This window comes from Lynx rufus, unplaced genomic scaffold, assembly GCF_022079265.1.
Source record: "Lynx rufus isolate CCGP_SWC_20201006 ecotype Redwood Valley unplaced genomic scaffold, mLynRuf1.p SCAF_11, whole genome shotgun sequence".
Lineage (NCBI taxonomy): Eukaryota > Metazoa > Chordata > Mammalia > Carnivora > Felidae > Lynx > Lynx rufus.
This window is the reverse complement of record NW_025814825.1, coordinates 69,230,445-69,374,623: the sequence shown is the minus strand read 5'-3', so window position 1 is coordinate 69,374,623 and position 144,179 is coordinate 69,230,445. Positions and strand designations below refer to the sequence as shown.

Genomic DNA, 144,179 nt, shown 5'->3' with positions numbered 1-144,179 from the left:
TCAGCATCTGACTTCGGCTCAGGTCACGACCTCACAGCTTGTGGGTTTGAGCCTTGCAGCGGGCTTTGTGCTGACAGCTCAGAGCCTGGACCCTGCTTCACAGTCTGTGTCTCCCTCTCTCTCTGCCCCTCCCCCGCTCACACTCTGTCTCTCTCTTTCTCAAGAATAAAAAACATTAAAAATGTTTTATAAATAAATATTTTAAAAATATATATATATATATATAAAGGATGTATACTGTACAAAGTTGTGAAGACAGAAGCTGTGTCCATATCACTCCTGGCATATGGAAGATGATCCACATACAGGCCCACCTTAGCTATATTGTGGGTTCTGTTCCCAACCACTACAATAAAGTGAATATCACAATAAAGTGAGTCAGATGAATTTTTTGTCTCCCAGTGCATGTAAAAGTTATGTTTACACTACACAATATTAAGTGTGCAATAGCATTATCTCAGAAAAGCAATGTACATACTTTAATTGTAAAATATTTTACTGCTAAAAAATGCTAAGCATCATCTGAATTTTCATCAGGTTGTAATCTTTTCACGGGTGGAGGGTCATGCCTCAGTGTTTTTGGCTCATCAGGGTGGTGGCTGCTGAAGGTTGAGGTGGCCATGGCAATTTCTTAAAATCAGATAACAAGGAAGTTTGCTGCACTGATTAACTCTTCCTTTCCTGAATGACTTCTCTGTGGCGTGTGATGCTTTTTGACAGCATTTTACACACAGAACTTCTTTTAAAATGGGAGTCAGTCCTCTCAAGTCCTGCTGCTGCTTTATCAACTACATTGATGTTAACGTCTCACGTACCATACTGGACTCAGTTGGACGCATTCCCCATTACTACCAACACTCAGCGGAAGAGCGGTCCAGACCGCTTTGACTTGGGCCCTCCGCATGGTCCTTGGCTACTGTGGCCTGACTCACCCCTTCGTCCCCCTGAGCCTGCTCTGGCAAAGACGTGTCACTGCCACCATGTGCTGGAAGCAGCCTCTTGTCAGCTCTCTCCTGCCTTGATGAGCCTGCTGCATCTGACACTGTCCGTGGGAATGCTCCTTCCCTGGCTCTCCCAGTCTGCCCCAACTCTCCATCACCATTGCTATGCTCCTTCGTCTGCTCACCCTTGGAGGAAACATCTCGTTACCAGTGAGATCGTGGGTGGGAAGAGAGGTGTTCCTGTGTCGGTGAGGGACGCCAAACAGGAACAGGGAAGGCAGGACAGCAGAAGGCATGGGTCATGTCCATGCCAAGTCCTGCCCTGACGAGTATTTTTGGCCCTACAGGAGAGAGGAGTTAGGGCAGAAGCTGAGAGTCAGAACATGAGCATTGCGGCACCTGAGCCTCGTGACCAAGGCGGACACACAGCGGAGTGGGTCAACTTCCTGCTTCAACAGCAGAGCACGGGGCCGGCATCTGGTGTGCTGCGCAGAGCTGGTGACCCGCACCAGGTATCCCTGTGTCCCCAGAGCACTGGGGAAACAGCTCGCACTGAGGGCATTTTCACAGGGAGACAGGGCAGGGCAGCCTTCTCCTTCAGCACGTGTGAGGCTCTGTGAGGTCTCCCGGCTCCGAGGTCGGGACAGAGACTAGCCAGTTGTCCACCAATTATGTTCGCTCTTGTTCCTTGATTTCAGTCGGATGTTTCCCAGAGGATTTCCTTGGGGTTTGGTGTGTCCACTTACAGTGAAGGGAAAATGAATAGAAGGCATGGCTGCCAACCCCCTGGTTCTCAATGCTGCTTTCTCATCCACCAGCTCGATTCAAGTGAGCGTGGCGATGTGTTGAGACTGGACGTGGGGCAGACTCAGTCGGCATGTGAGATGGGACAGAAGAGCTCTGGGCAGCATGGAGGGGTAAGAACACTCTTGTTCTTCAATAGGCTTGGCAACTGGAAAACTGTGTAACTGGGCTATCCGCTTTCACCCTCTGAGACACTTTTATTAAGCAGGAACTATGCCTGTTTCCTTCCTTGTGCTGGGCCCCGGGAGAACATGCCATGAGATGATGCCAAAGCAGTAGGTGAATATTTTTGCACATTTAACAGGGAATAATGGATGGAAGGGAGGCGTGACAAGGTTGAAGTCATACACTCATCAGGCCCATATAAGGGCATTTTCTCAGTTTCTCCTGGTAAACCAGCTTATGTGAGTCAGTGCTCAGTCAGCTGACACTGTGAGTCTGCTGTCAACGAGGGTTTCCTAACTTGGCTACACAGCAGGGAGTCTGGGTCCTGGAGAAACATGGCTTCAAAGAGCACCTCTTGAGAGCAAGTGTAGGAAGAAACCCTAGCTCTTAATGTGCACTCTAGATCCTTAAAACTGGACCTTAATCTTATCCTCAACCCTATACTCTGACCCTCACCTATGACCCTAATTTAACCCCTGACCCTGAACTCAAAATCCTGCCCTGACCTTTCAACTCTGATTCTGGTTCTGGCCATATGTAAGGGCCCGGTGTCACAGCGCTGGGACAGACAGGCTACAGTGACGCCGGTGGCATCCAGGACAGCCTGCACTTGGTTCTCAGATTCCCTGTGCAGGTAAACACACTCACGTTTACAGAAATTAGGGTTCATGCTTTCACCCTTTTGGGGGCATGTTTCCATTCTTTATGAATCTAAGACCTTCTGGTTGTGCCCCATGGAAACACAGCTCAAAATCTTATTTGAATTGAAATGAATTTATAGGTTAATATGGGGAAAATGTCATCCTGGTGTTGGTTTTTCTCTACTCACATGTTCAAAATATCTCCATTTACTGAGGTCTTCTTTGTGCCCTTCAATACCTTGTTAATTTTCTCCAAAATTGTCTTGCATAGCTTTTGTTACATTAATTCCTAGGGATGTATTTCTTATAATTTTTGAGTCCATTTTAAATGGGCCTTGTTTAAAAGTGCATTTTGTGTTTGACCATTGCTGATGTACCTAACCCATCTTTTCTGTCATATGCCTTTAGAACCATAAATTTTCCCACTAAAATATTACATCTGTTCCTAATCATAAAAAGATAAGGAATGCCACAGCATACATTTTCTTTCTAATTCTCTTCTTGCTGCCCATGCGATTTTCCTTTTATATCTTACTGTTGTTTAAATGCAAACATATTCCAATTTCTATAAGAATTTCTGTTTTGGGGGGGCGCCTGGGTGGTTCAGCCGGTTGGGCGTCCAACTTCGGCTCAGGTCACAATCTCACTGTGAATTCGAGCCCTGTGTCAGGCTCTGTGCTAACAGCTCAGCACCTGGAGCCTGCTTTGGATTCTGTCTGTCTGTCTGTCTGTCTCTCTTTCTCTCAAAAATAAATAAACATTAAAAAATTTTGTTTAAATTTCTCGTTTTTTAGGTGATTATTTAATTTATTCCCTCAAACTCGTTTTTTCTTAATCAGTCTCTCTAGAGGTTTGCTATTTTTATAGTTTTCCCCAAAACCTAGATCTCATTTTTTTCTATCATTAGTTTCTGCTTTGGGTATTATGACCTTTTTATGCTCTTTTAGAATTTGCACTCTTACTCTATCTCTACCTTCTAATTTAATCACTTGTTAGACTTCAGTCTTCCTTCCTCTTTTCCAAGATTCCTTTTATTTTCCTTAGGTCTATCTCACAAGTATTTCTAGTAGGGTTTTATTTAACAACTGCTTAAAGTGTAAATTATAATGGAAATTATGAATCTCTGGAATAAAAACTGTCCTAAATATTTTTTCTCCTACCTTTCTTAGGGTATAAAGGTTATTTTTTTACCAAGATTACTAAAATGCCTTTTTTTAATTTAAAAAAATTTATGTTTTTTCATTCTTTTTGAGAGAGAGAGACAGAGACAGAGACAGAGCATGAGTGGGGGAGGAGCAGAGAGAGAGAGGGAGACACAGAATCTGAAACAGGCTCCAGGCTCTGAGCTGTCAGCACAGAGCCCAACGCAGGGCTTGAACTCATGAACTGTGAGATCAAAACCTGAGCTGAAGTCAGAGGCTTAACCAACTGAGCCACCCAGGAGCCCCCTAAAATGCCCCTTAAGGAAACAAACAGGGGTGCTTGGGTAGCTCTGTCCGTTAAGTATCTGACTCTTGATTTCAGCTCAAGTCATGATCTCACGGTTCGTGGGATAGAGCCCTGCATCAGCTTCATGTGCTGATGGTGTGGAGCCTGCTTGGAATTCTCTCTCTCCCTCTCTCTCTGCCTTTCCCCTGCTCATATGCATGCACTGCTTTCTCTATCCCTTTCTCAAAATAAATAAATAAACTTTAATATAAAAAAGAAAAGAAAACAAATGACTTTTTGGTAAAAATTGTACTTACCCAGAGTTAGCCAATGGGGTTAATAGAAATATACTTCCCTTAAAATTAAATACTCAGGCACTAATGTAGCAGAGCCCCTCCCTAAGGAATGTGGTGAAAAACCTCAAGACAAGGGAAGGCAACCTGGCTATATGCCCACACGTGACATCCCTCATGACTCTGTAACAAGACCGCCCATTCAGAGTGTACCTTACCATATATGGGAGGCAAAGGAGCAAAAATTGTACAAAAGGCCACACCCCGCTGCACTCGGGGCTCAGTTTTTGGGGTATGAACTCACTGAGCCCCTGCCGGCACGATGAATAAAGTTGCTTCCTGGAAAGAAAAGTCTCGGTGACCTGTCTCTTTGTGTGAGAACGCTGCTACACTTAATTGTCATAATTTAAAGTTTTTAAAGGAAGGTCGGGACCGGAAGATGGCAGCTTAGGAGGACGCTGGGCTCACCGCGCATCCTGCTGATCACTTAGATTCCACCTACACCTGCCTAACTAACCCAGAAAACCACCAGAAACTAGCAGAACGGAGTCTCCGGAGCCAAGCGCAGATGAGAGGCCCACGGAAGATGGTAGGAAGGGCAGAGAGGTGGTGCACGCTCCCCGGACTGGCGGGAGGGAACCGGCTTGGAGGGGCGACCCGCCGGCCAAGCAGAGACCCCGAGTCTGGCTCGCAAAAGCGGAGGGGCCGGACGGAGTGTGTTCCAACAGCAAGCGGGACTTAGCATCTGGGAGGTCATAAGTTAACAGCTCTGCTCAGAAAGTGGGAAGGCTGGAGGACAAAGGGAGGGAGAGTTGCTGAGCCCCGGGATGACAGAGCTCAGTTTGGCGGGGAACAGAGGCGCTTGCAAGCGCCATCTCCCTCACCCATCCCCCAGCCAAAATCCCAAAGGGAACCAGTTCCTGCCAGGGAACTTGCTTGCTCCGCTCAAACACCCAACCCTGTGCTTCTTCGGACCCACCCCTCCAGCAGCGGGTCTGACTCCCTCCCACTGCCACAGGGCCCCTCCTGAAGTGGATCACCGAAGGAGAAGCGAGCTAAGCCTGCCCCTCCTGCCCCCGTGCACCTTGCCTACCCACCCCAGCTAGTACGCCAGATCCCCAGCTCCACAAGCCTGGCAGTCTGCAAGTAGCCCACACCCCTTAAGAAGGCCACACCACCCCACAGTGAACCCCACCCCTAGGAGAGGGGAAGAGAAGGCACACACCAGTCTGACTGTGGCCCCAGGGGCAGAGGTCAGGTCTGACTGCGACTCCGCCCACCAGCTCCAGTTATACACCACAGCACAGGGGAAGTGCCCTGCAGGTCCACACCACTCCAGGGACTATCCAAAATGACCAAATGGAAGAATTCCCCTCAGAAGAATCTCCAGGAAATAACAACAGCTAATGAACTGATCAAAAAGGATTTAAATAATATAACAGAAAGTGAATTTAGAATAATAGTCATAAAATTAGTCGCTGGGCTTGAAAACAGTATAGAGGACAGCAGAGAATCTCTTGCTACAGAGATCAAGGGACTAAGGAACAGTCAGGAGGAGCTGAAAAACGCTTTAAACGAAATGCAAAACAAGATGGAAACGACGGCTCGGATTGAAGAGGCAGAGGAGAGAATAGGTGAACTAGAAGATAAAGTTATGGAAAAAGAGGAAGCTGAGAAAAAGAGAGATAAAAAAATCCAGGAGTATGAGGGGAAAATTAGAGAACTAAGTGACACACTAAAAAGAAATAATATACGCATAATTGGTATCCCAGAGGAGGAAGAGAGAGGAGAAGGTGCTGAAGGTGTACTTGAAGAAATCATAGCTGAGAACTTCCCTGAACTGGGGAAGGAAAAAGGCATTGCAATCCAAGAGGCACAGAGAACTCCCTTCAGATGTAACTTGAATCGATCTTCTGCACGACATATCATAGTCAAACTGGCAAAATACAAGGATAAAGAGAAAATTCTGAAAGCAGCAAGGGATAAACGTGCCCTAACTTATAAAGGGAGACCTATAAGACTCGTGACTGATCTCTCTTTTGAAACTTGGCAGACCAGAAAGGATTGGCACGAGATCTTCAATGTATTGACCAGAAAAAATATGCAGCCGAGAATCCTTTATCCAGCAAGTCTGTCATTTAGAATAGAAGGAGAGATAAAGGTCTTCCCAAACAAACAAAAACTGAAGGCATTTGTCAGCACTAAACCAGCCCTACAAGAGATCCTAAGGGGGATCCTGTGAGACAAAGTACCAGAGACATCGCTACAAGCATAAAACATACAGACATCACAATGACTCTAAACCCGTATCTTTCTATAATAACACTGAATGTAAATGGATTAAATGCACCAACCAAAAGACATAGGGTATCAGAATGGATAAAAAAACAAGACCCATCTATTTGCTGTCTACAAGAGACTCATTTTAGATCTGAGGACACCTTTAGATTGAGAGTGAGGGGATGGAGAACTATTTATCATGCTACTGGAAGCCAAAAGAAAGCTGGAGTAGCCATACTTCTATCAGACAAACTAGACTTTAAATTAAAGGCTGTATCAAGAGATGAAGAAGGGCATTATATAATAATTACAGGGTCTATCCATCAGGAAGAGCTAACAATTATAAATGTCTATGCGCCGAATACCGGAGCCCCCAAATACATAAAACAATTACTCACAAACATAAGCAACCTTATTGATAAGAATGTGGTAATTGCAGGGGACTTTAACACCCCACTTACAGAAATGGATAGATCATCTAGACACACGGTCAATAAAGAAACAAGGGCCCTGAATGAGACATTGGATCAGATGGACTTGACAGAGATATTTAGAACTCTGCATCCCAAAGCAACAGAATATACTTTCTTCTCGAGTGCACATGGAACATTCTCCAAGATAGATCATATACTGGGTCACAAAACAGCCCTTCATAAGTATACAAGAATTGAAATTATACCATGCATACTTTCAGACCACAATGCCATGAAGCTTGAAATCAACCACAGGAAAAAGTCTGGAAAACCTCCAAAAGCATGGAGGTTAAAGAACACCCTACTAAAGAATGAGTGGGTCAACCAGGCAATTAGAGAAGAAATTTAAAAATATATGGAAACAAACAAAAATGAAAATACAACAATCCAAACGCTTTGGGATGCAGCGAAGGCAGTCCTGAGAGGAAAATACATGGCAATCCAGGCCTATCTCAAGAAACAAGAAAAATCCCAAATACAAAATCTAACAGCACACTTAAAGGAAATAGAAGCAGAACAGCAAAGGCAGCCTAAACCCAGCAGAAGAAGAGAAATAATAAAGATCAGAGCAGAAATAAACAATATAGAATCTAAAAAAACTGTAGAGCAGATCAATGAAACCAAGAGTTGGTTGTTTGAAAAAATAAACAAAATTGACAAACCTCTAGCCAGGCTTCTCAAAAAGAAAAGGGAGATGACCCAAATAGACAAAATCATGAATGAAAATGGAATTATTACAACCAATCCCTCAGAGATACAAACAATTATCAGGGAATACTATGAAAAATTATATGCCAACAAGTTGGACAACCTGGAAGAAATGGACAAATTCCTAAACAACCACACTCTTCCAAAACTCAATCAGGAGGAAATAGAAAGCTTGAACAGACCCATAACCAGCGAAGAAATTGAATCGGTTATCAAAAATCTCCCAAGAAATAAGAGTCCAGGACCAGACGGCTTCCTAGGGGAGTTCTACCAGACGTTTAAAGCAGAGATAATACCTATCCTTCTCAAGCTATTCCAAGAAATAGAAAGGGAAGGAAAACTTCCAGATTCATTCTATGAAGCCAGTATTACTTTGATTCTGAAACCAGACAGAGACCCAGTAAAAAAAGAGAACTATAGGCCAATATCCCTGATGAATATGGATGCAAAAATTCTCAATAAGATACTAGCAAATTGAATTCAACAGCATATAAGAAGAATTATTCACCATGATCAAGTGAGATTCATTCCTGGGATGCAGGGCTGGTTCAACATTCGCAAATCAATCAACATGATACATCACATTAATAAAAGAAAAGATAAGAACCATATGATCCTGTCAATCGATGCAGAAAAGGCCTTTGACAAAATCCAGCAACCTTTCTTAATAAAAACCCTCGAGAAAGTCGGGATAGAAGGAACATACTTAAACATCATAAAAGCCATTTATGAAAAGCCCACAGCTAACATCATCCTCAATGGGGAAAAACTGAGAGCTTTATCCCTGAGATCAGGAACACGACAGGGATGCCCACTCTCACCGCTGTTGTTTAACATAGTGTTGGAAGTTCTAGCATCAGCAATCAGACAACAAAAGGAAATCAAAGGCATCCAAATTGGCAAAGATGAAGTCAAGCTTTTGCTTTTTGCAGATGACATGATATTATACATGGAAAATCCGATAGACTCCACCAAAAGTCTGCTAGAACTGATACATGAATTCAGCAAAGTTGCAGGACACAAAATCAATGTACAGAAATCAGTTGCATTCTTATACACTAACAATGAAGCAACAGAAAGACAAATAAAGAAACTGATCCCATTCACAATTGCACCAAGAAGCATAAAATACCTAGGAATAAATCTAACCAGAGATGTAAAAGATCTGTATGCTGAAAACTATAGAAAGCTTATGAAGGTAATTGAAGAAGATATAAAGAAATGGAAAGACATTCCCTGCTCATGGATTGGAAGAATAAATATTGTCAAAATGTCAATACTACCCAAAGCTATCTACACATTCAATACAATCCCAATCAAAATTGCACCAGCATTCTTCTCGAAGCTAGAACAAGCAATCCTAAAATTCATATGGAAACACAAAAGGCCCCGAATAGCCAAAGTAATTTTGAAGAAGAAGACCAAAGCAGGAGGCATCACAATCCCAGACTTTAGCCTCTACTACAAAGCTGTCATCATCAAGGCAGCATGGTATTGGCACAAAAACAGACACATAGACCAATGGAATAAAATAGAAACCCCAGAACTAGACCCACAAACGTATGGCCAACTCATCTTTGACAAAGCAGGAAAGAACATCCAATGGAAAAAAGACAGTCTCTTTAACAAATGGTGCTGGGAGAACTGGACAGCAACATGCAGAAGGTTGAAACTAGACCACTTTCTCACACCATTCACAAAAATAAACTCAAAATGGATAAAGGACCTGAATGTGAGACAGGAAACCATCAAAACCCTAGAGGAGAAAGCAGGAAAAGACCTCTTTGACCTCAGCCGTAGCAATCTCTTACTCGACACATCCCCAAAGGCAAGGGAATTAAAAGCAAAAATGAATTACTGGGACCTTATGAAGATAAAAAGCTTCTGCACAGCAAAGGAAACAACCAACAAAACTAAAAGGCAACCAACGCAATGGGAAAAGATATTTGCAAATGACATATCGGACAAAGGGCTAGTATCCAAAATCTATAAAGAGCTCACCAAACTCCACACCCGAAAAACAAATAACCCAGTGAAGAAATGGGCAGAAAACATGAATAGACACTTCTCTAAAGAAGACATCCGGATGGCCAACAGGCACATGAAAAGATGCTCAACGTCGCTCCTCATCAGGGAAATACAAATCAAAACCACACTCAGATATCACCTCACGCCAGTCAGAGTGGCCAAAATGAACAAGTCAGGAGACTATAGATGCTGGAGAGGATGTGGAGAAACGGGAACCCTCTTGCACTGTTGGTGGGAATGCAAACTGGTGCAGCCACTCTGGAAAACAGTGTGGAGGTTCCTCAGAAAATTAAAAATAGACCTACCCTATGACCCAGCAATAGCACTGCTAGGAATTTACCCAAGGGATACAGGAGTACTGATGCATAGGGGCACTTGTACCCCAATGTTTATAGCAGCACTCTCTACAATAGCCAAATTGTGGAAAGAGCCTAAATGTCCATCAACTGATGAATGGATAAAGAAATTGTGGTTTATATACACAATGGAGTACTACATGGCAATGAGAAAGAACGAAATATGGCCTTTTGTAGCAACGTGGATGGAACTGGAGAGTGTGATGCTAAGTGAAATAAGCCATACAGAGAAAGACAGATACCATATGGTTTCACTCTTATGTGGATCCTGAGAAACTTAACAGGAACCCATGGGGGAGGGGAAGGGAAAAAAAAGAAGAGGTTAGAGTGGGAGAGAGCCAAAGCATAAGAGACTGTTAAAAACTGAGAACAAACTGAGGATTGATGGGGGGTGGGAGGGAGGGGAGGGTGGGTGATGGGTATTGAGGAGGGCACCTTTTGGGATGAGCACTGGGTGTTGTATGGAAACCAATCTGACAATAAATTTCATATAAAAAAAAAGAAATTGTGGTTTATATACACAATGGAGTACTACACGGCAATGAGAAAGAACGAAATATGGCCCTTTGTAGCAACGTGGATGGAACTGGAGAGTGTGATGCTAAGTGAAATAAGCCATACAGAGAAAGACAGATACCATATGGTTTCACTCTTATGTGGATCCTGAGAAACTTAACAGAAACCCATGGGGGAGGGGAAGGAAAAAAAAAAAAAAAGGACGTTAGAGTGGGAGAGAGCCAAAGCATAAGAGACTGTTAAAAACTGAGAACAAACTGAGGGTTGATGGGGGGTGGGAGGGAGGGGAGGGTGGGTGATGGGTATTGAGGAGGGCACCTTTTGGGATGAGCACTGGGTGTTGTATGGAAACCAATCTGACAATAAATTTCATATATTGAAAAAAATAATAAAGTTTTTAAAGGAAAAAGATGACTGACCTTACGAGTGAAACACTGTCTGAACTCGGTGTCCTGAGTCACGGCATGAGGAAGATTGGACGGGATGAGATTAATGTATCTCTGGACCTCACGCACCACGGCGTCTGTGTAGAGCATCCAGGCACTGTCGCTCATGCAGGGGAAACCACTCTGTCGATTTCCTTGTGGACTCTACCTGCATGAGAAACAATGTCACTTGTGAGCCATCCAGAAATGTCAACCCAAACTGGGCTGTTGGGGACAGAAACTGGATCCTACAAACTCGCAAAGGAAAGCATCCCTTCAGTATGTTTTGCTGTGTCTGCAGCTGTGGTTTGACCGAAATGGCCTGTAGTGCAAGTGTGCTGTAAGTTCTCCACACAGCGGTTCTGTTAGCGTCTGGATCTTTCCCGTGTTGTTCACAAGAACTAGGAGGGCACAGTTACAACCCTTCAGTCCCACACAGATATTTGCACGATGATAATGCAGAGAAGTCTGACTCCAGAGACCATCTAAGATGTCTCCAGCAACCATTTTTCTGAACACTTACAAGAAATGGAGGGAAATGCTTGCAAAGTGCCTCTTGGTACCAGACAGCCAGCTAGAAACCTTCCTTACCCATGTCTAGGGCAGGTTATGTTGTTGTTGTTGTTGTTGTTGTTGTTGTTGTTAATTTTTTAAAGGTTCATTTGTTTTTGAGAGAGAGGCAAAGAGAGAGGGAGACACAGAATCCGAAGCAGGCTCCAGGCTCCGAGCTGTCAGCACAGGGTCCAATGGGGGGCTCACATCCACAAACCACGAGATCATGACCTGAGCCAAAGTCGGAGGCCCAGCCGACTGAGCCATGCAGGTGTCTAAGGCAGGGCTTAATGTTCCTGTTTTTAAGAGGAAACAACTACAATTCAGAGACCTCGAGTATCCGGATGGAAGCTATCTGATTGTGGAGCCAGGATTGCAACCAAGACTGTTTCACTACAACCACACACTGCTTTTTGGAACAAAACTTCCTAAGTCAATAAAGTGTTGATTCCCTCAGTCTTTCAAGTGATAACTATGTCAATTTCATGAACTAGCTCCACAGAACCACAGAAGTGCTACAGATAGGCCCTCAGCTTTTGCTTGGTGTTGCTTTGTACCAAGGGGGAAGGGAACTGAACTGAGAGCACACCTGCTTGTCCTGAGCTACACAGCCAGTGTGCAACACATGTATGCCGGCTCTGTCACAAGCCTCCCTTGTGTGTGAGATTCAGAAACCAATCCCTTCCTCTTTCACTGTTCAAAAACTTACTTGTGATATTTCATCTCCATTGTCATGAAACATCCCAGTTTATTTGTTGCCTGCTTGTGTAGGACAGTATGTGCAGGGGTCTCCAAAGACATGTCAAAGATTGGGAACAATGATCCAAACTTATTTAAGTTGTTCTTTGCTGTTAACATAGCAAGTCAGTTTCTAAAAATTTAACCTAAATCCACAATCAAGTGGATAGGACTAAATTATGGTATCCCTCGGTATAAAAAATTGCATGCTAATTTGAAATAATATTTTGTAGGAACACCTAATAATGTGTAAACGAGTCCATAATTTACTACTAGGTGGAAAAATAAAGTTCAATGCTGTGAAATTCCAATTGTGTGCAACATGTGCATACACACACAGAAAGAGGGGAGCTGGAGACCATGCAAATGGAAGTATAAACTCTTATCTGAATGATAGGACTACTAGTGAATTTTTAACATTTGTCTTCGTCATTTTCTATACTTTCCAATTTTCATAGGATAGGCCTGTGTTAGTTAACTTGGAAATCAGGGAAAGCCAGAACATGAAAAGAACTAGCTGTGCTGAAGCACCAGGAGGGCTGTCTTCTTCCCCCGTGTGCGCCCCCACCCAGGAGCGCCTCACTCACCTTCCACCTCTAGGTGCTTCAGCCAGATTGGCAGGGCCAGCCACAGTGTGCTGCTGACTGTCTCCGGGCCAGCGCTGAACAGGTTAGAGCCAACAGCTGCTAGGTTCTCAACATTAAATTCAGAATATGGGTCGGTTTCCCTGTAGATAGTGGAGTAATCAGTTACATGATTTCATCATAAGTCCTCTATTAGACACACACAAATGTGGGTTAGAAAGGATAATAAGTCCTTAGGAGGTGGAATGTTTATGGCATATATGAATGGTTATTTTATGCCCTTTTTTTTTTTTTTTTTTGCCTAAGTGATTTTCACCTGATGCCTAATTTGTATTCGGCAAAGAGGTTAATAGTTGTAACATCTTGCATAGTGGAAAATATACTTTAAGATGTTGTGCTTTGGACGTAGTCTTGAAGAAAAGGTAAAAACAGGGCCCACTTGTGCATAAACACACGCACACACACACACACGTTAGCCACCAGGCCCTTATTCATTGTCCCATGGTGGGCTCTGTCCAGGGATTAGAGACAGGTGACCTGTGCTCCCATAGTAGCAATGGTTCCAACCGTCACCCTGAATACCAGCCACTTTACCTGCAGTTCTGTGATGGTCCATGGGCTCCTGGGGGGCAGGAGGGATGGTCTCAGTCAGGCCACTTTGCCTAGCAAGTGCTGAGTAAACACTGAACCATCAGGCAGTTAATGAGGGAAAGGTATGCGCTCCACATGTCAGCCCAGTGGTGGGGAAACACACCATGGAGGCCTGGGGTCTTCCAGACAGGGGGCGTCAGGCCTGGACCTGCGTGCATGCAGCCCAGGCAACATCTATGCTCTGAGGGTCACGCAGCCACCCATGCAGCACGGGGGGTCTGCCACACGCACCTCCTCCAAAATGTTGAGGAAGCGGTCGACGTAGTCCCAGGGCCGCTCAGACTCCAGAGTCCCTTGATGCTGTACTACTCTCTCCAAAATGAAATTTCTTATATGCTGAGTGTTTTAAAAATATTCTGGTGTCGCCCAGGAAGATAGTGACTGAGCAATGGCCACAAATTGTAGGGAAAAGCCACACCCTTCCTTCCGCCTCCAGGACTCAAAAGCGAAGACAGGTTGTGAGGCGTTGAAGCATCTCTGTTAAGGGGGAACCTACCCTCTGCAGCCCCTTCCCATTTCTGGCTGCAGGACCCCGGGCGGGCTGCAGCCTCTGTCGGCACGTCAGAAGAGACGTGTTGGCAGAGGGCAGCCTGACTGCCTCTCCAACGGGCTTTCAGCTGTGTTACGTAAGTGGCCCTATCACTTTTCCACAGCTGCCCTCCATCATCTCAGGTGCACCCTGGGCCGCTGCTTCCTTGTTGCCCACGGTGGGACTCTGCACGCGGGCTCACCCCTGGCACCAGTGGCAGGTAATCCAACAGGCAGAGACAATTGGCTTTACCTGGGCCCAGAAAGAGCTTAATACGGAAACGTTTTCATTCAACAACCCAGTCCGATTCAGGAACTCCTCGTCTTGATAGTTGACGTGCTCCTTAAAGAGGATGAAGCAGATTGTGTTGCAGGGAGAGCCAGCCAGGATGCAGGCAGGGTCCATTGGTTCAGCTGGTAGGAGGGACGATTACCAAACTCAAGGAAAACTTTCATGAGTGGTCTACACTTTCCAAATAAAAATGAGGGAAGACGGTTCCAGCAGGGTGGTGCCGGGGCTCAGGGAAGCATAGGGAGGTAACCCTAACTTCCCACCAGATGCAAACCCACCCTCTGTCTGTGTGAGGACCCGCACCAGGTGCTGGGCTTCCTCCCGGACACTGCCCTCGATGCTCCTCCTCCCCGTCCCAGAGTTCCACAGGGTCATGAGAGGAAAACGACACAATTGCTTCCACCGCTTTGCCATGGCTGGACGCAAGTCCTGAGGGAGAAGCCAAGGACAGGAGTCTGGTCACCAGAGGGCAGGCAGAGGGGCCCTGGCACGTGATGGGCACTTGATAGTACGGGGACTTCCTTGAGAACTGCTTTCAGAGGATCAGAACGTCAGGAACTTTTCCCCTTCTACAGACAAGCAGCAGCATCTACCTGGGGCTAATGTTAGAAAGTCGATTTTCAAAAGTCCATTGACTATCAGTTCTTCCCTGGAGGGAGCTCATCTGAAGGACTTCACCTTCAGACACATCCCAGCTTGGCTCCTGCCCCAACCTGACGGGCTGCTTCTCTCCCTGTGTCCTACACAAAAGCTCCATCAGGAGACATCTCACCTCCGGCCGCACAGATCAGACGTCAGTCCCACCAACTTCACCACAGGCTTGCCAAAAAACACCTGCATAAGAGCAGGTGAGCTCACGCCAGCTACGCATATCCATTAATGGGGAAACAAAGATATTTCCAATAACTTAAAGTGTTCAGATTAATGTCTCCAGACTGATTCGACAGGATCTTGGCACCTCAAGCAAAATAATAAGCAGAGATAAAAGAAGCAATCGGGACAGAAGAGTTGGTAAGAGTTAAAAATTGATGTCGCATCTTCTCACAGTGACGGGCTAGGTGATTCTGATCAATCTGTTCTGCTGAGATGCTGCATAAATGTACATATGGTTCATGAGAACCAGAGCCAAGAAGGGAACAAGGAACTTGGGCTTGCTTTCCCACAGAAGCACAGGTGACACACAAAACCCCAGTAGAGCTACTAAACACTGGGAAGGTCCCAGAAGCAAGAGTCAAGCCTGCCAAGGAGGGCATCTGCAGTAAAGGACTGGGGTTGCAGCCGGCACTGAGGGTCTGCTGGAGACGGACCAGCCCAGCGGGGTCGGCAGCCCAGCTTCTGACCAGCTGCCAGTGAGGCCCTAGAACACTGGTGGTGCTCTTCCTCACCTGCCCCGAGGAAGCAGGAAATCCTCTCGGTGGGAAGGTGCTGTTGTTAAAACCTGAAACTACCGCCACAAGTTTTTGCATAAAGTGTCTGGAACCTAATACAAAATTAGTAACAACCTAGAGAGCTCAGGTCACGGAAATCAGCTGCCTGGGGCTCCATCCAGTGGCAACATCAGGGACATTACAACTGCTGAACAGGTCAGACTTAAAAACATTAAGAGTTTGTCAGAGATCTGAAAACTAATCAAAGAACCACATCAAGCTTTTCAAATTGAAAAACAGAATAACTGAAATGAAACACTCAGTGTTTACACACAACCAAAGACAGGACTTGTGAGCTGACAGCCTAGAAGAAGTCTAGGCCGAACAGCAGAAGTTGAGGGATTCGAAATCCCGAAAGAATTTAAGGAAGTATTCGGATAACATGTATGATCTGAGGGTAGCAGGGAAAGAATATCATGGAGGAAATGCTTGGCTGAATGATGGCCCAACTTTCGCAAACCAACACTTACTCTTTAAAATGCAGAAATAGGATCAATACACACAAAACCAAATTTAGTCGCCTCTGAATAAAATTGATGATGATAAAAAGAAATAACCCTACAAGCAGCCAGGGGTGGGGGCGAAATACACATCACCCTCAAAAGGATGACACTATGAACTGTAATTTCGCAACAGATAGAATGCACGTCAGACACGAAAAATGACATCTTTAAAGGGCAATCACCACTGACCGAGATTTCTGTACCATTTGAAACAATTTTCAAAAATGAAGAAGAATGTGGGGTGCCTGGAGGGTGCAGTCGGTTAGGTGTCTGACTTCAGTTCAGGTCATGATCTCACAGTTGGTGGGTTCGAGCCCCGTGTCGGGCTCTGTGCTGACAGCTCAGAGCCTGGAGCCTGCTTTGGATTCTGTGTCTCCCTCTCTCTCTGTCCCTCCCCCGCTCTTGTTCTGTCTCTCTCTCTCTCTCTCTCTCTCTCTCTCTCTCTCTGTCAAAAAAATAAATAACCATTTTTAAAAAATGAAGAAGAATTTAAGGCATGTTGAGGCCACTGTAATCTGAAAGAATTTGTCAAGAGAAGACTGCATTAAATAAATATTAAAGGACGTATTTTGGGCAGAAGTAATATGATTCCAATAGTCACAGGGCCCCTAATCTTCATTGTTTGGATACAGACATAGGGATAATATGACCTATCACAGCTTGTGTAGTTTCTGCCTTAGTAGATAGTGCTTAATCAACACAGGAGATGCGCTCAGGTGTGTCCCTGGTAGCATCATCCGTCATGACCCCAAACTGAAAACAGCCCAGATGTCCGCCATCAGCAGAAAAGGTAAATGATACCCAAACAGTGGAGTGCTACACAGGAACAGAAATGGACGAGTGCATCAAGCACAACGTGGATGCAGCCAGAGGCACACTTTTGAAGGGCACAGACCATGTCCTACAGAGAACCTGCTGTATGATGCCACGTCTCCATAGTTCAAAACCAGGAAAATAACACACTGCCATTAGATATCAGAACATGTGGTACCTCTGGGGAAAGGCAGAGAGAAATGATCGCGGAGAGGGCAAGAGAGGGCTTACGCGGTGCTGAGGTTCTTGATCGGAGTGGTGGTTGCTCATGTGTGTTTGCTGTGTGGTCCCCCCCTGAACTGTACATTTGTGACTTCAAACTAACGCCACAAAAGGTCATATCAACTGTTGTGCAAAGTGGTTCAAGGGTTCCCTGAGCAATCGAGACGGGGCTTAAGACTGAGCCGGTGACCTGAGAGAGGTCAAGGAAATCTCTCCTATTATAGAAACAAAGAGACAGCAGTGGGACAGAATGGACACCAAGGCCCCCGACCTAGGACACAAAATGCAGCAGCTGGATGTCCAGTTCAAGTCTTCTACTCACAAGCCACCAGATGGCCATGAGGGCAAAGGGAGGACACTCCTCGGGGTATGGGGACTCAGAAAATACCCACACTCCCCCTAGCTCACTCCAAGGTGGTGCTCCCATGAAACACAAAAGGAGTGCGCTCCCCCCTCCTCTTGTGCACTGCAGGGCTTCTTGAGAAATGAACACTCTGGCCCAAGAAAACCCAGCAGTACCTACCGTCCATCAGCACAGCAACTCTGCAAGAAAGTAGACGTTTTAGCCCTTCTAAAAATGAAGACCTGTCGCTCGGAGAGTCTGAGTAACTTGCACAAATCACCCATGTGACACTCTTCCACCATACAACCCCCTTCTCCTCAAAAAGTCACCTATTCTGGAACACGACATGGAGGAGAACAGAGGGAGAGAAAAAGCAGGCAGGTTTGGGTGCCGTTGGGGGGGGGGTGGGGGCAAGGCCGTGATGGAGTAAGTGAGGTGCCTGCCACACCCCCAGCTCTCCAGCCCCAGGAAGGCCTGTGAACCACAGAAATGGGCACATGTGAGGCCTGAAGGGAAGCAGGCTGTCCAGTGCTCTGGAGGGAGACATACCACAGCCTCTGAGGGCAGCATCCAGGATGGGGAACCTCCCTCTGCCTCCGAAGCTGACCGTCTGACTGCACAGGGCATCCTTCAGGGCCTGGTGTCCATGTAGCACAACAATGGGATGCAGCGAGTACATGGGGCCATATTGCTCAACCAGGTGGGGAGAGTGGCACAGGGCACCTGAGCCCCTGTCCTGGGTCCCAGAGGCACAGGAACAGTAGAGGTGAAGACAGTCCCTCTCAGCAGCCCCAACGCCTGGCCAGCTCCCTCCCCTTCAATGTGTCCCAGCCAAGACTCGGGGCTACAGATTGGGGGCCATACCCGCCTGGGGTGGGGGACAGGACACACCAGTGAGGAGGGGCAGCAAGCTGGGAGGTGATCTGGTCCTTGAGAGAAGGTCGCTGGGGAGGGTCTCCTTGGGAAGGCAGCATTTGAACACCAAGAAAGGAGGGGATGCAGGCAAGGGGGATATCTGTGGGAGCAGTCCCTGCAGAGGGACCCTCAAAGCCCTGAGAACTGAGAGTGCCCAGGTTGGGAAGGGGTGAGGAGGCCAGTGGCCACAATGGGCAGCGAAGGGCAGGAGGGCATGAGAAGCAGGGTGGAGGGTGAGAGGGCAGGTCCCGTGAGGTCTCCTCTGTATGTCAGACAGGGGCGCTGGCTGCTGAGGGAGTGGGCCCCCCAGGGTCTCCCTGTGTGGAGCATGGACAGAGTGGAAGGAGGGGCATCTGTGGGCGGGAAGCTGGTGGATTCATCAAGATACCGAGAGAAGGCTGGATTCCCAGTGTCTTCTCAAGGTAGAGTGAGGGGTTTGCTGGGACATGGTGGGAGAGGGTGGTTGGGATGATTCTTGGCCTCTGGTTGGAGCAGCTATGGGAACACATCTAGCCCTTCTTGACACAGGGAAGCTGGGAGAGGTGGTGGGAGCAGAGGCACAGCTTTGAGCCCATCAGTGCAAAGTGCCCATGAGCTTGCAAGTGCTGTGGAGTCCTGGGCTGCTGGCCTGGGAGCTGCAGAACATTCTCTCTGATGGCCGTGTTTCTCAGAGAAATAGGAGTGAGCACGTCATGGGAGTCAGAGGGGATAGTGTTGGAGATTTAAAAAATAGGAGCAGGCAGGAAAGAGTCCTCTAGGAGAGTGGGAGAAGGGCAGGAGGGGACATCCTGGGGCTGCAGATGGCACGAAGGGGCCCAAGAGGTCAGGGACCAGGGAGTAGGGCCACCTGTGTCCTCAAAGCATGGCCCTGCAGAGGCACAGACTCTGGACAGGGAGCGAGGGGAGCAGACCTGATGCCAGGGAAAGAAGCACATGACTGGAATCCCGGCCACGCTGGGACAAGAAGGTGCCCAGGTGGGTGGCAGAGAGTGGAGACACTCCGCTGGGCACCACTGAATGCCCACAGTCAGTCTCTTCATGACCAGAGCCGGGGACTCCACGAGGGCCCTGCATAAGCTTCTAGACCACAAGGCAGTCCACATCCACCCACCTCCCCCTCCCTCACTCAGGTCAAAATCCACCCCTGTCTGAGGACCCTGATCACCCTTCCCGAGTAGATGCCCTTGATCTTCGTGTCTGAGTCTACAGGCACTGGACTGACAAAGGACAGGGATATAGCAGGTCTCAGCCGAGCTGACCTTGAGATCTCACAGGTGCAGCCAGAAAGCTGGATAGGTGGTGGGCACTTTGAGTCATGACAATGTGGTGCACTTTTGGCAATGACCACACCGTGCCATGGACATACTCCTCACTCCACAGATGCCCCATATTTTAAGGTCACATGTCAGTCAGAATCAAAGCTGGCAGGGCCCTCTCATGTGAGAGTCCATTAAAGAGGGCTTAGAGAGCCAGGTGAATGACTTAAGACACCACCACTAGTTAAGAGTAGAGCCAGTTTGGAGGGGTCACCCCTCGTGGTCTTTTCAAGAAGATCAAATAAACAAAAAGTAGGATATTCTAGCACAACTGAAAGAGACAAAAACGTCCCCAACACTAGCTGAAATATCTCAGCCCAGTACCTGTAGCAACCCAGAGTACAGCTGGCCATACCTCAGGGGTCTTACCCTGGATAGAGAGGTGGCATGTCCCACAGTTTCACCTGCAGCATATTCCCAATGATGGGAAGGGGACGAGGGCCAGGTGGGAGCAAAAGCCTGTGAGTGCCTCGTCTTCTCCACACAGAGTCGAACATCAGGAAAGCCGCACAAGCCACCAGGAGGGTGGGCAGACCCAACAGAGCCATGTCACTCCCCTGTGTGGGCTGTGGAGCTGGTGCTCAGAACACCAGCCACTGTTGGCATCTGCTGTTGAAGACGGTTGGTTGTGATTGCAGATCAAGTGTACAGGAGACCCACATGCTCCCGCACCACGTTTAGAAACGTAATGGGTTTGGCATCCTTAAAGCCACTTTACTCAGACTCTACACTGTCCCCAACAGGGTTCATCTTTGTCCCTTTTTTGTCCCCCCCCCACACACCTAATCCACAAGGGAAAATCTGGGTGTCTCTTGGTGGCCACAGACTGAGTCCTGCTCTAGCTCACACAGCGCTGGCGGGTGGAAGAGGGTCTTTAACGGGATCCCCTGACTCCCTCTTCTTCCCAACCACATCCCACTCTATCTCCTCCATCTTGGGCATCGGTGGTTCCTCCACCTGCAGCACCTTCTTCTCCCTTCCCACTGGGCCCCTGCACCAGCCTGTTCAATCCATTTAAGACACAGCAGTCAGAATCTCTTTTAAAGGCACAGATCAGGCCAGGTCATTCCCCTGCTGAAAAACCCTGCTGGAGATCTGAAGACACAGGAGCAGGCAGGAAAGAGCCCCCTCGGAGATGGGAAGAGGGCAGAGGGTAAAATCCAAAACCCTTAGAAAGACTTCCAAGACCCTCCTAGCCTGCCCTACGGGGCCTCCCAGCGCTCAGCTACAAGGACAGCACGCGTGATGTAGCCTCAAGGGCATCTCCCCCTGCCCTTCCCCCTGCTTGCAATGCCCTTCCCACCTCTTCTGTACACTCACCTGCACCATCAGCTCCCAGCCTCTCCTGCACTCTCACCACACCGACCTTTCCTTCTGTCATGTCGCAAGTAGAGATTGTACATTAACTTTGACGGGTCACTGTGTTTGGACAGAGACCGTGGAGTTCAGGACAATGGGCTGGTGTTCCCTTCACTTTGGCCCCCAGGATGGGGTCCAGCTTCTTCGTGCCTCACATTGCGCAAATGCAGCGCACTTTACAACCCCCTGCATCCTCTGTCTCAGGACCTCTCACCCTTCCCTAACCTCTTCCTGCTTCCATCCCATGGCAGGCTGCTTCCTCATTTTAATTGGCATCTATTTGGTTATCAACAAGATTGCACGAGATTAGTATTTTTAGGTTAATGGTCCATTTGTAATGTTTGAACTGTCATTTGCCCATTTTGCTAACGGGGTATTTACCTTATTGACTTTTCAAGATCTTCATGATGTAGTCAGTTTTCAAAAAAGGCAACAACATCTTCATCTACCCAAACAATAAACACGTTTACTTACTGGGCATATCCCCCAAGCATATATCAGTTTGTCAGATTTGATGTCAGGGTAGTTAAGACAACGTTTTACATGAAAAATGATTGCCATTTACTCACTTATGGCATTAGAAATTAAAGTTTGTTTTTTTAAGCCAAATCCTCATTTTAAGTGTGGGAACGATGCAAAGGTATGTGAGGAAAGTTACTACCTCTCCTCCGAACTCACCCTTGCAAACTCCCCGGGGTCAGCAAAAACACACATTGCGCCTGTTGGCTGCACATACAGAAACACAGAAGTGGGCGGGGGGTGGGGGGGATCCAGTGCCACTGGACTATACAAAACAGGGCCCTGCTATACCACTAGCCTACTTGATTTTTATTCCCTCACCAATATTTCTTGGGCATCCTCCTAGAAATCAGTAGACGTAGATTCTGGTCATTCCTTTCTTTTTTTTTTTTTTAATGTTTTATTTATTTTTGAGACAGAGAGAGACAGAGCATGAAAGCGGGAGGGTCAGAGAGAGAGGGAGACACAGAATCTGAAGCAGGCTCCAGGCTCTGAGCTGTCAGCACAGAGCCCGACGCAGGGCTCGAACTCACGGACCATGAGATCATGACCTGAGCCGAAGTCGGATGCTTAACCGACTGAGCCACCCAGGCGCCCCATCCCTTTCTTTTTAAGAGAGAGAGAAAGCGAGAGAGACAGAGAGAGAGAATGCATGAGCGGGGGAAAGGGGCAGAGGGAGAGAGAGAAAGAATCCTAAGCAGGCTCCGTGCTCAGTGTGGGGCCAGACGTGGGGCTTGATCCCATGACTCTGGGAGCATGACCTGAGCCCAAATCAAGAGTCAGACGCTGAACCAACTGAGCCATCTAGGCACCCCAATTCTGGTCATACCTTTTAAATGCTGCATAATATTCCAAGATGTGATACATGATAATATAAAGAAATTCTCAACTTTAATGTTTGTGGGCCCTGCTCCTGGGCTCCCAGGAGAGCTATACTTGAACATTGACCAGGGTCAAAATGACTCTGCAAAAACTCCACGCGTGGGTCTACTTCTGCCCCAGCACGCTTTGTATATCTGCTTTGTTTAAAATATAACCAAGAAGGAGCATCCCACACACAAAGATAAGCAAAAGGAAGAAACCTCCCTTGTTGCCACAAAATTAAAGCCCTACACCCAGCACACATTAGAGGCTGAAGATGAGGTCTGCAGCTTTCTGAAATGTCCTTTGTCTGATGGCTTGTGACCTTTTCTGTAAACAATGCATCCAACCCTGGACAACCCTGGACCGGATGTCCTTCCCCCGCACCCTCCTCCTCTCTGTGAAGAGCACGTTCCCAGGCAGCCATCCTCACTTGGGCTCAAGGAATAAAGCTCTTTCTTCTTTTTAGAGATTCCAAAAGGTTTGCTCATTTTTGCATCACGCATCAACTTACACCACACTTGCTAAGTCATTCCCCAGAAGGTGCCTTTGTGTAGATTCCAGGTGTTTTTGTTTGCTTTTTACCCACAGTAAAGGATGCTGCCTTGAGGGTTATTTCACATATATTTTAATATTCTGTTGTTTCTATTCCTGTGGTTCCCAAAACAGGAATAATTGGATCAAAGGGTGTGTATCATTTTCCCTGGAGAAGGTTCTGCCAGATTACTTTCTAGAAGGCTAGAGCACCCCCTTTCTCCCGGCCCTGCATGTGCTCCCTGCTTCCCCACATCCCTGCTTCGGTGGGTCTTCAGTCACTGCAGTGTCTCCATCTGCACACTCTTGTTGGCACGTCCCATGTGCCCGCTAGAGTAGGTGAGTGTTATTTTTATTTCCACAGGACACGCTCCCAAAGTGAGATTGTTGGTTCTGCCGGTTTACTATCTTTAAAATATAATAATTTGAATTTTCTTATTTATTGACTACCTGTTCATTTTCTTTGTCCACCTTTCTCTAGTCTTTTTTCTACAGATTGTATGTGTTCTCCGCATGTAAAGGCATTAAGTATTTGCCTATCACATGAGTGTATATGTGCAAACTTCCCGGTGTTGTTGCTTTATGCTTGTAGTGAAATTTGCGCTACAAAAATGTGAAACTTTAATACAATCAGATATGTCTATCTTTTTTTTTAATAGCTTCTGTTTTTGCTGTATTGCTTAGCACAGATTTGTTGGAATAGCTTTCTGGATTTTCTTTGTTTTTTTTTTATGTGTATTTATTTTGAGACAGAGAGCATGGGAAGACCACAACTAGAGGGAAACAGAGAATCCCTAGCGGGCTCTGGGCTGTCAGCACATAGCCTGACATGGGGCTGGAACTCATGAACCTTGAGATCATGACCTGAGCCAAAATCAAGACTTGGACGCTTAACCCACTGAGCCACCCAGGCGCCCCTTTCTGGATTTTCTTCATAGCTAGATGATTAATAGATAGATATTCCTTGAAAAGATGCTTTCAACAGAGCAGCTCCAGCATCTTGTGAAGAAACCTCAGGATTCAGCTCCTGCCTGCCCTTTGGCTGTGCATCAGGGGCTGGCTCCAGTCTCCTGCAGCAGCCCAGTCCCCGCTGTTGACCACCGACACACACAGACAACGAATGATGCTGAGTCTGGGTTGGCAGGAACTGGCTCCCGTCAGACAGCATGCATTATGGGATAATATCAGGGGTTGTCCTGAAGCCCCCCTCTTTTTACTGAAGTGTTGTCCACCTCTGGAGTCCAAGTGAGGATGGCATCTGAAATGCTTTCAAAATAATAGAGTGTCTCTATGTGAACGGTACTTGTGCACACGGAACCTTGGAGCCCACGGTGTGAGAACACACTCATGGGGCCCTGGTACAGAGTAAGACTCCAAGGCTCTGTCCTTGAAAGGTGCTCTCCAACCTTGTACTGGTTCATCAAAAGCCACTCTGTATGATGGGAAATCTTAGGGCAGTTCCTTGCCGTGTGGCACCAGCAATTAGAGTTTCTCCAAGTTGGGCTTTCTGTAGGTGCTCTGACTCCAGCTGAAGCAGGTACCTACTTAAACCAGAGGAAGAGGGGAATACTGGTCATTTATTCAACAGGTACGTATCAGGTCCCTACTCTGTGCCAAATCCCATTCTAACCAAAAGGGAAATCTTCAGGGCACAAAACAGAGTGTGGCTCCCGGGAGCCTCCATGTTGTCTTCGTGGACCGTGTTCAGAGTTTTTCTCAATCCTCTCATTGACCACACAATAATTCTGGCAGGCAGCTGCTATTGTCCTTTCCCAGATGTCCAACAGAGGCGGAGAGTGATCCAGTAGCTTGCTCCGGGCTACACCGTTAGTGAATTTGGAAGCACGGATTTGAAGCGAGGCAGCTGCACAGCTAATGGAGGTGCTCCTCTGGAAGGCTGCCCCTGCACTAGGTAGACTGGACCATTGGCCTCAGGCCTATCCCTTCACCCCAAGAAGCAGAACTAAGTATGTTTTCCAGGAAACCTGGGCCCTGCTCTCTTTCCTGGGTCAGTGCAGATGCAGGAGGCCGCCCTTGATGGCAAACTTCTCCCCAAAGGCACTTGGCAGCAGCAGGGGGTGGGGCAGGGGGGCATCACTGTCCTCAGGTGCCTGCCAGGGACAGACTTTGAGGCCCCCTGACCACCGCTTATGTGGACACTGGTCAGAAGTTCAGGGAGAGGAGGGAGTGGTGTTGCTTCCCTCCTTCCCTCCCCAGGCAGGTGAACCGCACTGGGATCCCACAGAGGAAACTGTGTAGGGACCTCCCCTGCTGCCCTCAGGTGGGACTCGTTGGCGATTCCGGTCACCAGAGCAGTGTCCCGCCCAGCGGGGCCTCGGTGCTGTGTGGAGGTCACAGTGTGGTCCAGCCTCCGCCCTCGGTTCCTCTTTTCCCCCACTTGACTTTGGGTGATGTCGCCATATCCATTGCCCTGTAAAATAACTCCAGTACATCTGTTTTGGAACAAGTTTACTTTTCTTTCCACAACAGAAATTCGCTGCTTTTCATCTTCTGCCCCGCTTCAAAAAAAGTAAAAAAATAAAAAATAATAAAAAAAAAAAGCGTTGGCATGATTTAGGGACCTCACACGGAAACTGAGACAGTTCCGTGTTTCTGCGCCTGGAACCTGGGCACGTGGACAGGGCTGCTCTCTCAAGGCCGCGGTGGGGGCGTCCTCTGCCCTGACCCGTGCGCACTCTGCAAATACAAGTGGACTATAGATCAATATTTGCGCTTGGCAGAAAGAACCGTCAAGGACTCTGAGAGGGTTTGCAAACCCGCGGCTGAGGGCACCATCCGCTGGCGTGTGCTGGAAGCTGAGGCGAGCCTGGCAGGTGCAGGTGCGCCGCGCGGCTCCTGCCGCGGGAGGTGCCCACGGCAGAATGGGACAGGGGTCCACGGGGGCCCGGGGTGCTCGGCGTCCGGTGTCGAGGGTGCGAGGGAATTCGGAGGGGTGCGTGTGCCTCTGTTGACTAAAGCGGCGCGGTCGGTGCTGGTTTCCTAACCCGCTCTCACTTGCACCAACACGTTGCTGTGCTAGGAAGTGGTCCGAGCCCGGGAATTTAAGCGGCGGGACACTTAGCATGTCTCCACAGCCTGCTGCGGACGACTTTGGGCGCGTCTCCTTTTCTCTCCCACACGACATGGATGAACCGCGACTCTCCACGGGGGCGCAGGAGGCCCCGCCCGGACCGGGAGGGCGCCCGGGGACCGCCCACAGGAGGCGGCAGGCCGAGCCCGAGCGCCCCGCCCCGCTCTGCACGACGACAGGGTTGGAGGACCTGGCAAGCTGGCTGAGAGCGCTCCGTCGTGGGCACGTCCCTGGGTCGGAGGAGGAGATGAAGCCCGCTCCGTCTGCGCGGTCCCGGTCCCCGGAGCTCCGTTCCAGACCTTCCGCTGCTCAAGCAGGGAACTGTCACAACCCCAGGCCGCTGCCCCAGCGGCAATCCCCAGTTCCTTGGCGTCGAAGGGCCAGGCACCGACCTAAAGCCCCAGGCGCTCTGCCTTGCCCACCCCCCCCCCCCGCCCCGGGCTCAGGCCCTCTTGCCCCCAGGCTCGGGCCACAGGAAACGTCCTCACCCAGCCCAGTCCTGGCCTTTATCTTCCAGCGCCCAAGGAGCTATGGAGGGAGTCTGTTTCTCTGTCCCAAAACCCGGAGGGAGTTCCCTCCCAAACCAGGCTCTCCCACTGCTCCAGCCCCAAACACTCAGGTCCCCACCACCTAAGTAGCAGGATTCTTGTCTTGGCTCACCCAGCGGCTTGAGCACCCGGTGGTTCTGCTTCAGCTGCGGAAAGCTTCCTTCAGATGGGAGTCCTGAGCCAGCATGTCTGGACTCCTGAGAAATCACATCAGGTCATAACTGACCCCAGTCAAAGCGAAGCATGTGTGCCAGGAATGCCTGGTGTGCCCAGCGCGGACAGCACAATGCCAGCCGGTTAGCCTCACTTCAGACCACGGTCCCTAAGAGAAATCACTAGTAGGTATGGAAAGTCCATAGGCCCTTCCCTTGGGAAAGTGTCAGCAGAAAATTCACATGCATAGGTTGGCAGGTAAGCTGGGGATTGCATGAGGGCCCAGGGTCAGCTGGCCCCAATGGGTCCTCAGGCCACAATGGCCTGGTGGGTCCACCTCCCATGTGGCGGTCTTCTGTGACCCACTCCCATCCGGGCTCTCCGGGGTCACCAACCGACTTCTACCACACTGCAGCTTGGGTCTCCAAGGCCGTGCAGGTAAGAGCCAAAGGCTCAAGACTCCACCTGGGTCCAATTGTCAGGAGCCTTTAGACAGCACCTGGCCCATCAGCCTGGCCCCACACTCCCACCTGCACACACCCCTGCTTCCCATCACAACATCTGTACAGACGCCTGCATGCCACACAGTATGTGCTTCATGTCCTATACACGTACATGCCTGGTTCATCTCTCTCTCTCTCTCTCTCTCTCTCTCTCACACACACACACACACACACACACAGATGCAAATGCTTGTGCACTTACAACACACACAGAGTCTTTCTCTCTCTCACTCCTCCCTGGTCCTTTGATGGAGCATGCTATATCTAATCAAAACCCTTCGTTTTCGTACATGATCATCTGTGAGGCAGGAATTCCCCCAGCGGATGGCCTCACTCCCAGTGGGAACACTTGTGATTTCTGAATCGGGCCTGTCCAGTCATTTTCCCCCAGTTTCTTGGGGATAACGGGACTCCTTCCCCAGTGGGGCTGCAGCACCTTGAAGTGGGCCGGCTCTGCTCTGGGCCAGTGAGGACACAGATCATCTGCTTCCTCTTAGTTCACCCTTGCACAACCTCACAGCCCTCCTCTCCAATTAACGATATATTTTAGTTGTTACTAAATCTGTCCTGAGAGCAAGTTGTATGCTTCTTATACAGTAACTCTCTAGTACCTGTGCTAATTTGCAGCAGCTCCCAAGCCATGCTGATGCCCTGCCCCATGCATGCTTTGTCTAATTCTAGCTGCCTGAGCAGACCATGCCCCAGGGACAGTGCTCCCCGTAGGTGGTGCTCTTCTCCGTGAAATAGTCCTTCCTCAGTACCACCCTCAGGCATTCACTTTTCCTCACTACACTCCAGGAGCTCGTTTCCCTTCCATGTCTCGAGGATACCACTTTCAAAACCTGTTGATATGCAGGAGGATAATACCATTGACTGATGTATACATGTATACTTCCTTGAACCGTCCATAACCCAAGGCATGGGAGTCACCCACAAAAATGATGAGGAAACTGCAGGTCTGAGAATTAAAGCAGGTGCCAGAGCATTTTTCCCCATGGACGGCCAACTGGAGCTGATATTGTTTTGGTTGTTATAACTTTAAGATATTTTATGTAATGCCCGTGGTAAGCACACACACAATAATTGTGTGTAGGATCAACACAAAAGGAAACAACAGGGCATCAAAGCATGTCACTACAAAAAATGTCAAGTAAATACAAAGGAGGGCAGTAAGACAGGAAGGGAAGGCTAAAAAAGCGAGAAGACATACAGAAACACAATGAACAAAGCAGCTGTGGTAAGTCCTCCCTATCAGGGATCACTTCAGTGTAAATGGGTGAAACTTCACAATCTAAAGGATCCACCTCCATGTTGTCCGCAAGAAACTCACATGAGATCTAAAGACATACAGACTGACAGTGAAAGCATGGTGAAAAGACACCTGGGGCAAATAGTGCCCCAGGGGGAGCAAGTGCGGCTATACTAATAAGTGACAACATAGGCACTATGTCAAATATTGTTATAAGAGACAGAGAAGAACATTCTAGAATGATACAAGGGTCAACTGGCCAAGAAGATATAACATTATACATAGCCATATGCACTATCATCAGAGTTCCTACACATATGAAGCAAAAGCTGGCAGAGTTCAAGGGAGAAACGCACCGATCTAGCAATAGTCATAGTCATCGCCAACACCTCACTTTCAGTAAAGGGAAGAACAACCAGACAGTCCATCAATAAGGAAGCAGAGGACCTTCAACAACACTGTGGACCAGTTGGATAGAACAGACACAAGAACACGCCCAACAATAGCAGAATACCCATTTTTCTCAAGAAGAGAGACTGCACGTTACATCACAAAATAAGTCTGAATAATTTTTAAAATAGTGAAATCATACAACTTAAGTAGTTTGAAATCATACAGGGTGTCTTTTCTGATTATGTGTGATGAAACTAGAAATCAATACCAGAAGGAAAATCAGAAAATCCATAAGTATTTGGAAATTAAACCACCAATGGGTCAAAGAAACCACTGAGAGATTAGAAAATATCTTGACACCAAAATAAGTAAATAAATAATTAAATAGATAGATAGATAGATAAAGTAAACCACATACCATAACTTATGGGACACTATTTACAGAGGGAATATATAGCTATAAACACTTCCATAAAAAAAAAGGACTTCAAATCAGCAACCTATATTTAAACCTTAAGGACCTAGACAAACAAGAACACACTAAAATCAATGCTAGCAGAAAGACAGAAATAATATGGATTAAAGATAAACTGCATAAAGAATAGAAAAACAATAGGGAAAATCCATAAAACCAAGTTGGGTCTTGGAAAGATCAACACAATTGACAAATCGTTTGCTTTTTCACTCTGTTCAGCTTTGTCTTGCTTTTGGGTGGAAGTGGTTACCTCCTAGGCCCTTACGTGCAGAACTCAAACCAGAAGGCCTCTGCACCGTTCTTGATCCTTGAGAGAGCGAAGGGCAGAGGGAAAGTTGTGCCCCCAAGGCCGAGAGGCAGACAGGCGGACACAGAGCCCGGCTTGCAGGAGCAGACCCATGAGCTGAAGGGGCAGGAAACTTGGACTTGGCAGTACAAGCAACACACCTACTCACAGGTGTGTCCCTGAAGTGTCATGAGGTCGGACTCCAGGGCCTTGCCTAGATTCCCACAGTAAATATCAGAGAAAAAAAGGAAAAAGGGGAGGGGGAAAAATCGTGTGAAACACACCAGAGCACTGTTTCCTTAAAAGGACCTGCCCTAAGCGATACTTCATTACCCAGAGTTTCACTGACCCAGGAAGAGAAATAACCAACTCCAGCCCCCTTTAGACACCCCGTCCCAACTGGGGGAAGGGGGAGAGCCTAGAAAACCTTGTGACAGTCACAGTCCTGAGGTACAGGCCCACTGATGACTAAGACCTGACAGTAGGCTGTGGAATACGTCCCCTCCCCCTCACCTCACTGCCACATCTCCAAAGGCCTATTCACTGAAGTTCCTTTACCTGATGCATCATTTTCAGCAGCGAAGAAAAGTTACAAGGCATACCAAAAGGTAAAAAACACAATCTAAAGATGCAGAGCAGCATCAGAACCAGACAGGGAAGGATATTGGAATTGTCAGACCAGGAATTTACAACAACTATAATTAATATGCTAAGGGTCCTAAGGGATGAAGTAGACAGCATGCAGGGGTAGGCGGGCAATGTAAGCAAAGGGGTAGAAATCCTAAGAAAGAACCAGAAAAGAAATGCTATATACACACATCACTATAACAGAAATGAAAAATGTCTTTGATGGACTCATTGGTAGACTGGACACAGCTGAAGAAAGAATCTATGAGCTAGAAAATATATCAACAGAATCATCAAAAACAAAAAGCAAAGAGAACAAAGACTGAAAAAAAAGTATCAGAATACCCAATTCTGTAGGATGACTACAAAACATGTGACATACATGTAATGGGAAGACCAGAAGGAGAGGGGACCAGAAGAAACATGGGAACACCAACCGAGGATCTCCCCAAATTAATGTCAGACACCAAACAGATATCTCAGGAAACACCAAGTATTCAATAAATGCCCAAAACACTACACCTAGGCATATCATATTCAAACTGCAGATAATCAAAAAATAAGACAAAATCCTGAAAGAAGGTCAGGGGCAAAAACCATCCTACCTACAGCAGAACACAGCTAAGAATTACATCCAGGAGGAGTTAAGATAGTGGAGAAGTAGGGGGACTGGGATGTTCCTTCTCTCAAACGCAGCTGTATCGAGGTCAGATTACTTAGAACACCCAGGAAATCGATCGGTGGATCGGCAGAATGATCTCCACAGTTGGAAGGAGACAGCCTGGCAGGATTGAGGCACGTGTATGTGATTTGGGGAGATAAGCTGGCACAGCCACGGAGTGGAGGGAACCCCTTCTGTGCAGAGACAAAACGGACCAGCAGAGTGAGGGGCTGTGAAAGGGAAGCTTCCAGTTAGCACAAGAGGAAACCTTTCTGGACTACGGAATGGGGAGCAAGAAATACAGAGAGTGTGGGTTCTTTTTGTAATCAGCCTTAGGAGCTGAAACTCGGAGGCTTTGAAAGTGCTTAACTTTCTCCAGAGCAGAGCCGTGGCCCGTGCTTCTGGGAAGGAGGGAGCCGGCCCCAGAGTGCATAACAAGGGATAGTGATCTCTGGAGCACACTGGGAGAGAACTTCCTAGAGTGCTTTGGGAAGTGCTTTCTGTCATCCTACAGAATTGGGTATTCTGATACTTTTTTTTCAGTCTTTGTCCTCTTCCCAAGGACAAAAGACCCTGCAGATGCCAGCCAAAGGCCTTTCATCAGTAGGGTAGAGAGGCTCTACTCTTGGATCCACATGGTACCAATCCTTGAAGACATTAGGTTTTGAATCCCACCCAAGAGCCAAGTCGAAGATGCAGGAGAATTGTGGCACAGGGCAAGCTGACCATCCTCACAACTCTGTGAAGAGCTGCTGAATAGCGTGGGTTGAGAGCCCCAGTCCAGGAAGGAGAGATTGACAGTGGCCCCCAGGGGAATCAGGACATGCTTATACCAAACCCCACCCCTCCGTGCCTGGCAACTGCTTATTTACTGGAGCAAGACTGACTGACCCAATGTAGCCAGCCTCTGCTCCAGACCAGCACAGCCACTGGTCCCAGGCACCAACAGATGACAACTATTTATTGGTTTCTTTTCTTCCACCCTCTTTTCCTTTTTTGAAATCAGGCTCATAGTTTCTGATTTCTTTTTGGTCTCTCTCTCTCTCTCTCTCTCTCTCTCCATATATATATATATATATATATATATATATATATATATATGTATGTATACACACACTTTTTTCTATGCTTTTTCCATTGTTTCTCTTTCTTCTTCTTTATTTTCCTTTCTCTTTCTCTGGAATTAGCCTTCTAGTTTCTTGAGTCTCTGTTTGGTTTTCTTTTCTTTTCTTCCCTTCCCTTTTTCTCTTTTTATGAGATCAAGCTTCTCCTCCCTTTTGTTCAGGGTTACTTCAACAAACGTATCAAAGTACACCACTTAAAGGTCCAAAAACTCCACCACAGCAAGCAAGGAGGAGCTCTGCAGAAGAATGACCAGTGGGAAGGAGCAGCCAAAATACAACCACAGAGTGCATGCAGAATACACAAAAAAAAAAACACTTCCTGGAGGGCCAGGACCTGGACAGTGTATGACCCCTTTTTAATAGAGTAATACTCTCAGGTGCAGGACACATAACAAGCTTTTAAAACATGCAAAAGACAGAAATTTAGCCAAAAATGACAAGGCAGAGAAAGGTCAAGGAGAAATAACAGCCAGAGACTTGCCCAAAACAGAGATAAGCAATATATCTGAACACGAATTTGGAACAACAGTTATAAGACTAATAGCTGGGCTTGGAAAAAGCATCGAAACACCAGAGAAACCCTTGCTGCAGAGATCAACGACCTACAAACCAGTAGAGATGAATTTTAAAATGCTATATCTGAGGTGCAAAAATAAGCCAGATGCAGTGACAGTGAGGATTGAAGAAGCAGAGGAGAGAATAGGTGACACAGAAGATAAAATTATGGAAAAGAGTGAAGCTGAGAGAAGGGGAAAAGGAAATTACTAGATCAAGAGGGGAGAATTAGAGAACTAGGTGATGCCACGAAACAAAACAACATCCATATCATAGGAGTCTCAGGACAAGAAGAGCAAGAAAAAGAGGCAGAGGGTTTATTTGAGCAAATTATAGTTGAGAACTGCCCTAATTCAGGGAAGGAAACAGGCATGCAAATCCAAGAGGCACAGAGAACTCCCTTCAAAGTCAACACCATGACATATCATAGTGACACTTGCAAAATACAAAGATAGAGAATTTTGAAAGCAGCTAGGGACAAAAGGTCTTCAACCTACAAGGGGAAACACATAAGTTTAGCAGACCTGTCCACTGAAACTTGGCAGACTGGAAGGGACTGGCAGGAAATATTCAATGTTCTGGATTAAAAAAATATGCAGCCAAGAATCCTTCATCCATCAAGGCTGTCACGTGGAAAATAAGGAGAGATACAGACTTTCCCAGACAAACAAAAACTAAAGAAGTTCAAGAGTACTAAACCAGCCCTGCAAGTGATTCTAAGGGTCCCCTGTGAGCGGAAAGGAGCAAACACAAAAGGACCAGAGAACATCACCAGAACACAAAATCTACAGATAACACAATGACACTAAATTCATATCTTTCAATAATCACGGAATGTAAGCAGACGAAATGTCCAATCAAAGGCATAGAGCATCAGAATGGATTTTAAAAATCCAAGATCTATCTATATACTCCTATGAGAGACTCGTTTTTGACCTGAAGACACCTGCAGATTGAAAGTGAGGGGATGGAGAACCATCTATCATGCTAATGCACATCAAAACAAAGCTGGAGTAGCCATACTTATATCACGCAAACTAGATTGTAAACCAAAGACTGTAACAAGAGATGAAGAAGGCATTATATCATAATCAAGGGGTCTATCCATCAAGAAGAGCTAACAATGTAAATATCTATGCCTCCAAATTGGGGCACCCAAATATATACATCAATTAATCACAAACATAAGCAAACTCGCTGATGACAATACAATAGCTGTAGGAGACTTTACTACTCCACTTACAGAAATAGATACATCAACTAGGTAGAAAATCAACAAGGAAACAAAGACTCTGAATGATGCACTGGACCAGATGGACTTACAGATAAATTCGGAACATTTCATCCCAAAGCAGCAGAATACACATTCCTCTCGGGTGCAAATGGAACATTCTCCAGAGCAGATCACACATTGGGGCACAAATCAGCCTTCAACAGGTAGGTACAAAAGGATTGAGATCGTGCCATGCATATTTTCAGATCACAACACAATGAAACTTGAAATCAACCACAAGAAAAACTTTGCAAAGCCCTCACATACATGGAGGTTAAAGAACATCCTAGTAAAGAATGAATGGGTTAATCAGGAAATTAAAGAAGAGGTTTGAAAAGTACATGGAGCAAATGAAAATGGAAACACGACAGTCCAAACCAGTTGGGGTGCAGCAAAGGCAGTCCTAGCAGGAAAACACATTGCCATTCAAGCCTATCTCAAGAAGCAAGAAAGGTCCCAAATACACAGTCTAACCTTACACCTAAAGGGGTTAGAAAAGGAGTTGCAAATAAAGCCCAAAGCCAACAGAAGAAGGGAAAAAATAAAGATGAGAGCAGAAATAAATGACGTAGAATACTTGGAGCACCTAGGTGGTTCAGTCAGTTAAGCATCCAATGTTTGATTTGAGCTCACGTCATGATCTCACAGTTTGTGGGTTCAGGCCCCACATCGGGCTCTGTGCTGGCAGCACAGAGCCTGCTTGGGATTCTCTCTTTTTCTCCCCCTCTCTCTGCCCCTCCCCTGCTCACACTGTCTCTGTCTCTCTGAAAATAAATAAATAAATAAATAAATAAATAAACAAACAAACAAATAAATAAACTTTTTTATTTTTTTTAATTTTTTTCAACGTTTATTTATTTTTGGGACAGAGAGAGACAGAGCATGAACGGGGGAGGGGCAGAGAGAGAGGGAGACACAGAATCGGAAACAGGCTCCAGGCTCTGAGCCATCAGCCCAGAGCCCGACGCGGGGCTCGAACCACGGACCGCAAGATCGTGACCTGGCTGAAGTCGGACGCTTAACCGACTGCGCCACCCAGGCGCCCCAATAAACTTTTTTTAAAAAGGATATGGAATAGACCCCAGTCTATGGTACTTTGTTACAGCACACAGGACAGACCAAGACATTCCTCCCCTCCCTCATGCACTCCACCCTCGCTCTTTCCATTTTTGCCAAATGTGGTTCAGATCACTGGAGAGTTTCTCAAGCTCAGACTAATTATCAAGGTGGGATTACTTCCTGTTTATAACCAAGCTAATAACCTAATACCACTGTCTGAATCAGTTAAACATTTACACTATAAAGGCCCCCACTCTCCATTCCAATGTTTTTTCATCAGTTTTGAGTACTTTAGAACTTTCCTAGGGCATTTTCTCAAATTTAAATCCCCAAGGCAAATTAAAAGACATTTTCTTTTATTTTTCTGCTGGAAGCAGTGTCACTCACCAGGTAGGTGTTGTAATGAAAATGACAGGCACCTTTCAGAATGGGGCAGCTGGTCCTCCTCGGATTATGATTTGCCAATCTGTCAGTGTTGGGATTTGTTAGCGCCTCATGGGGGATAAGGTGGCATGCCCATTCTAATCCCAGAATCAGTGGTTATGCTACCTTATGTGGTGAAGGTACTTTGGTTGTGTGATTAAGTTAAGAACCCTGAAACAGGGAGATTAGCTTGGGTTATCTGCGTGGGCCCAGTATTGTCACATGTCACAGATTTTGAGTCTAGACTGCTCTCTTGTCCATCAAGAGAGCAGGTGCAGAATTGAATACAAGAGAGGCTAATGTCTGGGAGGGGACAAGAGCCCTGAGAAAGAGTCCTTTCTCCATATTTATTAGGATCAGAAGGCTCACATATGTGATGGACATGCAGAAAGAGACAATAAAACAGTGATCATTAACTCGTGTGTGTGTGTGTGTGTGTGTGTGTGTGTGTGTGTGTGTGTGTGAGAAAAGGGGCTTCAAAAGTATGCAGTTCTAGGGGTTTGGGTCAAGACAAATCAAAACCCCCGCTCTGAGCAGACAGCCGTTTACTGCAGGCACCAGGCACTGTGTCTGTTTATCTTAACTTTTCTAGGGGCTAAGGCAGATAGAGCATGCTACCTCAGAGTCCACAAGGTGTTTTTCTTGCTAATTAGCTCTGGGCGCTTTCACCCCATAGTGGCTTTCTGCCCTATGCTTTGTTTTACCTGATGAAGACCTCTGCGTGCTTTCATCCTGCTGCAGAGGCTTTCTGCCCCTACCTGTTCTTGGACACTTTTGTCCTGTGGAGGTGGCTTTCCACTCTATGCTTCGTTCTAAGCTGGACACTTTTGCCCTGTGGTGGCTTTCCACCCTAAGCCTTCTTAGCCCATTGGTGCAAGCTCAGAGAATTCTTAAACTTATTCCCCACAGTCACAGGACTCTTACAAGAGGCAGGCAGGAGGTTTAGCCAGAGAGAGATTGAAGGATGCTACAGTGCTGGCTTTGAAACATTACTCGTTTTATTCAGGAACACTTAGGCAGGATTTCTGTGTGCCACACGGTGTTCCAAAAGCTCGGCACACCACCCTGTGCAGCCCTCATCCTCTATTTCATGGAGGGGCTTCTAGCACACCCACAGACAGTCAATCAGGGCCTGAAGGTTGAGCACAAAGGGACCTTTGGTGTGTGTCAGTGGGGTGGGGGCAAAAAGCTCTTGTTCCAAATTCCTCTTCTGTTTCACAACATTGTTTAATGCACTGAGCTGATTAATGATTTCCTCATTTCTGCCTCATTTCATGCAAGGTCTCCATGTGCCTAGAGTTTTTTCTTCCAGGTACAAAGTCACATTTTAACATTAAGAGATGATAACAGATGTCTATGTTGACTTTTCAGTCATATTTTAATCTTAAAATATAGCCCAGAAGGATGCTGACAAGTGAGTCCAAAGGGATACCTTCATGTCCTAGGGACAGACAGTAGGGGATATATTTTAGACGTGGCTAACAGGCCTTCAAAGGTATATTACTTCCCCCTTTTCAAAGTACACAATAGCATTTGTATTGCTTTGTGTGAACCCTGGTGACTGGGTAGCTCTGCTTTCCCAGAAGAGATGTTTACACTACAATGGTCTCACTCACCCTTGTTTCCAGGGACTCGAATACAGATTCAACTAGGTCATCAATTGTTTCAATTTGTTTAATTAGTCTTACACAATCTGTTTTGGACTTGGCTGTCAAATTCTGTCTGATGAATGTGACTCTGGAAAGCGGCATCTCTGAGCCAATTTATTCCCTGTGAAGCCCTGACTGCCCTTGATGAGACCGTGCGGGGAGAGTCCTCCTGGAGGCATCCAAGGGGATTTGGGAGAGCAGGAAGACTCCAGGCTTGCATCAAAGAGCCTAGGACAGGGGTCTTCAGGGCATGTGTGCCTCACACACCCGAACGGGGAATGACACAGAGCTTGTAACGGGGTGGGATTTTGGCAAACCCAATTGTAATGGGACTGAGATCGATATCCTTGGGGTCAACGAGAGGCTTCAGGTTAAAGTGCTGCAAAATGGCGGACAAGAACAGGAACAACTCCATGCGAGCCAGGCCTTCTCCAACACACACCCGCTTTCCTGCAAGTGACAACAGCTGCTGAGACTCCGAGGCAGCCTCAAGACACAGCAGCACTGCTACAGGCGAGGCAGCAGAGGGGGTCGGGGGGAGGAGTTTGTGGCTAAACTGCCACCCTAAAGCAAAACTGACCCCTCTCTGCCTGTTGAAAGGAAGCACACAACACATTTCAGTATAAGAATATCTGTGATAGACATATTCCGGGACCAGCCTTCATACAGCTTCCGTCACCAGGACTCAGCAGCATAAGCATACGTTAGGTTGGGAGAGTGATCTCTGTCCAGTGCTCACCCTGACATCCTACAGGAAAGAACCGGGGCCACAGCTGGAAGCCAAACACTCTAACGCTGGGTGTTACTGAGCTGGTTATATGATCTTCCCTCCCACCAACCCCTAGGGAAAGGCCCTGGAGAATGAGGCCAAGGGCCCAAGAGAGGGCCAGATGGTCCCATGATGAGTCCAGGTAATCAAACATTAGATTTTGCTTATTAACCCTTGTTTAAAATTATGGAGAATTAGGTACTAGAGTTTTGAAAGACATTCACTAAGTCCTATTAAATACATAAGGGTTTCAGCACTGAATGAAGTATCTGCTTTGCAGAAATAATAAATCATCTCATTCCCAGGACCTCCAGTAAGAGAATGTCATTTGGGCTCTGTGAACAGGGACAGACACCTCTGGGACATGTTGTGACCAGAAGCCAGGCCCTGGTGCAAGTGCATGGCCACAGCAAAGAGCACAAACCAGGGACAGACACATCTGCGACATGTGGCCAGAAGCCAGGCCCAGTGAAGGTGCACAGCTTCAGCAGAGAACAAAAACCAGGACAGCTCCCCAGGGAAGGGTCTACGTCTGCACTCTTCTTACCTGCAGAAAATACCTTGAAATAATCACTATATTTGAACTTTCCACTTTCATTCAGAAAGTGCTCTGGCATAAACTTCTCTGGATCAGGGAACTCTTGGTTGTCAAACAAGAGGGAGTCCAGCGTTGGGACCACAACTGTACCCTACAAGGAGCAAAGGCCTGTGTCAGTCCATCAAGTTAATAGAACATGAGCTTCCTACTGGGACCTCCAGTTGGGGAAGTTGTTTGCTTAAGGACTATATGGAAGGCAGTCAGGAGTCAAGTGTAAATGGTGACAAAAGCTGTAATCTCATCAGAGGAGGAGACCTGGGTGAGATTATACCATTGTTGGTTTCTGGGGTTGGGAAATACCACAAACCCGAGGCACTGTCCCAGGGTCCCCTTTCCAGATTTTCTCCATTTCTTCATCACTAGGCCCATGTGAGGACGGCTGGGAAGCAGCACTCTGCAGCTGGGAATGCTGGCCCGGCCCCCACCATTCAGCCAGGTCCGCCCGAAGGATCCCGCCCTTTGGAGGCTGGCTGATGTGCTGGCAGGGTGGTGCTCAGCGTGTGCATGCCAGGCTCACATCTGACCTTGGGGATGACGTATCCTCTGAACATTGTGTCCTGGATTGCTTCATGGGGCAGGTTGGAGGGCAAGAGGTCGATGAATCGCTGAATCTCATGCACCACGGCATCCATATAAGGCATCTCTAACCGGTCCTTGATGGCAGGGATTCGGCTTGGCCCAATCACCCTGTCGATTTCTTCATGCAGTTTCTCTGCCACAACATGAACAGATGTAAAGGATCGACTCCAGGCTGGCTCAGCACCCATGCCCCCACCCATCTGGCAGATGCTTATGGAGCACTGTCAGCAGTGCTCCAGGGCATCCTGGGCACCACAAGTGCCAAGACGGCCAAGCTCTGTGAGTCTGTTTAAGCTTCTCACATGTTAGCCTCTAGCTGATCATAGCTAATCCAGTTCTTGTCATTACACCAGGAGTAGAGAACAGGAGGGTCTTAAGACCTTCTAGTTGGAGGATGGGGAGCCTGGGTGGCTCAGTCAGGTGGGTGGCAGGGCAGCCTAAGGAGGGGCTTTGGCTGGCTCTGCAACCTGTTCATTCCAAGAGCTCTGAAGCAGATACTGCGAAACATTAACACATGTTACATTTTGTAGTAGCGTATGGCTCTCAGTCATATTTATTTTCCTTTTCTCTATATCGTAAGTTACTCATAATTAATCATGTAAAACACTTTTTCAGTCTACAGTCCCCTGGTACAGACTGGTCAGAAGTTCTCTCAGATTTGTGAAAGACTTTCCTCCAGGGACTTCTGGCTCCTTCACCCCTCAGCCTTCTGTGAAACAGAAAAGTCAATGGGCTTGGAGTCAGATGGACCAGATCTGATCCTGGACAGGTCACATTCCACATCGCTGTGGGAAATTACTTCAAGCCCTATAATACCTACTGGTAAGTATGCAGTGTCCTGGAGTGCTTAGACCCATGCCTGGCACACAGCAGAAGCCATATTATTAGAAGCGGCAGCAAGCAAGCCTCGGGATGGTGAGGGGCCCCCTGGAGCAGAGCCCAGGGGAAGGGGGGACACTAGGCCTGGCCACTAGCCATGAAGGCGCCCTCATCCCAGGCAGTGGCTCCCTTTCCTTCCTCTTTCCTGGGAGGTCAGCACCCTACTAACACATCGATGCCCTCTCAGTGCCTCTATTTGGCCCATGCCCAGGGCGGGCACCTCTGGGGCATGGCTCTATGCATGTGCGGCACCAGAAGCCTCCTGCCCCTCTGAGGCACTCAGAGCCCCACCTGGCCCCGGTGCAGGAGGAGCCCCTGGGGAAGAACAACGCGGTTCAAGGAGAGCAGGCAGCCTTGGGACACTTCTCCCTGGGGATCCCGTCTTCTGGTCCCCATTCTTCCAGTTGGGTCAACTATGCCATGGAGGCCATGGCCCCATCCCGCACTCTCTCTCTGCTCTGCCCAGGAGGCCAGGTCTGGCTCACGGACAAGGTAGACATTATTTTCACTGTCATAGATAGGTTATATTATGGGCTGGAATGCAGGTGGCATTGCATTTTTCCATGCCGGTGTTGGCTCTTTGTTTCTGAAATCAGGTGTGTGTCAATGGCATGTGGTGGGACTGGTGTTCAAGAGTGGCATGTCCCTGTCATATATAAGAACACTTCCATTGAATTCATGCCGGCGATTCCAGTCTCACTCCCCTGAGGGTTAACAAGCAATGCCAGTTTCCATTTGCAGGCAGAAAGCGAAAGCCCAAGTGCTCCAGCCTGACCGGTCCAGGTGGGACGGCTGCATGGCCCCGAAATCTTTGCCCACTACTTGGCATACCTTCGATCTCTGGGTATTTCATGAGAATCAGGAGCCCATATCTCAGAGTGGTGCTGGTGGTCTCTGTACCCGCAAAAAACAGGTCAGCTACGGTGGCAGCAATGTTGTCAAAGGTGAACCAAGGCTCTTTGGTGTATCTTTCCTGCAGATATTAGAGACACCCGGGGACTACATAAGAAGGTGTCTTCAGGTGGATCATCTGAAAAGAGCCCAACAAGCCTGCCAGCTTCACAGGGAAGGGGGCAGGTGTGCGTGAGGCTATCCCGTGGAAACATGATCGTCTCCACCGCACAGTTAGCAGCACCAAGGCTCCCACAAAACTGGCCATTGGCAGGATTGTGCCCCTCGCCCAGGGTGCTGAGTCTTGTGCTCCTTCTACAGAGCTGAGGGCTGTCCTGGGGAGTAAGGCTCTCCCCTGTGCGCAGCCGTGACCTCCAGCAGCCCAGAGCTGAACTGTGGGGCCTCTGCTAACAACCCAAGAGTCGCAGGGGTTGCTCTGGGCCTTCTCCAAGCCCACAGTCAGCACCACTGATTCCCAGGAGGCAGGAAGTCACCAAGAAGCCAGACACCAGGGTGGGGCAGTGAGGACCCCAGTGATAGATCAGCTTCCAGGGAAATCAGTTCCAGAATTCACATGCTGTTCTAGAGCCCCAAGAGACGTCAAAGGAGGGAGGAGAAGCGTCACCATCTCAGTGGCGGGCCTGGAGGGCAGTCAGGTAGGTAATGCTGGCGGGGCCTGGAAACCCTTGAACTCATGTACAATTTGGGGGTTATGTGCTAAGGAGGAGTGTGGAGGCCTTCACACCAAATGAGACACAGTCATCAAAGTCAGAAATGGTTATGAAGTACAGCCTGGAGGGGGCCACAGGAAGGGCCCACGCACCAGCCTCACAGCCACTATGGCTCTCCCAAGAAACCCCTCTTGCTGGCCAGCACTGCAGACCTCCTATGGTGTTTGAGGCCAGCCAGGCAGGCTGGCCCTATCTCCACACCCATGGGAGCAGGTGTGGTGGTCATATGAAGCCAGAGTGGTGTAGAGCCAGGAGCACCCATGCCCAGCGGGAGCAGTGTGGGTTGCAGCCGCGTCGCCCCGCCCCCAGCAGTCTCAGCCCCTAGCAGAGAGCAGAAGAGCTTCCCTACTCGCGGTGTCTGCGGTACCTTCTGCATCTCCAGGAGCAGGCTGTCGGTGAAGTCCCGGGGGCAGTTGGGGTCCAGCGACTCCTCGTGCTCCTTCACCCTTGCTGCAGTATAACTTTTTATTTCATACACATTTTTTATTACTTTTCTATGGTTTCCAGGCAGGTAGCGCATATAGCTTGGGAAAATGTTATATAACTGGGGGGTGGGGGGAGGAGGGGGGAGAGAGACAGAGACAGAGACAGAGAGACGGAGAGAGACAGAGAGGGAGAGAGAGAGAGAGAGAGAGAGAGAGAGTTATCTTACTATTCTTTCTTGCAAATGCAACATGGTTTTGTGTCCTGGGCTTAAAACTTTTCCAACTTGAATTGATGGCCATCAAACTGTGTTATTTAGAACATTTTGGCTCGCAGTAACTTTTTGGTGCCACGACTTCGGGTGTGCGAAGTCACGTGTTAGTGCGGTACTGTTTTAAAGCGTCATACCGTAGGTGTCCCTTGGTCAGCGAGGGGAACTTGGGGCCTCGGGGAGGTCTCCAGAAGCAACATCCAGGCACAAGCGCCTGGGGCCCCGGCCCATCCCCCAACCCCCCACCTTGCCCTGTGCCAAACTCAGAGGGCAGGTGCAGACTAGGGGGTGGGGGAGCCTCACTTGGAGCCAGCTGGTGCTGAGCAGGTGGAAGTTCTCGTTGAACAGCTTCTGTATCCTCAGCCCGGTTTGGTCCGTGTAGTCAAAGCGCTTGCGGAAGAGGATGTCCGAGATGACGTTGCAGGGGGCGTAGCCCAGAACAAAGGTGGGGTCGAAGGGCTGTCCTGGACCACAGGTGAGCTGTCAGGGACCCTACGCCCCAACCTACCCCTCCCCCCCCTACTAAGGCTTTCCAGCACCTGGGAGCAGTGGCCCTGAACACTGCTCAAACTCTGAAAGCCTTGTGGGAGCCTACTGGGGGTCCCCTTACTTATCGGCGCCCTTGCTCCCGCTGAGGTGGAGAGGACCCCCAGCTGCCAAAGGTACCTGAGGGTTAGGGAGACCCTGTTGGGGTCAGCGGCTGCTGATGACTCTGGGGCCCAACCCGCCGCCCCAGGCAGTGAGCGCCAGGACCCGGACCTACCCCTCTCCCCCCACACACACCATGCAGTGCCAGCAAGGACTGGGCCCTGCCCCCCCCCCCCGCCCCAGGCAGTGCATGCAAGGACCTGGCCACACGCACCCTGGGTCCCCCTGAAAGCCTCCAGCAGGAAGGGCACCTCCCTCTGGATCTGCTCCTCATTGGCGCGCTTCCCCATGCCATAGTCCCGGAGGATGCTCAGAGACAGGCGCCGGGTGTCCTTCCAGCTCGGCCCATTGTTGAATGTGATTCCTGGGGCAGAGGGGACAAGCACCCAGTCACCGATCACACCCGGGGCAGGGTGACAGCCCAAGATGCCCTGCTATGGAGAAGCCTTCCCAGCCTCTCCCCACTGCTCCTTTCCCCACTGCACTTCCCCTCCGAAGGGCGCCCTTCTTACCATCAGTGTGCCTTCTCCTTCCACTTTGCCTGGGGACTTCCCCAGGGGACACAGAGCCTCAGCTGCACAGCAAGACGAGCCCCCACCCCTTTTCCCTCTGTTCACAAAATTCCCAAGAAGCTGTCCTGTTTCCACTGATTTTTAACCTCCACACTGCAAATACCTTAACTTGCAGCTTTGTGGCTTCTCAGAAAGTGTCCTCACTAAAACCTGAGCTGTCACTCAGCTCCCAGACTCTGCCCACCATTGGATCTGGGAAGACCTCACTCATGTTCCCCATGGAGGGAAGAGATCTGAGGAAGGCCAAGGCAAGGTATGTTCTAGAAGGAAGTGTGGCCGCATGGGAGGGACAGGGAGGAGTGAGATGACGAAGCACAGACCAGACTGAGGGTCTCAGTTCCACCTTGCAGGGAAGCATGAGGTGGGGAACGACAGGTGGACTGAAGACAGCATGGCCCCCTACTGGGTGTGGGTGCACAGAGAGTACATGGCACCCAAGGCCCTACTTAGACATTAGGGTTAGATTTGGTTAAAAACACAGCTGGGATGGAGTTTGGGGGTCCTGGGATCAAGTCTATGCATGCTGAGCTCTCGATCCCTGCTGGACGCTGCAGAGGCTGCTGGGTGGATACCAGGGACACAGCTCAGAGCCCAGAGGGAACTCAGGGCACACGTGACCACACTCCCACGTGTCTGTGGGACCACTGACAGCCTCGGGGGAGGGCAGCCTCACCCTTCCAGTGGCAGCAGCAGACTCACTGACACAGGATGCAGGGCAGACAAGTGAGGGGACCAGAGTATGTGTGTTCAGGAGGCCAGAAGACAGAGCTGTGAGCTGGGTCCCCAGTCCTGAGGACCCAGGAAGCTGCAGAGAAAGCAGGAAGAGGGAGTGCCCAGTGGACGCCCCCTCACCGCCTCCCCCCAGCCCTTGGCTCTGACATGGTGACTGAGGAGGGACAGGCATGGAGGTAGATAATTTTAAAATGGCAGAGAGAGGTGCACCTGGGTGGCTCAGTTGGTTAGGCGACTGCCTTCGGCTCAGGTCATGATCTCACAGTTCGTGAGTTCCAGCCCCACGTCAGGCTCTGTGCTGACAGCTCAGAGCATGGAGCCGACTTCAGATTCTGTGGCTCCCCTCTCTCTACCCCTCCCCTGATCACACTCTGTGTCTCTCTGTCTCAGTAATAAACAAACGTTAAAAAAATCTGTTTTAAATGGTAGAGAGAGACGGAGGCAGAGACAAAGACAGAAATAGAGAGACAGAAGGAGAGATTCCAGAAGAGCCAAGACTTTGGGGTCCAAAACAGGCTGAAATGGATACAATAACGATTCTCCATCACAGGTTTATAAACATTTACTGAAATGAAAAAAAAAATTTTTTTTAATTAACATGCGCCTTGTGCTCACTATTATGCTGATAATTAACATTTGCATTGTTATCCCTGGGGAACCAGATGTATCCCATGTACAGAGCCTGGGCCACGTGGCACATGTGAAAATAGGACTTGGGAGCCCCTATCAGGAGGGGATGAAGCCCCCTTTGAGTCCAGCTCATGGAATGGGAAGTGGCCCTGGACTGGCTGCATTCAGGGACCCATGACTTGGACCAGGGGTGGCAGATAAGGGCTCCCTGGAGCTACTACAGAGCTCCTTGACCCCACAACTGCTGTTCTCGTGGGGCAGCAAAGCTCCTGTGGTGTTAATGACAAACACTGACTAGTTAACTTTGCTTTTGACAACCCCAAAGAAGCAAAATCCACAACATCCAAGAGAGAAAGTCAAATGCCACTGATAGTGACAGGGTATGACCTTGGGAATGTATACAGGAATAAGGGGACAGCACCATGAGAACAGCGCACACAACAGGAAGCACATCGATTTGAAATTTCTGCATAAAATGGATACAGGCTTTCTAGAGGTTTGTCACCAAAGCTAAGCCAGGAGAAACTAGGGCCTGCAGGGTTTTGTAGGGTAGATGGGACATGGCTTCATTTCCAATCTGCTTTAGAATCTCACTAAAATGACAGTGAGCAAGTAGAAAGGAATAAGCACATGAGTCCAGGGGGGGCGGGCAGGGGCAGGCAGGGAGCTCACAGGGTTGTGAGCAGGTGCCCCCATGAGCTCCAGGATGTCCCAGGAGACACAGGAGGTGGGGATTGGAGTCAACAGTCTGGACATCACTCAGATAAAAACCAGGCAGGTCCCCAGACCTCAACAGGAGGTGACAGCGCGTGTTCTAGATACGGGGAACCCAGGGCGCTGGAGACATGAGCTGCCGAATAAAGAGAGGTGAGGCTGGCAAGACAGGATCATGTGGAGGTCCCTTTTGTGAGCTGGGGCTGCGCTCAGCACCCTTCCTGGTCTAAGAACACCCCAGGTGCAGTGTCGGAGGCCTCCTCATTGGAGAATTCAAACCGCAGATGAGCTAAGCCCCACAGACCAGCAGAATGCTCTGTGGTGTCAGTGCCTCATCTTAGGTGAGGGACCTTGGAGGGTGGAGCCTCAACACCCAGGAACAGGTGGGGCTGTGAGTGGAGGCTCTCTGGACTGAGGCTACACCCAGGAGGCTACAACGTGTGCAGGAGGAAGGCACAGCTCAACTGCCAGAGGCTTTTCCCTCTGTGGCATTTCTCTGCAAGCACACATCTGTCCTGCTCACCAGTGTGTGGGTGCTTGAGGTCCTACCTTTTTTAGAGCAAGTCTGTCATGGTAGCTTTCAATACAGTATGTGCTGAGCACCTGAATTGTCCAAGGGTCTCTTTACCTTTCTATCTTGTACTATTTACTATGTGGCTGTCATCACTGGTATTTCAGGACCTGGCAGGTCCCCCACCATGGGGGTGCTCTGAGAAGTGGGGCTCACCTTTATCCTTGTGTGCCTCAAACGCATAGATTTCTCCTCTGCCAGAAAATTCATTCTTGTAGTCGAGCAGGACTTCCTTCACTGCCTTATAGCCATGCAGAACCACGGTGCGCTGGGAGCCCAGGTACAAGGTGAACACAGGCCCGTACCGCTCTGCCAACTGCAGAGACCAGCAAGCAGATAAGTGAGGCCACTGGGAACTTATGGAAGAAGTTGGGCAGGCTTTAAACTGACCCCCAAAATTGTTATTCACCAAGAGAAGGCAGAGGGATCTGGGAAAAGACAGTCTTTGTCCAGCCCAATTTGGAAAGACTCTCCCCATAGAGGCTTTCTTCTGCAGGGAGGGAGGTTCCAGCACACCTAGGCACCTGGACACATGTGCCTGAACACAGTTAACTTGGTGGGCTGACTCCTGCTCCTCCCCTGTGGCCCCTTTGACCACATCTGTGCCATCACCCCCACTGTCTGCTATCCCCAGTCTAAGTCCTGGACCCCAGGGTGCTACTGGAGGACCCTGAGCCAACACTGTCCTGACCTCCACAAGTCCATCCTCCATGGTGCACAAAGCACTGTCAACATCTCCCTATTGCAAACACTAGGCTCTTGGGCATTCTTTTATGAACTCATGTAACAGATTTAGCAACTCATTCAGTTTTTAGATTCTTTAGCTCATTCACTGTTCACAACAACTGTAGGTGGAGGTGCCACACAGGTTGACCACTATTCACCCTGTTGTCTGGCATCTACAGTGTGCACCTGGTGTGAATATATGGCTTCTCCGTGCTTTGCAGTGGCAAACAGCAGCAGCAACCCCAGCCACACTGGCCTCACCAAGACATCCAGTGACAGAGCAGTTAACACTGGGCTCAAGCAGAGGCCTCTGGGGACGACCATGGCCAATGCCCACTCAAGGGCTCCACGCCCATGCTGTACCACCAGCTAAATATTTTTAATGTCACTCTTGGATACTACTGTTCAGTCAGTTCATTCATAACAGGCTTGTATTGAATAGCAACCTGTCTGACAATTAATTGAGTGCACACATATTATGTCCAATCCGTGAATTCTCCTCCCCCAAATCAATGATATTTTTCCTACCTTGGTTAAAGATTTGGGAACATTCTTGAAATCCAACTGGAGAAGATTCCCAATAATGGGCAGTGGGAAAGGGCCAGGAGGTAGTTTCCAGCTGCTGTAGATCTGCTTCCAGACAGAGATAAGCATTAGGGTGGCCATCCACACAAACAGGGCAACTGTGATGCCCAGGGCAGCCATGGTGCCTTTGGGGTCACTACTAACTTGTGAGAATGCTCTGGAAAAAAAAAAACAAAGCTTTTATAACACACCCTCAGGAAGGAGGGTAACCATCCAACCAATGCCACCTTCCTTTTCCTTGGGTTCAAGATATTAATTTATAATTAACTACTGTTGGCCATCATTTCAAAGGCTGATTCCTGTAGCGGTTGCATCCAAGAAGCTCCATCCCAGTACCCACTTTATGATCCCCAGGGTCTGTCAACACTGAATGCTGGCATCTGCACCAAAGTCAGCTGACACAACATCCAGGGGAATATCACCAACCCATAGGTCAGACCATGGACACTGGTTTGGACAGGAGGGTTCACGTTAAGTTTACACGTGTTGTTTGGGGGCAGGATCTATGTGCTGCATCAATTATGTGCTGTCTCCATGGCCAAATGCTAGATCTCATAATGCAAGTCTCTGAACATCTGATCAGGTTCGTCTGAGCAGCCTCCAGTAGTACCTGAATCACCAGCAGCAAAACTCATAGGGCTAGAAGAGGGAAATTCAAGAGCTGAATTCCACTCCACTTGGTCAAAGCAACTGGAAAATTCAGAAGAGGAAAAAAGACAGAAAAAGAATTTACCAATTTTGAAAAAGTTAATATCTATTATAAAAAAGTATATTTTTGTAGAAAATTAGGGGACAATTTTTCTTTAGAATAATTTTTATAAAACTCTAAAAAAATTTACATTAGGCTCACATTAACAACTCAGGCAACAACAGATGTTGGCGAGGATGTGGAGAAAGAGTACCTCTTTTGCATTGTTAGTGGCAATGCAAGCTGGTGCAGCCACTCTGGAAAACAGTATGGAGGTTCCTCAAAAAACTAAAAATAAAGCTACTCTACCACCTAGCAATTGCACTACTAGGCATTTATCCACAGGATACAGGTGTGCTGTTTCGAAGGGACACAGGCACCCCCATGTTTATAGCAGCACTATCAACAATAGCCAAAGTATGGAAAGAGCCCAAATGTCCATTGATGGATGAATGGATAAAGAAGATGTGATATATATATATATATATATATATATATATATATATACACACACACACACACACACACACACACACACACACACGGGAGTATTACTTGGCAATCAAAAAGAATGAAATCTTGCCATTTGCAACTCCATGGATGGAACTGGAGGGTATTATGCTAAGTGAAATTAGTCAGACCAAGACAAAAATCATATGACTTCACTCATATGAGGACTTTAAGAGACAAAACAGATGAACATATAAGAAGGGAAACAAAAATAATATAAAAACAGGGATGGGGACAAAACAGAAGAGACTCATAAATATGGAGAACAAACTGAGGGTTGCTGAGGGGTTGTGGGAAGGGGTATGGGCTAAATGGGTAAGGGGCATTAAGGAATCTACTCCTGAAGTCATTGTTTCACTATATGCTAACTAATTTGGATGTAAATCTTTAAAAAAAAGGAAGAAGAAGAAGAAGAAGCAGCAGCAGCTTGGGAAATAAATGTATCACAAGGAGAAATAAAAAAATTACATTAGGATTTTTACTGGGTTTGTTTCAAATCAATGAATTAACTTGAGCAGATTTTATACTCTTGCAATTTCTTGTCTGTTTATCCATGAACGTCGCAGGGCTCCACTGCTCCTCGGGTCACCATTGGTCCTTCACAGGGAACTTCCACCTGCCTATTGGGGCTGTTTCAAGGCATTTCACTGAGCTTTTGTGCACACATGTGTGTTTAGAATGAAGAGAATGCTTTTCATTCTGTCTTCTAACTGGAGATATAGGGAAGATCTTAATTGTAATTTTATACTTTTATGTTGGTAATTAATTTTTTTGTATAATGGAAAGTAGGATAAAAGATGAAAAAATGAAAACCATCTTCTATACTTTCATTTATATGAAAATGAGGATGTACCTTATATACCTAATTCTAACCCATTTTCTTTCTCTCAAATTATTAGCCATGTGGGCAATCTTTTGATTGTTCTGTATTTTTTTTTTCATTTTTAATGCTTATGTATCTTTGAGAGAGAGAGTGTGTGGGGGGGGGGGGAAGGGCAGAGAGAGAGGGAGACACAGAATCCAAAGCAGGCTCCAGGGTCTGAGCTGTCAGTACAGAGCCCAACAGGGGGCTTGAACTCACCAACCATGAGATCATGCCCTGAGCCGAAGTCAGACGTCTAACCAACTAAGCCACCCAGGCGCCCCTGATTGTTGTGTATTTAGAACCGCAGCCATGTTACTTGTGTTTTACTTGTTAACTCTCCTGTGTTGGGAAAGGGCGTGAGTCTCCAGCAGCGTTTGGGGGGTGGGGTGGTCTTTGTTCCTCTCAGCTGTGCTGTGCCCCTTGAGCTGGAACAGACCAGGCTGGTTGAGTCGTGGACCCTGTGGGGGAACTGACAAGGCTGATCAGACTGTAGACACTGTGTGGGAACTGACATTGTGGGTTAGATGGTAGACCCTGTGTGAGTTTCACTTGGCCTTGCTATCCCTTCCAAAAGCTAGTGTGGGGGCAGGTCCACCCCTCAGGATGGAAACTGAGCTGTCTGGACCCTCTACCCTCTTAATCTGCCCTAAGGCCCATCTGGGTCAGACACCCACTGAATTCACACAACATTTCTCCTGTTTGCTTGTCCCACTTGCTGCTGTTGGAGGAGGGGGCAGAGTCAGCTTCCTCTCAGGCTCTCATTCAAGCCGGGGTGAGGACAGGCTGTGTGTGCGGTGGAGCAGGCCTCCTGGCTCCCACTGGCTGAGAACAGCTGTGCCTGGGCATCTTGCCAGGAAGGGAGGCTGAGGGCAGGTGCTGGGAAGTCTGGACCTCACAGGGGTGCAGTTGTGGTTGGGGCCAGGTCCCCTGCTCTAGGTCGTCAGTCCACTTGGACTGTTGGCACCCAAACAACATCAACTGTCAGGAAATTATCAGGAATTTACATGTCAGGAAACAATATGGAGACACTTTATTGAAGTTAAAAAATTGTGTGTAAAGATTAAAAGACCATCTTAGGGGTACCTGGGTGGCTCACTGGGTTGAGTATCCGACTCTTGATTTCAGCTCAGGACATGAGCTGAAATACCAGTGTTGTGGTATTGAGCCCCATGTTAGGCTCCACACTGAGTGTGGATCCTGCTTCAGATTCTCTCCTTCTGCCCCTCTCCCCAGTTGCGCGCTCTCTCTCTCTCTAAAATAAAAAAAAGAGGGAGAGAATTTTAATTAGGAAAGTAAAGCATGTTCTTTGTAACATATTTAAGCAATGCAGAATTGGATAAAGCAAAGAGTGAGAGTCTCAGACTCTCGTCACGGAGGTAGCTTTCCTAATTTAAACCCCATTAAGAAAAAAAATTTGCTGCTAATTCTTTCTTGTTGTTTCTGATTTTTGTTATACTTTTTAAATGATTTCTTTTGCATGTATTAATTCTGTGTATCAATCCCATGCATACATTTAAAAGGGAAATGTGAACAAATCTTTTGGGTAAAGTGAACTTTAAACAGCTTCCTGTGTACTGCCATGGCGTTTCGCTCCAGGTGGGAGCCACACCTTCAACACTTCTTGCAGAATTAGAGGCAAGAACATGAAATAATGTCCTAGGAAAATAGCTCAGTCTTCTTTTTAAAAAGGCTGCCTGCCTAAAATGAACAACACAAGAAACAACAGATGTTGGCGAGGATGTGGAGAAAGGGGAACCATGTGCATTATTGGTGGGAATGCAAACTGGTGCAGCCACTGTGGAAAATAATGTAGAGGTTCCTCAGAAAGTTTAAGATAGGGTGCCTAGGTGGCTCAGTCAGTTTAGCGTCTGACTTTGGCTCAGGTCATGGTCATGCAGTCTGTGAGGTCTGTGAGTTCGAGCTCCATGTCGGGCTCTGTGCTGACAGCTCAGAGCCTGGAGCCTGTTTTGGATTCTGTGTCTCCCTCTCTCTCTGCCCCTTCCCCGCTCATGCTCTCTCTCTCTCTCTCTCTCTCTCTCTCTCTCTCTCTCTGTCTCTCTCTGTCAAAAATAAATATTAAAAAAAATTTAAGTTTAAGATAGAACTACTCTGTGATCCAGTAATTTTTTGGTATTTGTCCAAGACATACAAAACACTAATTAAAAGGGATACATGCACCCCTATGTTTATACCAGCATTATCTACAATAGCCAAGATATGTAGGCAGCTCAATGTCCACTGATAGATGAAAGAAGATGTGATATATAATGGAACACTATTCATCCACGAAAAAGAATGAAATCTTGCCATTTACAATGACATGGGTGGAACTGAAGACTATTATGCGAAGCAAAAGAAGTCAGTCAGAGAAAGACAAATACCCTATAATTTCACTCATATGTGGAATTTAAGAAACAAAACAAATGGGCAAAGGGAAAAAGAGACAGAGAGACAAACCAAGAAACACTCTCAACTATAGAGAACACACTGCTGGTCACCAGAAAGGAGGTGGATTGGAGGTAGGGGCAATAGGTGATGGGGATTAAGAAGTGTACCTGTCATGAGGAGCATGGGATGATGTATGGAAGTGTTCAGTCACTACATTATACACCTGAAACTAATATTACACTGTATCTAACTACAGTGGAATAAAATAATAAATAAATAAATAAATAAATAAATAAATAAATAAATAAATAAATAAATAAGGCTTCCTGCAATGCTCTTAATGGCACACAGGAAAATGTTATGCAGGAAAACCGTGAATGTTGACAGCCCAGATGGAAGATGTGCTTTAGAAGAGTTGCACTTGAATGACTTCTCCTGGGTGCAAACCTCTTGTTAGGAGGACAATTTGCAAATATTCGCTCCCATTCTGTGGGCTGTCTTTTTTACTTCCTGGTAATGTCCTCAGAGCACAGAAGGTGTAAGTTTTTTTTTTTTTTTTTAATTTTTTTTTCCAACGTTTATTTATTTTTGGGACAGAGAGAGACAGAGCATGAATGGGGGAGGGGCAGAGAGAGAGGGAGACACAGAATCGGAAACAGGCTCCAGGCTCTGAGCCATCAGCCCAGAGCCCGACGCGGGGCTCGAACTCACGGACCGCGAGATCGTGACCTGGCTGAAGTCGGACGCTTAACCGACTGCGCCACCCAGGCGCCCCCAGAAGGTGTAAGTTTTGATGAAGTCCAATTAATCTATTTTCCTCTTTTGTCATTTGTGCTTTTGGTCTGTATCTAAGAAACCACATTCCAAATCTAAGGTTGCAAAGGTTTACTGTCAGGGTTTCTTTGAAGTCTCTGATCTACTTTGAGATAAGTTTTCTCATGGTATTAAACAGGGGTGGAACTTCATTCTTTTGCATATGGACCTCCTGTTGCCCCAGCACCACTTGTTGAAAAGACTATTTTGGCAATGGAGAGAGCCCTGAGAGTGCCAACTGTCTTGTCAAAAATCAATTGGCCATAGATGTAAGGGTTTATTTCTGAAATCTGAATTCTATTCCACTGGTCCATGTGTCTGCTCTTACACCACTGCTACACTGTCTTGATTACTGCAGTTTTGCAGTAAGTTTTTGGGTCAGGAAGTGAGTTCTCCAAATTAGTTCTTCTTTTCAAAGATGTTTTTAGCTATTCTGAGTCCCTTGTGTTTCCATATGAATTTTCAGCTTGTCAATTTTGGCAAAAAAGACACTGAGATTTTGGTAGGAATTGAAATAAATCTGTACATCAATTTGGGGAAGATTGCCATCTGTATTGGTTTTCTGGGGCCACTGTAACAAAGCCCCACAGACTGGGCAGTGTAGCAATAGAACTTTATTTCTCACAGTTCCGGAGGTTACAAGTCCAAGACCATGATGTCTGTAAACTATTTTCTTTTGAGGTGTTTCTCCTTGGCTTGAAGACAGCTGTACTCTCACTGCCCCTTCACATGGCCTTTCCTCTGTGCACAGGCAACCTGGGGTCTCTCTGTGTGTCCTAATCCCCTCCTATGAGGACAGCAGTCACACTGGAGTAGAACCCACACTAATGGCCTCATTTTAGCTTAATTACCTCTATCTCCAAACACAGTCACCATCTGAGGTTCTGGGAGCTAGGATGTCAGCATATGAACTGGGGTAGGGGGGACATAATTCAGCCCATAACCCCATCTTAACAATATGAAATCTCTGATCCATGAAGATGGAATGTCTTTCCATTTATTTAGGTGTTCATCAGTTTCTTTCAGTGATGTTTTCTAGTTTTCTGTGTCAGGTTCTATACCTCTTTTTCTTTTACATTTGTTTCTAAGTATTTGGGTTTGATGCTACTGTGAATTGAATTATTTTCTTTATTTCACTTGTGTATAGCTCATTGGCATCATAGAGAAACACAAGTGAATTTTGTGTGCTGACCTTGCACCCTACAATCTTGCTGAACTCATTTATTAGTTCTAATAGTTTTTTGTAAATTCTTAGGATTCCACATACAAGATCATGTCATCTATGAATAGACTTAGTTTTACTTATTCCATTACAATGGGAATGCCTTTCATTTCTTTTTCTTATCTAATTGCCCCTCCTGTACTATGTTGAATAGATGTGGTGAAAGGGATATTCTTGTCTTGTTCCTGGTCTTAGGGAGAAGCATTCAGTCTTTCCTGTTGGGTGTGGTGTTAGCTGTGAGTTTTTTGTAGATGATTTTTAACAGCTTCAGAAAGTTCCCATAAATTCTTTGTTTAGAGTTGTTATTATGAACAGGTGTTGAATTTTGTCAAAAGCTATTTCTGTATCTATTGAGATGATCAATGAGCTTTGTCTTTTATTAATATTGTGCATTACATTGATTCATTTTTATATGTTAAGCCAACCTAGCATTCCTGGGATAAACCCTACTTGGTTATAGCATATAATTTTTTAATGTATTACTGTATTTGGTTAGCTAGTATTTTGTTGAGGATTTTTGAGTGTATATTCATAAGAGATAAAGGGTCTGTACATTTTTCTTGCGACATCTGTCTCTGGCTCTGGTATTAGGGTAACACAGGCCTCATAATATGAGCTGGGAAGTGTTTGTGAAGTATTGGTTTTAATTTTCCTTTAACCATTTAGAATTCACCTTTGAAAACATGTGGCCTGGGATTTTCTTTTTTGGAAGTTTGTTTTATTATTAATTTAATCTCCTTACTTGTTACAGGTACATTCAGATTTTCTATTTCTTCTCAAGTCTGTTTTGGTAGTTTGTCCAGAATTTGTCCATTTCTTGTAGTTTGTCTAATTTGTTGGTGTACAATTGTTATAGTATCCCCATATGATCATTTTTATTTCTGTAAGGTCATTAGTGATATTTCTGCTTTCATCCCTGATTTTAGTAACTTGAATCATGTCTTTTTTTTTTTTCCTGGTCATTCTACCTATGTCAATGCTTTTAAAATATGGAGCACTTCATGAATTTGCATATCACCCTCTGCAGGGGCCTTGCTAATCTTCTCTGTGTCATTCCAATTTTAGTATATATGCTGCCAAAATGAGCATTACCTATATCAAGTTTTACTAAGGGTGGATGGGGGTGGGGTAGAGGGGAAAGTGGGTGATGATCAGGGAGGAGGGCACTTGTTGGGATGAGCACTGGGTGTTGTATGGAAGCCAATTTGACAATAAATTATATTAAACAAACAAACAAATAAATACATACATACATAAAATGTTTTCAAAGTATCAACTTTTGGTTTACAATTTTTTCTCTATTGTTTTTCTTTGTCTGTTTTATGGATTTTTGCTCTATTCTTTATTATATTTTCCTTCTGCTTGCTTTGGGCTTAATTTGCTGTTGTTTTTCCATTTTATTAAGGTGGAAGTTGGGTTGTTGATTTGAGATCTTTATTCTCTTTTGATATAGGCACTTACAGGTCCAAGCTTTCCTCTAAGAAGTGAGTAGCTGTATCTCACGTGTTTTCATTCTCATTTACTAGAAAGTATTTTGCAATTTGCTTTGTGATTTCTTCTTTGCCTCACTGGTGATTTAGAGGTGTAATGTTTAGGAGCCCCTGACTGTCTCAGTCATTTGAGCACTGGACTCCTGATTTCAAATCAGGTCATGCTCTCACAGTCATGAGATCAAGCCCCACTTTGGGCTCCAACATGGGGCTGGATCTCTCTGCCCCTCCCCCATTTGTATGCTCATGTCCATTCTCCCTCTCTCTCTCTCTCTCTCTCAAAATAAATAAATAAACATATTTTAAAAAGAAGTGTATTGTTTAATTTCCACATACTTTTGACTTTCCAAAATTTAATTTCATTCTATTGTGGTCAGAGAACATACTCTGTGATTTCAATCCTTTTACTTTTTTGGAGACCATATGTCACAACCTAACATATGGTCCAGCCTTGAGAGTGATCCATGTGTACTTGAGAAGAATGTGTACCCTGCTGCTGTTGGGTGGACTCTTATATAGCTGACTGATAGATTTAATGGGTTTCAGTGTTGTTCAAGTCTTTTATTTCCTTGTTGATATTCTGCCTAGTTATTCTATACACTAATGAAAGGGGAAGATTAAACACTCTACCTAGTATTGTTAAATTACTTCTTTTGCCCCCAATTCTCTAAGTTTTTTATTAATCTAAATTTTGAGGCTCTGTTGATAGGTACCTACATATTTATAATTGTTAGGTCTTTCTGATGGATTATTTTGCCATAACAAAATCCTTTTTGTGTCTATCACAAATTCTTGTTGTAAGGCCTATTTTGTTTGATATTACTATAGCCACTCCAACCCTTCTTGGTCACTATTTGCATGTCATCTTTTTCTTTCAAACTTTTTGGATCTTTGAATCTAAAGTATGTCTCATATAGGGGTGCCTGGGTGGCTCAGTCATTTAAGCATCCAACTCTTGTTTTTGGCTTAGGTCATGACCTCACGGTTTGTGAGTTTGAGCCCCTCATCCAGCTTTGTGCTGACAGTGCAGAGCTTGCTTGGTAATCTCACTCTCCCTTTCACTCTGCCCCTCCCCTGTTCACACACACACACTCTCTCTCAAAATAAATAGATAAACTTCAAAAAAATTAAATTTCTAAAAAAACATAAAATAAAATAAAGTATGTGTCTTATAGATAAATGTAAGATGGCCATTTTGAAAAATCCATTATGACAATCTCTGCCTTTGATTGGAGTGTGTAGTTCATTTATATTTAATATCATCACTGATATGGTAGGATTTACATCTGTTATTTTGTTATTAGTTTTCTGTGTGTCCTATGTCTTTTTTGGTTCTATCTTCCTCTATTATTTTCTGTGGGTGTGTTAAATTGATATTTTCAAGTTTAATACTTTAATTTCATTTTTACTTATATATTCATATAAATTATATTAAATTATAATATATTTATGTAATATAATATTTTATAATTATGTTAAGTGTAGTATTATACTATGCTATGGGTTATTTTCTTACTGGTTGCTCTACAGTTTACAATGAACATCTTAACTTAAAACAATCTAGTTTGTATTTAATACAAACAATTTCAGTCATATACAAATTTGCCCAAATATAGCTTTTTCCTCTCCTCCTCTTATTTTTGTTTTTTGTTATACAAATGACACTTTTATACATTACAGCTTATCAACACCATTTTGTACTTATTGATTTATGCAGTTGTCTTTTAAATCAGGTAGAAGAGTTACAAGTGAAAATACATTTATTCTGCCTTTCCTGTTCATCTATGTGGTTACTTTTACTGTTGCTATTTTGTCACATGGAATGAATTACTGTCTAGTGTCCTTTCATTTTATCCTGAAGGATGCCCATTAGTATTTCTTGCAAGACAGGCCTGCTAGTGATGAATTGTTTCAATTTTTTGTGTATCTGAGAATGTCTCAATCTCTCCTTTTTTGAAGAATTGCTTTTCTGTATATAGAACTCTTGTCAGTATTTTTCTTTATGCATTTTGAATATATCATCTCACTGCCTTCTAGCCTCTATGGTGTCTGACGAGAAGTCAACTGTTATTTTTATTGAAGACTGTCCATATATAGGGACTCCCTTTTCTCTTGGTGTTTCAAGGTTTCCCCCTTTGTCTTTGTCTTCTAACAGTTTGAATATGAGTATCTGGGTGTGGTCCTCCTTAAGTTTATTTCAACTTGGAGTTTGTTAAGCTTCTTGAATATGTAGATGAATATTTTTCATGAAATTTGGGAGTTTTCAGCTACTTTTTCTTCCAATAGTTTTCTTATTCCTTTATTTTTTCTCTACTTCTGGGATGTCCATCATGCATATATAGATATCTTGATGCTGTCCCATAGGTCTCTGACGTTATGTTTATTCTTGATTTTGACAAATTTTCCTTGTTCCTAATTGTTTTTATAGAGAAGCAGATTTGGAGGTTCTTACTCTACCATTCCTATCCCCTTTGTCAGACGTATTTAGGAGTTTTCCAAGAAACTGCCAGGAAACCTGAAATTGTTTTATTACTGATTAGAACATGGGCACACCTATCTGCAAGAGAGATTTGAGAGTATTTACTTTTTCCAGACTTTATAAATAGATATGTGCAAAAAAGGAAGTAATTTGGAATAGATGTTAGATTATCAATTAATAGTATGTGCAACACGAGGGGGTTAAAACTTTTCTGTGTAGAAATCTGGAAGGCCAGAAAGGAGTGGCAGGAAGTATTCAATGTGCAGAACGGAAAAAATATGCAGCCAAGAATTATTCTCCCTGCAAGACTGTCATTCAGAATAGAAGAGATTAAAGAGTTTCCCAGACAAATAAAATCTAAAAGAGTTTGTGACCGCTAAACCACCCGGCAAGAACTTTTAAGGGGGGACACTTTGAGTGGAGGAAGAAAATACCAAAGCAACAAAGACTAGAAAGGATGAGAAAACATCACCGGAAACACTAACTCTATGGACTACACAATGGCAATAAATTCATACCTTTCGATAATCACTCTGAATGTCAATGAACTAAGTGCTCCGATGAAAAGACATAGGATATCATAACGAATTAAAAAAAAAAAAGATCTATGTACATGCTGGCTACAAGAGACTCATTTTAGACCTAAACATGCTTGCAGATTGAAAGTGGGAGGATGGATCTATAACCAGCAAAGAAACTGAGTCAGTAATCAAAAATTTCCCAACAAATAAGAGTTCTGGGCCAGACGGCTTCCCATGGGAGTTCTACCAGACATTTAAAGAAGAGTTAAGACCTATTATTCTCAAACTGTTCCAAAAAATAGAGATGGAAGGAAAACTTCCAAACTCATTCTATGAAGCCAGAATTACCTTGATTCAAAACAAAACAAAGACCCCTCTAGAAAGGAGAATTACAGGCCAATACCTCTGATGAACATGGATGCAAAAATTCTCAACAAGATACTAGCAAATCGAATCCATCAGTACATTAAAAGAATTATTCACCATGATCAAGTGGGATTAATTCCTGGGCTGCAGGCGTAGTTCAATACCTCCAAATCGATGAACGTGATACATCACATTAATAAAAGAAAGGATAAGAGCCATATGATCCTATCAATAGATGTAGAAAAAGCATTTGCAAAATAAAGCACATTTCTTGATAAACCCCCCCAAGAAAGTAGGGATAAAAGGAACATATGTCAACATCATGAAAGCCATATAGTAAAGACCCACAGCTAATATCAGCCTCAATGGGGGAAATACTGAGATATTTTCCCCCTAAGGTCAGGACCACGACAGGGATGTCCACTTTCACTACTGTTGTTCAACACAATAGGCCAGGAAATCCTGGCCTCAGCAATCACACAACAAAAAGAAATAAATAGCATGCAAACTGGCAAAAAAGAAGTCAAACTTTCACTCTTTGCAGATGATATGATACTCCACATGGAAAACCCAAAAGACTCCACCAAAAAATTGCTAGAACTGATACGTGAGTTCATCAAAGTCACAGAATATAAAATCAATGCACGGAAATCGGTTGCATTTCTATACACCAATAATGAAGCAGCCGAAAGAGAAACCAAGAGGTTGATCCCATTTACAGTTGCACAAAAAGCCATCAGATACCTAGAAATAAACCAAACCAAAGAAGTCATAGATCTGTATGCTGAAAAGTATAGAAAACTTATGAAAGAAATTGAAGAAGACGCAAAAAACTGGAAAAACATTTCATGTTCATGGGTTGGAAGAACAAACACTATTAAAATGTCGATACTGCCCAAGGCAATCTACACATTCAATGCAATCCCTGTCTAAACAATACCAGCATTCTTCACAGAGCTAGAACAAACAATCCAAAAATTGGTATGGGACCAGAAAATATCCCAAATAGCAAAAATAATGTTCAAAAAGAAAACCAAAGCTGGGGGCATCACAATTCCAGACTTCAAGATGTATTAGAAACTGTAACCATCAAGACAGTATGGTACTGGCACAAAAACAGATACATGGATCAAGGAACAGAATAGAGAACCCAGAAATGGACACACAAATGTATGACCAACCAAACTTTGACAAATCAGGAAAGAGTATGCAATGGGGGGGGGGGAGCAGTCTCTTCAGCAAATGGTGCTGGAAAAACTGGACACCAACATGCAGAAGAATGAAACTGGACCACTTGCTTACACCATACACAAAAATAAATTCAAAATGGATGAAAGACCTAAATGTGAGACAGGAAACCACCAAAATCCTAGAGGAGAACACAGGCAGCAACCTATTCGAACTTTTCCACAGCAACTTCCTACTAGATACGTCTCCAGAGGCAAGGGAAATAAAAGCAAACATGAACTACTGGGACCTCACCAAGGTAAAATATTCTGCACAGCAAAGGAGACAATCAATAAAACTAAAAGGCACCAACAGAATGGGAAAAGATACTTGGAAATGACACATCAGATAAAGGGCTAGTATCCAAAATCTATAAAGAACTTATCAAACTCAACATCCTCCCCCCAAAAAAAATCCAGTGAAGAAATATGCAGAAGACATGAATAGACACTTTTCCAAGAAAGATATCCAGATGGCCAAGAGACACATGAAAAGATGCCTAACATCACTCATTATCAGAGAAATACAAATCACAACCACAATTAAATGCTACCTCATACGTGTCAGAATATCTAAAGTTAACAATTCAGGAAATAACAGATTTGCAAGGACGCAGAGAAAGAGGAACCCTCTTGCACTGCTGGTGGGAATGCAAACTGATGCAGCTACTCTGGAAAACAGTATGGAGGTTCCCCCAAAAATGAAAAATAGAATTACCCTATGATCCAGAAATTGCACTACTAGGTATTTATCCAAAGGATACAAAACATCTGATTTGAAGGTATACATGCACCCGCAATGTTTTAGCAGTGCTACCAACAATTCCCAAATTATGGAAAAAGCCTAAATGTCCATCAACTGATGAATGGATAAAGAAGTTGTGGCTTATATACACAATGGAATACTACATGGCAATGAGAAAGAATGAAATATGGCCTTTTGTAGAAACGTGGATGGAACTGGAGAGTTATGCTAAGTGAAATAAGTCTTATTTTTGAATTGTGTAATTTAAAACCTCTCTTTAAAAAAGTCTCTGTGACCTTGTCATTACTAAGCAAAGGATGTTAATTTCTCCTACTATAATCATGTTTCATTAAATTTTCCTTTATTTAAAAAAGTTTACTTTGACATATTTGTTTTGTTTTGTTTGTTTGTTTGTTTGTTTTGTAACATTCATTCATCTTTGAGAGACAGAGAGAGACAGAGCATGAGCGGGGAAGGGGCAGAGAGAGGGAGGCACAGAATCTGAATCAGGCTCCAGGCTCTGAGCTGTCAGCACAGAGCCTGACACAGGGCCTGAACTCACAAACTGCGAGATCATAACCTGAGCCAAAGTCGGACACTCAACCGACTGAGCCACCCAGGTGCCCCTACTTTGACATATTTAATGCACATTAAGACTTGACAATTTATCTTCTAACAAATTGTGCCTCTTAGCAGCACAAACACTTTTTTGTCCCTTCGGTAACCACTGCATCCTGGGTTTTCTTCTGCGCATTCCAGCATTTGAAGTATTTCTGTGTCATTTTGTTCTTGATGAAAGCCTGGGGTATATTCTACATCTTGACACAATCTAAAAGCCTTTTTTTCCTTTTAACAGGAGAACTGACATCGTGTTTATCATAATTGCTGGTAAATGTGGCATCATAAGGTATTGGCCCTTTCCCTACTGTTTGCTGGGTTGGTCACATTTAGCTTGATCCTCATCTCCTCTGACACTTTGGCATGTCTGTGTCCTGTTGTTGTTGTTCTCGTGGTCACCCTTAAGTCCAAAAGTACATTTGGATGTATAGTTACTGATAAACTTCAAAAATCAATATCTTTTCTTCTGATCCGAAAGAGACCTTTAGCATACTTCTACCTCCATGCAATACACCACCACCCCAACTCTCAGGAATTTTAGTTTCAGAATATTAGTTTTAAATTTGTTCAAATACATTTTCTTCTATTTTATAAGTTAAATTTTAGCAATTGCATTAATATTTATAGCCACCTTATCAAGTGATTATTTGCCCTCAAATATGTGCTTCACTAGTCTGTTCACCTGTTACTTCAACGTCATATCTTCCATCTTGGATCTCTTCTCCTGGACATGCAAAAATCTCCTACACTCAGCCAGATTTAATGCAGAGAGGATGGACTACATGAGGGGACACTTTGACTATCCACTGACCCCTCCTTCTCAAGATGCCTGTCAGGCCATTGCTCCTTGACTGCCTTCCATTGAGTCATTCTCTTTAGTAGCAGATCATGGGGAAAAAACACCTTCTGTCCGGCTGACTTGGTGTCCTGATTTTTTTCTTCCTTCACACTCACAGGAAAGAAGTAAACCATCTCAGAAGTTCTTTAGGGCAACTCAGTGGCCATAAATCCTTAGACCATAGAGGGAAAGGGAGAAGAATATCACTTCTCTGGGCAGCATAAAGGCAGTGGATATGCAGGAAGGGAATGGAGTAGGAATGAAGTTGAAAATGTTCTCAGAAGAGTTGATTTAAAAAACCTCTCCTGGGGCGCCTGGGTGGCGCAGCCGGTTAGGCGTCCGACTTCAGCCAGGTCACGATCTCGCGGTCCGGGAGTTCGAGCCCCGCGTCGGGCTCTGGGCTGATGGCTCGGAGCCTGGAGCCTGTTTCCGATTCTGTGTCTCCCTCTCTCTCTGCCCCTCCCCCATTCATGCTCTGTCTCTTTCTGTCCCAAAATAAATAAAGGTTGAAAAAAAAAATTAAAAAAAAAAACAAAAAAAAAAAACAAAAAACAAAAAAAACCTCTCCTGAAGGGGCACCTGGCTGACTGTGTCAGTGGGGCATGTGACTCTTGATCTTAGGGTTGTAAGTTCGAGCCCAACATTGGGCGGAGAGATTACTTTAAAAATTTTTTTAATCTTAAAAAAATAAAAGAAATCTCTACTGGAAATTTCCTCTTATTTTTGTAGGGTAAAAGGGTTGAGAACACCAAAATAAAAATTAGGGCAGCTAAGTATGTAATGTCTAATGAACTCTTGATTAGAAATAATGACCTTCACAAAAGCCAAAATCTTCTCCAAGTACACAAAAGCAGAGAACACACAACATCACAGGTCAAGTGTGTGATTCAAAGCCATTATTATTTCCATGTTGATTTTCTGCTTAGAAGATCCGTCCTCTTAAAGCAATGGTTCCCTACTTTTGTTACATTATTATCAATGAGTTTATTTATGTTTGTGAATAATTGGTTTATATATTTAAGTGCTTTCAAGTTTGGGATATAAATATTTATAATTTTCTTAGATCTTGATGGAGTGACCCCTTTATTATGATATAGTAGACTTCTTATCCCTTGGTACAGTTGTTGGTTTAAAATCTAGTTTGTCTGGATGCGTGGCCTGGGAAGATGGCAGCGTAGGAGGACGCTGGGCTCACCGTGTCCTGCTGATCACTTCGATTCCACCCACATCTTCCTAATTTACCCAGAAAACCACCAGAAGACTAGCAGAATGGACTCTCTCCAGAGACAAGTGTAGATGACAGGCCCATGGAAGAGGGTAGGAAGGGCGGAGAGGCGATGTGCACTACATGGACTGGCAGGAGGGAGCCAGAGCGGTGGAGGGGCAGCCAGCCCACCCGGCAAAGCAGAGCCCCTGAGTCTGGCTTGCAAAAGTGGAGGGGCTAGATGGAGTGTGTTCTGACAGCCAGCGAGACTTAACATCTGGAATGTTATAAGTCAACAGCTCTGCTCTGAGAGCGGGAGGGCTAGAGGACAATGGGAGGGAGAGTTGTTGAGCCCCGGAGGACAGACCTCAGCTTGGTGGGGAACAAAGGCGCTGAGAAGCGCCATCTCCCTCGCCCATCCCCCAGCCAAAATCCCAAAGGGAACCAGTTCCGGCAGGAACTTACTTGCACCAGGCAAACACCCAACGCTGTGCTTGCTTCTGCGGATCCATCCCTCCAACGGGTCTGCCTCCTGCCCGGTGCTGCAGGGCCCCTCCCAAAGCGGACCACCGAAGGCAAAGCGAGTTGAGTCTGCCCCTCCTTCCCCTGTGCACCTTGCGGATCCACCCCGGCTAATACGCCAGATCCCATCAAAGCAGCACCACATGCCTGGCAGTGTGCAAATAGCCCAGACAGAGGCCACCCCACTCCACAGTGAGTCTTGCCCTGGGAGAGGGGAAGATAAGGTACCCACCAATCTGACTGTGGCCCCAGCGGTGGGCTGGGAGCAGATGTCATGTCTGACTGCAGCCATGCCCACCAACGCAAGTTACTCCAGACAGCACAGGGGAAGAGCCCTGCAGTTACCCACCACTCCCGGGACTATCCAAAATGACAAAACAGAAGAATTCTCCTCAAAAGAAACTCCAGGAAGTAGCGACAGCTACTAAACTGATCAAAAACGATTTAAGCAATATAGCAGAAAATGAATTTAAAATAATAGTCATAAAATTAATCACTGGGCTTGAAAAAAGTATAGAGGACAGCAGATAATCTATTACTACAGAGATCAAGGAACTAAGAAACAGTCAGGAGGAGCTAAAAACATGCTATAAATGAGCTGCAATATAAAATGGAGGCGCTCACAGCTCAGACTGAAGAGGCAGAGGAGAGAATAGGTGAATTAGAAGATAAAATTATGGAAAAAGAAGCTGAGAAAAAGAGAGACAAAAAAATCCAGGAGTATGAGGGGAGACTTAGAGAACTAAGTGACATAATTAAAGTAAATAATATACGCATAATTGGGATTCCAGAGGAAGAGGGGAGAGAGAGGGAAAGGTGCTGAAGGTGTACTTGAAGAAATCATAGCTGAGAACTTCCCTGAACTGGGGAAGGGAAAAGGCATTGAAATCCAAGAGGCACAGAGAACTCCCTTCAGACGTAACTTGAATTGATCTTCTGCAAGACATATCATAGTCAAACTGGCAAAATACAAGGATAAAGAGAGAATTCTGAAAGCAGCTAGGAATAAACATGCTCTAACATATAAAGGGAGACTGGTAAGACTCGTGACGGATCTGTCTACTGAAACATTGCAGGCCAGAAAGGAATGGCAGGAAATCTTCAATGTGATGAACAGAAAAAAAATGCAGCTGAGAATCCTTTATCCAGCAAGTCTGTCATTTAATAGAAGGAGAGATAAAGGTCTTCCCAAACAAACAAAAACTGAAGGAATTCCTCACCACTAAATGAGCCGTACAAGAGATCCTAACGGGGATCCTGTGAGACAAAGTACAAGAGACATTACTGCAAGCATGAAACCTACAGACATCACAGTGACTATAAACCCATATGTTTCTAGAATAACACTGAATGGAAATGGACTAAATGCTCCAACCAAAAGACATAGGGTATCAGAATGGATAAAGAAACAAGATCCATCTATTTGCTGTCTACAAGAGGCTCATTTTAGACCTGAGGATACCTTCAGATTGAAAGTGATGGGATGGAGAACTATCATGCTACTGGAAGTCAAAAGAAAGCTGGAGTAGCCATACTTATATCAGACAAACTAGACTTTAAATTAAATCTATAAAGAGCTCACCAAACTCCACACCTGAAAAACAAATAATCCGTGAAGAAATGGGCAGAAAACATGAATAGACACTTCTCTAAAAAAGACATCCAGATGGCCAACAGGCACATGAACAGATGCTCAATGTCACTCCTCATCAGGGAAATACAAATCAAAACCACACTCAGATATCACCTCACGCCAGTCAGAGTGGCTAAAATGAACAAAACAGGAGACTATAGATGCTGGAGAGGATGTGGAGAAACGGGAACCCTCTTACACTGTGGGTGGGAATGCAAACTGGTGCAGCCACTCTGGAAAACAGTGTGGAGGTTCCTCAAAAAATTAAAAATAGACCTACCCTATGACCCAGCAGTAGCACTGCTAGGAATTTACCCAAGGGATACAGGAGTACTAATGCATATGGGCACTTGTATTCCAATGTTTATACCAGCACTTTCAACAATAGCCAAATTATGGAAAGAGCCTAAATGTCCATCAACTGATGGATGAATAAAGAAATTGTGGTCTATATACAAAATGGAATACCACATGGCAACGAGAAAGAATGAAATATGGCCTTCTGTAGCAATGTGGATGGAACTGGAGAGTGTTATGCTAAGTGAAATAAGTCATACAGAGAAGGAAAGATTCCATATGTTTTCAATCCTATGTGAATCCTGAGAAACTTAACAGAAGATCATGGGGGAGGGGAAGGGAAAAAATGGCTAAAAGGGAAGGAGTCAAAACATAAGAGACTCCTAAAAACTGATGACAAACTGAGAGTTTATGGGGGGGTGGGAGGGAGGGCTGGGTGGGAGATGGGTATTGAGGAGGGCATCTGTTGGGATGAACACTGTGTGTTGCATGGAAACCAATTTGACAATATATTTCATAATACAAAACAATAAAAAATAATACTAGTTGTCTGATTTTAAGCATAGCTATTCTAACCAAAACCCCTACCCTAACCCTAACCCACACAATCATCCAACTGCTGAAATGAAACACTATTCCTGAACTACACTGTAACATGAGTCCTCAACACAGCCCTCGGTGGAAATCACTACACTGCTGGAGATTCAGTCACTGCCACTGCCTTATCCCAAAGCTTACACTACACCTAACCCTAACCCTAACCCAAACCCTAACACTAACACTTACCCTAACCAAAGCCCTAGCTGTAGCCCTAGCCCTGACCCTAACTCCAAGCCCCTACCCTCAAACTCTAAACCTAAGTCTAACCTAAATCTACCCCCTCAATGCTAACCCTAATCCTAACTGTAACCCCTAAGACTTAACCCTAACCCTAACCAAAACCTAACCTTGTCCAGAGAAGGAGAAAGGAGAATATAAAGTCAATGTGTAATAGATGCAGATTTACACTCAAAATTACAATTTCTGCAGGCGTATTGTGTTGAGATTTCTACAGTAATCTGAATATCCTTAATGCTGGACAACTGTATACTTAAAATCTTTTAAGTGATTGATATTACTTTTCCTTTTTATTTATTACTTTTTTTTTTTTATTTTTAGTTGGCCAACATACAGTGCAATATTAGTTTCAGGAGTGGAATTCCGTGATTCATCACTTCCTTACAACATCCCGTGGTCCTCACAAATGCCCTGCTTAATACCCATCACCCTTCCAGTCCTTCTCACACCCACCTCCCTCTATCAATCTTCAGTTTCTTCTCCATAGCCAAGAGTCTCCTGTGGTTTGTTTCCCTCTATCCTCTTGTTCCCCCTGCATATATTCATCTGTTTTATTTCTTAAACTCCACATATGAGTGAAATCATATGGTATTTATCTTTCTCTGACTGACTTATCTCGCTTAGCACAATACACTGTATCTCCATCCACGACTGCAAATGGCAAGGTTTCATTCTTTTTGATCACTGAGTAATATCCCATTGTACATATACACCACATCTTCTTTATCCATTCACCAGTCAATGACATTTGGGTTTTTTATGTAGTTTGGTTATTGGTTATAATGCTGCTATAAACATGAGGGTGTATGCACCCCTTCGAATCTGAATTTTTGTATCCTTTGGGTAAATACCTAGTAAAGCAATTGCTGGGACATAAGGAAGTTCTATTATTTTTAACTATTGGAGGAACCTCCATACTGTTCCTCAGAATGGCTGCACCAGTTTGCATTCCCACCAACAGTTCCTCTTTGGGGGAAAGAGGGATCCCCTTTCTCTACATCCTTGCCAACACTTGTTGTTTCCTGTGTTGTTAATTTTGGCCATTCTGACAGGTGTGAGGTGATATCTCATGGTGGTTGTGATTTGTACTTCTTTGATGATGAGTGATGTTGAGCATCTTTTCATGTGTCTGTTAGCCATTGGGTGTCTTCTTTGGAAAAGTGACTATTCCTGTCTTTTGCCCATTTCTTCACCGGATTATTTGTTTTTTGGTGTTGTGTTTGTAAGTTCTCTATAGATTTTGGATGCTAATACCAGATATGTCTTTTGCAAATATATTTTCCCATTCCCTAGGCTGCTTTTTAGTTTTGTTGATTGTTTCCTTCACTGTGCGGGAGCTTCTTATCTTGATGAAGTCCCAATAGTTCATGTTTGCTTTTGTTTCCCTTGCCTTTAGCAACGTGTCTAGTAAGAAGTTGCTGAGGCTGAGGTCAAAGAGGTTGCGTCCTGTGTTCTCCTCTGGGATTTTGATGGTTTTCGGTCTCACGTTTAGTTCTTTCATCCACTTTGAATTTATTTTTGTGCATGGTGTAATAAAGCAATCCAGGTTCATTCTTCTGTGCATTGCTGTCCAGTTTTCCTAACACCACTTGTTGAAGAGATTGTCGTCTGTCCATTGGATATCCTTTCCTGCTCTAACCAAGATTAGTTGACCATAGAGGTGTGCATTCATTTCTGGGTTTTCTATTCTATTCCATTGATCCATGTGTCTGTTTCTTTGTTCCAGCACCCTACTGTCTTGATGTCTACTGCTTTGCAAAATAGCTTGAAATCTGGAATTGCGATGCCTCCAGTTCTGTTTTTCTTTCTCAGGATTACTTTGGCTATTCAGGGTATTCTGTAGCTCCATACAAATTTTAGGAAGCTTTGTTCCAGCTCTGCAAAAAATTCTGGTGGTATTTTGATAGGGATTGTATTAAATGTGTAGTTTGCTTTGGGTAGTATAGACATTTTAACAATATTTTTTCATCCAATCCATGAGCATGGGATGCTTTTCCATTTCTTTGTGTCCTCTTCAATTTCTGTCATAAATGTTCTATCGTTTTCAGGTACACATCTTTTACTTCCTTGGTTAGGTTTATTCCTTATTATCTTACAGTTTTTGGTGCAATTGTAAATGAAATCAATTCCTTGACTTCTCTTTCTCCTGCTTTGCTATTGGTGCAGAGAAATGCAACAGATTTCTGCATGTCCATTTTATATCCTAATACTTTGCTGAATTCATGTATTAGTTCTAGCAATTTTTTTTTTGTGGTCTTTCAGGTTTTATACATAGAGTATCACGCCCTCTGCAAATAGTGGAAGTTTGACCTCTTCCTTGCAAACATGGACGCCTTTTATTTTTGCTGTTGTTGTTGTCTCATTAGTGAGGCCAACTCCCAGTACCATGCTAAATAGTAATGGTGAGAGGGCACATCCTTTTCTTGTTCCTGACCATAATGGGAAGGCTCTCATTTTTCCCCATTGGAAATGATATCAGCTGTGGGTCTTTCATATATGGCCTTTATGATGTTCAGGTATGTTCCATCTATCCCTACTTTGTTGAGGGTTTTTTATCAAGAAACAATGCTGTATTTTGTCAGATGCTTTCTCTGCATCTACTGACAGGATCATATGGTGCTCATCTTTTCTCTTATTGTGGTGGATAACGTTGATTAAGTTGCTACTATTGAATCAGCCCTGCATCCCAGGAATAAATCCTAATTGATTATGGTGAATAATTGTTTTAATGTACTGTTGAATTCAATCTGATAGTATCTTGTTGAGAATTTTTGCATCCATGTTCATCAGGGAAACTGGCCTGCAATTCTCCTCAAGGTAATGCTAGCTTCATAGAATGAGTTTGGAAGTTTTCCTCCCATTTCTATTTTTTGGAACAGTTTGAGAAGAATAGATACTAACTCTTCTTTAAATGTCTGGTAGAATTCCCCCTGGGAATCCATCTGGCTCTGGACTCATCCGTTTGTTGAGAGATTTTTGATTACTGATCAATTTCTTTGTTGATTATGGGTCTTTTCAAATTTTCTATTTCTTCCTGTTTCGTTTTGGGTAGTGTATGTGTTTCTAGGAATTGGTCCATTTCTTCCAGATGGCACAGTTTGTTACCATATAATTTTCATAGTATTCTCTTATAATTGTTTGCATTTCTGTGGTCTTGGTTGTGATCTCTCCTCTTTTATACATGATTTTATCTATTTGGGTCCTTGGTTGTGGTCTCTTTTCTTTCATTCATTTTTTTCAAATCTATGTGGGTCCCCTCTCTCTTCTGTACGATAAGTCTGCATAGGAGCTTAACAATTTTGTTAATTATTTCAAAGAATCAGCTCTTAGTTTCACAGATCCATTTTACAGCTCTTAGTTTCACAGATCCATTTTGTCTGTGTGTGTGTGTGTGTGTGTGTGTGTGTTTATTTCTATATCATTTATTCTAGCTCTAATCTTTGTTCCAGCTCCCTTCTTCTGCGGACTTTAGGCTTTATTTGTTTTGTTGTTGTTGTTGTTGTTGTTGTTGTTGTTATGCTTTATTTCTTGCTCCTTTTCTAGCTCCTTTAGGTGTAAGGTTAAGTTGTGTACTTGGGGCCTGTTTTGCTTCTTGAGGTAGAGCTGTATTACAATATATTTCCCTCCTAGGACAGCCCTCACTGCATCCCAAAGCTTTTGGACTGTCATGTTTTCATTTTCATTTGCTTCCACGTACCTTTTTATTTCTTCTTTAATTTTCTGGCTAACCCATTCATTCTTTACTAGGATGTTCTTTAAGCTCCATGTATTTGAGGGTTTTCCAAATGTTTTCTTGTGGTTGACCTCAAGTGCCATAGCGTTGTGATCTGAAAATATACACGGTATGATCTCAATCTTTTTGTACTTGTTGAGAGCAGATTTGTGACCTGGTATGTGATCTATTCTTCAGAACGTTTCCTGGGCACTCAAAAAGAATTGTATTCTGCTGCTTTAGGATGACATGTTCTCAATATATCTGTTAAGTCTATCTGATTCAGTGTCATTTAGAACTCTTGTTTCCTTGTTGAGGTTCTGTTTAGATGATCTGTCCACTGCTGTATGTGGCATGCTAAAGTCCCCTACTATTATTGTATTATCGTCAATGCGTTTCTTTATGCTTGTTAGTAATTAATTTATATATTTGGATGCTTTCATATTGGGGAATAAATATTTACAATTGGTACATCTTCTTTTTTTATTTTTTAAAGTTTATTTATTTATTTTCAGAGAGAGACACAATCTCAAGCAGGCTCTGCACTGTGAGATCATGAGCCAAGCTGAAACCAAGAGTAGGACGCTTGACCAACTGAGCCACCCAGGTGCCCCATCCATCCCCTCACTTTCAATCTGCAGGTGTCTTTAGGTCTCAATGAGTCACTTGTAGGCAGCATAGATGGATCTTGCTTTTCTCATCCATTCTGATACCCTATGCCTTTTGCTTGGAGCATTTAGTCCACTTACATTCAGATTGATTATTAATAGATATGAATTTAATGCAATGTTGGTGCCTGTACAGTTGGTGTTTCTAGTGATAACTCTGGTCTTTTCTAGTCTTTGTTGCTTTGGTCATTTTTTACCTCCACTCAAAGAGTCCCCATGAAAATTTCTTGCAGGGCTAGTTCAGTGGTCACGAACTCCTTTAGTTTTTCTTTGTCTGGGAAACTCTTTATCTCTCCTTATTTTCATGCTGGGTAAAGGATTCTTGGTGCATATTTTTCCCATTCAGCATGTTGGCTATATCCTGCCACTCTTCTCTGGTCTGCCAGGTTTCTCTGGACAGATCTGCTGCAAACCTGATGTCATCCCTTGTAGGTTAAGGACTTTATTCCTTTGCTGCTTTCAGGATTCTTTCCTTGTCTGCACATTTTGGGAATTTGACTATGATATACCGTGGCAATGATTGGCTTTTGTTGAATTTAATGGGAGTTCTCTGCTTCTTGGACTTGGATGTCTACGTCTTTCCACATATTAGGGAAGTTTTCAGATATAATTTGTGCACATAAACCTTTTAGCCCTCTTTCTCTCTTCATTCTGGGACTCCTATGATATGAATACTATTCTGTTTTAATATGCCACTGAGTTCCCCAAGTCAGCCTTCATGGTCCGTGACCTTTCTTTCCCTCTTCTTTTCAGCTTCATCATTTTCCATAATTTTATCTTCTGTATCACTGATTTACTACACTGATTTACTGATTTCATCCATCCTTGTTTTTATGGCCTCCATTTGGGATTGCATTTCACTTATAGCATTTTTAATTTTGGCCTCACTAGATTTTAGTTATTTTATCTCTGCAGTAAGGGATTCTCTAGTGTCTTCTATGCTTTTTTCAAGCCCAGCTAATATCCTTATAATTGTGGTTTCAAATTCTAGTTCAGGGTGCCTGGGTACCTCAGTTGGTTAAGTGTCCAACTTTTGACTCCAGCTCAGCTCATGATCTCACAGTTCATGAGTTGGAGCCCCACATTGGGCTATGCACTGTTAGTGCAGAGCCTTCTTGGGATTCTCTCTCTCTCTCTCTCTCTCTCTCTCTTTCTCTCAGAATAAACATACATACATACATAAATTTAGTTCAGACATCTTATTTATATCCGCATTGATTAAATCTCTGGCCATCATTTATTCCTGTTCTTTTTTTTAGGTGAATTCCTCCATTTTGTCATTTTGGAGAGAAAGAAAAACAAGCAACATTAAACAAAATTAAAATACAAAAATCAAAGAAAATAAATTAAAAAATAAAATAAAGTACCTACAGGAACTTAGATCTTAGGTGTGTTTTGGCCTGCTTGTTACAAGAAGCTTCCATGGGTTGCTTTTCTGGTTTGTAGATGTGTAGCTTTGTTCTCTAAGACTTCTGATGGATTTCTTGGGTGTTCCAAATGATTTTATATTTATCTAGCTATATTCAAGTGATGAGACAAGCTTAGGGTCGCCCTACTCTTCCCACTAAATGGCTGATAGTATGTTATGTATTTGAAGCACAATGAATGTCAACTGAAATATATTACAACATGAATGAAAATTGAAAACATACCAAGTTAAAGAGGCCATACAGAAAAGGCCACCCAGATTTCAGTCCCCTGTGATCTTTCAATCGACTAAGGTTATCAAAATGAGGGAAAGTCTTAAGAAAAGTACAGAAAAAAAGAAACCTGGTCATATTGGAAGAAGACTCTTTCACACTTTTTGAACAGGTGGTGACAGCTGAAGTGTCCTGTGGATTCAATGATAATGAGGAAACCATAATGATTTCCTCATTTGGAAATTACGACATAGTTCTCAGGGAGAGTTTTCCTCTTTGGGGGTAAGACATACAAGCTTTTTGTGTGAACTGTCAGAGGTAGTAAAACAATGACAGCTGGTGAAGTTGAGTGTCAAGTTATGAGTATTTCCACTGCTACAGCAGTTTTCTAGTACATTTCAAAATAATGCAAACTAAATTATGTCTCAAAACAATGACATCAGTACCACACCAGAAAATAAGGAAAAAACATGAAACTTCATGATAGAGGACAAGGCCTGCCAACATGCCATTCACCCAAAGTGAAATTAATGACCCTTGTAAGAGGATATGTGTTACTAAAGGCCATAGAGTGAGGCTTACATTAGTGCCCCCTATGTTTTGGTTATTGAGGATGACCTGGGTAGAAACAGTACCATTTTCTAAATTCCCAATGTTACATATCACCCCAGCAGCAGCAACAACAACAACAACAACACACTTTTTACATGACTTCAGGGAAATTGCAGGACACAAAATCAAGATACTGAAATCACTTGTGATTATATATACTTGTAGGGTCCAAAGGCAGATCCCAAGGTGAGTCACTTTGGCATGAAGACTATTTTCACTTAAAAAGCAATCAAGGGGCACCTGGGTGGCTCAGAAGCATCTGACTCTTGATGTCAGCTCAGGTCAAAAACTCACAGTTGTGACATCGAGCCCCGCATCAGTCTCCATGCTTACTTACTGTGGAGCCTGCTTAAGATTCTCTCTCTCTCTCTCTCTCTCTCTCTCTCTCTCTCTGTGACTCCTCCTCCTCCTCTCCCCCACTCTCTCTCAAAAATAAATTAATCAAAACCAAGCAGAATCAGAAAAAGCTCTTTACCTCCCACACAGCTGCCTAAAAGAATTTAGATAGAGGACCTGCTCCAGGAACAGAGTTATTCACCATGATATGAACCAGGTATGGTAGACAGGGAAGAACCTAGCAAGGTCTGTTTGGTTAAAGCCCTCTATGTCTCATTCCGTCTGAGAGGACAGGAAAACATTTGTTTACCAAACACTTACTCTTTTTCATCTTCCTGTGAACTGAATTCCTTCCCTTTGAGGTACCTGACCCATACCTCCTTGTCTTTAGCTCAGGATGACATATACGCTTCATTTTGCCCAAGTGTCTTCAGAATTCCCATGTCTCTCTGGATTCCCCATATACACAAAATTAAATTTTATCTTCTCTCGTTAATCTGTGTCATATCAATTTGACTGCTAATCCAGTAGAAGGACCTTGAGGGGACAGGACATTCTTAATCCTTACATACTCATGACAAACCTTCACCAAGAAAAACTAAGACAACAACATCACTAACAGTTTCCTCCAAAATAATAAAATATCTAGGGAAAAATTTAACAAAGATGTGAAAATCCTATAGCATCAAAACCATGTGATGTTGATAAAGAAATTGAAGAAGAGACCAGTAAATGGAAAGTTATTTCACCTTCGTAGATTGTAAATTTTTTTTAAATTGTTCATTCAACCTAAAGCAATCTAGATTCAGTGTAATCATGACCAAAATTCTAAGGGCATTTTTCAAAACAAACAAACAAACAAGAAAAAAACAATCCTGAAGTGTGTATGAAACCACGGAGGGCCCTGAATAGCCAAACCCATCTTGAGAAAGAACAAAGCTGTACAAAGCTATAGTAAACAAAACAGTCTTGACAGTGTTGAGATGAAACCAGGTACAAGGATCATTGCAGCAGCATATGGTCAATTACACAGAGAGGACAGTCTCCTCAACAAATACTGCTGAGAAAATGAGTCACAAAAGCAACAGAAGGCAGTATGTTACACCATACACAAAATCTCGTACCACACACACTAAAAGAAACAGAAACTCAGGTTTCCACATCAAGCCTTTCCTCCACCAGGTCCTCCGAAGACCACACTCTTCACCATTCACTACACATAGGAAGCCTCTGCTCCATCTTACTCACTTTTCCCTCCCACAGCTCCACCTTATCCTGAAGCTGAGGACTCAGCACCACCTTCCAGGAGGGTCCTGTCCATGAGGATGCAAACCCAACTCCACAGGAGGAGGAGTGAGCACGGCTCTTTGGGATGAGCATTGTTTGAGCCTGGGAAAATTAATAGTAAGAAACCTCACTGAAATTAAGTCCTAAGGTTTGGAAGGGGGCACTCTTAAGACTCTAGCAACAGGAAAAGAGACACCTTGCAGGTAGATACACTTCTCTATCCCAGCAGGAGGAAAGAAGGCCTCTTCCTCCCCCAGCAACAGCCCAGCCAATGAGAGACACTCACTGCCCAGCCAAAGAGAAGCCACTACTCTTCCAGCCCCCACTGCCCCCCGGTTTATGCCAACAGACTTTTAGTTTACAACAGCCCCCCTTCCCCACGCCCTGCCTCCTCTATAAAAGAACCTCCTCTCCTTCCTTCCTTCTCAGGACTCACGGGTGCTTTTGCGGTAGTTTGCTTGTCACAGAGGCAATTCTCTACTGTTCCCAAATAAACCTGTCTTGTGCCGGTAAAATAAACGGTAGCTTTATTTTTAAGGTTGACAGGTGTGATTAATTTTAACGAACAGCAGACACAAAAGGACCTCTGAGGACTGAGTAGAAGTTGTCTTTAGGTAAGGAACATCTACATTTAAAAGGAAAATCGCCTTTTGTGCTAGGAAGAGAAGGAGGACTCTAAATTTGTAGAAACTTTTATCAATGGGAAAGACACCGTTACCACCATACCCTCATTTCCCTTGTTTGCTCCTCAAAACAAAGTCTTTATCTTTAGCCCATAATAGTAGGTAAGGTGGTGGTAAGCCATTTCAGGGACCTACTCAGCTTCCCTGGGTGTCTTCCATGTATACAGGAGGAATCCGTGTTATTAAACTTCTGTTTCTCCTCCACTTCACTTGTCCCTTATTATGGGGAGGTGTTAACAAAAATTTAAGTATCTAACTGGCTTTACTAACTGATTCACAAATCACGCAGCACCCCGTGTAGCAAATAGAGGACAGCTCCGCAGAACTAAACAAAGGAAAGCATTTTTCCAGGCACAGAGAATGAATAAGACGAAAAACAAGAAACTTATTGACGAATGCAGTGTTGAGACAAGCTCGCTCTCCCGAGGATCTAGCAGTAAATTTCCTACTCTAGACTCCAAGAAATTCCATGCTGCCTAGTTAGAGGTTACAGTCCTGCGGTTACACCCCCAGGTGTGCAGCAAGGAATACCAGCAGAGACAAGAATCCAAACCTGGGCCCAACACACGGCAAAGGTGCTCTCTCTCCACCTAACCTCCGCAAGCTCGGTAAAGTCGGGGAGGCCCCGCTGGAGGTGTCTGCACATGCGCAGTCACCGACTCCTCAACTGCCAATCGCAAGCCTGGAAGACCACGTACCCCCACCCCCACCTCCCCTACCCTGAGTTTGCGTCCCCAGAGACTTTAAACATGCGCACTAGCACCTGTGTTCAGCCTTCGAGCCCCGCCTCAGCTCGAGGCTCACCGCACTGCGCAGGCGTGCCGCGGGGCGCCCCGCCCCTCCCGCGCAGGTTTGGCCCAATCCCAACCGAGGCGCCAACACGGAGGGAGTCTGCGAGCGGAGGGAATGGCGGGGCGGCTGGGGCCTCCGAGCGCGGAGCGGGTGGGAGCCACGGACCCGGCTGAGAAGGCAGGAGGTAGTGCTGGGCCCCGACGCCCTTGGGAGGTGGGGCGGGGACACGCGGCGGCCCCCCAACCCCCGCTCCTCCCGCCGCCGAGGAAACGCAGGGTCACCGCCGGCAGGTCGGCCTCGGCTGTGTGAAGTAGCCCCGGGGACACCCTTTCTGTTGGGCCGAGCGGCTCTCTGCGCGCAGCTCCTGAGTGAGCCCCCTTCCTCTGTCCTCGCAGCCACGTCTGGGCGTCCCTGCTGCCCCAGAACGGTTCTTACCCGGGCATTCTTTTCCGAGGCTGGGTCCAGGCCGGCGGCACGCAGCGTCCGCGTTGTTTTTCTCCCTGACGCCGACCTGAGTGAGCTCCCAGCTCCGGGGGCAGGGGTGGCGCCACCCGGCCGCGCGGTGCGCTCCTGGAACTCTCCCCTCCCTCGAGGGGCTGAGCCTGCCCTCGCTCCCTTCAGACCCACCTACACTGGTGCAGCCTTGGGACCCGGCGCGGCTCCGGGGTGTCTGTCCCACAGAGGAGAGGTGTGAGTAGCGAACCTTCGCACGCAAGGCTCGCCTGGAGCAGAGCGTGGCAGCCAGGCATGAAGAGGAAAGTGGGACGGATGCATATGCACCCCTTGTATTAAACGCCTCCGATGGCCAAGGCTGCGCCAAAGGAGCCTTCCGGTGTGGCTGTTTCAGGTGCCTCCCATAAGCTAGTCCACGTGGGTGGTTTAGTCACTTCACCAGTGGCTGAGTTTGCGCTGCTATAATGCAGTACCCTAACCTGGATCGCCCCGTGACCACTGAACTTTGCTTCTCGTGCCTCCGGAGGCTGGAAGTCTGGGACCAAGGCATCGGCAGATAGGGCGTCTGGTGAGGACCAGCTCCCGGTGCCTGCGTGACCATCCTCTGGCTGCATCCTCACGGGGGGCGGGAAGGGCCCGGGAGTTGTCTGGGGTCACTTTTATAAAGGCACTGCTCCCATTCGTCAGGACTCCGCCATCATGACCCAATCACCTCCCCAAAGCCCCATCTCCTGGCACCATCACATCAGACCAGAGTATTTCAACATGCGTTGTATGGTGCTTACTACATAGGAGAGTGTCCTTGCCCTTTGCGCTTCACACCGGGGACTTCTGGTCCTTGTGTCTGAGGCCTTGTGTCTGCAACTCAGTCTCAAGGTTCAGAAATGTTAGCAAATGGGGGATCGGATTTTTTGTTAATTCAACAGGTGTTTCTTGCCAGGCTGTGCTTTGCCTTATGGCGGGCACTACATAGGCAACAGAGGGTAAAAATAGTGCAGCTCACTGCCTAGGCTATTAATAATACCTGGGGAATTGGTGGCCCAAACAAACTGTAAAGATCAATTTGGGGTCACTTGGGCCAGTTAGCTTTAAAAAATACAGCCATATGCAGAAGTGTGTATGGTGAAAGACAAACGTCCTCCTTCCTAGTCCTACCCCCAGAGGTAACTACTGCTGAAAATATTTTGGTGATTCTGGCCACAAATTATCTGGACGTGGTATGCATATGTTTGTAGACTGGCATATATTTCACCTCTTCTTGTAGCCATATGGGAGTCTATATGCACAATTTTTTACTGACTTTTCATCTATCTAGGGTCTCCTTCCATGTTTAATGCATAATGAATCTACCTCCTTTTCAATGGCTGCACAGTATTTTGTTGTGGGGATATATCGTACTTTTCGGCTAATGGGCATCCACGTTGTTTCCCACTTTTGACATGACAAATACTGCTTCCGTGTCTTTTAACATGCCTTTTGCATACTTAGATGAGCATGTCTTATACATAAATTCTTAGAACTGGAATTATGCCTTCAAAATGCTGATGTAGTAAAACTGTCCTCTGAAAGGTCACATCAGTTTCCAGCCTATCTGTATGTGAATTTCCCCACATCATCTCACTGGCCATTGTCAGACTTACTCATCTTTACCAACCAGATAGGTACGATACGCTGTTTTCATCTCATTAATCATGACTGATATTGTATATCTTGTCAAATATTTATGGGCCATTTGTAAAATTTTTGCTTAACTGTCCCCTCCTTTCTTCCACTCTTTGAAAGCAGTGATTGTTTACCTTCTTTATATTGACTCATTGCTTTTTTTAAAAGATTTTATTCTAAGTACTCTCTGCACCCAACATGGGGCTCAAAATTGTAACCCTGAGAGCAAGAGTCACATGCTCTATGTGCCAGCCAGGCACCCCTGACTGGTTGCTTTTTAAAAACTTTTTATTATGGAAAACTTTAAGCACATACAAAAGGGAAAAACAAAGTATAAAATTACCCCCATGAGCCCATCTTTTCCACTTTGATGGTTATAAGCTTTTGGCCAACCTTGTTTCCTTTTTATCCTCACCCACTCCACTATTTCGTTTTGAAGCAGCACAGGCATCATAGCATATCATCCATAAATATTTCCATATGTATCTCTAACATCTCTAAAATATAGTACTGTACTCTTTCCAGAAAACTAACCACAGTAGGACTGTCCTGTCTGAGTAACAGCTACAAGAGTTCCTGTTTCACCAAAAACCCAGTTTTCAAATTTCTCTGATTATGTCACCACTATTTTTTAAAGTGCACTTGTCGAATCAGGATCTGAATACAATCCGTTTTTGAGTATTGAGTATATGTCTTTTTAATCCCCTTTCATCTGTAAGGATCTTCCTTTTTTCCTCCCCCCCCAAAAAAAATTTGTTAAAAGTCCTGATTTTTTCCTGTAAAGTTCCCGGTCTGGATGTTGCTAATTGCATCCCCATGTGTCCTGTGTTCCTGTATTTTCCCTAAATTAGCATTTAGATTAAGAGAATTAAAAGGCATTACTCTGACTTCTCTTTTGGCAAGAATCCTATATTGTATTTTTACATCAAGTGGCTCATAATGTCCATTTATCTCTCTTGTGACGTTAGTACCATTAATAATTGCCAACATCTGCTAGCTCATTAAGGAATTAAAAATAAGTGCCTATATTGGTTATAAACAAGTGAATACGAAATATTCTACCGACAGGCTTCAGAGTAATTGATTATGTATATAGAATAGCTCTTTGTATTTATGTGCAAATGACATGGTGTCTTATTAAGTTTTCTTACTATTCATTGTGGGTTTTTTTAATAAGACTCTAGAACTTTCTAGTTAATTAGCCATCTGCCAGTTACAGTGACTTTTGACCCCTTGTTTCCAGTTTTGTTTTGTTTTTTGCCCCTCCTTTCTTTTCCTTTCATTATTACATCATGAGGTTTGACCCAGTCTTGAATACTACAGGCAGTGAAAGTTCACCCCTCCCCTTGCCCTGAGTTTTATTAAGGGAAACTCTGTGGTATGATTTCACACTTTAGGAGAAGTTGACCGTGAAATAGCCTGACTCCTCTTGAATTCAGTGTCTACCTCAAGACAAGGGGCAAGAGCACCACTCTGGCTGGAGATCTCAGCCCCCCTCAATCCCATACCAAAGTTATTGGACCCTTCCTTGGGCCCTCTCCTTTGGGATTGTGAAATGTTTGGTTGTGTCTCCACAGGGCAGGCCGAGTCCTCACAGAAAATTGAAGACTTGATGGAAATGATGAAGAAGTTGCAGAAAGGTCACATGTCTTCTCTGTAACTGAGGCACAGCCTGAGCTTTGGGAAAAGGCGGAAGTGGATTAAGTTCCAGGACTCACAATTCACAACCTTTGGAAATTAACCCATTGGCTCTTTCCTACTTTTTAAAACTTCTTTGAAGTAAAAATATAGCCCAAGGATTTGAAATTAAAGTATAAGGGGATAGAAGGCAAAACATTTCCCCCAAGCCCACCACACTCAGTTAAATCCAGGTTTTCACGTTCACCTCCTTTCCCTCCACCTTACCTCTGCTGCTCTCTGCTTGCTCACATGGCTTCTTCTAGCCATGTTCCCACTTCAGGGAAGGCCTTTTCACTGACTACCTACCACCCCACCCGGGAACTGCCCTCCCCTTGATTTAAGGCCTTCAAGAGGTCTTCCCATATCTGAAGAGCATGCCCCACTCCTTCACGCTTTAATTAATTCCTTGCCCCTCTATTTTTCTTGACTGCGATGACTACAGCCTGACTCAGTATCTCTGTTTTTTCCCTTGTATCCTCTACCCAGAATGAGAGTCCCTGTAGGGCCCCCAACTCCCTCTGCCTGCCCTGTCATCTCCATTCAACCTCCTTTCCTCCCTACAGCGGGAAGCCTAGAGCCCAGGGTTGAGGTCCTGATTAATCGGATTAATGAGGTTCAGCAAGGTGAGCTCGGGGACAAGCTACATGATTTGCAGGGCCCCTGGTTACAGGATTACTAAGTATGTATTTCAGGACCACAGCAGCAGGTCAAACCAAGGGTGGGTTTTTCTAAAGGCAACTGCTGTAGTCACATGTCCGTGAACCTGGCCCTGCTGCCGACTGAGACCAACAAGAAGGGCTTGGGCTCTGGAAGCCTCATTTCTTGCCCTGTAAAATGTGTCCTCCCCACCCCCTGCCCAATTTGCTTGAAGACAAATGTGAAACGTCACTATTTGCAAGGAATGGTGTAGTTGGATGTTGCACTTACACGTTGTCTGGTTTCTTGTTTTGTTTTGGTTTTTTTGGCACAGCAAAAAAGAAAGCCAGTGAGGAGCTGGGAGAGGCCCGGACTGTTTGGGAGGCCCTGCAGAAGGAAATGGACTTACGTAAGCATGCAGGGTTCGGTCACCCAGAGGGCCCCAGTGTCATGCCCTCCTGAACTCAATATTCTGGACCCTTAGCATTCTTGCTGCGGCCAAGGGCTTCTGCCCCCTCTGCGGCATCAGGTCCTACCAGTCTCCCACTCTCTACTGTCCAAGCATACTCCCACCTCAGGGCCTTTGCTAGACTCTTCTGCCCCAGATACCACTGGTTTCTATTGCCATACATCATCACCATCAGCTCTTAGCTTGAATGTCCCCTTCTTAGAAAAACCTACCCCGGTCATCCCATCTAAAAACAGCACCTTGTCCCCACCTGATCACATTCCCCTTACTGCTTGATGTGTTTCTTCATAGCCCATATCCCAGTTCATATGATGTGTCTTTCTCTCCCGTCCATGTAAAGTGCACTGGCATTCTGCAGGACCCTCACAGTCAACCCTTTTTCAACATCAGGGCCCTTTGCTGCCACATCAGGGAGTGTGGGCACAAGATGGGAGGGGGCTCAACTCAAGGGGTCCACAGTTGGGACTGGGGTACAGTTGACCCAAACCGCCTGTGTGACTGTGGGCAGGTATGCTCTCTGAGGGTGCAGTGGGTGGTACCTGATGCCTGAACATGCTACTGTGTTTTCCAGTGAGTGGAGAGGAAGTACGTCTGAAAGAGACCTTGAACAAAAAGCAAGGTAATTGTAGTTATTCTGTGTCCAGGCTTTTGCCTTTGTCACCCTGCAGAGGCAGTGTGACAGTCTCTCCACAGCAGCTGAATCCTTTTGAAACCTGATTCCTCTTGCATCCCTCCTGTGGCTTCCACCAGACTTGAAGCAAGTTACAAAGCCCAATCAGGTGTCCACGAGACTCCACGTGATCTGACCGTATTAACTATGCCCAGGCCTGATGCTTTAATGGGTTCTCCTGGGGCCCTTGGTTCCTATCCCTGCAGAGACCCTAAGGATCCTCAGACTCCACTGCCAAGAGAAGGAAAGTGAGGCACAGAGGTAAGACCTTCCAGCTGGGCCTTGCTCTTCTTTCCCCTTCATTGTGGGGGAGTAGAGAAAGAGGGAAACTCAGTCATGGACCCAGAGCTCTCATTTCCTCCGTTTTTAAAACGGAGAGGTCAGATGCGTGTCTTCCCACCTTGGACCCAACAGTAGGCAGTAGTGTTAAGAACACTCTCACTCACTGGGATAATCATTCGTTTGCTAGAATACCAAATTCCTTTGGCTGTTTTTTCTTCTGTGCCTGTCACTCTTCCCAAAATAGGCCCCTTGGCTGTCTGTCCACTCATCTGTCCCTTCATTGAGGCATCAAGCCATTCCGTCTCTCTCTATTCATCGGGACCCTACCATCCACCTCAGTATTTGTGAATCCATCTCTCCACTTCCTGAACGTTGGTTTAGTTTATTTTGTGAACAGAGTCACTGAGCCCTGGCATACGAAGACTGGAACTGTGTGGGGAAATTGGGATGAGATTAGTATGTGTGTGTGTTCGCAGTTGACCATGCCCCAGTGACTACACTATTCCCAGGGGGCACATGCTCATGCCCCAACCCATGAAGTTACTAGAGAAGGACCTCAATTTAGAAGGCTACAACACACCCCAAGAGGAGGCAGAAGCCCCATCCAGCCCCATCCTGGGGAGACATTCAGAGAACATGACTGAGGGCTGCTTTGCCTCTTCGCAGGAAGCAGACCATGCTGCAGGAGTGCAAGGAGCGAATTTCTGCCCTGAACTCCCAGATCGAGGACGAGAAGAACAAACAGAGGCAACTGAGGTGAAGCCCAGTGCTCCAGGCCAGGTGGGGGGTGAGGGGGCAGTGTGCGAGGATGGGTTGTAGGTGCAGGTGATATCAGGGAGGGGGGTTAGAAGAGGAGCTGGCTGACCTGCGGTTTGGAAGGTCAAGGTGGGGAAGGTGCTCCCTGCCAAGCAAAGAACATGGGCAAGCCTCCCATGGTCTGTACATGAAGACCCCTGGCCTGGGCCTGGCTGGGGAGGGGTGTCTCAGCCAATGGTCCCTCATCTTGTGTGGCCGGCCCCCAGGTTGGATTTTGAGGAACAGCTGGAGGATCTGATGGGCCAGCACAAGGACCTCTGGGAGTTCCACGTGAGTCACTCACAGCCATTCCTCCCACCTTACACATCTTCCCTAAGAGTCCCTGGCCCCAAACTGAAGGTCACGCCGCAGGCCTCCTTCCTCTCACCGGCTTTTGAGCCAGCCTTGGTGGCCTAACGTCAAAATGGCCCTCAACTCAGTGCCTTATCCCCACCCTCACTACCACCCGGTGTCATCCTCTTCACTGGTCCTGCCCGCCCTCTCTGCTGCTCCCCCAGGGCCCTGCAGTGACCAGGAGGAGCCCTGATGAAGTCAGGAAAGGTTATCCATAGAGAAGATCCATGGATGTGTTTGCAGCCATGACTGCCACAGGGCAGACAGCGGGGAACCAAGCAGACTGGTGTTTGCCCCCTGGGGATCCTAGATACTAAGTGAAAGGGGCAGAGAGAACAGACGTTGGGATAGAGAGAGAGGTTCATTGAAGAGGCCACGTAAGGGGAAGAGAAACGGCAATGCAGGGCTAGTAAATGATTCTCCAGGGAACACTTCTGGTTAGTGATGCTTTTAGGATCCCCTGTAATAAATGCTTGCCTCACGTCAAAGCTTCCAAGATTACCGAACGTTAACCACCTCGTGAGCCTCTCAAGCACAGCATCACAGGTGTCTGGGGTGAGACAGTTCCAGGTGGAGAGGATGGCCAGTACAAAGACCCTGAGGCTGGAACGTGCCCTGTGTGCCCAGAGGGCCCGAGTAGTAGGAAGGGAGGCAGGCTGAGTAAAGACCAGATCCAGGTAGGCTTGTCTGAGGTGCATGGGGGTAGGCCGAAACACATGCACAGGCCTCCTTTCTACCTACTCAGAGACCAGAGCAGATGGCCCAGGAGATTGGCGCCCTGGACAGCAGCAAGGAGCAATTGCTCAGGGAAGGTGAGGCCTGGAGATTGGGGAGGCCCTGATTTGCCTTGCACTGCCCTGCTTATCTGTCCCTTCCTGCCGCAGAGAAGCTCGTGGAAGCAAAGCTGGAGGACGTGAAGCATCGTCTGTGTTCCCAGTTTGGGGCTGACGGTTGCTCGACGACTGCTGAGGGGCTCTTTCTCCGCAGCCAGGAGGCAGCAGCTGCAGTGTAAGATGAGCAGGACAGGGACAGGGACTGGGGTGGAGGGAGGGAGATGCCAGTGCTGATGCCCACCCCCCTCAGACATATGTTTGAAGAGGAGAACAGGAAGGCCCAGGAGCTCCTAGAGGCTGCTGCCCAGCACCATGAACAGCTGCAGCAGAAGTGCCAGCAGCTACAGCAAAAGAGGCAGAGGTGCGTGTGGAGGCCCTCCCCCCAGTCCTCTAGGGGAAGGTGGCTGAGGCATCTCTGCTCCCTTTTCAGCCTGTCTCCTGGTCTCTTCACAGCCTCTTGTCCTTTCTCCTCCCCTTCCCCCTCCCCACACTCCTACCCTACCTCTGTCTGTCCAGGCTTAAGGAAGAGCTGGAAACGCTTGGGGTGCAGATCCCTGCTCAAGCCCAAAGCAAACAAGATGAAGGGGCTGGCCCAGGAGAACTTGTGAGCCCTGGGTTGGGTGGCAGGGAGCAGAAATAGCTCATGCAAGGAGCTGGGTGCAGGAAGGCAAAGAAGGGGATCGAGAGTCCTCAGAGGATGGTTTTTGGGGAAGGGTGCTCCCACAGGGCACAAAGAAGACAGAAATGCAGGGGCTGGCAGTGTGGAGTGGGAAGAGGCAGGTCCCAGGGAGGGTGTGGGCACAGGGATACATGGACATTTCCCTCCTCAGACTCTGACCTCCCACAGGCCAATCCTAAGCTCCTAGGAGTCAGCAAGGAGAAAGACCCAGGGCTGCCCACCAAGCAAGGCCGTACTATGCCCTCCTAGGCAAGGACTCTCTTTGCCTTGGAGCATATTCCATGAACTTCAGGAAATAAAGGCACTATTTCAGTACAACTGCCTCAGCTGAGTTTATGCAGAGGGGGTAGGGCTTGTCTGGCCCCTGAGACTGTGTAAAGCCTTGGCCTCAGCCAGAGGGCCACAGCAGGCCTCCCTACCCTCATAGTCTCTGGTCTGCTCCTTTCTAGGACTTAACACACTGTTCTGGGTTCCCAGGCAGAAGGATGCAGGTCTGCAAAGCCACAGTGTGATTCTTTCTTTAATTCCTTATTCAGGCCTGAAGTAAATGGAATCCCAGAAATCTCAACAGTGGGGATGGAGGTGCTGGGGGTTCTCATCCAGTCTGTCCCTTGCCCACAGTCTCCACTGATTAGCTGAGAAAAAACAAAACATAATTGGAGGCCAAGTGTAGTTTGTGCCTTCCTGGGCACAAAATATGTAACCAACACCTGTCACAAGAACATAGTGTCTTAGAAATCCTGTGTGCTGGGAGTCAATCACCTAAGACTCCATGAAAATGCACTCACCCAATAAAGGGCAGCAGTGCTCCTGAGCCAAAATACAGTGAATGAAGTAGGAAGAGGTTCCTGGTCTTGAAAGACTCCCACATCCAGGTAGGACAGTAACGTGGTGGGATTGCGGAGAGGTCCAAACAGGCTCCCTGGAGAGTACTGTTTCTGTGGAAGAATGGGGGAATGTGACATGGTGGGAAATTACTCCGTCAGTTAGACACCAGGCATAAATCTCCCAGTTTTCTGACGTGGAGTTAATCAGACCTGTGTCATAAATGAATTGGTTACACCTTATCAGAACAACTCCTGCATTGCCTGGAAATTAGTACATTCCCCTGAGTAGCAATGGAAATAATCACCTTGAATAGCAGCAGTTCAGCTAATTTTATAGCTTCAGGTGATTCACAATAAAAAAAGACACATGAGGGGCGCCTGGACGGCTCAGTCGGTTAAGTGTCCAGCTTCGGTTCAGGTCATGATCTCATGGTTCGTGGGCTCGAGCCCTACATCGGGCTCTGTGCTGACGGCTCAAGAGCCTGGAGCCTGCTTTGGATTCTGGGTATCCCTCTCTCTCTGTTCCTCCCCTGCTCTCCTTTTGTCTCTCTCACTCTCTCAAAAATAAAGATTAAATTTTTTTTTAATTAAATAAAAAAACACATGCTTACTTCAACAGAAGCACAAAAGCCTTTGACAAAATCCAACACCTATTTAAATAAAAAAAAAAGTGTAAAATCTAGGAATAGAAGGTACCTTCTTTAATACTTACCAGTGAAATGTTTAAAGCACTTTAGGGTATGTTCAAATACTATTCACTGTACTAAAGTTCTAGACAGAGAAACAGGACCAGGACCTTCCCCACCCCTGCTCACAACCACATGGATACCTGCCAAGGAAGAAGATCCTCCTTCCTGCTCTGCCTTGCAATCTCCCTCCAGGCCCTTTCTTTGGAAACCCAGAGATTGTGTCAGCTGGAATAAGAGAAATGTAGCCCCAGCATCACATAGTAGAGCAACCAAGGGTGGGTTTCTAGCTGAGACAAAAAGAAAAAAATCCATAGCTGGTAGAGTCACTTACCATAGGTATAGGTAGAGACAGAGGAGCTAAAAGAAATCGTTCAGTTTTAGAGAACAATCTAGCCAAAACACCAAGGGGCCAGGACTACTTAGGTGTGAAAATAAAACTGTTCCTCCTTCCCAGCGTCTCCAGTCAGAAACAAAGATCCCTGAAGTATGAAATGAATGCAGGCTACAGGTCATAATCAGGATGCTACCGGCAAAATGGAGCCTCAGAGCGAATCTCAGACCAAGGGTGTTGCTCTAAGACCCTTTTCTTGAGACTCTAAAGAGTGTGCCTTGTAAACCTTTACGATAGATGATAAATAGTAGCACTGTCCCCACATCTCTCAGTTCGAGGTGGAGTGGATCGTGTTCCAGAAATATAGGGGTGGCTTTCACCTAGTGGACTACATTATAATGTATCAGAAATCCAAAAACTTTCTTAAAGGCATGAAATCAATTTGAAACACAAGTTTTAGAAACAGTTCAAATGAGAAGAGCCCTCTGGGCAGGAACCAGAACTGAAGAAACTAGATAGCAAAATGAATAAATCAGGCTAGGTCATGCAGAAGAGAGGTGACACAGTGCAGAATCCAGAGCCCTAACGTCATTCCCAGAATCGCTGCATCCTAATTAAGGAACTGATGGTGTGCCCTGCCAGATTTCAGTTTCTGTGTATGGGAGGCTAAGTGCCTCCCAGTTCCTCTCCTTCGAATGGACCATCAGTGAATCCCTCATCTCTGTGCTACCATTGTGTGTTGTATGTGCAGGGCACATAACTAGTAACATCAGGTCCTAGGTTTTCAGACTAAGTCACAGACAAGGGACTGTGTCCAAAAAGACTATGTGCATGTAGACCAGATACAGATGATGAGGTCCTACATTTTGAGCTAAACAGCTTTATAAATTGAGGTCCTTTAATTGTATAGTACAGATTACATGTGTGAGCAATGTGAACTCGGTGGTCATAAAGTGGACAGTGTCCTGCATTTTCTAAAGATGGCCACACTACCATGTCCCATCCCACATACTATTTAAGGTGCCCTTACATCGAAAGGTGGAGCCTATTTCTCTACCCCTTAGAATCTTCATGGGCCCTATAACTACCTTGTATAGAAAAAGGCAGAATTGACACCATGCTAGTACCATTACTGTTGCCAAATATCCCCTTGTAGGCAAAATCACCCGCAGCAGAGAACCAATGGTCGTCTAGTTCAAAAATTTTTTTCAATACAGTACCAATTCTATCTGAAATTTTCATCCACATTACCTAACCTGATAGTTTTCCCTTAATGAGAAATTCTCTGATAGACACAAAGTCAGACATTCAGTTGAAAATTTGGACACAATAGGTATTTATCAGGTTTTACTTTATTCTCACTGTTCAATGAGCTATCTCTGACCAATAAAGGTATTCCTACATTTACTGCATTATTTCTTCCTATGATTTCTGACTTAGGGTTGAAAGATGAAAACACAGGTTCTTTGTGAGTTTCCTACACAAGGACTGGTAACTTCAACAGAAGCCTGCCACAAATTCACAAATTCATAAAGTGAACTGGCTACAATGGACTGGTAGTGCTGTAGTCAGGTCACACATAGAAGGGTTCTCACTCAGGTAAAGTACAAGTGAGGATTTCTGAGGTAGACATGGAAAGATTTCTGCCCTCCACAATCAATTCTTTCTGCCTGAGGTCATGGTTGCAATCTTCACTTTATGGCTTTGAAGACAAACCTGTGTGTCATCTGCACTTCAGGAGCACAGGGAATAAAAAAACTCACCAAATGCATGTTGTTTTTTTTGGTTTTTGGTTTTTTTGTGGCCAGGCTTCACTGTACTGTTCATCATGTGTGTTCATATTCTCTTGGCCAGAACTCAGTTACATGGTCCCACCCACAACAAAGGGAGGCTGAGAAATGTAGGCTAACTGTGTGCCCAACACAAAGAGAAAGTGAGTTTTGGTATACATACAGCCAGTCTCTGCCACACATGACTTCTCCCCTGTGTGAGTTCTCAAATGTTTGCTGAGGTGTGATTTCTGACAGAAGGTTTTTCCACAATCATTACATTCATAGGGTTTCTCTCCTGTGTGAGTTCTCTGATGAACAGTGAGGGCTGATTTCTGGTAGAAAGTTTTCCTACATTCTTTACATCCATAAGGTTTCTCTCCCCTGTGAGTTCTCTGATGCCTATTGAGGGTTGACTTCTCACAAAAGGTTTTCCGACATTCATTACATTCATAAGGTTTCTCACCAGTGTGAGTTCTCTGGTGTACAGTGAGTTTTGACTTCTGGTAGAAAGTTTTCCCACACTTCTTACATTCAAAGGGCTTCTCACCTGTGTGAAGTCTCAGATGCACAGTGAGTTTTGGCTTCACACAAAAGGATTTCCCACATTCGTTACATTTATAAGGTTTGTCTCTTGTGTGAGTTCTCTGATGTACAGTGAGAGCTGGGCGATGGCCAAAGCATTTCCCACATTGTTTACATTCATAAGGTCTCTCTCCTGTATGAGTTCTCTGATGTGCAGTGAGAACTGACTTCTTATGGAATGTCTTACCACAGTCGTTGCATTCATGATGTGTCTCCCTATTGTGAATCTTCTGATGTATGGTGAGGGCTGACTTCTGGTAAAAGGATTTCCTACATTCATTACATTCATAGGGCTTCTCCCCTGTGTGTGTTCTCAGATGTACGGTGAGTTTTGTTTTCACAGGGAAGGATTTCCCACATTCATAACATTCATACGGTTTTTCCCCTGTGTGGATTCTCTGATGAACAGTCAGGTGTGACTTATGGCAGAAAGATTTCTCACATTCGACACATGCATAGGGCTTCTCCCCTGTATGAGTTCTCTGATGTACTGTAAGAACTGTTTTACTAATGAAGGTCTTCTCACACTCGCTACATTTATAGGGTTTCTCTCCTGTGTGTATTTTCCGATGTTTACTGAGATTAGACCTCTTGTAGAAAGTTTTAGCACATACATCACATTCAAAAGTTTTCTCTTCTAACGGAGTTCTCGAAAGCTGAGCGAGGTGTGATTTCTTGCTGAAATTACCCCCACTTCGATCATGTTTATGGTGTTGCTCCTCGAAATCGGCTAGACCAAGATGCAACTGTGTTGGTTTCTCACAAAAAGTGTTCCTCCATTTGTTACATCCACAGTGATTCTCCCCTATGTGAGTTCTCTCTTGGGCAGTGACAGCTGACTTACCACAGGCTTCCCGATGTTCATTATACCTACAGGCAGTCTCTCCCATGTGAGCTCTCCTATAGGTACAGAGTGTTGCCCCCTTGTTGAAGTCTTTCCCTTGCCCACTAAATTCAAGAGGCTGCCGCAAAGTCTGATTCCTCAGATGACAACTAGGACACTCGGCACACCTGAGGGGGCTCCCAGTTGTATGACATTCCTCGGCATTCTCTCCAACACGCATCCCACCAGGCTCACCAGGGAGAAACGTGTTCTGACACACATTACACAACTCTGCCTTCACTCTTGAGTAGCTTCCGTTATTTACAATCAGTTTTGAAACGTCGGCTGCACTCAAATTAAGTGTTTTTCCCAAACCGGTTCTCTCCTTCGTTGACGTTTCATAGTTGGCCAATCCAACTTGCCACAAAAGTCTGCTCTGATACTCCTGGCCAGTCTCCATCAGGTCACCTGCAGTCTGGACATCTAAAATGAGACAAAGTAACCATATGTATGAACCACACCTAAGCATTTCTTACGGAATGTTCATGTAAAAATGGAGAACTTTCTTTCCATCGTGTAGGATAAGAATTTTACAGAGTTAAAATGGGTATGATTATGATAAGTATATGATTTTTCTTTCTAATGAAATAATGTAACAAGTTACACCAACAGATTCTCTAATGTCAGATCATGGTTTTATTTATTTGTTGGTTTTGCTTTTTTATCGTTTTTTTTTTTTTTTCCTTTTTGAATCCATGAGGAAACCATTGGTCACAATATTCACCTATTCCCTAGTCTTAGTGTTCAGCTGACTTCTCTTCATCTGCCATTTGTGTTCCTGTTCCATTTCCCGCTTTCTCTCACAATAACTGTAGGTCACTTGTGCTGGGCCTCTTCTCATCACTCAGCTTTGAAGACGACGAGGTCTTCCTGGATCCGCCACTTCAGGATGCAGTACAGAGCCATTCTTCTGTCATCTCAGCAGGGATGTTGCTTAGGAACAAGGATTTGTTCCCACATTTCTTTGCTTTTTCACCTTTCCCTGGGCATCCGTGGGGTTTTTCAAAGGCATCACCTCTCCTTCTCCATGCCAGCCAGAGACCGCTTTCGGCTAATTCCTAATTAAACCCAGCATGCTTGGCTTCTCACAACCATAACAGGTACAGAGAGCTCCAATCCTCCACACTGGGCTACCTCTCCCTGCTGGCCTAAAGGGTTTAAGCTCTGCAACCCAGGCTGTGCCCACCATCATTGGAAAACCTCTTTCTGGCTCCTTCTTAGATCAAAAACCCTGGCATCCCCACCCCCACTTCCTGGTATATGCAGCCCTACTTGACAATGTGCAGTTTCTAAAGGCTTGTGTTTTGCACTCTGGAGTTTTGCACGTGTCCTAGTTTCAGCGAAAATGGAGTCCGTGTATGGGTCATTGTTTCAGAATGATTTAGCGTAAGCAACTGCACCCTGAAACCCCGGGCTCCACTGGCCTCGAGGACACACGTTCTCCAGATTCTCCTCCCATGCCATGGACTGCCCCTTTCCACACTGTGCGTGGTTCTCCACACCTTCCTGCCACCTGTGATGCCGTGGTTGACAACGCTTGGTCCTGGGCTCCTCTTCCTTTCTTAACAACTCCCTGGGCAACCTCCTCTAATCCTCTGCCTTTAACAATTTTTCTAACTTGTACCTTGTAATAGTGATGTCCAATTTCTACTCCAGATATTATATCCACCTATATGTTATACTGTCAAATTTGGTAAATCGCCACCTTAAACTTAAGCTATCCCAAAGTACAGTCTTAATAATTAATCACCCCAAAACCACTTTCCCTGGGCTTCCTTCCTAAAATGGCACACCCCATTTTCTGTCACGGTGACATCTGTGCGGGTTATCCCACTACTTCACATGTACTTCGTATGTCGTATATGTGTTTCATGCTGACTCAATAATTGGTAACCACGTAGAAAGGAGTGCACTTGTTTGATTACTGTCGTTATCCCCATAATTACAAAATGACTAGCGCTTGCTTAACACTTGTTGAAAGAATAATGAGTATATAAATAAATGTCTGAAAAAAACTAGCGCAAGAGGATGGAGGAAAGGAGGGCATCTTACAACCTACAGACAGTGGCTAACAAAGAAAAACATTCTAAGAGGAGGCAGGTAAAGACTGGATTTTGGGTAAGACTAAGAAAATAGAAAAAAAGATGGGGGTGGTTTATACATAAGAAGCATCTTTGGAGACTAAATAGAGCATGTCTGAACCTAGGAAAAGCACGGATAAAAAACAACCCAGCACGGCCAACATCTGCTATGCTCTCCCCTTCCCAGACCCCTGCCCAGTATGCACTGACAGACCTGGGAGGCTCTGCTCTAGGGGTTCCTCTACTGTCCATGGCTCTGCTCCTTGCTCCAACTTGACGATCACCTCAGGTTTGGTAATGCAGTGCCCTGTTGATCAGAAATAAAGGGGGGGCTTTTACCAAACCGTTTTAAAGAATGACAGGAGCACAGCGTCAAGAGTCGTGCAACGAACGGCCGATCTGAACCTCTGATTAGAGAGGTGAACACCCACGTTCTTCTGGGCCTCGAATCTTAAACCTAAGTAGCATGTAATCTCATAAACAGTTTCCACGTTTACCAATGAAGAAAGCAGTGCTAGGACACTAAGACACTTTCACTCACCCAGTGACACCAGGCTACTGTAGGTCTCCAGCATCACGACCCTGTACAGGGTCCGCTGGGCATCATCCAGGTCCTGCCACTCCTCCCAGGTGAAGTTCACAGCCACATCCTCAAACGACACCAACCCCTGGAATGAATGACACATGTCTCAATTCAAGGGATCAGCTGGGATCAGAAGAACAAGTCTGGGAGTTCATTCTTTTTTGTGTGTTTTGTCTTATTCAGAATACACCATGCTTTGTACTCTATACCGTGGGCTAAAGCGAATCCACAGTAGAACTATCCTACCCATGTTAACTCTTTAATCCCTAAAAGTACAATCATAAAGTTTCCCTTGTCAATCTAGAACCATCCTTGCTACTAGAGACGAAAAGATAACTGTGCTCCCCAAAGGTGTGTATGACCTGGTACGGAGGCCTTAGTGTAAACATACACCTGCAGTAATGCACTAGATAAACAAGGTTAGACGTGTTTAATGTAGACAAGAGTAAGAAAGAAGAAAACAGCTGCCCGTGTGCCATCCAATCACACTTCCCTGAAGAGCCAAACACATTAGCTGTTTAATGTGAACAACATATTCTCATAATTATGAGACTACAGTAGAAGTCACGAGGGCAACAGGTACACATGCTACATTACTGGAAGTACAAACAGCACCATGTCCAAATGGTTGCTCCTAGGCTGTGACGAGACATAAAGGCAGTAAAGGTACTTAAGGAACAGATTATAGTTTGCATTTAAAAAAAAAATTTTTTGAGCGAGAGAGGGAGACAGAGTGCAAGTGGGGGAGGGGCAGAGAGAGAGGGAGACACAGACCCTCTCAGACACAGATCCGAAGCAGGCTCCAGGCTCTGAGCTGTCAGCACAGAGCCTGATGCAGGGCTCGAACTCACAGACTGCGAGATCATGACCTGAGCTGAAGTCAGACACTTAACCAATAAGCCACCCAGGCGCCCCTATAGTTCTGCGTTTAAATATCTGACCTAATTCCAACACAACAAATTTGATGCACTCACCGTTGTTTTTATTACTTATACATTAAAAGCATGTACAGACGCATTTGAATATTTCCTCCTTATCCCAGAGGGTTGCTTCTGTCCTCCCCAGTGTGAGTACCTCCTACTTCCTAAACCACAGGGGGTCAATAATGAGGGGCCAGTAAGAAGAGGTAAGTTACACGGCCAGATTTGCATTTTAACAGTCCTCCCCTAGAAGCAGGATGGGAAAGAGCTTAGAAGAGAGTGACAGAGGACAAACTTGGGGTTACAGGATACAGAGCAATAAAATTACAGAATAGGGTACTAATCCTACAAAGCAAAAACGAAAAGAAAGCAGGAACACAAGTTGGTTCTAATTTGTTCTGAGAAGGGTGAAGACAGAACCCGGCTGTCTGCATGACCAGCTAGATACATACCGGTGCTATAAGATGAAATAAAATAGGGCACAGAGTGTGCACAAGAGACACAGATTTTGGACACAGCATGTCTGAAGTCTGTGCGTACGCAGGGATGTCATACTGGCAACTGGATACATGATCTAGAGCTCAGGAGAGATCCAAGCTCAAAATAAACATTGGGGAAGCAGCAGAATTTTAGTAGTAGCTGAAGCCATCAGAGTGAATGGAACGGCTCACAGAGAACCTAAGACTTTGAAAGGAGAAAGGAACAGGTGCCGTGTTTTAGGACACACCAATGCTGACTGTCAGAGAAAGAGAGAGACACCACGACACAGAGAAGATTTCTAGAGATTATTCCAGGAATAGAAATAACCTCCACACTAAGGAACCTATTAATACACGTCATCATATTCACGTTTCTGAAAAGTCCTATGATAATTCAAATAGACACTAAGCAGGTATCTACAAAATATTCTCCCATTTGTAATAATAACCATTAACCAAAGGGGATTTAGAGGATTCTTCCTTAAAATGATTAAATGTGTATGTCTTACCCCGGAGGCAGCATCACACTTCATGAGGAAATACTGGAGTATAAAGGTGCTCTCCCACCACAATTATTCAACAATTTACAAGTGGTAACAGTCAATGCAATTGAAAAGAGATAAATAGTTGTAAAAACGGTCATAATTTAAATATAATTTATACGTAGAAAACTCAAAAGAATCCTATGAGAACTATTCTATAGAAAGAAAATAATTTTCTTTTTTAAGTTTGAGACAGAGAAAGAGATAGTGAAAGTGCACACACAATCAGGAGGGGGCAGAGAGAGACAGACAGACAGAGAGACAGAAAGACAGAGAGACAGAGAGACAGACAGAGAGACAAGGAGAGCACACCAGCAGGCCCGACTCTATCCCACCAACTGTGAGATCATGACCTGAGCCAAAATCAAGAACTGGACACTTAATCACCACCCAGGCGTCCCAAAGAAAAGAATTTTCTATAAGAAAATTCTATAAACTGTAGATTATAAAAATAATGTCTTCATACATACAAAAACATTCATACTATAACAACAACAAAAAGCAGAATACCTATCAATACATTAACAGAAAACATACAAAGCTGTGGGAGAAAAAAATATGAAGGCTACAAGAACTAATAAATGAAAGACACCATATTCACAAGTAGGAAGATCTACATCAAAAAGATATCAATTCTCAGTAAGTTAATAATCAGGAAATTCATGTAATATTATCCTAATAAACAACACATCCTTAGATACAGACAAGCTAATTTAAAAGTTCATAGAGAAGATTAAGTAACAATAGACAGAGACCGTGGTAGGTTATACTTCTGTTCACCAAAATTTAGTGTCTCTCCCTTATCAGTCAGCTCTGGCTGACATAACAAATACCCTAGACTAGATGGATTCAAAAGCAAATTTCTTGGGGCACCTGGGTGGCTCAGCTCATGATCTCAACTTCGGCTCAGGTCATGATCTCATGGCTCATGCGTTCGGGCCCCACGTTGGTCCGTGTGCTGACAGCTCCGAGCGAGCCTGGAGTCTGCTTTAGATTCTGTGACTCCCTCTCTCTCTCTCTCAGCTGCCCCGCCCCCACCCACCCCCCCCCCACCCCGCTCACACTCTGTCTCTTTCAAAAATAAATAAACATTTAAAAAAATTCTTTTGTAAGCAAATTTTTCTCAGATTTCTGGAGGCTGAGACATCCAAGGTCAGGTGTCAGCCAGTTCTGTGCCGGGTATAGACCATCTTCCTGGCTTGCAGATGGTCACTCTCCTGCTGTTTTCTCATGGTGGAGGAATAAAAATCTCTCCTCTTCCTCTTTTCATAAGGCCACCAATCCTATCAGATTAGGGCCCCACCATTAGGACCTCATTTAACAATAATTACTTTCTAAAGGCTTGATCTCCAAATGCAGTCACATTGGCAGTTAGGGCTGGCCTTCAATATACAAATTCTGGGGGAATACAATACAGTCCACAGTACTCCCTGAGGTGCCCTTCTCTGCAAAAGGATTAATATCCCTTGGAGGTGGAACTCACATAAACAGATCTATATTCTTCCATGTACCTGGCACTGAACAAGAACAAGTCAATGGAAGTGACACATGTCACTTCTAAGCAGAAGCTGGAAGAGCCATGCATAGATCACCATGTCCTCCCTCTGTCACAGGACCAACAATGTTACAGTAAAAAAAAAAGTGCTCCTCCGTCTGGGATACTGAATGAGACAAAAAGGATAAAAAGCAAAACTGATCCGTGATGGATAGGTAGCATAAGAAAGAATGAAACCTTTGTTGTGGACCTAACTGGTAATGAATCGGCATAATCACCAAACAGAAACAAGCAGTGCAAAGAAACTGGGAGGAAGGTGATCCATGATACCAGGGGCTAAATAGCAGATCAGTGTTACTTATGATCACTGGTACTTATGTACCTAATGTTACTGAAGTAACATGAGTGATGATTACCATATGGATTTAAAGCTTTAGAAAAAGAGGTGGGAAAACAGAGTATTAGTAGTAAGTATCAGGCACTAGTCGCTGCCTTTAGTTAAATACTATAGGAAAAGTGATAAGCTCAGGTGGAAAAAAAGAGTTCAGTGTGCAAACAGGAATGAAAGAAAATTGGGAGATACTATAAATTTGGGAACCTGTAGGACTGAAAAACTTTCAAAGGATTTCTCATTTTATCTGTTACTGTTTAAGGCTGAAAAAGTTGCCTCTTCCAATTTTTACAGAAAAAAATGTAAGAAATGCTTGGAGAGTCAAGACTAATTAAACTCAACCTCAAGGCAGTAACAAACATGTTATAACCATGGCATCCTGTGACACAATTGAACCCTGAGGACAATACACTAAGTAAAATGAGTCAGTCATGAAAAGATGAATATTGCCTGACTTCACCTATAGAGGCTCCCTAGAATAGTCAAATTCATGGACATAGAAAATAAAATCATGATTGCCAAGGGCTGAATTAGAGGGGACAGGTACTTGGTATTTAATGAGCAGAGCTTCATTTGGGAAACATGAAAAAATTCTGGAGACAGTTGCACAAGATGATTAAAACTGATGCCACTGAACTGACATTTTTAATTAAAATGGTCAATACGGCCAATTCGAGGTTTTATATATATATATATATATATATATATATATATATATATATACACACACACATACATACATACTTTACTGCTTATTTATTTATTTTGAGAGAGGGAGTGAGCACAAGCAGGGGAGGGGCACAGAGGGAGGCAAGGAGAGAATCCTAAGCAGGCTCCATGCTGTCAGTGCAGAGCCTGACATGGGGCTCGAACCCATGAACTGTGAGATCATGACCTGAGCCAAAATCAAGAGTCAGATGCCTAACCGACTGAGCCACTCAGGTGCTCCAGGTTATGTATATGTTATCAAAATAAAAAAAGTTAACCAACTTTTCACCAAACTGTAGTCCAGAATTCTATTTATGGTTGATGCAAACATCCATTTTTCCTTACTCATTTCTTTTAAATGATTAGCTAGAACAGAGAAATTAAATATCCTTTAACAGGGTTGAAAACATGACAGTTCATTTTTGAACTAGCAATTTCAATTATACGATAATAAAACATACAGATAGAATCACTGACAAATTTATGAAAATAAAAGGTAAAAATTATAAAAATCTGAGCTCCTTGTTTCATACTTTGCCTATCTTCATCTTAACACTTGTTTGAACGTATATCACTGACTCCTGCATACTTTCTCCAACCAGACTCCTGAAGCTGTCACCACACATGTTGGCTAGTAGCACAGCTCAAGAGGGATCCAACCCAATCACCAGGCATATACATCCTTCAGATTTTTCCAAGAAGGACAATTCCAATGTAAAACAGACAGTTACTACATTTGTCTGTGAGCACCAATGCAGATTTTGGGTAAACTAACAAAACAAACACATGGGTCTTCATGTAAGAGGAGATTATACCTGAGAGAGAAGGAGGCATCCAGGAGAAATCCCATTACAGTCACTGGTGAATGGAAGGTATATCACATGTAAGGGAAGAAAAGACGACATGGATTTCAGGTGGGACTCGCTCAGTGTGAGGTGCCTTCTGGACAGCCACAAAAAACGCATTCACGGGGGAGTTGGACCTATGGTCTAAAGGATGGGGAAGAGGTCCAAGATGGAGAGAAATGCTCAAGACTATCAAACCACAGAGGGCCAGACAAGTCAAGGAAAACCGCATCGTGTGAATATGGGGGCCAGATTTGAACACTTGGAGAGCGATGTTCAGGAGAAGAAACACACAGGAGAAGAATTCAGGGAAGCAGAAGAAATCATCAGGCAGGCCGCCACAGGAGCTAACGGACAAGAATGTCCAGGAGAAGATCCTGGAGAGCAGTGTCACTACGGCAGAAGGTTCACGTGAGGCAACGCCCACAGTACACGGAGTCTAACTATAATCTAGGTGGATAATGCAGGTTGTAGGTTATTTCCTCACTTAGAAGACGTGAATTGGGACCACACTGAGTAGGTTAAGATGCAGACCAGCGGTGGAAATATTTGTCAGAAAAATACAACTTTGAACAGTCGGCCCCACAACCTACACAGACAGACTAGCTGACAGAAACGTGGGGAGACTTATTTGAAGGACCTGCAGTCAATTCAGTCCCCCAGACATCCCAAGTTTTAGCCGAGGATCAAGTAGGGCCTTCCAAAAGCTGTCTGGGACGCTACTTTCGCAACTCCAGAAAACCCTTGGTGAGCAAGCCGTGTTCCAGCCCCAGGTGACCGACACTGCTGCAGAATGCTGGACGTGTTGATTTCCAGGTTGGCAGTGAAACACTGTCCACGACACCATCTCTGTGACCGACAAAGGCACCGTTTCGGACTTCTGTGCCTGCAAGCTTTCGTGTCCCATGAGAATGTGGCACACTTTCCTCTAAGGGGCCATTCTGAAAAGATAACAAATGTGCCTATCTTTTCTCCACGACATCAGAAAGAGAAATCAGGGACGAATCTGCACTCACCTTGGAGGACTCTCAGGTCATAGAACCTGTCCATACCTACATGCCACCATTTCCACGTTTAGGTATTTTTCCCAGAAGCTGAGTTTCACTTATTTCTACTTTTCTATTTTAATTTATGAACTGCCCTGCGTAAAGCTCATGAAGCACAATGTAAAACAAGCTGAGGAGCAAGCAAACAAACCACTCACCAGAGATGAATTCTGCATGTTCTGCTGCTCTTGGAAACACACCGAGGACTGTGGGAGGACAGCTGGGAGAGAGGGCCAATGGACCAGAGTCATGACAGGACTGCGGTGACTTGCTCCTAGGTCCTGGATTCTCTTGTGTGAGGCTCTCTACACACAGCTAGAAAAGACAATTAAAAACGGGGGGGGGGGGGGGGGGGTTCGCCTGCTGTGAGACAACAGAACCTCACACCTTGAGAAACAGCAGGAAACACCCTATTGCAGGGGAACCCCCAAGCCCATTAACTGCACATGCAGTTTATCCTTGGTTACTGAAAACACCCATGTCCTACTGATTTTATCAACAGTTACTAATAAGAATTAACTTAAAATTCTGAAGATGCTTATTTAAACCACCGTGGTTTAACTACGCTCCTATTAATAGAGACATACACACAGGGCTTCATATTTGCGTTTCCACGAGGACACCTGTAGCTTAAACACCTTATCTTCACGGAAAGTATACATCTTGCAACTCAACATTTTTGGCCTGTGATTTTATAGGAAAAGAACCTAAGGTACATTTCTTGTGTGGCACACTGTTCCCGTAATGGTTCTCAATGACCTGCTTCCCTGTAACCATTTCCTCAACACCGGCGTGGGCTTTGCCATTCGACTTGCTTTGGTCAAAGGGAGCTCAGCTCAGCACATGTGACCCAGACACAGGATGAAGAGGACTTTTCCACTAGCGGTTACCTTCCAGGAACACTATCATCTTGTGAAGACACCTGGGGCTAGCCTGCTAGGGACGCACGGCTTAGCCGGCAGCCAACACAAATCACCAAAAAGGTCCCGCTGTAAGGGTTAAATTGTACTATAGGGCTAACGCTTAGCTTGAAAGATAACAACTTTGTTCTGACACTAAAAGTCAAAAGATAACAGCCTTGCTTTTACTCTTGTAAATCATACTTCATACTCTTGTGAATTAGGCTTTACCAATGAAGGAAACAAAAGCTCAAAAAAGAGCATCAGAGACAAGGTCAAGGAGATCCACTGGTTGCAACTTAGCGGCAGAAAGTCTAAAATAATCACCTCATTCGATAACTGTTTCTGACTCATCTGGCAACTGTTTCTAACTCATCTGGGAAATGTTTATCTGTTCTATTCCCAGATAATGATAAAACGATGTGATCGGCTTTAAAAACTCTGTACCCCGGCTGTTCGGGGCCACACTCTTATCAAGAGTGTTGGTCCCGATCGGTCGGCCTTGCCTCTCATTGTAATAAACTTTGTTGCAACTGTCACTGGTACCCGTAGCATTCTGTTTCAGGAGTCGTGTGGATGCAACAACGCTACACAGTGCAGGGCGGGGCCTGACCCCTGCCACCACCTGCTGTGGAGACGCCAAGAAACCCCGCAAATACAACAACTGCCTCACCCTTAGACCCGGGTGCGCACACCTTTCACGATGATCTCTCTGGTAATCGCGGACATCTCACTGCTCATCAATACGCTCATGTTACAGGTGAGCAAACCGAACGCCACCACGGTTGAGGACACCGCTGGAACGAGGACGCCGACAGCAGCCCCCGACGCTCTCTGACCGTCTGCAGACCCACCCTCGCCCTCGCTGCCTCTTGGACTCGACCACCCAGTTCGCCAAGCTCCCGGAGGCACACACCGCGCCTTCTACAGCGCGCCTTCTCCTGACCAAGCAACCGCTGAAAGCACAGCCCGAGCCGGATCCCGTCTCGCCGTCGGTCACCAACCCACCTTCCCGCTCCCACCAAGGGGACGACCCCTCCCCCTCGCCCGCCCAGTCCCCGAGTGGCGCAGGGCTCCCCTTTCACCCTCGCACCAACCTTCAGGGACCGACACAGACCCCAGCCTAGGGCCCTCGGGGCAGCGGCGAAAGAGGAGCCAGGAGCGGAAGTTCCTGGCGGAAGGGGGCGGGGCCGCACGTGCGCAGAGGGAGCCCGGAAGACTCCCAGAGTCCCCTGCGGGAAGACGTCTGTGCAACGGAGAGACTACATTTCCCACAAACCTCTGCGCTCTGTCCATTAGGAGCTTTGGGAGGTGAGGTGATGGATGAGAGTCGGGGTCTACCCACGTGGCCAAACGTGGGATTCTCGTCCCTTATTAATTCCTGACTTTTTTTAACTCCTTTGAAAGACATTTAAAAAAAGGTTTTTTTAATGTTTACTTGTTTTTGAGAGAGAGAGAGAGAGAGAGAGTGTGTGAGCGGGAGAGGAGCAGAGAGAGAAGAGACACAAATTCGAAACAGGTTCCAGGCTGCAAGCTGTCAGCACACAGACACACCATGAGATCTTGACCTGAGCTGAAGTCAGACTCTTAACCAACTGAGCCACCCAGGTGCCCCAGATCCTGATTTTACCAAATGATAGAGATGTCGTCTCTAAATAGGAAAAGTCTAATGTGGAGGAAACATTACATCACATGAAATGTTAGCTTTAATTGCTAGCTATGTTATGGTAATGGTTATAGAACGCACTGGGTTTTCTTTTTTTTTTTTTTCCCACAAGCATACTAAAGCGTGAATAGTGAACTACCACAATATCTGCATTTTATTGAAGTACTTAACAAACAGATATGGCAACTGTTAAATTAATATTTGTAAAGTAGATCCTGGAGTTTGGGATTGAGTCAATCTTCAACGAAAGACCACGGGGGAAAGGGAAATGGAGAAGTTTATTGCGCACAGGTTCAGGAGGAACTATACCTTATGCTTCAAGGGGCCACAAGGCGAGAGGTCAAGACAGGGTGCAGGCAGAGTGCGTGCAGCAGAACCTGGACCGCATCTTCATTATGGTCCCCCTTTGATGTGCTTTGGGGTTCCAAGGATAAGGCCAAATGGGTCAATTCAAACCAGAAAGAGTACAGTTTTGCTATGGTCCATGGGGGTCTTATCTAAGGGATGTACAAGGCGAAGGTCATGGGAGGGAGGGGAACTGTTGCTCACAAGGGATACTGGGGAAGATTATATGAGGAATTTGCATTTGTTCCTGACTCTGCAGACTGTTATCTAGGGAAGGGCTATTGTCAGTCCGAGGTTCCAGCATGCCCCTTAGGCACACAAAATGGATGCAGAGGCAGAAATATCACGGGGTAGTTATGTGAACATGTACCTGCAACTCTCAATGAACGTATTAAATAGATGCTAGTTCAAATGCCTTCTTTTTAAATTTTCAGTGTGTTTATTTATTTTGAGAGAGACAAAGTCAGCACAAGTGGGGGATAGACAGAGAGAGGGGGAGACAGAGAATCCCAAGCAGGCTCCACACTGTCAGCACAGAGACCAACATGGGGCTCAAACTCATGAAACTGTAAGATCATGACCTGAGCCGAAATCAAGAGTCAGACATTCAACCGACTGAGCCACCCAGGCGCCCCTAGTTCAAATGCCCTCTTAGCGCAGAAGGCATGTACCAGTTTCATAAATAGATGCTATTCTCACCCATTAAAATAACTTCTAGGCCATCAAAGGATGATATTGCACTATTGGGAAACCTGCTCTAGTGTATATGCAGGAATGAAATCATTGGGTCATAGAGTGGATGCCCTCCAAAGCAGTGCAAATTTACACTTCCAGTGTCTGGTAATTACTTGCTCAGAGACTCCAACGATTTTTCCATTCATGAATCTACTCATCAAAATCTTATTTATTTTCCTGAGGGTTGGGCTTCAACATGGGCTTCCCTTCCCTGGTTTCTGTCACGCTATAAACAAATTCAACATTCGGCTTTCTGCTGTCAATGCAGCATCTGTAGAAACAGGGATAAAACTGGCTTTTGTAATTGGGTTGATGTGTACTTTAGAGGTAGGGGTGGGGGTTGACTGTCTGGCCCATGACCTATCTGACCTATCTGTGGTTTTCCCTTTTCCTAAAATATGACCTCATCTTTTCAAGTTTATGTATCTTTTTCTCATCCTGCAATTGCCCCTCATCGGCTGTACTGTGTAGACCTAGGAACCTCAGTCTTTATTTCCTATTCTCTTCTTTTCTCAGATTCTGGGATCCCTCACCTCCCTTCCTCAGTTCCCTGGATCCCATATTCCTCTATTTAACACCTATGCGTGTGATAGTTGGAGATCCTTTAAATCCCTGCCAAACATTCAAATGTTTGTTCCTTCATCAGTGAAGTTCTGGACCTGGGCTTTTCTTGATGGGAACTTTTAAGTTACTAATTCAATCTCTTCACTCGTTCACATTTTTTTCTTGAGTCAGTTTTGGTATTTTAGGAATTCATCCATGTCATCTAAATTATCTAGTGTATGTACAGTCGTTCATATAATTCCTTTTAAAACTGTTTGATTTCTGTAAGTCTGTAGTAATGTCCAATCTTTCATTTCAGATTTTAGCAATTTGACTCTTATCTATTTCTTGGTCAATTTACTTAATGTTCATAAGTTTTGTTGACCTTTTCAAAGAACCTGATTTTGATTTCATTGATTTTTCTCTTTTGTTTTTCTATTCTCTGTTTCATTTCTTTCTGTTCTAATCTTTATTTCCTTCCCTTACTTGCTTTAGGTCAGTTTCTTTCTCTCTCTTTTTTTTCCCCTCTCCTGCCCCTGTTTTTTCTTCTTTTTCAAGAGTCTTAAGGTGGAAGTTTCCATTATTGATTCAAAATCTCTTTTCTTTTGTCATATAGACATTTGTGGAATAAATTGACCCCCAAGCACTGCTTTACTTGCCTCCCAAGAGTTTTGGTAAGTTGTGTGTTAATTGTCAATTATTTCAGTGTACTTTCTAATTTCCCTTTTGATTTCTTCTTTGACAAATGTAATTTTGGGGGTTGTTAATTTTCAACATATTTGTGAGTTTCCCTAACTACGTTCTGTTTTTAATTATGAAAAACACTCGATCGTGATTTTGTTTTGTATTATTTGTGATTGTGACTGTATTTGTGATTATGTTTTGTATTATTTCCATCATTTTACGTGTATTCTAGTTTGTTTTATGGATTAGTATATGGGTTTTCTTGAAGAATGTTTATGGGCAGTTGAGAAGCATGCATATTCGGCCGCTGTTGATTGGATTGTTCCAGATATGTTGGTTAAGTCTAATTGGTTTCTACTGTTATTTGAATCTTCTAGTTTTCAGTTATTCTTTTGCTTAGTTGTTCTATCCATTATTAACATGAGGTATTGAAGTCTTTAACTATTGTCATTTTGTTGTCTATTTCTCCCTTTATTACTGTCAGGTTTTCTTACATGTATTTTGGTATTCTGTCATTAGGTGCATATATGTTTATAACTGCTATATCTTCTTGATGAATTGACAGTTTTCCATTAAAAAATGTCCCTCTTTAGCTCTAATAACTAGTTTTTGTTTTAAAGTCAATTTTGTCTAGCAGCGGCATAACCATTTTAGTATAGCATTCTTGTAGATTTTTGTTTGAATTTCATTTATTTTCCCATCCTTCTATTTTTAATCCATTTTTATCTTTGAATCTCAAGTCTGGCTCTTGTATACAACACAGATATGAGATTTTGTTCTTTATCCAGTCTGATAAACTCTATTTTATGATTGGATCATTTAATCCATTCACATTTAATGTATTATTGATATACTTAGACTTTTTTTTGCAATTTTAGTTTTTTCTATGTTTCACATCTTTTCATTTCTCTATCCCTCCTTACTGCTTTCTTTTGCAAAAGTTAATATTTTCTATGTAACATTTAAGTTTAATTTATGATTTTTTTCCTTATATATTTGTTATTTCCTCAGTGATTGCTCTTTGGCTTACCATATGCATCTCAAATTATCAGGATCAGATCTAGATTCATACTAACTTAGTTGTAGTTACATATAAAAGCATGATTTCTATAAATCTCTCTATGCACCTCATCCTTTCTTAAAGTATTATTTAATACATGTTACATCTAAAAATTCTACAAACTAAACAAAATTTATTATAAGTCTTCTATTACATAATTTTATGTTTTTTTAAAGAAGTTGAGAAAAGAAGAGCAAGGATACACTTAATACACTTTTAGGTATTAAACTTATTTATCACTCATGGTTCTCTTCATTTATTCTTATAGTCTCAAGTTACCATCTGGAGTTATTTCTTATCACAATACATATTCTCTCCCACTCACCTCCATTGTACTATTATAAGCAAAGATATTTTCATATATTACAGGCCCAATAAGACATTATATATCTACTTTTCTATACAGTTCTTTCAAATCAGATAAAAGAAGAAAGTAAAAAAATTTTCACTTATACTCTCTTTTATAGTTATCTAATTACCTTTCTTGGTACCTCCCCCTACTTTTGGAGGGCATATATTCAAATTACTCTCTGGGGTCATTTACTTTCATCTTGAACAGCTTCTCTTAATATTTCTTGTCAGGCAAGTCGGATAGCAACAAATTTCCTCAGTTTTGTTTATCTAGGCATGTCTTTTTTTCATCTTCATTTTTGAAAAACAGTTTTGATGGATATAGGCTTTTTGGTTGACAGTGTTTTCCTTTGGGCAATTTGAATACGTTATTTCCATTCCTTCTGACTTCTCTTGTTTCTGCTGAGAAGTACATTGTTAATCTTACTGGGTTTTCTTCACGTGATAAAAAAGTTTCCTTTTTAAGTAAAAAGGTCTTCATTTGTCTATCCTCCTCCTCTTAAGATTTCTTCCCTGCCATTCACGTTCAGCATTTTTACTGGATTTCTTTGTGTTTATCCTAATTGTAGTTCACTGAGTTCCCAGCCAGTTAACATTTCTTCATTTGCCATATATCCTTGGAACTGATTCCTCAGATTTCAAATGGTTATTGTTTTCTTTTGTTTTGGTTTGTTTTATAATTTTCAGTTTGGCTGGGGAGCAGATCAATGGTCCCCCTATAGTGCTGGAAGTCCCTCTAAGAATCACATAATTTTCAAACCTGGATGCTCAGTCACTTGTGAACTTTGCAGTTGTCACAGAGTAATGACACATAGTTTAACAAACAAAACTAAGCTCAAACAATTGTCAGCATTATGTGAATGAGTCATTATTATTTATGTGCTTTGGAAGTTTTGCAGATACTATCATGACTGGGGTATTATACTTAAAAAATTTTTTTTAATTCTATAATAGCAATACACATGTTCACGAAGTGGGTAAAATTATAGCAAATGCTGAAACATACACCTGACAATAACTTAGAAGGTCTGTTTATATTACAGAATTCATCAAGCAGTCATTAGGCCCACCTGGTCTGATGGTGTTGTGTCTCATTTATCTCCGTGACTGGATGGAACAGAACTTATTTCTCGCTCACTGTCCTTCCTGTGCTGATCGATGCAGTGTGGCATGTGAGATGCTGCAGGTGACTCAGACAGGCGGGCGTGGTGCCGCCACCGCATCCCACCTGGAGCCCGCTCCAGGTGGGCACCGGCTCTCCCACGCAGGACGTGGAAGGAATGCATTGACCTAAAGTAGTGCTCTGGGTAGGATGTGTGGGCACGGGATGTTTAGCAGCTCTGTTTCAGCACACTTAACATGGACTCAGCCCGGAGAAGGAGACGTCTTCCCAAAGCAAGCAAAGGGGTCCCTTTTCCATCTTCTAACACAGGTGGCAAAGGAAGACTTACAGAAGAAAACGTATAAATATTTTGTGTTTCCAAAGTGGCAGCAAAAGCACATATCTGAGACACAAATACACACTCTGCCGGGAAAGTGCCTGCTCCAGACTTGTTAAAGTAAAAGGGTCAGTTCCTACTCCTACTTTATCGTCATTTCCTCTGCATCCCGTTGGTAGCCCCTTTGCTCTGAGCTCTTTCTCCAAGAACCACCCTGAGTCATGGAGAGAGCAGGCTTCAGGAGAAGCTGATCTGTCAATGAAGCAGGGAAGAGAGAGTACAAGAGCCAAAAGAGAGGAGGAAGAGACAGTCATGGAGCAAGACAGCAATGAAGACTTTGGGAGGTTTCTGATCATAGCCTGGAATTTTTGGAATCCCAATACTCCCTTTTAACCACATGCACGAGGACGAGACAGGGAGGAGAGAAGGGTTTAGGTATCGTGGAGAGAAGCATTGAGAGAGTTGAGGTGACGTGATGGAAGAAAGAGTTCTGGAAAGAAGAGAATAGGAAGGAACTGTTAAAGGTGGAGCCTGCACTTTCAGTTGGGCATCTTAATCGGCTCTGGTGGCCCCTGCACTCCAGGCACCTGAGGCTCCAGGCTCTGTCACGGAGAAGAGGGCAGCAGTAACACAACATGCACACACACACACGCACACACTTAACGGGATTCATCAAGGCAGCACCTTCTCTCCAGCAGGCAGATGTGTAACTACAACATACAGGAGGCAACTTGCGGAACACCTTCCAAGGCGAGATGAGTGAATAAGAGTAACTTGTGGTTTTCAGACGTTTTGAGAATTCAGCCCATAATAGGACATACATTTTACTTCCAACCCAGTAAATCCCTATAGACCCTCACACAACTGAAACAAAAAGTTCACAAAGTGAATCTTACCCTTTACTAATTGTGGTATGTTCTAATATTTTCTTTTCTATTCTACCCCAATTTTAAAAAATAAGTTCATCAAGCTCCTCAGAATTGATTCTGCTGCAACTTCAAAAACAGTTAGATGAATGAAGTATTTAATGGCCTGGCAGTGCCTCTTCTACGTTGACCTCCCACGGCACTGGATGGAGGAGTCACGGAGCAAGGCCTTACTCTCCTATGGAATGTGGTGAGAGTCACAGTATGACCATTTCCTCTGAGAAGGATCCCTGTGTGAGTAACTCATCATCAATTGTGTAATGCTGAGAAGCACACTTAGCTCTTGGAATCCATGTTCTGGATTTTTCTAAGTTGGAAAGGAGAACATACACTATACAAGGGTGCCTGGGTGGCTCAGGCAGTTCAGCATCTGACTTCGGCTCAGGTCACGACCTCACAGCTTGTGGGTTTGAGCCTTGCAGCGGGCTTTGTGCTGACAGCTCAGAGCCTGGACCCTGCTTCACAGTCTGTGTCTCCCTCTCTCTCTGCCCCTCCCCCGCTCACACTCTGTCTCTCTCTTTCTCAAGAATAAAAAACATTAAAAATGTTTTATAAATAAATATTTAAAAATATATATATATATATATAAAAGATGTATACTGTACAAAGTTGTGAAGACAGAAGCTGTGTCCATATCACTCCTGGCATATGGAAGATGATCCACATACAGGCCCACCTTAGCTATATTGTGGGTTCTGTTCCCAACCACTACAATAAAGTGAATATCACAATAAAGTGAGTCAGATGAATTTTTTGTCTCCAGTGCATGTAAAAGTTATGTTTACACTACACAATATTAAGTGTGCAATAGCATTATCTCAGAAAAGCAATGTACATACTTTAATTGTAAAATATTTTACTGCTAAAAAATGCTAAGCATCATCTGAATTTTCATCAGGTTGTAATCTTTTCACGGGTGGAGGGTCATGCCTCAGTGTTTTTGGCTCATCAGGGTGGTGGCTGCTGAAGGTTGAGGTGGCCATGGCAATTTCTTAAAATCAGATGACAAGGAAGTTTGCTGCACTGATTAACTCTTCCTTTCCTGAATGACTTCTCTGTGGCGTGTGATGCTTTTTGACAGCATTTTACACACAGAACTTCTTTTAAAATGGGAGTCAGTCCTCTCAAGTCCTGCTGCTGCTTTATCAACTACATTGATGTTAACGTCTCGCGTACCATACTGGACTCAGTTGGACGCATTCCCCATTACTACCAACACTCAGCGGAAGAGCGGTCCAGACCGCTTTGACTTGGGCCCTCCGCATGGTCCTTGGCTACTGTGGCCTGACTCACCCCTTCGTCCCCCTGAGCCTGCTCTGGCAAAGACGTGTCACTGCCACCATGTGCTGGAAGCAGCCTCTTGTCAGCTCTCTCCTGCCTTGATGAGCCTGCTGCATCTGACACTGTCCGTGGGAATGCTCCTTCCCTGGCTCTCCCAGTCTGCCCCAACTCTCCATCACCATTGCTATGCTCCTTCGTCTGCTCACCCTTGGAGGAAACATCTCGTTACCAGTGAGATCGTGGGTGGGAAGAGAGGTGTTCCTGTGTCGGTGAGGGACGCCAAACAGGAACAGGGAAGGCAGGACAGCAGAAGGCATGGGTCATGTCCATGCCAAGTCCTGCCCTGACGAGTATTTTTGGCCCTACAGGAGAGAGGAGTTAGGGCAGAAGCTGAGAGTCAGAACATGAGCATTGCGGCACCTGAGCCTCGTGACCAAGGCGGACACACAGCGGAGTGGGTCAACTTCCTGCTTCAACAGCAGAGCACGGGGCCGGCATCTGGTGTGCTGCGCAGAGCTGGTGACCCGCACCAGGTATCCCTGTGTCCCCAGAGCACTGGGGAAACAGCTCGCACTGAGGGCATTTTCACAGGGAGACAGGGCAGGGCAGCCTTCTCCTTCAGCACGTGTGAGGCTCTGTGAGGTCTCCCGGCTCCGAGGTCGGGACAGAGACTAGCCAGTTGTCCACCAATTATGTTCGCTCTTGTTCCTTGATTTCAGTCGGATGTTTCCCAGAGGATTTCCTTGGGGTTTGGTGTGTCCACTTACAGTGAAGGGAAAATGAATAGAAGGCATGGCTGCCAACCCCCTGGTTCTCAATGCTGCTTTCTCATCCACCAGCTCGATTCAAGTGAGCGTGGCGATGTGTTGAGACTGGACGTGGGGCAGACTCAGTCGGCATGTGAGATGGGACAGAAGAGCTCTGGGCAGCATGGAGGGGTAAGAACACTCTTGTTCTTCAATAGGCTTGGCAACTGGAAAACTGTGTAACTGGGCTATCCGCTTTCACCCTCTGAGACACTTTTATTAAGCAGGAACTATGCCTGTTTCCTTCCTTGTGCTGGGCCCCGGGAGAACATGCCATGAGATGATGCCAAAGCAGTAGGTGAATATTTTTGCACATTTAACAGGGAATAATGGATGGAAGGGAGGCGTGACAAGGTTGAAGTCATACACTCATCAGGCCCATATAAGGGCATTTTCTCAGTTTCTCCTGGTAAACCAGCTTATGTGAGTCAGTGCTCAGTCAGCTGACACTGTGAGTCTGCTGTCAACGAGGGTTTCCTAACTTGGCTACACAGCAGGGAGTCTGGGTCCTGGAGAAACATGGCTTCAAAGAGCACCTCTTGAGAGCAAGTGTAGGAAGAAACCCTAGCTCTTAATGTGCACTCTAGATCCTTAAAACTGGACCTTAATCTTATCCTCAACCCTATACTCTGACCCTCACCTATGACCCTAATTTAACCCCTGACCCTGAACTCAAAATCCTGCCCTGACCTTTCAACTCTGATTCTGGTTCTGGCCATATGTAAGGGCCCGGTGTCACAGCGCTGGGACAGACAGGCTACAGTGACGCCGGTGGCATCCAGGACAGCCTGCACTTGGTTCTCAGATTCCCTGTGCAGGTAAACACACTCACGTTTACAGAAATTAGGGTTCATGCTTTCACCCTTTTGGGGGCATGTTTCCATTCTTTATGAATCTAAGACCTTCTGGTTGTGCCCCATGGAAACACAGCTCAAAATCTTATTTGAATTGAAATGAATTTATAGGTTAATATGGGGAAAATGTCATCCTGGTGTTGGTTTTTCTCTACTCACATGTTCAAAATATCTCCATTTACTGAGGTCTTCTTTGTGCCCTTCAATACCTTGTTAATTTTCTCCAAAATTGTCTTGCATAGCTTTTGTTACATTAATTCCTAGGGATGTATTTCTTATAATTTTTGAGTCCATTTTAAATGGGCCTTGTTTAAAAGTGCATTTTGTGTTTGACCATTGCTGATGTACCTAACCCATCTTTTCTGTCATATGCCTTTAGAACCACAAATTTTCCCACTAAAATATTACATCTGTTCCTAATCATAAAAAGATAAGGAATGCCACAGCATACATTTTCTTTCTAATTCTCTTCTTGCTGCCCATGCGATTTTCCTTTTATATCTTACTGTTGTTTAAATGCAAACATATTCCAATTTCTATAAGAATTTCTGTTTTGGGGGGGCGCCTGGGTGGTTCAGCCGGTTGGGCGTCCAACTTCGGCTCAGGTCACAATCTCACTGTGAATTCGAGCCCTGTGTCAGGCTCTGTGCTAACAGCTCAGCACCTGGAGCCTGCTTTGGATTCTGTCTGTCTGTCTGTCTGTCTCTCTTTCTCTCAAAAATAAATAAACATTAAAAATTTTTGTTTAAATTTCTCGTTTTTTAGGTGATTATTTAATTTATTCCCTCAAACTCGTTTTTTCTTAATCAGTCTCTCTAGAGGTTTGCTATTTTTATAGTTTTCCCCAAAACCTAGATCTCATTTTTTTCTATCATTAGTTTCTGCTTTGGGTATTATGACCTTTTTATGCTCTTTTAGAATTTGCACTCTTACTCTATCTCTACCTTCTAATTTAATCACTTGTTAGACTTCAGTCTTCCTTCCTCTTTTCCAAGATTCCTTTTATTTTCCTTAGGTCTATCTCACAAGTATTTCTAGTAGGGTTTTATTTAACAACTGCTTAAAGTGTAAATTATAATGGAAATTATGAATCTCTGGAATAAAAACTGTCCTAAATATTTTTTCTCCTACCTTTCTTAGGGTATAAAGGTTATTTTTTTACCATGATTACTAAAATGCCTTTTTTTAATTTAAAAAAATTTATGTTTTTTCATTCTTTTTGAGAGAGAGAGACAGACACAGAGACAGAGCATGAGTGGGGGAGGAGCAGAGAGAGAGAGGGAGACACAGAATCTGAAACAGGCTCCAGGCTCTGAGCTGTCAGCACAGAGCCCAACGCAGGGCTTGAACTCATGAACTGTGAGATCAAAACCTGAGCTGAAGTCAGAGGCTTAACCAACTGAGCCACCCAGGAGCCCCCTAAAATGCCCCTTAAGGAAACAAACAGGGGTGCTTGGGTAGCTCTGTCCGTTAAGTATCCGACTCTTGATTTCAGCTCAAGTCATGATCTCACGGTTCGTGGGATAGAGCCCTGCATCAGCTTCATGTGCTGATGGTGTGGAGCCTGCTTGGAATTCTCTCTCTCCCTCTCTCTCTGCCTTTCCCCTGCTCATATGCATGCACTGCTTTCTCTCTCCCTTTCTCAAAATAAATAAATAAACTTTAATATAAAAAAGAAAAGAAAACAAATGACTTTTTGGTAAAAATTGTACTTACCCAGAGTTAGCCAATGGGGTTAATAGAAATATACTTCCCTTAAAATTAAATACTCAGGCACTAATGTAGCAGAGCCCCTCCCTAAGGAATGTGGTGAAAAACCTCAAGACAAGGGAAGGCAACCTGGCTATATGCCCGCACGTGACATCCCTCATGACTCTGTAACAAGACCGCCCATTCAGAGTGTACCTTACCGTATATGGGAGGCAAAGGAGCAAAAATTGTACAAAAGGCCACACCCCGCTGCACTCGGGGCTCAGTTTTTGGGGTATGAACTCACTGAGCCCCTGCCGGCACGATGAATAAAGTTGCTTCCTGGAAAGAAAAGTCTCGGTGACCTGTCTCTTTGTGTGAGAACGCTGCTACACTTAATTGTCATAATTTAAAGTTTTTAAAGGAAGGTCGGGACCGGAAGATGGCAGCTTAGGAGGACGCTGGGCTCACCGCGCATCCTGCTGATCACTTAGATTCCACCTACACCTGCCTAACTAACCCAGAAAACCACCAGAAACTAGCAGAATGGAGTCTCCGGAGCCAAGCGCAGATGAGAGGCCCACGGAAGATGGTAGGAAGGGCAGAGAGGTGGTGCACGCTCCCCGGACTGGCGGGAGGGAACTGGGTTGGAGGGGCTACCCGCCGGCCAAGCAGAGACCCCGAGTCTGGCTCGCAAAAGCGGAGGGGCCGGACGGAGTGTGTTCCAACAGCAAGCGGGACTTAGCATCTGGGAGGTCATAAGTTAACAGCTCTGCTCAGAAAGTGGGAAGGCTGGAGGACAAAGGGAGGGAGAGTTGCTGAGCCCCGGGATGACAGAGCTCAGTTTGGCGGGGAACAGAGGCGCTTGCAAGCGCCATCTCCCTCACCCATCCCCCAGCCAAAATCCCAAAGGGAACCAGTTCCTGCCAGGGAACTTGCTTGCTCCGCTCAAACACCCAACCCTGTGCTTCTTCGGACCCACCCCTCCAGCAGCGGGTCTGACTCCCTCCCACTGCCACAGGGCCCCTCCTGAAGTGGATCACCGAAGGAGAAGCGAGCTAAGCCTGCCCCTCCTGCCCCCGTGCACCTTGCCTACCCACCCCAGCTAGTACGCCAGATCCCCAGCTCCACAAGCCTGGCAGTCTGCAAGTAGCCCACACCCCTTAAGAAGGCCACACCACCCCACAGTGACCCCACCCCTAGGAGAGGGGAAGAGAAGGCACACACCAGTCTGACTGTGGCCCCAGGGGCAGAGGTCAGGTCTGACTGCGACTCCGCCCACCAGCTCCAGTTATACACCACAGCACAGGGGAAGTGCCCTGCAGGTCCACACCACTCCAGGGACTATCCAAAATGACCAAATGGAAGAATTCCCCTCAGAAGAATCTCCAGGAAATAACAACAGCTAATGAACTGATCAAAAAGGATTTAAATAATATAACAGAAAGTGAATTTAGAATAATAGTCATAAAATTAGTCGCTGGGCTTGAAAACAGTATAGAGGACAGCAGAGAATCTCTTGCTACAGAGATCAAGGGACTAAGGAACAGTCAGGAGGAGCTGAAAAACGCTTTAAACGAAATGCAAAACAAGATGGAAACAACGACGGCTTGGGTTGAAGAGGCAGAGGAGAGAATAGGTGAACTAGAAGATAAAGTTATGGAAAAAGAGGAAGCTGAGAAAAAGAGAGATAAAAAAAATCCAGGAGTATGAGGGGAAAATTAGAGAACTAAGTGACACACTAAAAAGAAATAATATACGCATAATTGGTATCCCAGAGGAGGAAGAGAGAGGAGAAGGTGCTGAAGGTGTACTTGAAGAAATCATAGCTGAGAACTTCCCTGAACTGGGGAAGGAAAAAGGCATTGCAATCCAAGAGGCACAGAGAACTCCCTTCAGATGTAACTTGAATTGATCTTCTGCACGACATATCATAGTCAAACTGGCAAAACACAAGGATAAAGAGAAAATTCTGAAAGCAGCAAGGGATAAACGTGCCCTAACTTATAAAGGGAGACCTATAAGACTCGTGACTGATCTCTCTTTTGAAACTTGGCAGACCAGAAAGGATTGGCACGAGATCTTCAATGTATTGACCAGAAAAAATATGCAGCCGAGAATCCTTTATCCAGCAAGTCTGTCATTTAGAATAGAAGGAGAGATAAAGGTCTTCCCAAACAAACAAAAACTGAAGGCATTTGTCAGCACTAAACCAGCCCTACAAGAGATCCTAAGGGGGATCCTGTGAGACAAAGTACCAGAGACATCGCTACAAGCATAAAACATACAGACATCACAATGACTCTAAACCCGTATCTTTCTATAATAACACTGAATGTAAATGGATTAAATGCACCAACCAAAAGACATAGGGTATCAGAATGGATAAAAAAACAAGACCCATCTATTTGCTGTCTACAAGAGACTCATTTTAGATCTGAGGACACCTTTAGATTGAGAGTGAGGGGATGGAGAACTATTTATCATGCTACTGGAAGCCAAAAGAAAGCTGGAGTAGCCATACTTCTATCAGACAAACTAGACTTTAAATTAAAGGCTGTATCAAGAGATGAAGAAGGGCATTATATAATAATTACAGGGTCTATCCATCAGGAAGAGCTAACAATTATAAATGTCTATGCGCCGAATACCGGAGCCCCCAAATACATAAAACAATTACTCACAAACATAAGCAACCTTATTGATAAGAATGTGGTAATTGCAGGGGACTTTAACACCCCACTTACAGAAATGGATAGATCATCTAGACACACGGTCAATAAAGAAACAAGGGCCCTGAATGAGACATTGGATCAGATGGACTTGACAGAGATATTTAGAACTCTGCATCCCAAAGCAACAGAATATACTTTCTTCTCGAGTGCACATGGAACATTCTCCAAGATAGATCATATACTGGGTCACAAAACAGCCCTTCATAAGTATACAAGAATTGAAATTATACCATGCATACTTTCAGACCACAATGCCATGAAGCTTGAAATCAACCACAGGAAAAAGTCTGGAAAACCTCCAAAAGCATGGAGGTTAAAGAACACCCTACTAAAGAATGAGTGGGTCAACCAGGCAATTAGAGAAGAAATTTAAAAATATATGGAAACAAACAAAAATGAAAATACAACAATCCAAACGCTTTGGGATGCAGCGAAGGCAGTCCTGAGAGGAAAATACATGGCAATCCAGGCCTATCTCAAGAAACAAGAAAAATCCCAAATACAAAATCTAACAGCACACTTAAAGGAAATAGAAGCAGAACAGCAAAGGCAGCCTAAACCCAGCAGAAGAAGAGAAATAATAAAGATCAGAGCAGAAATAAACAATATAGAATCTAAAAAAACTGTAGAGCAGATCAATGAAACCAAGAGTTGGTTGTTTGAAAAAATAAACAAAATTGACAAACCTCTAGCCAGGCTTCTCAAAAAGAAAAGGGAGATGACCCAAATAGACAAAATCATGAATGAAAATGGAATTATTACAACCAATCCCTCAGAGATACAAACAATTATCAGGGAATACTATGAAAAATTATATGCCAACAAGTTGGACAACCTGGAAGAAATGGACAAATTCCTAAACAACCACACTCTTCCAAAACTCAATCAGGAGGAAATAGAAAGCTTGAACAGACCCATAACCAGCGAAGAAATTGAATCGGTTATCAAAAATCTCCCAAGAAATAAGAGTCCAGGACCAGACGGCTTCCTAGGGGAGTTCTACCAGACGTTTAAAGCAGAGATAATACCTATCCTTCTCAAGCTATTCCAAGAAATAGAAAGGGAAGGAAAACTTCCAGATTCATTCTATGAAGCCAGTATTACTTTGATTCTGAAACCAGACAGAGACCCAGTAAAAAAAGAGAACTATAGGCCAATATCCCTGATGAATATGGATGCAAAAATTCTCAATAAGATACTAGCAAATTGAATTCAACAGCATATAAGAAGAATTATTCACCATGATCAAGTGGGATTCATTCCTGGGATGCAGGGCTGGTTCAACATTCGCAAATCAATCAACGTGATACATCACATTAATAAAAGAAAAGATAAGAACCATATGATCCTGTCAATCGATGCAGAAAAGGCCTTTGACAAAATCCAGCAACCTTTCTTAATAAAAACCCTCGAGAAAGTCGGGATAGAAGGAACATACTTAAACATCATAAAAGCCATTTATGAAAAGCCCACAGCTAACATCATCCTCAATGGGGAAAAACTGAGAGCTTTTTCCCTGAGATCAGGAACACGACAGGGATGCCCACTCTCACCGCTGTTGTTTAACATAGTGTTGGAAGTTCTAGCATCAGCAATCAGACAACAAAAGGAAATCAAAGGCATCCAAATTGGCAAAGATGAAGTCAAGCTTTTGCTTTTTGCAGATGACATGATATTATACATGGAAAATCCGATAGACTCCACCAAAAGTCTGCTAGAACTGATACATGAATTCAGCAAAGTTGCAGGACACAAAATCAATGTACAGAAATCAGTTGCATTCTTATACACTAACAATGAAGCAACAGAAAGACAAATAAAGAAACTGATCCCATTCACAATTGCACCAAGAAGCATAAAATACCTAGGAATAAATCTAACCAGAGATGTAAAAGATCTGTATGCTGAAAACTATAGAAAGCTTATGAAGGTAATTGAAGAAGATATAAAGAAATGGAAAGACATTCCCTGCTCATGGATTGGAAGAATAAATATTGTCAAAATGTCAATACTACCCAAAGCTATCTACACATTCAATACAATCCCAATCAAAATTGCACCAGCATTCTTCTCGAAGCTAGAACAAGCAATCCTAAAATTCATATGGAAACACAAAAGGCCCCGAATAGCCAAAGTAATTTTGAAGAAGAAGACCAAAGCAGGAGGCATCACAATCCCAGACTTTAGCCTCTACTACAAAGCTGTCATCATCAAGGCAGCATGGTATTGGCACAAAAACAGACACATAGACCAATGGAATAAAATAGAAACCCCAGAACTAGACCCACAAACGTATGGCCAACTCATCTTTGACAAAGCAGGAAAGAACATCCAATGGAAAAAAGACAGTCTCTTTAACAAATGGTGCTGGGAGAACTGGACAGCAACATGCAGAAGGTTGAAACTAGACCACTTTCTCACACCATTCACAAAAATAAACTCAAAATGGATAAAGGACCTGAATGTGAGACAGGAAACCATCAAAACCCTAGAGGAGAAAGCAGGAAAAGACCTCTTTGACCTCAGCCGTAGCAATCTCTTACTCGACACATCCCCAAAGGCAAGGGAATTAAAAGCAAAAATGAATTACTGGGACCTTATGAAGATAAAAAGCTTCTGCACAGCAAAGGAAACAACCAACAAAACTAAAAGGCAACCAACGCAATGGGAAAAGATATTTGCAAATGACATATCGGACAAAGGGCTAGTATCCAAAATCTATAAAGAGCTCACCAAACTCCACACCCGAAAAACAAATAACCCAGTGAAGAAATGGGCAGAAAACATGAATAGACACTTCTCTAAAGAAGACATCCGGATGGCCAACAGGCACATGAAAAGATGCTCAATGTCGCTCCTCATCAGGGAAATACAAATCAAAACCACACTCAGATATCACCTCACGCCAGTCAGAGTGGCCAAAATGAACAAGTCAGGAGACTATAGATGCTGGAGAGGATGTGGAGAAACGGGAACCCTCTTGCACTGTTGGTGGGAATGCAAACTGGTGCAGCCACTCTGGAAAACAGTGTGGAGGTTCCTCAGAAAATTAAAAATAGACCTACCCTATGACCCAGCAATAGCACTGCTAGGAATTTACCCAAGGGATACAGGAGTACTGATGCATAGGGGCACTTGTACCCCAATGTTTATAGCAGCACTCTCTACAATAGCCAAATTGTGGAAAGAGCCTAAATGTCCATCAACTGATGAATGGATAAAGAAATTGTGGTTTATATACACAATGGAGTACTACATGGCAATGAGAAAGAACGAAATATGGCCTTTTGTAGCAACGTGGATGGAACTGGAGAGTGTGATGCTAAGTGAAATAAGCCATACAGAGAAAGACAGATACCATATGGTTTCACTCTTATGTGGATCCTGAGAAACTTAACAGGAACCCATGGGGGAGGGGAAGGAAAAAAAAAAAAAAAGGACGTTAGAGTGGGAGAGAGCCAAAGCATAAGAGACTGTTAAAAACTGAGAACAAACTGAGGGTTGATGGGGGGTGGGAGGGAGGGGAGGGTGGGTGATGGGTATTGAGGAGGGCACCTTTTGGGATGAGCACTGGGTGTTGTATGGAAACCAATTTGTCAATAAATTTCATATAAAAAAAAAGAAATTGTGGTTTATATACACAATGGAGTACTACATGGCAATGAGAAAGAACGAAATATGGCCCTTTGTAGCAACGTGGATGGAACTGGAGAGTGTGATGCTAAGTGAAATAAGCCATACAGAGAAAGACAGATACCATATGGTTTCACTCTTATGTGGATCCTGAGAAACTTAACAGAAACCCATGGGGGAGGGGAAGGAAAAAAAAAAGAGGTTAGAGTGGGAGAGAGCCAAAGCATAAGAGACTGTTAAAAACTGAGAACAAACTGAGGGTTGATGGGGGGTGGGAGGGAGGGGAGGGTGGGTGATGGGTATTGAGGAGGGCACCTTTTGGGATGAGCACTGGGTGTTGTATGGAAACCAATCTGACAATAAATTTCATATATTGAAAAAAATAATAAAGTTTTTAAAGGAAAAAGATGACTGACCTTACGAGTGAAACACTGTCTGAACTCGGTGTCCTGAGTCACGGCATGAGGAAGATTGGACGGGATGAGATTAATGTATCTCTGGACCTCACGCACCACGGCGTCTGTGTAGAGCATCCAGGCACTGTCGCTCATGCAGGGGAAACCACTCTGTCGATTTCCTTGTGGACTCTACCTGCATGAGAAACAATGTCACTTGTGAGCCATCCAGAAATGTCAACCCAAACTGGGCTGTTGGGGACAGAAACTGGATCCTACAAACTCGCAAAGGAAAGCATCCCTTCAGTATGTTTTGCTGTGTCTGCAGCTGTGGTTTGACCGAAATGGCCTGTAGTGCAAGTGTGCTGTAAGTTCTCCACACAGCGGTTCTGTTAGCGTCTGGATCTTTCCCGTGTTGTTCACAAGAACTAGGAGGGCACAGTTACAACCCTTCAGTCCCACACAGATATTTGCACGATGATAATGCAGAGAAGTCTGACTCCAGAGACCATCTAAGATGTCTCCAGCAACCATTTTTCTGAACACTTACAAGAAATGGAGGGAAATGCTTGCAAAGTGCCTCTTGGTACCAGACAGCCAGCTAGAAACCTTCCTTACCCATGTCTAGGGCAGGTTATGTTGTTGTTGTTGTTGTTGTTGTTGTTGTTGTTGTTGTTAATTTTTTAAAGGTTCATTTGTTTTTGAGAGAGAGGCAAAGAGAGAGGGAGACACAGAATCCGAAGCAGGCTCCAGGCTCCGAGCTGTCAGCACAGGGTCCAATGGGGGGCTCACATCCACAAACCACGAGATCATGACCTGAGCCAAAGTCGGAGGCCCAGCCGACTGAGCCATGCAGGTGTCTAAGGCAGGGCTTAATGTTCCTGTTTTTAAGAGGAAACAACTACAATTCAGAGACCTCGAGTATCCGGATGGAAGCTATCTGATTGTGGAGCCAGGATTGCAACCAAGACTGTTTCACTACAACCACACACTGCTTTTTGGAACAAAACTTCCTAAGTCAATAAAGTGTTGATTCCCTCAGTCTTTCAAGTGATAACTATGTCAATTTCATGAACTAGCTCCACAGAACCACAGAAGTGCTACAGATAGGCCCTCAGCTTTTGCTTGGTGTTGCTTTGTACCAAGGGGGAAGGGAACTGAACTGAGAGCACACCTGCTTGTCCTGAGCTACACAGCCAGTGTGCAACACATGTATGCCGGCTCTGTCACAAGCCTCCCTTGTGTGTGAGATTCAGAAACCAATCCCTTCCTCTTTCACTGTTCAAAAACTTACTTGTGATATTTCATCTCCATTGTCATGAAACATCCCAGTTTATTTGTTGCCTGCTTGTGTAGGACAGTATGTGCAGGGGTCTCCAAAGACACGTCAAAGATTGGGAACAATGATCCAAACTTATTTAAGTTGTTCTTTGCTGTTAACATAGCAAGTCAGTTTCTAAAAATTTAACCTAAATCCACAATCAAGTGGATAGGACTAAATTATGGTATCCCTCGGTATAAAAAATTGCATGCTAATTTGAAATAATATTTTGTAGGAACACCTAATAATGTGTAAACGAGTCCATAATTTACTACTAGGTGGAAAAATAAAGTTCAATGCTGTGAAATTCCAATTGTGTGCAACATGTGCATACACACACAGAAAGAGGGGAGCTGGAGACCATGCAAATGGAAGTATAAACTCTTATCTGAATGATAGGACTACTAGTGAATTTTTAACATTTGTCTTCGTCATTTTCTATACTTTCCAATTTTCATAGGATAGGCCTGTGTTAGTTAACTTGGAAATCAGGGAAAGCCAGAACATGAAAAGAACTAGCTGTGCTGAAGCACCAGGAGGGCTGTCTTCTTCCCCCGTGTGCGCCCCCACCCAGGAGCGCCTCACTCACCTTCCACCTCTAGGTGCTTCAGCCAGATTGGCAGGGCCAGCCACAGTGTGCTGCTGACTGTCTCCGGGCCAGCGCTGAACAGGTTAGAGCCAACAGCTGCTAGGTTCTCAACATTAAATTCAGAATATGGGTCGGTTTCCCTGTAGATAGTGGAGTAATCAGTTACATGATTTCATCATAAGTCCTCTATTAGACACACACAAATGTGGGTTAGAAAGGATAATAAGTCCTTAGGAGGTGGAATGTTTATGGCATATATGAATGGTTATTTTATGCCCTTTTTTTTTTTTTTTTTTTTTTTTTTGCCTAAGTGATTTTCACCTGATGCCTAATTTGTATTCGGCAAAGAGGTTAATAGTTGTAACATCTTGCATAGTGGAAAATATACTTTAAGATGTTGTGCTTTGGACGTAGTCTTGAAGAAAAGGTAAAAACAGGGCCCACTTGTGCATAAACACACGCACACACACACACACGTTAGCCACCAGGCCCTTATTCATTGTCCCATGGTGGGCTCTGTCCAGGGATTAGAGACAGGTGACCTGTGCTCCCATAGTAGCAATGGTTCCAACCGTCACCCTGAATACCAGCCACTTTACCTGCAGTTCTGTGATGGTCCATGGGCTCCTGGGGGGCAGGAGGGATGGTCTCAGTCAGGCCACTTTGCCTAGCAAGTGCTGAGTAAACACTGAACCATCAGGCAGTTAATGAGGGAAAGGTATGCGCTCCACATGTCAGCCCAGTGGTGGGGAAACACACCATGGAGGCCTGGGGTCTTCCAGACAGGGGGCGTCAGGCCTGGACCTGCGTGCATGCAGCCCAGGCAACATCTATGCTCTGAGGGTCACGCAGCCACCCATGCAGCACGGGGGGTCTGCCACACGCACCTCCTCCAAAATGTTGAGGAAGCGGTCGACGTAGTCCCAGGGCCGCTCAGACTCCAGAGTCCCTTGATGCTGTACTACTCTCTCCAAAATGAAATTTCTTATATGCTGAGTGTTTTAAAAATATTCTGGTGTCGCCCAGGAAGATAGTGACTGAGCAATGGCCACAAATTGTAGGGAAAAGCCACACCCTTCCTTCCGCCTCCAGGACTCAAAAGCGAAGACAGGTTGTGAGGCGTTGAAGCATCTCTGTTAAGGGGGAACCTACCCTCTGCAGCCCCTTCCCATTTCTGGCTGCAGGACCCCGGGCGGGCTGCAGCCTCTGTCGGCACGTCAGAAGAGACGTGTTGGCAGAGGGCAGCCTGACTGCCTCTCCAACGGGCTTTCAGCTGTGTTACGTAAGTGGCCCTATCACTTTTCCACAGCTGCCCTCCATCATCTCAGGTGCACCCTGGGCCGCTGCTTCCTTGTTGCCCACGGTGGGACTCTGCACGCGGGCTCACCCCTGGCACCAGTGGCAGGTAATCCAACAGGCAGAGACAATTGGCTTTACCTGGGCCCAGAAAGAGCTTAATACGGAAACGTTTTCATTCAACAACCCAGTCCGATTCAGGAACTCCTCGTCTTGATAGTTGACGTGCTCCTTAAAGAGGATGAAGCAGATTGTGTTGCAGGGAGAGCCAGCCAGGATGCAGGCAGGGTCCATTGGTTCAGCTGGTAGGAGGGACGATTACCAAACTCAAGGAAAACTTTCATGAGTGGTCTACACTTTCCAAATAAAAATGAGGGAAGACGGTTCCAGCAGGGTGGTGCCGGGGCTCAGGGAAGCATAGGGAGGTAACCCTAACTTCCCACCAGATGCAAACCCACCCTCTGTCTGTGTGAGGACCCGCACCAGGTGCTGGGCTTCCTCCCGGACACTGCCCTCGATGCTCCTCCTCCCCGTCCCAGAGTTCCACAGGGTCATGAGAGGAAAACGACACAATTGCTTCCACCGCTTTGCCATGGCTGGACGCAAGTCCTGAGGGAGAAGCCAAGGACAGGAGTCTGGTCACCAGAGGGCAGGCAGAGGGGCCCTGGCACGTGATGGGCACTTGATAGTACGGGGACTTCCTTGAGAACTGCTTTCAGAGGATCAGAACGTCAGGAACTTTTCCCCTTCTACAGACAAGCAGCAGCATCTACCTGGGGCTAATGTTAGAAAGTCGATTTTCAAAAGTCCATTGACTATCAGTTCTTCCCTGGAGGGAGCTCATCTGAAGGACTTCACCTTCAGACACATCCCAGCTTGGCTCCTGCCCCAACCTGACGGGCTGCTTCTCTCCCTGTGTCCTACACAAAAGCTCCATCAGGAGACATCTCACCTCCGGCCGCACAGATCAGACGTCAGTCCCACCAACTTCACCACAGGCTTGCCAAAAAACACCTGCATAAGAGCAGGTGAGCTCACGCCAGCTACGCATATCCATTAATGGGGAAACAAAGATATTTCCAATAACTTAAAGTGTTCAGATTAATGTCTCCAGACTGATTCGACAGGATCTTGGCACCTCAAGCAAAATAATAAGCAGAGATAAAAGAAGCAATCGGGACAGAAGAGTTGGTAAGAGTTAAAAATTGATGTCGCATCTTCTCACAGTGACGGGCTAGGTGATTCTGATCAATCTGTTCTGCTGAGATGCTGCATAAATGTACATATGGTTCATGAGAACCAGAGCCAAGAAGGGAACAAGGAACTTGGGCTTGCTTTCCCACAGAAGCACAGGTGACACACAAAACCCCAGTAGAGCTACTAAACACTGGGAAGGTCCCAGAAGCAAGAGTCAAGCCTGCCAAGGAGGGCATCTGCAGTAAAGGACTGGGGTTGCAGCCGGCACTGAGGGTCTGCTGGAGACGGACCAGCCCAGCGGGGTCGGCAGCCCAGCTTCTGACCAGCTGCCAGTGAGGCCCTAGAACACTGGTGGTGCTCTTCCTCACCTGCCCCGAGGAAGCAGGAAATCCTCTCGGTGGGAAGGTGCTGTTGTTAAAACCTGAAACTACCGCCACAAGTTTTTGCATAAAGTGTCTGGAACCTAATACAAAATTAGTAACAACCTAGAGAGCTCAGGTCACGGAAATCAGCTGCCTGGGGCTCCATCCAGTGGCAACATCAGGGACATTACAACTGCTGAACAGGTCAGACTTAAAAACATTAAGAGTTTGTCAGAGATCTGAAAACTAATCAAAGAACCACATCAAGCTTTTCAAATTGAAAAACAGAATAACTGAAATGAAACACTCAGTGTTTACACACAACCAAAGACAGGACTTGTGAGCTGACAGCCTAGAAGAAGTCTAGGCCGAACAGCAGAAGTTGAGGGATTCGAAATCCCGAAAGAATTTAAGGAAGTATTCGGATAACATGTATGATCTGAGGGTAGCAGGGAAAGAATATCATGGAGGAAATGCTTGGCTGAATGATGGCCCAACTTTCGCAAACCAACACTTACTCTTTAAAATGCAGAAATAGGATCAATACACACAAAACCAAATTTAGTCGCCTCTGAATAAAATTGATGATGATAAAAAGAAATAACCCTACAAGCAGCCAGGGGTGGGGGCGAAATACACATCACCCTCAAAAGGATGACACTATGAACTGTAATTTCGCAACAGATAGAATGCACGTCAGACACGAAAAATGACATCTTTAAAGGACAATCACCACTGACCGAGATTTCTGTACCATTTGAAACAATTTTCAAAAATGAAGAAGAATGTGGGGTGCCTGGAGGGTGCAGTCGGTTAGGTGTCTGACTTCAGTTCAGGTCATGATCTCACAGTTGGTGGGTTCGAGCCCCGTGTCGGGCTCTGTGCTGACAGCTCAGAGCCTGGAGCCTGCTTTGGATTCTGTGTCTCCCTCTCTCTCTGTCCCTCCCCCGCTCTTGTTCTGTCTCTCTCTCTCTCTCTCTCTCTCTCTCTCTCTCTCTGTCAAAAAAATAAATAACCATTTTTAAAAAATGAAGAAGAATTTAAGGCATGTTGAGGCCACTGTAATCTGAAAGAATTTGTCAAGAGAAGACTGCATTAAATAAATATTAAAGGACGTATTTTGGGCAGAAGTAATATGATTCCAATAGTCACAGGGCCCCTAATCTTCACTGTTTGGATACAGACATAGGGATAATATGACCTATCACAGCTTGTGTAGTTTCTGCCTTAGTAGATAGTGCTTAATCAACACAGGAGATGCGCTCAGGTGTGTCCCTGGTAGCATCATCCGTCATGACCCCAAACTGAAAACAGCCCAGATGTCCGCCATCAGCAGAAAAGGTAAATGATACCCAAACAGTGGAGTGCTACACAGGAACAGAAATGGACGAGTGCATCAAGCACAACGTGGATGCAGCCAGAGGCACACTTTTGAAGGGCACAGACCATGTCCTACAGAGAACCTGCTGTATGATGCCACGTCTCCATAGTTCAAAACCAGGAAAATAACACACTGCCATTAGATATCAGAACATGTGGTACCTCTGGGGAAAGGCAGAGAGAAATGATCGCGGAGAGGGCAAGAGAGGGCTTACGCGGTGCTGAGGTTCTTGATCGGAGTGGTGGTTGCTCATGTGTGTTTGCTGTGTGGTCCCCCCCTGAACTGTACATTTGTGACTTCAAACTAACGCCACAAAAGGTCATATCAACTGTTGTGCAAAGTGGTTCAAGGGTTCCCTGAGCAATCGAGACGGGGCTTAAGACTGAGCCGGTGACCTGAGAGAGGTCAAGGAAATCTCTCCTATTATAGAAACAAAGAGACAGCAGTGGGACAGAATGGACACCAAGGCCCCCGACCTAGGACACAAAATGCAGCAGCTGGATGTCCAGTTCAAGTCTTCTACTCACAAGCCACCAGATGGCCATGAGGGCAAAGGGAGGACACTCCTCGGGGTATGGGGACTCAGAAAATACCCACACTCCCCCTAGCTCACTCCAAGGTGGTGCTCCCATGAAACACAAAAGGAGTGCGCTCCCCCCTCCTCTTGTGCACTGCAGGGCTTCTTGAGAAATGAACACTTTGGCCCAAGAAAACCCAGCAGTACCTACCGTCCATCAGCACAGCAACTCTGCAAGAAAGTAGACGTTTTAGCCCTTCTAAAAATGAAGACCTGTCGCTCGGAGAGTCTGAGTAACTTGCACAAATCACCCATGTGACACTCTTCCACCATACAACCCCCTTCTCCTCAAAAAGTCACCTATTCTGGAACACGACATGGAGGAGAACAGAGGGAGAGAAAAAGCAGGCAGGTTTGGGTGCCGTTGGGGGGGGGGTGGGGGCAAGGCCGTGATGGAGTAAGTGAGGTGCCTGCCACACCCCCAGCTCTCCAGCCCCAGGAAGGCCTGTGAACCACAGAAATGGGCACATGTGAGGCCTGAAGGGAAGCAGGCTGTCCAGTGCTCTGGAGGGAGACATACCACAGCCTCTGAGGGCAGCATCCAGGATGGGGAACCTCCCTCTGCCTCCGAAGCTGACCGTCTGACTGCACAGGGCATCCTTCAGGGCCTGGTGTCCATGTAGCACAACAATGGGATGCAGCGAGTACATGGGGCCATATTGCTCAACCAGGTGGGGAGAGTGGCACAGGGCACCTGAGCCCCTGTCCTGGGTCCCAGAGGCACAGGAACAGTAGAGGTGAAGACAGTCCCTCTCAGCAGCCCCAACGCCTGGCCAGCTCCCTCCCCTTCAATGTGTCCCAGCCAAGACTCGGGGCTACAGATTGGGGGCCATACCCGCCTGGGGTGGGGGACAGGACACACCAGTGAGGAGGGGCAGCAAGCTGGGAGGTGATCTGGTCCTTGAGAGAAGGTCGCTGGGGAGGGTCTCCTTGGGAAGGCAGCATTTGAACACCAAGAAAGGAGGGGATGCAGGCAAGGGGGATATCTGTGGGAGCAGTCCCTGCAGAGGGACCCTCAAAGCCCTGAGAACTGAGAGTGCCCAGGTTGGGAAGGGGTGAGGAGGCCAGTGGCCACAATGGGCAGCGAAGGGCAGGAGGGCATGAGAAGCAGGGTGGAGGGTGAGAGGGCAGGTCCCGTGAGGTCTCCTCTGTATGTCAGACAGGGGCGCTGGCTGCTGAGGGAGTGGGCCCCCCAGGGTCTCCCTGTGTGGAGCATGGACAGAGTGGAAGGAGGGGCATCTGTGGGCGGGAAGCTGGTGGATTCATCAAGATACCGAGAGAAGGCTGGATTCCCAGTGTCTTCTCAAGGTAGAGTGAGGGGTTTGCTGGGACATGGTGGGAGAGGGTGGTTGGGATGATTCTTGGCCTCTGGTTGGAGCAGCTATGGGAACACATCTAGCCCTTCTTGACACAGGGAAGCTGGGAGAGGTGGTGGGAGCAGAGGCACAGCTTTGAGCCCATCAGTGCAAAGTGCCCATGAGCTTGCAAGTGCTGTGGAGTCCTGGGCTGCTGGCCTGGGAGCTGCAGAACATTCTCTCTGATGGCCGTGTTTCTCAGAGAAATAGGAGTGAGCACGTCATGGGAGTCAGAGGGGATAGTGTTGGAGATTTAAAAAATAGGAGCAGGCAGGAAAGAGTCCTCTAGGAGAGTGGGAGAAGGGCAGGAGGGGACATCCTGGGGCTGCAGATGGCACGAAGGGGCCCAAGAGGTCAGGGACCAGGGAGTAGGGCCACCTGTGTCCTCAAAGCATGGCCCTGCAGAGGCACAGACTCTGGACAGGGAGCGAGGGGAGCAGACCTAATGCCAGGGAAAGAAGCACATGACTGGAATCCCGGCCACGCTGGGACAAGAAGGTGCCCAGGTGGGTGGCAGAGAGTGGAGACACTCCGCTGGGCACCACTGAATGCCCACAGTCAGTCTCTTCATGACCAGAGCCGGGGACTCCACGAGGGCCCTGCATAAGCTTCTAGACCACAAGGCAGTCCACATCCACCCACCTCCCCCTCCCTCACTCAGGTCAAAATCCACCCCTGTCTGAGGACCCTGATCACCCTTCCCGAGTAGATGCCCTTGATCTTCGTGTCTGAGTCTACAGGCACTGGACTGACAAAGGACAGGGATATAGCAGGTCTCAGCCGAGCTGACCTTGAGATCTCACAGGTGCAGCCAGAAAGCTGGATAGGTGGTGGGCACTTTGAGTCATGACAATGTGGTGCACTTTTGGCAATGACCACACCGTGCCATGGACATACTCCTCACTCCACAGATGCCCCATATTTTAAGGTCACATGTCAGTCAGAATCAAAGCTGGCAGGGCCCTCTCATGTGAGAGACCATTAAAGAGGGCTTAGAGAGCCAGGTGAATGACTTAAGACACCACCACTAGTTAAGAGTAGAGCCAGTTTGGAGGGGTCACCCCTCGTGGTCTTTTCAAGAAGATCAAATAAACAAAAAGTAGGATATTCTAGCACAACTGAAAGAGACAAAAACGTCCCCAACACTAGCTGAAATATCTCAGCCCAGTACCTGTAGCAACCCAGAGTACAGCTGGCCATACCTCAGGGGTCTTACCCTGGATAGAGAGGTGGCATGTCCCACAGTTTCACCTGCAGCATATTCCCAATGATGGGAAGGGGACGAGGGCCAGGTGGGAGCAAAAGCCTGTGAGTGCCTCGTCTTCTCCACACAGAGTCGAACATCAGGAAAGCCGCACAAGCCACCAGGAGGGTGGGCAGACCCAACAGAGCCATGTCACTCCCCTGTGTGGGCTGTGGAGCTGGCGCTCAGAACACCAGCCACTGTTGGCATCTGCTGTTGAAGACGGTTGGTTGTGATTGCAGATCAAGTGTACAGGAGACCCACATGCTCCCGCACCACGTTTAGAAACGTAATGGGTTTGGCATCCTTAAAGCCACTTTACTCAGACTCTACACTGTCCCCAACAGGGTTCATCTTTGTCCCTTTTTTGTCCCCCCCCACACACACACCTAATCCACAAGGGAAAATCTGGGTGTCTCTTGGTGGCCACAGACTGAGTCCTGCTCTAGCTCACACAGCGCTGGCGGGTGGAAGAGGGTCTTTAACGGGATCCCCTGACTCCCTCTTCTTCCCAACCACATCCCACTCTATCTCCTCCATCTTGGGCATCGGTGGTTCCTCCACCTGCAGCACCTTCTTCTCCCTTCCCACTGGGCCCCTGCACCAGCCTGTTCAATCCATTTAAGACACAGCAGTCAGAATCTCTTTTAAAGGCACAGATCAGGCCAGGTCATTCCCCTGCTGAAAAACCCTGCTGGAGATCTGAAGACACAGGAGCAGGCAGGAAAGAGCCCCCTCGGAGATGGGAAGAGGGCAGAGGGTAAAATCCAAAACCCTTAGAAAGACTTCCAAGACCCTCCTAGCCTGCCCTACGGGGCCTCCCAGTGCTCAGCTACAAGGACAGCACGCGTGATGTAGCCTCAAGGGCATCTCCCCCTGCCCTTCCCCCTGCTTGCAATGCCCTTCCCACCTCTTCTGTACACTCACCTGCACCATCAGCTCCCAGCCTCTCCTGCACTCTCACCACACCGACCTTTCCTTCTGTCATGTCGCAAGTAGAGATTGTACATTAACTTTGACGGGTCACTGTGTTTGGACAGAGACCGTGGAGTTCAGGACAATGGGCTGGTGTTCCCTTCACTTTGGCCCCCAGGATGGGGTCCAGCTTCTTCGTGCCTCCCATTGCGCAAATGCAGCGCACTTTACAACCCCCTGCATCCTCTGTCTCAGGACCTCTCACCCTTCCCTAACCTCTTCCTGCTTCCATCCCATGGCAGGCTGCTTCCTCATTTTAATTGGCATCTATTTGGTTATCAACAAGATTGCACGAGATTAGTATTTTTAGGTTAATGGTCCATTTGTAATGTTTGAACTGTCATTTGCCCATTTTGCTAACGGGGTATTTACCTTATTGACTTTTCAAGATCTTCATGATGTAGTCAGTTTTCAAAAAAGGCAACAACATCTTCATCTACCCAAACAATAAACACGTTTACTTACTGGGCATATCCCCCAAGCATATATCAGTTTGTCAGATTTGATGTCAGGGTAGTTAAGACAACGTTTTACATGAAAAATGATTGCCATTTACTCACTTATGGCATTAGAAATTAAAGTTTGTTTTTTTAAGCCAAATCCTCATTTTAAGTGTGGGAACGATGCAAAGGTATGTGAGGAAAGTTACTACCTCTCCTCCGAACTCACCCTTGCAAACTCCCCGGGGTCAGCAAAAACACACATTGCGCCTGTTGGCTGCACATACAGAAACACAGAAGTGGGCGGGGGGTGGGGGGGATCCAGTGCCACTGGACTATACAAAACAGGGCCCTGCTATACCACTAGCCTACTTGATTTTTATTCCCTCACCAATATTTCTTGGGCATCCTCCTAGAAATCAGTAGACGTAGATTCTGGTCATTCCTTTCTTTTTTTTTTTTTAATGTTTTATTTATTTTTGAGACAGAGAGAGACAGAGCATGAAAGCGGGAGGGTCAGAGAGAGAGGGAGACACAGAATCTGAAGCAGGCTCCAGGCTCTGAGCTGTCAGCACAGAGCCCGACGCAGGGCTCGAACTCACGGACCATGAGATCATGACCTGAGCCGAAGTCGGATGCTTAACCGACTGAGCCACCCAGGCGCCCCATCCCTTTCTTTTTAAGAGAGAGAGAAAGCGAGAGAGACAGAGAGAGAGAATGCATGAGCGGGGGAAAGGGGCAGAGGGAGAGAGAGAAAGAATCCTAAGCAGGCTCCGTGCTCAGTGTGGGGCCAGACGTGGGGCTTGATCCCATGACTCTGGGAGCATGACCTGAGCCCAAATCAAGAGTCAGACGCTGAACCAACTGAGCCATCTAGGCACCCCAATTCTGGTCATACCTTTTAAATGCTGCATAATATTCCAAGATGTGATACATGATAATATAAAGAAATTCTCAACTTTAATGTTTGTGGGCCCTGCTCCTGGGCTCCCAGGAGAGCTATACTTGAACATTGACCAGGGTCAAAATGACTCTGCAAAAACTCCACGCGTGGGTCTACTTCTGCCCCAGCACGCTTTGTATATCTGCTTTGTTTAAAATATAACCAAGAAGGAGCATCCCACACACAAAGATAAGCAAAAGGAAGAAACCTCCCTTGTTGCCACAAAATTAAAGCCCTACACCCAGCACACATTAGAGGCTGAAGATGAGGTCTGCAGCTTTCTGAAATGTCCTTTGTCTGATGGCTTGTGACCTTTTCTGTAAACAATGCATCCAACCCTGGACAACCCTGGACCGGATGTCCTTCCCCCGCACCCTCCTCCTCTCTGTGAAGAGCACGTTCCCAGGCAGCCATCCTCACTTGGGCTCAAGGAATAAAGCTCTTTCTTCTTTTTAGAGATTCCAAAAGGTTTGCTCATTTTTGCATCACGCATCAACTTACACCACACTTGCTAAGTCATTCCCCAGAAGGTGCCTTTGTGTAGATTCCAGGTGTTTTTGTTTGCTTTTTACCCACAGTAAAGGATGCTGCCTTGAGGGTTATTTCACATATATTTTAATATTCTGTTGTTTCTATTCCTGTGGTTCCCAAAACAGGAATAATTGGATCAAAGGGTGTGTATCATTTTCCCTGGAGAAGGTTCTGCCAGATTACTTTCTAGAAGGCTAGAGCACCCCCTTTCTCCCGGCCCTGCATGTGCTCCCTGCTTCCCCACATCCCTGCTTCGGTGGGTCTTCAGTCACTGCAGTGTCTCCATCTGCACACTCTTGTTGGCACGTCCCATGTGCCCGCTAGAGTAGGTGAGCGTTATTTTTATTTCCACAGGACACGCTCCCAAAGTGAGATTGTTGGTTCTGCCGGTTTACTATCTTTAAAATATAATAATTTGAATTTTCTTATTTATTGACTACCTGTTCATTTTCTTTGTCCACCTTTCTCTAGTCTTTTTTCTACAGATTGTATGTGTTCTCCGCATGTAAAGGCATTAAGTATTTGCCTATCACATGAGTGTATATGTGCAAACTTCCCGGTGTTGTTGCTTTATGCTTGTAGTGAAATTTGCGCTACAAAAATGTGAAACTTTAATACAATCAGATATGTCTATCTTTTTTTTTAATAGCTTCTGTTTTTGCTGTATTGCTTAGCACAGATTTGTTGGAATAGCTTTCTGGATTTTCTTTGTTTTTTTTTTATGTGTATTTATTTTGAGACAGAGAGCATGGGAAGACCACAACTAGAGGGAAACAGAGAATCCCTAGCGGGCTCTGGGCTGTCAGCACATAGCCTGACATGGGGCTGGAACTCATGAACCTTGAGATCATGACCTGAGCCAAAATCAAGACTTGGACGCTTAACCCACTGAGCCACCCAGGCGCCCCTTTCTGGATTTTCTTCATAGCTAGATGATTAATAGATAGATATTCCTTGAAAAGATGCTTTCAACAGAGCAGCTCCAGCATCTTGTGAAGAAACCTCAGGATTCAGCTCCTGCCTGCCCTTTGGCTGTGCATCAGGGGCTGGCTCCAGTCTCCTGCAGCAGCCCAGTCCCCGCTGTTGACCACCGACACACACAGACAACGAATGATGCTGAGTCTGGGTTGGCAGGAACTGGCTCCCGTCAGACAGCATGCATTATGGGATAATATCAGGGGTTGTCCTGAAGCCCCCCTCTTTTTACTGAAGTGTTGTCCACCTCTGGAGTCCAAGTGAGGATGGCATCTGAAATGCTTTCAAAATAATAGAGTGTCTCTATGTGAACGGTACTTGTGCACACGGAACCTTGGAGCCCACGGTGTGAGAACACACTCATGGGGCCCTGGTACAGAGTAAGACTCCAAGGCTCTGTCCTTGAAAGGTGCTCTCCAACCTTGTACTGGTTCATCAAAAGCCACTCTGTATGATGGGAAATCTTAGGGCAGTTCCTTGCCGTGTGGCACCAGCAATTAGAGTTTCTCCAAGTTGGGCTTTCTGTAGGTGCTCTGACTCCAGCTGAAGCAGGTACCTACTTAAACCAGAGGAAGAGGGGAATACTGGTCATTTATTCAACAGGTACGTATCAGGTCCCTACTCTGTGCCAAATCCCATTCTAACCAAAAGGGAAATCTTCAGGGCACAAAACAGAGTGTGGCTCCCGGGAGCCTCCATGTTGTCTTCGTGGACCGTGTTCAGAGTTTTTCTCAATCCTCTCATTGACCACACAATAATTCTGGCAGGCAGCTGCTATTGTCCTTTCCCAGATGTCCAACAGAGGCGGAGAGTGATCCAGTAGCTTGCTCCGGGCTACACCGTTAGTGAATTTGGAAGCACGGATTTGAAGCGAGGCAGCTGCACAGCTAATGGAGGTGCTCCTCTGGAAGGCTGCCCCTGCACTAGGTAGACTGGACCATTGGCCTCAGGCCTATCCCTTCACCCCAAGAAGCAGAACTAAGTATGTTTTCCAGGAAACCTGGGCCCTGCTCTCTTTCCTGGGTCAGTGCAGATGCAGGAGGCCGCCCTTGATGGCAAACTTCTCCCCAAAGGCACTTGGCAGCAGCAGGGGGTGGGGCAGGGGGGCATCACTGTCCTCAGGTGCCTGCCAGGGACAGACTTTGAGGCCCCCTGACCACCGCTTATGTGGACACTGGTCAGAAGTTCAGGGAGAGGAGGGAGTGGTGTTGCTTCCCTCCTTCCCTCCCCAGGCAGGTGAACCGCACTGGGATCCCACAGAGGAAACTGTGTAGGGACCTCCCCTGCTGCCCTCAGGTGGGACTCGTTGGCGATTCCGGTCACCAGAGCAGTGTCCCGCCCAGCGGGGCCTCGGTGCTGTGTGGAGGTCACAGTGTGGTCCAGCCTCCGCCCTCGGTTCCTCTTTTCCCCCACTTGACTTTGGGTGATGTCGCCATATCCATTGCCCTGTAAAATAACTCCAGTACATCTGTTTTGGAACAAGTTTACTTTTCTTTCCACAACAGAAATTCGCTGCTTTTCATCTTCTGCCCCGCTTCAAAAAAAGTAAAAAAATAAAAAATAATAAAAAAAAAAAGCGTTGGCATGATTTAGGGACCTCACACGGAAACTGAGACAGTTCCGTGTTTCTGCGCCTGGAACCTGGGCACGTGGACAGGGCTGCTCTCTCAAGGCCGCGGTGGGGGCGTCCTCTGCCCTGACCCGTGCGCACTCTGCAAATACAAGTGGACTATAGATCAATATTTGCGCTTGGCAGAAAGAACCGTCAAGGACTCTGAGAGGGTTTGCAAACCCGCGGCTGAGGGCACCATCCGCTGGCGTGTGCTGGAAGCTGAGGCGAGCCTGGCAGGTGCAGGTGCGCCGCGCGGCTCCTGCCGCGGGAGGTGCCCACGGCAGAATGGGACAGGGGTCCACGGGGGCCCGGGGTGCTCGGCGTCCGGTGTCGAGGGTGCGAGGGAATTCGGAGGGGTGCGTGTGCCTCTGTTGACTAAAGCGGCGCGGTCGGTGCTGGTTTCCTAACCCGCTCTCACTTGCACCAACACGTTGCTGTGCTAGGAAGTGGTCCGAGCCCGGGAATTTAAGCGGCGGGACACTTAGCATGTCTCCACAGCCTGCTGCGGACGACTTTGGGCGCGTCTCCTTTTCTCTCCCACACGACATGGATGAACCGCGACTCTCCACGGGGGCGCAGGAGGCCCCGCCCGGACCGGGAGGGCGCCCGGGGACCGCCCACAGGAGGCGGCAGGCCGAGCCCGAGCGCCCCGCCCCGCTCTGCACGACGACAGGGTTGGAGGACCTGGCAAGCTGGCTGAGAGCGCTCCGTCGTGGGCACGTCCCTGGGTCGGAGGAGGAGATGAAGCCCGCTCCGTCTGCGCGGTCCCGGTCCCCGGAGCTCCGTTCCAGACCTTCCGCTGCTCAAGCAGGGAACTGTCACAACCCCAGGCCGCTGCCCCAGCGGCAATCCCCAGTTCCTTGGCGTCGAAGGGCCAGGCACCGACCTAAAGCCCCAGGCGCTCTGCCTTGCCCACCCCCCCCCCCCGCCCCGGGCTCAGGCCCTCTTGCCCCCAGGCTCGGGCCACAGGAAACGTCCTCACCCAGCCCAGTCCTGGCCTTTATCTTCCAGCGCCCAAGGAGCTATGGAGGGAGTCTGTTTCTCTGTCCCAAAACCCGGAGGGAGTTCCCTCCCAAACCAGGCTCTCCCACTGCTCCAGCCCCAAACACTCAGGTCCCCACCACCTAAGTAGCAGGATTCTTGTCTTGGCTCACCCAGCGGCTTGAGCACCCGGTGGTTCTGCTTCAGCTGCGGAAAGCTTCCTTCAGATGGGAGTCCTGAGCCAGCATGTCTGGACTCCTGAGAAATCACATCAGGTCATAACTGACCCCAGTCAAAGCGAAGCATGTGTGCCAGGAATGCCTGGTGTGCCCAGCGCGGACAGCACAATGCCAGCCGGTTAGCCTCACTTCAGACCACGGTCCCTAAGAGAAATCACTAGTAGGTATGGAAAGTCCATAGGCCCTTCCCTTGGGAAAGTGTCAGCAGAAAATTCACATGCATAGGTTGGCAGGTAAGCTGGGGATTGCATGAGGGCCCAGGGTCAGCTGGCCCCAATGGGTCCTCAGGCCACAATGGCCTGGTGGGTCCACCTCCCATGTGGCGGTCTTCTGTGACCCACTCCCATCCGGGCTCTCCGGGGTCACCAACCGACTTCTACCACACTGCAGCTTGGGTCTCCAAGGCCGTGCAGGTAAGAGCCAAAGGCTCAAGACTCCACCTGGGTCCAATTGTCAGGAGCCTTTAGACAGCACCTGGCCCATCAGCCTGGCCCCACACTCCCACCTGCACACACCCCTGCTTCCCATCACAACATCTGTACAGACGCCTGCATGCCACACAGTATGTGCTTCATGTCCTACACACGTACATGCCTGGTTCATCTCTCTCTCTCTCTCTCTCTCTCTCTCACACACACACACACACACACACACACAGATGCAAATGCTTGTGCACTTACAACACACACAGAGTCTTTCTCTCTCTCACTCCTCCCTGGTCCTTTGATGGAGCATGCTATATCTAATCAAAACCCTTCGTTTTCGTACATGATCATCTGTGAGGCAGGAATTCCCCCAGCGGATGGCCTCACTCCCAGTGGGAACACTTGTGATTTCTGAATCGGGCCTGTCCAGTCATTTTCCCCCAGTTTCTTGGGGATAACGGGACTCCTTCCCCAGTGGGGCTGCAGCACCTTGAAGTGGGCCGGCTCTGCTCTGGGCCAGTGAGGACACAGATCATCTGCTTCCTCTTAGTTCACCCTTGCACAACCTCACAGCCCTCCTCTCCAATTAACGATATATTTTAGTTGTTACTAAATCTGTCCTGAGAGCAAGTTGTATGCTTCTTATACAGTAACTCTCTAGTACCTGTGCTAATTTGCAGCAGCTCCCAAGCCATGCTGATGCCCTGCCCCATGCATGCTTTGTCTAATTCTAGCTGCCTGAGCAGACCATGCCCCAGGGACAGTGCTCCCCGTGGGTGGTGCTCTTCTCCGTGAAATAGTCCTTCCTCAGTACCACCCTCAGGCATTCACTTTTCCTCACTACACTCCAGGAGCTCGTTTCCCTTCCATGTCTCGAGGATACCACTTTCAAAACCTGTTGATATGCAGGAGGATAATACCATTGACTGATGTATACATGTATACTTCCTTGAACCGTCCATAACCCAAGGCATGGGAGTCACCCACAAAAATGATGAGGAAACTGCAGGTCTGAGAATTAAAGCAGGTGCCAGAGCATTTTTCCCCATGGACGGCCAACTGGAGCTGATATTGTTTTGGTTGTTATAACTTTAAGATATTTTATGTAATGCCCGTGGTAAGCACACACACAATAATTGTGTGTAGGATCAACACAAAAGGAAACAACAGGGCATCAAAGCATGTCACTACAAAAAATGTCAAGTAAATACAAAGGAGGGCAGTAAGACAGGAAGGGAAGGCCAGAAAAGCGAGAAGACATACAGAAACACAATGAACAAAGCAGCTGTGGTAAGTCCTCCCTATCAGGGATCACTTCAGTGTAAATGGGTGAAACTTCACAATCTAAAGGATCCACCTCCATGTTGTCCGCAAGAAACTCACATGAGATCTAAAGACATACAGACTGACAGTGAAAGCATGGTGAAAAGACACCTGGGGCAAATAGTGCCCCAGGGGGAGCAAGTGCGGCTATACTAATAAGTGACAACATAGGCACTATGTCAAATATTGTTATAAGAGACAGAGAAGAACATTCTAGAATGATACAAGGGTCAACTGGCCAAGAAGATATAACATTATACATAGCCATATGCACTATCATCAGAGTTCCTACACATATGAAGCAAAAGCTGGCAGAGTTCAAGGGAGAAACGCATCGATCTAGCAATAGTCATAGTCATCGCCAACACCTCACTTTCAGTAAAGGGAAGAACAAGCAGACAGTCCATCAATAAGGAAGCAGAGGACCTTCAACAACACTGTGGGCCAGTTGGATAGAACAGACACATGAACACGCCCAACAATAGCAGAATACCCATTTTTCTCAAGAAGAGAGACTGCATGTTACATCACAAAATAAGTCTGAATAATTTTTAAAATAGTGAAATCATACAACTTAAGTAGTTTGAAATCATACAGGGTGTCTTTCTGATTATGTGTGATGAAACTAGAAATCAATACCAGAAGGAAAATCAGAAAATCCATAAGTATTTGGAAATTAAACCACCAATGGGTCAAAGAAACCACTGAGAGATTAGAAAATATCTTGACACCAAAATAAGTAAATAAATAATTAAAAAGATAGATAGATAGATAAAGTAAACCACATACCATAACTTATGGGACACTATTTACAGAGGGAAATACATAGCTGTAAACACTTCCATAAAAAAAAGGACTTCAAATAAGCAACCTATATTTAAACCTTAAGGACCTAGACAAACAAGAACACAGTAAAATCAATGCTAGCAGAAAGACAGAAATAATATGGATTAAAGATAAACTGCATAAAGAATAGAAAAACAATAGGGAAAATCCATAAAACCAAGTTGGGTCTTGGAAAGATCAACACAATTGACAAACCGTTTGCTTTTTCACTCTGTTCAGCTTTGTCTTGCTTTTGGGTGGAAGTGGTTACCTCCTAGGCCCTTACGTGCAGAACTCAAACCAGAAGGCCTCTGCACCGTTCTTGATCCTTGAGAGAGCGAAGGGCAGAGGGAAAGTTGTGCCCCCAAGGCCGAGAGGCAGACAGGCGGACACAGAGCCCGGCTTGCAGGAGCAGACCCATGAGCTGAAGGGGCAGGAAACCTGGACTGGGCAGTACAGGCAACACACCTACTCACAGGTGTGTCCCTGAAGTGTCGTGAGGTCGGACTCCAGGGCCTTGGCCAGATTCCCACAGTAAATATCAGAGAAAAAAAGGAAAAAGGGGAGGGGGAAAAATCGTGTGAAACACACCAGAGCACTGTTTCCTTAAAAGGACCTGCCCTAAGCGATACTTCATTACCCAGAGTTTCACTGACCCAGGAAGAGAAATAACCAACTCCAGCCCCCTTTAGACACCCCGTCCCAACTGGGGGAAGGGGGAGAGCCTGGAAAACCTTGTGACAGTCACAGTCCTGAGGTACAGGCCCACTGATGACTAAGACCTGACAGTAGGCTGTGGAATACGTCCCCTCCCCCTCACCTCACTGCCACATCTCCAAAGGCCTATTCACTGCAGTTCCTTTACCTGATGCATCATTTTCAGCAGCGAAGAAAAGTTACAAGTCATACCAAAAGGTAAAAAACACAATCTAAAGATGCAGAGCAGCATCAGAACCAGACAGGGAAGGATATTGGAATTGTCAGACCAGGAATTTACAACAACTATAATTAATATGCTAAGGGTCCTAAGGGATGAAGTAGACAGCATGCAGGGGTAGGCGGGCAATGTAAGCAAAGGGGTAGAAATCCTAAGAAAGAACCAGAAAAGAAATGCTATATACACACATCACTATAACAGAAATGAAAAATGTCTTTGATGGACTCATTGGTAGACTGGACACAGCTGAAGAAAGAATCTATGAGCTAGAAAATATATCAACAGAATCATCAAAAACAAAAAGCAAAGAGAACAAAGACTGAAAAAAAAGTATCAGAATACCCAATTCTGTAGGATGACTACAAAACATGTGACATACATGTAATGGGAAGACCAGAAGGAGAGGGGACCAGAAGAAACATGGGAACACCAACCGAGGATCTCCCCAAATTAATGTCAGACACCAAACAGATATCTCAGGAAACACCAAGTATTCAATAAATGCCCAAAACACTACACCTAGGCATATCATATTCAAACTGCAGATAATCAAAAAATAAGACAAAATCCTGAAAGAAGGTCAGGGGCAAAAACCATCCTACCTACAGCAGAACACAGCTAAGAATTACATCCAGGAGGAGTTAAGATAGTGGAGAAGTAGGGGGACTGGGATGTTCCTTCTCTCAAACGCAGCTGTATCGAGGTCAGATTACTTAGAACACCCAGGAAATCGATCGGTGGATCGGCAGAATGATCTCCACAGTTGGAAGGAGACAGCCTGGCAGGATTGAGGCACGTGTATGTGATTTGGGGAGATAAGCTGGCACAGCCACGGAGTGGAGGGAACCCCTTCTGTGCAGAGACAAAACGGACCAGCAGAGTGAGGGGCTGTGAAAGGGAAGCTTCCAGTTAGCACAAGAGGAAACCTTTCTGGACTACGGAATGGGGAGCAAGAAATACAGAGAGTGTGGGTTCTTTTTGTAATCAGCCTTAGGAGCTGAAACTCGGAGGCTTTGAAAGTGCTTAACTTTCTCCAGAGCAGAGCCGTGGCCCGTGCTTCTGGGAAGGAGGGAGCCGGCCCCAGAGTGCATAACAAGGGATAGTGATCTCTGGAGCACACTGGGAGAGAACTTCCTAGAGTGCTTTGGGAAGTGCTTTCTGTCATCCTACAGAATTGGGTATTCTGATACTTTTTTTTCAGTCTTTGTCCTCTTCCCAAGGACAAAAGACCCTGCAGATGCCAGCCAAAGGCCTTTCATCAGTAGGGTAGAGAGGCTCTACTCTTGGATCCACATGGTACCAATCCTTGAAGACATTAGGTTTTGAATCCCACCCAAGAGCCAAGTCGAAGATGCAGGAGAATTGTGGCACAGGGCAAGCTGACCATCCTCACAACTCTGTGAAGAGCTGCTGAATAGCGTGGGTTGAGAGCCCCAGTCCAGGAAGGAGAGATTGACAGTGGCCCCCAGGGGAATCAGGACATGCTTATACCAAACCCCACCCCTCCGTGCCTGGCAACTGCTTATTTACTGGAGCAAGACTGACTGACCCAATGTAGCCAGCCTCTGCTCCAGACCAGCACAGCCACTGGTCCCAGGCACCAACAGATGACAACTATTTATTGGTTTCTTTTCTTCCACCCTCTTTTCCTTTTTTGAAATCAGGCTCATAGTTTCTGATTTCTTTTTGGTCTCTCTCTCTCTCTCTCTCCATATATATATATATATATATATATATATATATATATATATATATACACACACTTTTTTCTATGCTTTTTCCATCGTTTCTCTTTCTTCTTCTTTATTTTCCTTTCTTTTTCTCTGGAATTAGCCTTCTAGTTTCTTGAGTCTCTGTTTGGTTTTCTTTTCTTTTCTTCCCTTCCCTTTTTCTCTTTTTATGAGATCAAGCTTCTCCTCCCTTTTGTTCAGGGTTACTTCAACAAACGTATCAAAGTACACCACTTAAAGGTCCAAAAACTCCACCACAGCAAGCAAGGAGGAGCTCTGCAGAAGAATGACCAGTGGGAAGGAGCAGCCAAAATACAACCACAGAGTGCATGCAGAATACACAAAAAAAAACACTTCCTGGAGGGCCAGGTCCTGGACAGTGTATGACCCCTTTTTAATAGAGTAATACTCTCAGGTGCAGGACACACAACAAGCTTTTAAAACATGCAAAAGACAGAAATTTAGCCAAAATGACAAGGCAGAGAAAGGTCAAGGAGAAATAACAGCCAGAGACTTGCCCAAAACAGAGATAAGCAATATATCTGAACACGAATTTGGAACAACAGTTATAAGACTAATAGCTGGGCTTGGAAAAAGCATCGAAACACCAGAGAAACCCTTGCTGCAGAGATCAACGACCTACAAACCAGTAGAGATGAATTTTAAAATGCTATATCTGAGGTGCAAAAATAAGCCAGATGCAGTGACAGTGAGGATTGAAGAAGCAGAGGAGAGAATAGGTGACACAGAAGATAAAATTATGGAAAAGAGTGAAGCTGAGAGAAGGGGAAAAGGAAATTACTAGATCAAGAGGGGAGAATTAGAGAACTAAGTGATGCCACGAAACAAAACAACATCCATATCACAGGAGTCTCAGGACAAGAAGAGCAAGAAAAAGAGGCAGAGGGTTTATTTGAGCAAATTATAGTTGAGAACTGCCCTAATTCAGGGAAGGAAACAGGCATGCAAATCCAAGAGGCACAGAGAACTCCCTTCAAAGTCAACACAAACAGGTCAACACCATGACATATCATAGTGACACTTGCAAAATACAAAGATAGAGAATTTTGAAAGCAGCTAGGGACAAAAGGTCTTCATCCTACAAGGGGAAACACATAAGTTTAGCAGACCTGTCCACTGAAACTTGGCAGACCGGAAGGGACTGGCAGGAAATATTCAATGTTCTGGATTAAAAAAATATGCAGCCAAGAATCCTTCATCCAGCAAGGCTGTCACGTGGAAAATAAGGAGAGATACAGACTTTCCCAGACAAACAAAAACTAAAGAAGTTCAAGAGCACTAAACCAGCCCTGAAGTGATTCTAAGGGTCCCCTGTGAGCGGAAAGGAGCAAACACAAAAGGACCAGAGAACATCACCAGAACACAAAATCTACAGATAACACAATGACACTAAATTCATATCTTTCAATAATCACGGAATGTAAGCAGACGAAATGTCCAATCAAAGGCATAGAGCATCAGAATGGATTTTAAAAATCCAAGATCTATCTATATACTCCTATGAGAGACTCGTTTTTGACCTGAAGACACCTGCAGATTGAAAGTGAGGGGATGGAGAACCATCTATCATGCTAATGCACATCAAAACAAAGCTGGAGTAGCCATACTTATATCACGCAAACTAGATTGTAAACCAAAGACTGTAACAAGAGATGAAGAAGGCATTATATCATAATCAAGGGGTCTATCCATCAAGAAGAGCTAACAATGTAAATATCTATGCCTCCAAATTGGGGCACCCAAATATATACATCAATTAATCACAAACATAAGCAAACTCGCTGATGACAATACCATAGCTGTAGGAGACTTTACTACTCCACTTACAGAAATAGATACATCAACTAGGTAGAAAATCAACAAGGAAACAAAGACTCTGAATGATGCACTGGACCAGATGGACTTAACAGATAAATTCGGAACATTTCATCCCAAAGCAGCAGAATACACATTCCTCTCGGGTACAAATGGAACATTCTCCAGAACAGATCACATATTGGGGCACAAATCAGCCTTCAACAGGTACAAAAGGACTGAGATCGTGCCATGCATATTTTCAGATCACAACACAATGAAACTTGAAATCAACCACAAGAAAAACTTTGCAAAGCCCTCACATACATGGAGGTTAAAGAACATCCTAGTAAAGAATGAATGGGTTAATCAGGAAATTAAAGAAGAGGTTTGAAAAGTACATGGAGCAAATGAAAATGGAAACACGACAGTCCAAACCAGTTGGGGTGCAGCAAAGGCAGTCCTAGCAGGAAAACACATTGCCATTCAAGCCTATCTCAAGAAGCAAGAAAGGTCCCAAATACACAGTCTAACCTTACACCTAAAGGGGTTAGAAAAGGAGTTGCAAATAAAGCCCAAAGCCAACAGAAGAAGGGAAAAAATAAAGATGAGAGCAGAAATAAATGACGTAGAATACTTGGAGCACCTAGGTGGTTCAGTCAGTTAAGCGTCCAACGTTTGATTTGAGCTCACATCATGATCTCACAGTTTGTGGGTTCAGGCCCCACATCGGGCTCTGTGCTGGCAGCACAGAGCCTGCTTGGGATTCTCTCTTTTTCTCCCCCTCTCTCTGCCCCTCCCCTGCTCGCACTGTCTCTGTCTCTCTGAAAATAAATAAATAAATAAACAAATAAACAAATAAATAAATAAATAAACTTTTTTTAAAAAGGATATGGAATAGACCCCAGTCTATGGTACTTTGTTACAGCACACGGGACAGACCAAGACATTCCTCCCCTCCCTCATGCACTCCACCCTCGCTCTTTCCATTTTTGCCAAATGTGGTTCAGATCACTGGAGAGTTTCTCAAGCTCAGACTAATTATCAAGGTGGGATTACTTCCTGTTTATAACCAAGCTAATAACCTAATGCCACTGTCTGAATCAGTTAAACATTTACACTATAAAGGCCCCCACTCTCCATTCCAATGTTTTTTCATCAGTTTTGAGTACTTTAGAACTTTCCTAGGGCATTTTCTAAAATTTAAATCCCCAAGGCAAATTAAAAGACATTTTCTTTTATTCTTCTGCTGGAAGCAGTGTCACTCACCAGGTAGGTGTTGTAATGAAAATGACAGGCACCTTTCAGAATGGGGCAGCTGGTCCTCCTCGGATTATGATTTGCCAATCTGTCAGTGTTGGGATTTGTTAGCGCCTCATGGGGGATAAGGTGGCATGCCCATTCTAATCCCAGAATCAGTGGTTATGCTACCTTATGTGGTGAAGGTACTTTGGTTGTGTGATTAAGTTAAGAACCCTGAAACAGGGAGATTAGCTTGGGTTATCTGCGTGGGCCCAGTATTGTCACATGTCACAGATTTTGAGTCTAGACTGCTCTCTTGTCCATCAAGAGAGCAGGTGCAGAATTGAATACAAGAGAGGCTAATGTCTGGGAGGGGACAAGAGCCCTGAGAAAGAGTCCTTTCTCCATATTTATTAGGATCAGAAGGCTCACATATGTGATGGACATGCAGAAAGAGACAATAAAACAGTGATCATTAACTCGTGTGTGTGTGTGTGTGTGTGTGTGTGTGTGTGTGTGTGTGTGTGTGAGAAAAGGGGCTT

The 144,179-nt window shown here is 45.5% G+C and overlaps 3 protein-coding genes and 1 non-coding gene across 5 annotated transcripts; 1 reads left to right on the top strand and 3 right to left on the bottom strand.

The window, feature by feature from the left end:
• Nucleotides 1-37,233: 37,233 nt before the first annotated feature.
• LOC124506780 (cytochrome P450 2E1-like) lies at nt 37,234-47,750 on the bottom strand. Its single transcript, XM_047072768.1, has 9 exons — nt 47,547-47,750; nt 46,449-46,608; nt 43,288-43,437; nt 42,729-42,889; nt 42,099-42,275; nt 40,941-41,082; nt 39,176-39,363; nt 38,601-38,742; nt 37,234-37,734 (listed from the first exon to the last, which is right to left on the bottom strand). Exons 1-9 carry the CDS (start codon nt 47,721-47,723, stop codon nt 37,544-37,546), a joined length of 1,488 nt encoding a protein of 495 aa, XP_046928724.1. The 5' UTR covers nt 47,724-47,750; the 3' UTR covers nt 37,234-37,543.
• Nucleotides 47,751-55,072: 7,322 nt separating this feature from the next.
• On the bottom strand, nt 55,073-55,178 carry LOC124507334 (U6 spliceosomal RNA). The gene has a single exon (XR_006960989.1). It is a non-coding gene; the product is annotated as a U6 spliceosomal RNA (small nuclear RNA).
• A 25,129-nt stretch (nt 55,179-80,307) lies between these two features.
• SYCE1 (synaptonemal complex central element protein 1) lies at nt 80,308-85,357 on the top strand. Its single transcript, XM_047073685.1, has 12 exons — nt 80,308-80,350; nt 80,954-81,013; nt 81,361-81,435; nt 82,067-82,114; nt 82,372-82,426; nt 83,114-83,203; nt 83,470-83,533; nt 84,342-84,408; nt 84,481-84,604; nt 84,680-84,790; nt 84,946-85,033; nt 85,277-85,357. Exons 1-12 carry the CDS (start codon nt 80,323-80,325, stop codon nt 85,355-85,357), a joined length of 891 nt encoding a protein of 296 aa, XP_046929641.1. The 5' UTR covers nt 80,308-80,322.
• A 192-nt stretch (nt 85,358-85,549) lies between these two features.
• On the bottom strand, nt 85,550-101,350 carry LOC124507267 (zinc finger protein 883-like). 2 transcript variants are annotated; one of them, XM_047073684.1, is made up of 6 exons: nt 101,279-101,350; nt 99,441-99,597; nt 92,815-92,941; nt 92,488-92,580; nt 85,897-86,046; nt 85,550-85,743 (listed from the first exon to the last, which is right to left on the bottom strand). In XM_047073684.1, the coding sequence occupies exons 2-6, from the start codon at nt 99,531-99,533 to the stop codon at nt 85,673-85,675; spliced, it is 534 nt and encodes a 177-aa protein (XP_046929640.1). In that variant the 5' UTR covers nt 99,534-99,597; nt 101,279-101,350; the 3' UTR covers nt 85,550-85,672. The 2 variants fall into 2 exon arrangements, with proteins under 2 accessions (XP_046929640.1, XP_046929639.1); XM_047073683.1 differs by lacking the exons at nt 85,550-85,743; nt 85,897-86,046 and adding an exon at nt 88,289-90,615.
• Nucleotides 101,351-144,179: the final 42,829 nt, after the last annotated feature.

Excerpts from the sequence above, each read along its gene's own strand:
- LOC124506780 (XM_047072768.1), bottom strand. The coding sequence starts at position 47,723 with ATGGCTGCCCTGGGCATCACAGTTGCCCTGTTTGTGTGGATGGCCACC. Across the intron at positions 43,438-46,448 it reads TGAGGCACACAAGGATAAAG|GAATCACATTCAACAATGGG; the intron begins GTGAGCCCCACT and ends CCTCTGCCCCAG. Across the intron at positions 41,083-42,098 it reads TGCTCCTGGAGATGCAGAAG|GAAAGATACACCAAAGAGCC; the intron begins GTACCGCAGACA and ends TAATATCTGCAG.
- LOC124507267 (XM_047073683.1), bottom strand. The coding sequence starts at position 99,533 with ATGACTCTGGTCCATTGGCCCTCTCTCCCAGCTGTCCTCCCACAGTCC. Across the intron at positions 92,942-99,440 it reads ACATGCAGAATTCATCTCTG|GGGTTGGTGTCGTTTGAGGA; the intron begins GTGAGTGGTTTG and ends CATTCATTCCAG. Across the intron at positions 92,581-92,814 it reads CAGTAGCCTGGTGTCACTGG|GGCACTGCATTACCAAACCT; the intron begins GTGAGTGAAAGT and ends TCTGATCAACAG.
- SYCE1 (XM_047073685.1), top strand. The coding sequence starts at position 80,323 with ATGGAAATGATGAAGAAGTTGCAGAAAG. Across the intron at positions 82,427-83,113 it reads AAGGAAAGTGAGGCACAGAG|GAAGCAGACCATGCTGCAGG; the intron begins GTAAGACCTTCC and ends GCCTCTTCGCAG. Across the intron at positions 83,534-84,341 it reads AGGACCTCTGGGAGTTCCAC|AGACCAGAGCAGATGGCCCA; the intron begins GTGAGTCACTCA and ends CTACCTACTCAG.